We start from the raw sequence: 144179 nt of genomic DNA on the forward strand, positions 1-144179 counted from the left end.
AAGTGTCGTGGATATGATGAAACTCCCTTGCTTGTTGACTGTGATGACTCAACTTCACTCTTGAATCATGAAATGAATATAATAACAGGAGCTTCCTAATGCAAGAACATTGTAGGACGAGCAAACAGGGTTATACTGTCCTGAATTACAGAGATCAAGCTGATGACCCAGAGGGACCTGCTGACTAATTAAAATTAAGTAACCTTAGAAACTCACTGCACAGAACTGGTGAAGACTCATACTGGTCCCCAATATTGCTGTCTCTAAGGAATTCCTGGGTTAATGGATGAAGCAGAAGAGAAGTTGAATGTTCTCAAGAGGTTAGCTTTGAGGTTATTATAGACATACTAAATTGTTCATTTCCTATTGTATTTCTGTTTGGACTCCCATTAGTAATTCTTTTTATTATTATTAATATGTACAATGCTTTCTTCTATGTCTGCAGAAACCTGTTTCTTATGTTGCAATCCAAAGGCCAAAAATGCACCATGTCTATTTTCAAGATTCATGCCAAAGTGATTGTTGATCTCGGGGTATCCCACCCTTGACGTTGATCTCTGCACCTCAAAATGTCTCTTCCACACTGCTGTGCCAGTGGTTCCTCAACTGGGCCTCATAAGGCCCAAGACCTCCTTGACAATGATTATGCCTGCTACTGGGGAAGGGTGTCTCCTAGATTCTTGAACACATCAATAAGACTATTGGACCTCCTCTGGGCAGAAAGAAACTGAATGTTGTGGTACAAGAGAAGATGGAAAAACAGATCATTCACATGGACAGCACTGACAATAAATCTAAATTTGGTGTAAATGCCCTAATGTAAGTGTCCCTGGCTGTCTAAAAAGCTGGTGTTATGGAAATGGGAGTTTGCCTGTACCCAGGCAGGACTGACTTCTATAACAAACCTTAAGTCATCCCATGGGTCCCACATTTCAATGAGATCAACAGTGGATCTCATGCTGATAATGAGTTGCTAATGCAAGAGTGCATGATCTTGCCTGCAGGGTGTCCTGGTTCTGGGAAGCAGTATTCATTGGAGCAGAGGTTTCCCACAACCTGAGGAGCAGAGTCACATCTCCAATCTTCTTACTTTTTAGCTTACACAATGTCTCACTCTGTTGCCCAGTCCAGCCTTGTTCTCATGATGCCCCTGCTATAGGTGAGCTCTCAACAGAGGACTTGCTAGGTGTTTGTATTTCACTATGTCTTTCAAGTGATTCCAACACATTCTAAATTTGAAAGTCACTTCTCTGGGTTTCTGTTGAAAAAGCTATGACTAACAAGGCTCCAGAATTAATCGTGAACTCATCTTCCTTTCCACAATGTTTTATTCTCTCCATTCCTTTCTTGGCTCAATACTCATGAATCCTCATTAAGTATAGTCATTCTGGAAGCAAAGAAAAGACTGATGCAAAGCTAGTTACTTGGAATTCCCTGTTTAAAATATTTATTTCAATTTACTGTGTGTAGCTTGGTTGACCAGGCTGGTCTCCATCTCACAGAGTTCTGCCTGCCTCTGCCTCCCAAGTGCTGGGATTAAAGGTGTGTGCCACCACTGCCCGGCAAGAGGGGACTTTTAAAAAAGGAAACCAAAAGCACCATAAAAACACAGTTGGGTTTTGGTTATTAAGCAAAAGAGACAAGAAGAAGGGAGAAAGGAAGAGAGAAAGGGAGGGAATAAGAGGAAGATAAATGGAGGGAAGAGAGATGGAGGGATGAAGGGGATGATGGAGAGGGAAAGGTACACAACAAGGCTACACCTCCTAATCCTTACCAAACAGTTTCATTCTTTGCTATTAAGCATACAAAATATAAGCCAATGGGGGGCATTCTCATTCAAACAACCAAATTGGTGACTATATTTCTCCTCTGGCAGTGTGCATTGCATTGTTATGAAAATTAGCAAGTAGGTATGTTCTATTATAGTAAGTGATGTCCTCAGTCACAGGGGATTTCCATCAAATTCTGGGCAGTAACCAAGAGCACTGTCAATGTTAATAGCCTATAATATTTGAGGATTTGTGAACCTTCTCACTCCAAAGGGCTTAACCCATTCCTGGCATCGGATTTATTTTGTTTTTGTTTGTTTGTTTGTTTGCTTGCTTGCTTGTTTGCTTGCTTGCTTTGTCTTGATTTCTATTCATTAAAGTGTCATGAGTAGTAGAGACATTGTTGCCCCATTAAAGACACAATCTATTTAAACATTTTATATGTGATTTGTATGTGTTTTAACAAGCTCTACAGTAGTCAGTTTCCAAGTAACTATTTCAAAATAATTTCAGTGTTAATACTCCTTTCCTCTATTCCCTTGTCCACCCATCCCTGTCTCAACCCCCATTTCCATCCCATTTAAGCCAGTTTCCTTTTTTATATTATTTTTTTATTTCCTAAAGATAGTTCACAGCCACTGTTCCAATATTCAGACCTATCCGTACCCTGACTGCATAAAATCACCTTGTTGATAAGCTCTGAAGACTTGTGATGGTCTCTCATACATAGGCCAGGAAAATGGACAATAAAACACACTGTGGAGAAAAGAAGTGCTAAAACACAAGGATCCAACTCATGTACATAAAAATTTGCCTTATACAAAAGGTACTTTTTTGCTGCTGGAGACAAAGATTATAAAACATCATTAGGGTCTGTATAAAAGAACATGGAACTGTGAAACTTGTAGTCTTTAATGAATATTTTGCTAGTTTTAACAAGCAGTAACTAAGATAATTGACCCAAAGATATTCCCCAGGGAAAAGAAAATCCCGTGATCGATGGGACTTCCACAATCTCCTCCTCTGCACTTAAGGATTCACATCTTGCAAGGCCACTTATCATTAAGACCAGTAAGTAGTAAATAACATATGGTCAACCACTCCAATCTAACTTCAGGATTTTCAGATATCAGACATTCCCCCTCATTTCTTATAGCCAAAATTGAAAATGTTTTATAATGCAACTTTAAATCGGTTGTTTCCTAACATTTTTGGACTCAAAACTCCCTTTATAAGTATACTAATGCTCCCAAGGCTTTATTTACAAAGATACAATTTACTAATACCAAAGAAGAATAAGAACAGGGAAATTTAAAATTCTATTTGAACAATTAAGGAACCCTATATGCAAAATACTTAGCTTAAAAACCAGTTTTTTAAAATGAGGACAGATTTATCTTGCTCAGTTTCAGAAATTTCAGTGCATCATAGCAGATGATGCTAGAGCAGATTGATTTATATCAATGTGGTCAGGAAGGATCTGAGAGCAGCCATCATTGACTGACTTCCTCCAGTAAAGTCCCACGTTGCAAAGTTTTCTTTTTTCTGGTTCTGTGTTTTATTCTTATGTTTTTAAAATTTAAATTAGAAACAAGCTTGTTTTACATGTAAATCCCAGTTCCCTCCCCATCCCCTCCTCACATGACCCCCACTGTCCCCAATCCCATCCTAAGCCTAAAGCTCCCCAGAGAGGGTAAGGCATTCCATGGGCAATTTTAAAGTGTGTCACATCATTTGGAGCAGGGCCTAGGCCCTCCCCCATGTGTCTAGGGAGAGAGAGTATTCCCTCTATGTGGAATGGGCTCTGGAAGTCTATTCATAAGATAGGGATAAATACTGATCCACTACAAGAGTCCCCATAGAATGCCCAGGTGTCCTACCTGAGACCCATGTGCAGGGTGTCTGCATCAGTTGCGTACTGGCTTTCCAGCAAAGAGTCTGGGGTCCATGAGCTTCCCCTTGTTCAGGTCACATATTTCTGTGGGTTTCACCAGCCCATTCTTCACCTTTTTGAACATCACTCCTCCCTCTCTGAAACTGGGTTCCAGAAGTTCAGTTCAGTGTTTAGCATAGGGTATCTGTCTGTCTCTGTTTTCATCAACTACTGGATGTAGACTCTAAGATGGCATATAAGGTAGTCATCAATCCCATTATTGGGGAAGGGTATTTAAGGTAGCCTCTCGACTTTTGCTTAGATTGTTGGTTTTGACATCCTTGTAAATTTCTGGAGATTTCCCTAGCACCAGATCTCTCTATAAACTTATGATTCCCTCTATTATGGTATTGCTTATCTTGCTCTACACTAGTCTTCACCCAACGCAAACTTGCTGCTTCCTTATATCCTCTCCCCTCCTTTTCTACCCTACTCTTTCTGCTAACTCATTCTTCACGCACCCCCATGCTGCCAAATTTCTCAGGAGATCTTGTCCCTTTCCCCTTCTCTGGGGAACCATGTATATGTCTCTTTTTGGGTCCTCCTTGTCTCCTAGCTACTGTGGTGGTATGAATTGTAGACTGAAAATCCTTTGTTCTATGTCTAATATCCATATATCAGTGAGTACATACTATGTTTGTCTTTTGTGACTGGGTTACCAAACTCAGGAAGATTTCTTCTAGTACCATCCATTTGCCTTTGAATTTCAAGATTCCATTGGTTTTTTCCACTGAATAGTACTACATTTTGTAAATGTGCAACATTTTCTCTATCCATTCTTCAGAGGAGGAGTATCTAGTTTGCTTCCATGTTCAGTCTGTTACAAATAATGCTACTATGAACATAGTTAAACAGATGCCTTGTTGTATGAATGTGCATCTTTTGGGTATAGGGTCAAGAGTGAAAGTGCTAGGTCTTGAGGTAGACGGATTCCAATTTTCCTGAGAAGCCACCATATTGATTTCCACAGGTTTGCACTCCCACCAGCAAAGAAGGAGTGTTCCCCTTTCTCCACAGCCTCTCCAACATAGACTGTCATGTGTGTTTTTTATTTTAACCATTCTGAAGGAAGAAAGATGCTATCTCAGAGTTCTTTTGAAAAGAATATCCCTGATGACTAAGCACTTTCTTAAGTGTCTTTTCAGCCTTTTTAGATTTCTCTAATGAGAATTCCCTATTTAGTTTTGTACTCCATTTTTAATCGGATTATTTGGTGTTTTGGTGACTAGCTTTCTTCAGTTCTTTGTATATTTTGGAAATCAACCCTCTGTCACATGTGGGTTGTTGAAGATGTTTTCCCATTATGTGGGCTGCTGTTTTTCTCTTATGGACTGTGTCTTTCACCTTACAGAAGCCTCTCAATTTCAGGGATTCCCATGTATAAATTGTCAAATTCAGTGTCTGGGCTACTGGTGTTATGTTCAGGAAGAGGTTTCCTGTACCAATTCATTTGATGGTACCTCCTAATTTCTCTTCTAAGTGGTTCAGTGTGGCTGGATTTATGTTGAGGTCTTTGATCTACTTGGACTTAAGTTTTGTGCATGGTGATAGATACGGTTCTTTCTGCAGTTTTCTACAGGCCAGCATCCAGTTATGCCAGCACCATTTGTTGAAGATGTTTTATTTTTTCCAATGTATAATTTTAGCTTCTTTGTCAAAAATAGGTGTTCATAGGTATGTGCATTCACATCAGGGTTTTCAATTCAATTCCATTGGACGACCTGTCTTTTTTTTGTGCCAATACCAAGCTGCTTTCAGGACTATAACTCTGTAATAGATGTTGAAGTCAGGGATGGTGATGCCTCCATAAGTTCCTTTACTGTACATGGTTGTTTTGGCTGTTCAGGGTATTTTGTTTTTCCATATAAAGTTACATATAGTTCTTCAAGATCTGTGAAGAATTGTGTTGGGATGTTGATAGGATTTGCAATGAATCTGTAGATTGCTTTTGGTAAGATTGCCATTTCTGCCGGGTGGTGGTGGCGCACGCCTTTAATCCCAGCACCCGGGAGGCAGAGGCAGGCGGATCTCTGTGAGTTCGAGGCCAGGCTGGACCGACAGCCTCCAAAACAATACAGTGAAACCCTGTCTCGTAAAACCAAAAAAAAAAAAAGATTGCCATTTCTACTACATTGATCCTTCCTTTCCAAGACCATGGAAGATCTTTCAATTTTCTGGTATCTTCTTTAATTTCTTTCTATAAAAACTCATGTTATACATGTTGTTCACTTGTTTCATTAGCATTACCCTAGGTATTTTATGTTGTTTCTGGCAATTAGAAAGGGTGATGTTTCTCTGATATCTTTCTCAGTCTATTTATTGTCTATACATAGTAGGGCTACTGATTTTTTTGAGTTAACCTTGTATCCTGCCACATTGCTGAAGGTGTTGAACAGCTGTATGAGTTCTCTGGTAGAGTCTTTTGGGTGACTTATGTAAACTATCATATCATCTTCAAATAGTGAAAGTTTCACTTCGTCCTTTCCAATTTGTATCCTCTTAATCTCCTTTTGTTGTCTTATTGCTCTAGCAAGAACTTCAAGTACAATATTAAAGATGAATGGAGAGAGTGGGCAACCTTGTCTTGTTCCTGATTTTAGAGGAATCATGTTGAGATTCTCTCCATATAGTTTTATGTTGGCTGTTGGTTTGCTGTATCTGTTTTTATTATGTTTATTATATTCCTCATATCCCCGATCTCTCCAAGACCTTTATCATGAAGAGATGTTGGATTTCAGTATCTAGTGAGATGATCATGTGGTTTTTCTTTCTCAGCTCATTTATATGGTGGGTTACATTCATGGATTTTTGGTGTTGAACCATCACTACGTCTCTTGGATGAATGCTACTTGATCATGTTGAATGATTTTTCTGGTGTGTTCATGAATTCCATTTGTCAGTATTTTAATGACTATTTTTGCATCAATGTTCATGAAGGAGATTGGTCTGTAGTTCTCTTTCTTAGTTGTGCCTTGAAACGTCATTAAAAATTTTGGCAATGACTCTGCCACTTCTATGTTGTTTAATATATTTAGGAGAATTGGTATTAGATGATCTTCAAATTTCTGGTAGAATTCTGTACTGAAACCATGTGGCAGTGGGTATTTTTTTTTTGGTTGTGAGACTTTTGATGATTTCTTCTGTTTCCACGGGCGACATAGGTCTACTCAAATTACTTATCTGCTCTTGATTTAGTTTTGGTAAGTGATATCTGTCCAGAAAATTCTCCATTTCACTTAGATTTTCCAATTTCATGGAGTACAGGTTTTCAAAGTATGACCTGATGATTCTCTGGATTTTCTGTGTCTAATGTTTTGTCACCTATTTCATCTCTGATTTTGTTAATTTGCATGTTCACTCTCTACCTTTTGGTAAGTTTGCATAAAGATTTGTCTATGTTGATAATTTTCTCAAAGAATCAAGTCTTCATTACATTGATTGTTGTATTGTTTTCCTAGTGTCTACTAAATTGTTATCAACCCTCAATTTGATTATTTCCTGGCACCTAATCCTCCAGGGTGAGATTAATTCTTTCTGTTCTAGAGAATTAAGCTGTGCTGTTAATTCTCTAGTGTGGCTCTTCTCCAGTTTCTTTGTGTGGTCACTTAGTGCTATGAACTTTCCTCTTATCACTGCTTCCAGGGTCCCATAAGTTTGATTATGCTGTGTCTTCATTCTCATTGAATTCTAGGAAGTCTTTAATTTCATTCTTTATTTCTTCCTTGACCCAGGAATGTTGTAATTGTGCATTGTTCAATTTCCATGAGTTTGTAGGGTTCATTCAATTTGTGTTGCTGAATATTAACTTTAAAGTATGATGGTCAGATAAGATACAGGGGGTTCTTCCCCTTTTTTGTATATATTTTGGTTTGCTATATTGCTGAGTATACTTTCGATTTTAGAGAAGACTCCATGTGGCACTGAGAAGAAGGTATATTCTTTTGTGTATGGATGTTCTATAGGTGACTGTTAAAAACAATTGAGTCTAACTTCTATTATTTCCTTTGTTTCTTTATTAAGCTTCTGTCTAGTGGTAGGAATGGGGTGTTGATGTCTCCTACTATAAGTATCTGGGGTTTTGTGTGTGATTTGAGTTTTACTAATGTTTCTTTTCCAAATGTGAATGTCTTTGTATTTAGGGCATAGATGCTCAGAATTGAGACATCATCTTAATGGATTTCCCCTGTGATGACTATGAAATGACCTCCTTCAGCTCTTTTGATTGATTTTAATTTAAAGTCTAATTTAAATGGCTACAGGCATTTCTGTCTTATGCCTATTCGGTTGGAAAAGCTTTTCCCAACTTTTAACTCCGAGGTATCATCTATCTTTGAAATTGAGGTGTGTTTCTTGTATGCAGCAGAAGATACTGTATTCATATCCTGTGAATTTTTATAGGCAAGTCAAAACCATTAATACTTAGGAATATTAATGACCATGATTGTTCATTCTTTTTTTGGATTTGTTGTTTGTGGTGGTGGTATTATGTGGGGATTTCCTCCTCCTTTTCTTTTGGCTGCTGGTAAAGTGGGATTATCTATTGTCTGTGTTATTGTGGGTGTAGTTAACTTCCTTGGGTTGGAGCTTTCCTTCCAGAACTTCCTGCAGGACTAGATTAGTGGATATGTATTGTGTACATCTGGTTTTGTAATGGAATGTCTTGTTTTCTCCATCTATAGTGATTGAAAACTTTGCTGGTTATAGTAGTCTGGGCTGGCATCTCTGGTCTCTTTGAGTTGGTAGAATATCTATCCATGACTTTCTGGCTCTCACATTACCATGGAGAAGTCATGTGTAATTCTGATAGGTTTGCCTTTAGATGTTACTTGGCACTTTCCTTGCTACTCTCAATATCCTTTCTTTATTCTGTATGTTTGGGTTTTCGATTATTATGTGGCAAGGGGACTCCACTTTCTTGTACTTTCATTGACATTCCTTACTTTAGGTTGTGTTCTTCTATGAGTTTGTTGAATATGTTTTATGCCCAGTAACAATTTCATGCTTGTATCCAATGCAATGTTTATTCACCCCTAAGGATTTTCTCTTTTTTCCCTTCAGCTCCTGCTAATTTATTGCAATTATTTCCTCTCTTGTGCATTCCTATTCATACAGTGTTTGAAGTCTTAGCTATAGCTGGATAAAATGAATAAAAGAGGAAAGAAAAAAGTTAAGGCCTCCTTCTTTTCAGATAACATTTTTCGGTATATAATAGAGAGCAAACATCTCATCAGAAAATTTCCAGAACATCAAATAATGTTATCACAATGAAAGATCATAAAATTTACAAACAAAAAAATTAAGAGTAAGTAAGTAAGATCATAAAATTAACAAACAAAAATCAGTAGTTAGAAAGAAAGTGTGGTTTAAAAAATGTGGAGAAAAATATCATTCAAACTAGGCACAAAAAATTAAAATCTTATAATGAACATTAAAACACTGAAGATAGAAATTTAGACAATAGTAGATAGAAAGGACCCTATGCTCATAAACTAAAAAAGATATATATGAAAATGGCCATCCTGACAAAGCAGTCATCTGTGTTAGAATAAAGAGAGTATGTCTATTTTTCATTTTGTTTTTAGTTCCAGTTTTTTAAGACTGAGAATGATCATCAATATGTGTACGTAAGAAGGGGGAAGGATGTGGAAAGAGTTGGTGGATGAAAAGAAAATGATAGATAGGTATAAATGAATACAATACAGAGAGATAAACAGACAGACACACAGACATATAGAGGATATGAAGTTTCCAAAGAATAAACAAAATTCAAGAATTAAATTAGAGATCTAGGTTTCTGCAGGACCCACATCATATGCCCTGGCTTGAACTGACCACCACCTCACCATCACCATCACCACCATATCCACCATCACCAAACCCAAAAAAGCCACAGCCACTTTCTTGGATTCTGCCAGGACCAGCCCTATAGGCATACCTCAAATTATAAAAATTATCATGAAACCCATAGCCAACATCATCCTAAATGGTAAAGAGCTTGAATCCCACTGAAGTATGGAATGAAACAGGGATGTTCACTATCCCCAATCTTTTTCATCATAGTGGTGAATATACTAATTAAATGAAGCAATAAGGCAAGAGAATGAAATGAACGTGATACAAATTGTGAAAAGAAAAATTCAAATTATCCTTTTTTATAGATTACATTATACTATATATGACCCAGTCAGTATTCTGTTGCTGAGAAGCTTATAAAAGAAAACATTCAATTAGGGGATTGTTTATATTTTCAGAGGTTTAGTCTATAATCATCATGGTGGGGAACATGGTGACACTCATGGATCTGGAAAAGAAGGTGAGAGCTAAATCCTGACCTGCAAGTCAAGAGAGACACTGGGCTTGGGATGGGTATTAGAAACTTCAAAGCCAGTGTCACATTTCTTCCAACAGGACCACACATCCTTTTCTTTCTTCTTTTTTATTAATCTACATTTTACAACCCAATCCCAGTTTCCCTCCCTCCTCTACTCCTATCCATACCTGATCCTCAGAGAAAGTAAAGTGTTCCCTAGGAAGTCAACTAACTATGTCCCATAATCAAATTGAGGTAGGACCAAGGCACATCACCACCCCCACACTCCTGGGTCTAAGCTGAGCAAAGTATTTCTTCATGTAGAATCAGCTCACATCCTAATCCTTCTAATATTTTCAAATAGAGCCAATCCCACTCAACACTACCAATTCAAATATAAGAGCCTATCCCATTCTTATTCAAACAGCCACTCTTTATATTAGACATACCAAAAACTCTACCAGAAAATTTCTAGAAATGAGAAATAAATTCAGCAATACTGCAGTATATAGAAAATCACACAAGTCATAGCTTTTCTACATACTAACAACAAACATGCAGAGAAGGAGATCATGGGCATACTTTCATTCACAATAGCCTCAAAGAAAATAAAGTCTCCAGGAATATACCTAACCAAGGAAGTGAAGGACCTCTGCAGTAAAAATTTTAATCCTCTCAAGAAAAAGAGAGAAAAACAATAGAAACTGAAAAAGACATCCATGAACATGCATTTGTAGAATTAACATTGTGAAAATGACCATTATACCAGAAGCTATTCACAAAGTCAATAAAATTCAATAAAATATCCCCACTTCATTCTTCATATAAACAGAATAAAACTGCCCTAAAAATTCATAGGGAACCACAAAACAATCCTAAGCAAAAAAGACAATGCTAAATAATTATCATCCGAATACAAATAGGCTCTAGAGAAAGTTATTCCTTTTCACTGGGCATCAATGATAAGAGCTGTAGCCTCCAAATCTCACATTACCTAGCCTTAGTTATTCTCTTTGGTATAATGCTAGAAGTCGCTTTTAATCAGTTAACCACACGTGTTACAAGTCATGTCCCCCCCCAAGACTTAAGTTTGCCAGGATGTTTTGAAAGTCACCTCCAGGGAGGAGATGTGAAGCATAGCTTTTCTCAAGGTTCTATCAGCCTTCCTTGCTCTCAGAGATATTCACACCCTATTTTCAGAGAGTTGTTAAATGTGCCTGTGGATATACAAACTAGAAGACATGTGACATTAAAAGGAATTTTTTGAGACTTTTAAGAGGGCCTTTGAGATAACTTCTTTTTTTGAGATAACTTTTAAAAGGAACTTACAGAGAATATTAAAGTCACTATAAAGATTCAGGCATTATACAGGCCGGCTTCTGCCACCTGGCAGATGGCACTCAGGCAGTACCCTGGTCAGCACAGGGTTCCAGGACTACCTAGTTTACATTTGCAGATGCAAAAGGCCCCTTTAATAGAAAGATCCCTACCCACTTAAACTCTCTTTCCCACTGTAAACCCTGGAACAGATGGGATATTTCTTGTCTCCCTCTTCTTTCTATCCTCTGTCTCTATGTCTCTTTACCTTATTTTATGATTCCCTCAATAAAACCGTCATTATGAGTGTCTGCTTACACATCAGCCCACAGACCATCTCCTACTCCAGGACCACAATCCTCAAGGTCCTAATATGGGTTTGTACACCTGCCACCTTCAGACCCAACCCATTATTCTTTATTCCTAACAGATACTTTTAAAGAACTTTTAGAAGGAAATTTTACATACTTTTAAAAAGGAACTGTTGGAGAATTTTATGAGGAATTTTTAAATCTAAAGAGAACTTTAAAGAAACTGTTATGGAACAAGAGAAAATTGGGAAGTGGTCTCCTCGGTTGTTAAGCATATCAACAAGACTATTGCACCTGCTTTTGGTAGGAAAATACTGAATGTTGTGGAACAAAAGAAGATGGATAAACTGAACAATGAGATGGACAACACTGAAAATAAATCTAAATTTGGTGCAAATGCCATACTGGAAATGTCCCTGGCTGTTTCAAAAACTGCTGCTGTAGCAAAGGGGGTTTCCCTGTACCCTCACATCACTGACTTGGTTGGCAATCCTGAAGCCATGTCATGGGTCCCACATTTCAATGTGATCAGCAGTGGTCCTCAAGCTGGCCATGTAAGAGTTCATGATGCTTCTTGCAAGAAGTCCAGTTTTAGGCAAGCCAGGCCCATTGGAGCAGAGGTTTGCCATAACCTGAAGAACAAAACCACATCTCCAAACATCTACTTACATTTTACTTGAAACAATGTCTCACTTTGTTGCAAAGTCCAGCCTTGTTCTCATGAGCCCCTTGCCTTAGGTGATCTCTCAATAGAAGACTTGCTAGATTATTTGTTTTGTTAAGTCCTTCAAGTGATTCCAATGTATTTGAAAGTTTGAATGAAACTGATCTGGAGTTCTATTAAAAAAATCTCTGACTAACGAGGCTCCAGCAAGAATTAGAAAGATAGAGATACATAAACAGAAATAGAGAGAGGCAAAGGAGAGAGAAATAGAGACAGAGAGAGAGAGAGAGAGAGAGAGAGAGAGAGAGAGAGAGAGAGAGAGAGAGAGAGAGAGAATTACAAGTCCTGGGTAGGTAATCAGGAAAACTAAGAAGAGAGAATTTTTTAATGCCCAAATCAAAATTCATTAGAATTCTTTCATGGCCTTAAATGAGTATCCATCCATGGCATGCACCCACATTAGACCTAAGAATATGAACATAGGACACTTTCAGGCACTTTGACAGCTGGGGAAATAGCTAGCATCCAACAGTGAGGTTCCTCCAAAATTACTTCTAAAAAGAACAGAGGGAAGAAATTTAACTATTATTTTATTTTTAACTTAAAACAAGAGGCCCTGTCTCTCTGGGATACTATTAGGCACTTCAGTGCTGAATTGATACAAGGTCATTTTATCTTAGATCTGGAAAATCATTAATGAGAAATAATTGTTTAAATGGCAAATTGCAGAGTTAACCTAAGGACTGGGGAGTGAGATTGCATGAAATGTTAAATTAATATTCCAAACATGTTCATCTTTGATTATACTTTCAATGTGGGTGTTTAAAACTTTGCAGATTTCCAAAATTAATTATTTTCAGTAGCTGTTGTTGCTGGTTATTGTTGTTCATGTTGCTGCTGTGCTGTGGCACAAAGTGAGGCATGAATATCCATGTAGAACATGACCGAAGTTTTAAAAGGGGATTCTGAAAACAAATAAAAGAAACAACACAGCTTCTTGGTAGCAGAAGAGAGGAAAAGAAAAAGCAATATTTGCAAGAAACAATTCAAATAGTGCAAGGGTTGAAAGATGAAATACAGACAATAAAAAAGTCTGAAGGAATGCTAGGAATAGAAAACATGGGCAAAAGTCAGGTACTACAGATACAAGCATAAGCAACAGAATACAAGAGATGGAAGATTTAAAATTAAAATAATAAAAAATCTAAAAAAGAAAGGATAAGGAAAAAATAAAGAAAAAACCCATCAGAATGAAGTCTCAATTCTGAACATCTATACCCCAATTACAAGGGCGCCCATGTTCGCAGAGGACACATTACTAAAACACAAATCACACATAAGAGCTCACACAGTTATAGTGGGAGACTTCAACACCCCACTCTCACCACTAGACAGAACGACCAGACAGGACCCAAAGAAGAAAGAAAGGAACTAACAGAAGTTATGACCCAATTGGGTTTAACAGACATCTATAGAACATTCCACACAAACACAAGAGAATATGCCTTCTTCTCAGGGCCACATGGAACCTTCTCTGAAATCGACAACATACTTGGCAACAGAGCAAACCTCAACAGGTACAAAAAATGGAATAACCCTCTGTAACTTATCAGACCACCATGGTTTAAAATTAGAGTTTAACAACAACACAAATTGTAGAAATCCTACAAACTCATGGAAATGGAACAACACTCGATTGCTGTATTCTTAGGTCAAGGAAGAAATAAAGAAATTAAAAACATTCTAAAATTCAATGAAAATGAATACACAATATACCCATAATTATGGGACACTTTGAAAGCAGTACTAAGAGGAAAGTACATAGCACTAAGTGCACATATGAAAAGAACTGGAGAATAGTCACACTAGAGAATTAACAGCACAAATGAAAGCTCTAGAACAAAAAGAAGCAAACTCACCTAGGAGGACTAGACACCAGGAAATAGTCAAATTGAGGGCTGAAATCAATAAAGTCAAAACAAAGAAAAGGAAGAAGTCAAACTTGCACTATTTGCAGATGATATGGTAGTTTAAATAAGTGACTTGAAAAACTCTACAAAGTAACTCTTACAGCTGATAAACACTTTCAGCAAAGTTTCAGGATACAAGGTTAACTAAAAAAATCAGTATCCCTATTGTATATAGATGATACATGTGCTGAGAAATAAATCAGAGAAACATAACACTTTACCATAGCCCCAAACAACATAAAATATTTGGGGATAATGTTCACCAAATAAGTGAAAGACCTGTACAGCAAGAACTTTGAGTCTTTAAAGAAATAAATTAAAGAATATACCAGAGAATGGAAAGATTTCCCATTTTCTTAGATTGGTAGGATTAACAGTAAAAATAGCAATCTTGCCAAAAGGAATCTACAGATTCAACACAATCCCCATCAATATACCAGCAAAATTTTTCACAGACATTGAAATAACAATACTTATATGGAGAAACAAAAGTCACAGAATAGGCAAAACAACCCTGTTCAATAAAGCAACTTTCAGAGGCATCACCATCCCTCACTTCAAACTCTATTATAGAGCTATAGTTCTAAAAACATCGTGGTATTGGAACAAAAATAGACAGGTAGACCAATGTAATCGGATTAAAAACCCTTATATGAACCCACACACTTACAAAGACTTGATTTTTGACAAAGAAGCTGAAATTATACATGGGAAAAAGAAAGCATTTTCAGCAAATGGTGCTGGCATACCTGGATGCTGGCATGTAGAAGAATGCGGATAGATCCATGTCTAGCACCATGCACAAAACTTAATAGAGATCTGCCTGCCTCTGCCTCCCAAGTGCTGGGATTAAAGTGGTGCACCACAACAAGCTGCCTCCAGTTTATATATTTGAAAATGCTTTGACTTCAAAATTTAAGTCTAAGGACAGGTTACCTTTGTTTTCTCAGAAAAAGAAAAGCTGTGAATTCCTTCCACACTAATATATTTTGATGAAGCAAGACCACCTAAAGCAGTGGCCCATGTAATCGAAGATTAAAACAGCAGGGACAATGCATTCTTGCAGACTATTACAGCCAGGATTTGGCCAGGTTTGTGCGTTTTCTCAGGATCCCCATTGATTTGGCAGTGGCCCCAAAGAGCAGGATGCAGTTTGGAGAGAATGACCCAAATTCCTAAACACTGTTTATCAAAGTTTTTTCATTTAAATGGGGTCGATTATGAATGGTTAATGATAACAATCAATCTCCTTCTAAAGAAATAATGTGGCATTTTCCAGCCCACCTTCTCAAACCCTGTTCAGAGACGCCTGAGGTCTGATGTTCTCAGGGTAGGGAGAGGAGGGGGAGAAGGGGAACCCATCCCAGCAGACCAGCCCATCCAGAATCTGACAGTCTATAAGAGATTTTTTCCTTCTTCCACTGGAGATAGGAGCAGAGAGACTCTTTGTGGGTTAATTTCTCATGTTTCCATGCAAATTTTATTATTGGCATTCAATATTACAGTATTTGAAAAAATCATATTGTATGAAAGTCCAGGATCATTATGAAGTACATTCTTTCTTAAATAAAAACTCTTTCTAGTTAAAGAAAAGAAGAAAGCATTTAAGTTTACCCCAACATAACAGAGATCATAATATAGTTTACCTCTGTTTAGAATAACTAAAGCCCCATAAGATATCCAGGGGGAGTATTGTCTAGATGCCAAATTGAAATTAATAGTTCATGATGACAAAGTGACTGTGTTTCTTTTTCCCAAGGAGTTTTCCTGCTATATGAAAGTCATGCTTTTTGAAAGTGCCATGTTTGCTTTTTTAACCAATAATACCTTAAATTTTGCATATGTTATTAAAGTTTCCTTGTAGTATACATCATACAATTTGTAGTAGATACAGAAAATGTGCTTTAAAGTAAAATATTTATTAAAATTTACATAATGAATGGAGCCACTAAACATAATTGTGTCATTATTAAATGATGTAATATGGAAAAACATAAAATGTTGGAATATTAATCGAATTTGTAAAGTTTATTTTTTTGTTAACAACATGATCAATCCCCCCTCATATAAGCCACATTGAATCAAACTTATATTCCTCTACATTTCTTCTACATTGTACAATGACATATTGCTGTGGCTTCATGGATGTTATGAAGGGGCAAGTGCATTGTGAACTCCAGCCATCTCATGCTTCAGTAGTGGATTTTAATTCATGTCAATATATGCCCATGAATTTTAATTCTCTCACTTGCAATAACAGGATCACTATATTGACAGTTCATGTTGAGAATTAAATTTAAAAAATGATCAAGTAACACACATAATATTTTTCCTAAGTAAACCCAGTAGCAGGTACTACGCATATTATCCGGGATGACAAGTGTCGCTCTTGTTACAGTTTCAATTAATTTTGCTTAAATATTTTAAAATTTAGATTATAATTTAAATCAAACAGTTACTACCTCCTTCCCTCCTTACTTCACATGTACGCACCATGCATATATATCACATCTGTTGCCTTTCTATCTAATTGTAGATATGTCTCCTGCTCTCATAGTCTCTACTTTCTCTAAAGATGAGGTCACTGTGCTTTTCCCTTCCAGATTAGCATGTCATGTTGTCTTCCTTGTTCAATTTATGTTCAGGCGTCTGATTGTTAAGTGTGGTTCTCTGTCATTTCTAAAACAAAATTTCAACAGAATGACCCCTTTCAGTTGAGTCCTGTGCATAACTTTTAGGTGTTGATTGCACTCATATTGTAAAATGTTGCTTGACAATCATCCCTATAAAAGTTTAATCTCTCCCACTTCAAAGTTTTGTGCACTTTTACATCTACATCATATGTGCAATCCCAGTGACCATCACTATGTCATGCTATACTGTGAAGTATCAGAAATAAGGTGAGATACTAGCATTTACATATACAGTTAATATATACATATACAAATGTAAATATATAAATTATATCACTGATTATAATACTATGTTAAGAATGTTCCTTATGGCAATTTTAAGGTCCTTGTTCCTCAGGCTGTAGATGAAGGGGTTCAACATAGGTGGGACAAGAATGTACATCACTGAAGCCACTGCATTATTTCTTGGAGATTGTGACAAAGGGGAGCTGCAGTACACTGCTAGTCCTGTTCCATAAGACAGGTAAACAATAGACAAATGAGACCCACAGGCGGAGAAGGCTTTGTGCTTCCCACTTGATGATGATAATCACATGATGGAGGAAACTATTTTAAAGTAAGAGGAAAGGATTCTGGAAATAGGAAGTTACCCAAAGAGAGCACCTACACAGTATCTGACTATGTTATTAGTGACAGTATCAAAGCAGGCAAGTTTAGGTAGTTCAGAAGGGTCACAAAAGAAATTTGAAATTTCAAAAATATCCTCAGAGATGGAAAAATCTAATACTGCCACATAGTGCAAAAATAATTCCAGAAGACAAAGGAGAAAAGATCCTAGAAGGAAGACAACGAAACGACTGGGATTCATAATGACCTGATAATACAGGGGGTGGCAGATGGCCAAAAACCTGTCATATGGCATCACAGCCAGAAGCATGTTATCCATACCCTTGAAAATTACAAACAATGATATCTGTGTCAGGCAGCCTACATAAGAGATGACTGGGCAGTGAGTTTGAATGTCCATGACCACCATTGCAATAGTGGTGGAGATGAAACCAATATCGACCATGGACAGGTCAGAGAGGAAGAAGTACATGGGTGTGTGGAGATGGGAGTCAGAACGTACTGTCAGGATGATGAGCAAGTTTCCAAACATGGACAAGAATAGGCCAAAGAGAACAGGCTGTAAGAATCAATAGTTGAATGAATTGGAATTCTGGTGCAGATGTTTCATTTCCCATGTTTTTATTTCTTGAACATCTTTTCGAAGAAAACAAAAATGTTAACCATTGTACCAGGCTGTAAACCTCCTGTACAATTTGAGTCATTTAAGTACAAATATTGATATTTTCTCAAGCTTATTGACATGAATAATAACTACAGCTGTGGCAAATGCCATATGCAAAATAGTGTTTTTTTTAGCTCATGTATTAACTCTTATGGGAGCCATATTGAATTCACTAATCTAGATGATGTGAAGCCAGAATTACTGTAAAAAAGCTAGCCTATATTCACAGTAAAATGAAGCACACAGCTGTTAGACAAAATGGATATTTTATAGAAGCCTCACTTTGGGAAAACTGTTACACAAATAAAATGAAAATTTGAAGCACTTAAACAAAGGTCTTTGTATCACAATAACGTAGAACAAATTTATTTCTCTCTTTAAATAACAATTTGTAATTCCTACACAGAAATATGTTTTCAGGTTCCACTGTCTTCTATAGGTTTCTTTTGTTTTCTTTGACTTAAAAAGTTGTCCTCCATTTTTTGTGTTTGGGTTTAAGGAAGTCTTTGCTAAAAACTTACTTAGATTTTTGAAACCAATTAATATATGTAGTCTTTTTTTTGAAAGTCTATTTCTAAGGTTTTAAACATATGTAAATTAAATCTATATGATCACAAAACATTTCTGCCCACAATTGCTGAAGTGTCCAGTGATGTGAAAAACATGCAATATCATTAAACACACTTGAAATTTTATGTTGCAAAGTTAACTTGGAGAGATCATCACCAAATAATATCAGTGAAACACATGGTATAAAAGCATGTTTTTTTCTGTGTCTATGCAATGCCATTGATTTTCTGAAGTACAGTCCAGATTGACCCAGAGCCCTACCTTCATCCCCACCTCCTCAGACAGCTGGGCCTACATCATACATGTCCATGTTCTTACTTCAGCTACAGAAGAAATTTCGGGCTCACTATTAGATCAGAACACACTGAATTTCTCAACATGTAAAAGGTTTAAGATACAGAAAATATTAGCAATGCAAAAACGTGGGCAATACTCTAATGGATCCTAATACCCCTTTTCTGATTTACACTATAAATTATTGGAATTATGATACTAACCACACATAAATACTATCCAATGTTCATGATGATTTTCCCATGAAAGACATCCTCCTAATATGTGCCATCAAAAATAGTTAAATTCACCTAACATAATGTACTATGGGAAGAACTCACAAGTTGTATATATTTCTATTTATCTCAAATAATGAAGACAGTGGCTGTGGTTGGGAATCAATGAATTTAGAGAACATTTATGAATTTTTCCATAGCCATATGAACTAATGGCTCATATGAACCAATAAAAAAACGTATCTCCGTTACCAAAATGATAGGATTTGCATTGTATTTATTTCTCCAAATTAAAAATCCTACGAATATAGAAAATATGAACTTATTATGGAGCATTTCCAAAGAGAACTGAACCATACACTTATATGAAACTCTTAAGTGGGTTTTCACACAAAAAAAGATTGACTTTCCATTTCTTTTTATGCCTGTACCTTCTATTATCTTTAGGTGAGAATGCATAAAGCAATTTTTGTTAACCCAATAGTTCTGTTATTTAATATTATTAGATGATCCAAAAAGTACATAACACTGAATTAAACAACACAATATTGAGCTTGCATCAATTTCTAGAACACATTCCAGAACAGAATAAAATGTAAAAAAAAATATGTGGAAGTCAGTGTTTTCAGAGAAGTCTACTTAATCTTTTAAAAATATATTGTTCATTTCATGTCTGTGGCAATGACTTTTTAGGTTCTTTGAAATTAAAAAAGAAAGGTAGAGGCAATAACATATCAGTATGCAAAATATACTTCAATAAGTAGGAACATTGATAGCAAAGTATGTACAAAAATTTGGTCATATGATAGGTGAGGTGTCTTAGAATTACTAATAAAGTATCCTAATTTACATAAACAAATACCAGAGACAAAATAATTAAAAGAAATGTGTCATTCTTGTATTCTGGAATGTTTTGTCTTGGTTTCCTTTTGCTTTTTATGTGGGTAATTTTGAATTTGAAATTATAATATAGTAAAAATTCTTCCTTCAAATTCACCTCCTCAAACTCCCTATATAATTCTAATTCACCCCACTCTACTTCTCATTCATAGCTTCTATGTCAATTCATATTTCATGTGCATATATATATTTTCATGGATTACTATTCATATAGTTTTAAGAAGATATCCAGAGGCCTTAACAGCATGTAACTTTTTAAGTTCTCATGTTTTCAGACTGGAGATGACATAGGGACCTCCTCTCATTTTCTCATTAAAAACTTAGGAGCTGAGCCTGAAATGATGGAAGATGCTGTCAGCATCAAAAATTTCCAGTAAAATCGAATACAGAATGAGTAGATATGTAAATCAAGCACATCAGATGCTGTAGCCAAATGAGAGCAGGTTCACTGAACTCCTTCAGGGAACTTTTAAAGACTGTGTCTCAAGGTACAAAGAAGATAATATGAACCAAGGAAACTAGCAAAGCTTCAGGTGAATTATTCTTTCAATGTTCTCAGCCTGTTCCAAATACAATTCGGATATACTACCTGCAATTCACACACCAAAAGAAACATTTTAAAAAAGGATTTAGAAACCAGGAAGGAAAAAAGACATACTGAACAGATAATTTTGGGTTTTGATAAGGAAAATAATTCATACAATACTTCAATCCTTAATACCTGTCTTTGATGTCATGGACATTGTTCAAGGATGGCCCACTGCTTGCCCCTCCCATGCCTCAGCTTCCTTAGAAATTATAAGCCACACCTGATTACTAGGAGCCCTTCTGGAAACTCCAGTTTTTTAATCATGTGATTTGTTCAAATCATTGTTTCTGTCACCTCACATTCCAGCTAGTGTTTAGAGCCTTCACAACTCCAGTGAAATCTCTAGAGGGACCTCAGATGAGAAGCCAACATCAGTAGTTCCACATGCAAAATAAAAGCCTCTGTGACCCCAAATAAATCAATGTATTAATGGATAAATTTTGCTTTAATACCTTGAATTTTTCATCATTTTATTCTACTGTTTTTGTTTCAACAAACTTCATTTTATTTTCGGGGGAGTTATTTTATTTTTATTAATTTTATTTAAATTAAAAACAATCATATGTTACATGCCAATCCCAATTCTCTCTCTTTTCCATTCTCTAATGCCCCCTCCAATAACCTCTCATCACAGCACTTTCAACTCCCAAGGGAGGGTGAGGCATCCCATGGGGGAATCAGCAATGCCTGTCACATCATTTTTAGCAGGGCCTGGGCCCTCCCCTAGTATCTAGGCTGAGAGAGAATCCCTCCATAGGGAAAAGGCTCCCAAAGCCTGTGCACTAGGTATAAATACTGGTTCCACTGCCAGAAGTCCCATGAACTGCCCTGGCCTCCCAGTTGACACCCATGTTTAGGGGGCCTGATTGAGTCCTATGCTGTTTCCCTAACTGTCAGTCTTTGGTCCATGAGTTCCCACTTATTCAGGTCAGCTGTTTCTGTGGCTTTCCCCAGAATGATCTTGACCTGTTTGCTGATTACTCCTCCCTATCTACAACTGGATTCCAGGAGTTGGACTCAGTGTTTAGCTGAGGATATCTTGTTCTGCTTCCATCAGCTACTGGGTGAAGGCTCTAGGAAGACATTTAAGGTAGCCATCAATCTCATTATAGGGGAAGGGCATTTAAGGTACATTCTCAAATATTCCTTAGATTTTTAGATGGAGTCAATCTTGTGGGTCCCTGTAAAATTCCCTAGTGCCAGATTTCTCTTTAAACCTATAATGGCTCCCTCTATTAGGGTATGTCACAGAGTTTGTTTTTCATACCGTTTTCATTCATATCCCCCAAAATACTTGAACATATTCATAATAGCTATCTTTGAAGTTTTTGTATTGTGCTTCAGCTATATTGTATTTCTCAAGGCCTCCAGAAAGAAGTTTCCTGGCTTCTGGAGGAGGCTTGTTGTCTTCGGTTCTTTGTATGTTTGTATCTTAGCACTGGGCTCTAAACATCTGGAGCTACAATGTGTGAGGTGTTTCTTGGTTTTGAAATCTGGTCTTGTCATTGGTGGGTGGCTGTTCCATTATTTGGTAGCTGTTAATCTCTCTGGAACCTATGCAACTGTGGTGGCTCTAGTGTCTCTGGTAAAGAGTATTTCTGTGGGTAGGTCGTTGGCAGAATGGAATTGAGATGAGCTAGATATAATGCTGAGATGACTGTGGGCAAGACCTAGGGGATCTGTCTACACCAAGAGGCAGAGTCCCCAGGAAATATAGGAGTGGCAGGAGGTGGGGCTCCTGAAGATGTAATTTCTGTCTCACCCCATATTGTGACCATTTAGTCCCAAATAAACACACAGAGGCTTATATAATTATAAACTGTTTGGCCAATTGTAGAGTGTAGTGTTCCCCACCAGTTGCCTGGGCCCTGCCACACTGTCCCCCCAAATAACACACAGCACACTATATCAATTGTAAAGCTGTTGGCCATTTGCTTGGTTTCTTACTGACTAGCTCTGACTTAAGTATTTAACGCATAATTGTTAATCTTAGTATTTCTCTTCCCAGAGAAAAGGGTCCAGACCTCTTACTCTGCCAGTGGCCTACATGGTGTCTGACTCGGCCTTTCATTCCCAGAATCCTCCTTGTCTCCTAGTCCCACCTATCTTGCTTCTATATTTGCCAACATTGCTTTATTCAACAACCAATAAGAGACAGATTTACAGAATGTTATCTCCCATCAGCCAATGTTTCAGGTTTCTTATTGGCTATTTCTCCCTTAATTAATTACACATATTTATTAAACCATGTATAGCCCCAAGGCTGTAGCTTATGTGTATTGCTCCTGAATATTAATCCTTTGATGGATACATGGTGTCTCTCTAGCATATCCTCTCTGCCTATCTCTTCCAAGAATTTAGCTCATATGGTAGCCCTGCCTATACTTCATGCTTGGCTACATCCTATATTTCCAATGGCCAGAACAGCACCATTAATTAACCAATAAGAGAAAGATATTTTCACAGCATACAGTAGGGTATCCCCCATCAGGTTTTTGCAAAGAGGATGCAGTAGGATAAATAGTAAATCTGGGGAGGCAGGGGTGAAAGAGCAAGAGGAACCCTGGTTCTGTAATAAAATGGAGATTGATTGGTAGAAGGGCCTCCTGCAAATGGGATACTATGGGACTTGGAGTAAATCTGAAGAAAGCATAATGAAGGACAGAAAGAACAGTGAGAACTGCCCACCTGAGTCTCAGACCAGTGCCACCACTGGGGACCTTCAGTAGAATCCTTTTTGGTAATTGATGGCTCACAAAAATGAGAGAAAATGGAGTAAATGGAAGGCTGAGAGGACAGCAGTGAAGATTTAGCTGAGTCTGCAGCAAGTAGCAGAGTCACCAGGAGATAGGACAAGAGGAGAGGCTCCTGCAATCAGACTGCTACAAGAATGTGAGTCTGGAAACAGTGAAAATTTCCCACTTGAGTCCCAGACCTGTGTGATCGTTGGTAGAAAGTATTTGTACGTATAAAAGCTTACGCAAAGGAATGGAGATGCACTGAAAGAGAAGGCTAAGAGAGTTTCTGGATACCTAAGCCTGGTCTACACCAAGAGTCAGGGTCTGCAGGGATGTACATCTCATAAAAAATAATATTTTGGTCTTTTGTTCATATGAGTGACTGGGTGAACATTCTCTTGCCTATTCTTCCAACTGGAATAGGTCACGCTTGTACCTATACGGGATGTTGATGTTGCTGGGCATAGTTGGTCAAGTGGAGGATGATTTGGTAGTGTGAACAGGTAGGAAAGTGCGTCTTTTGGGAACAGAGTCAAGTGGGTGGCAGAGGTGATTATGTAGCCAGTCCACAGGGCTTTCAGATGCTGGCTTGTTGCTGGGGTCTGTACCAGAACATTGTGATTATACACAATGACAAAACACAATCTGAAGGAAGGCTGGAAAAAGAAAAGCTGGTCAAATGGTCAGGTACTACATATAAAAGCATTATCAACAGACTACAAGAGATGGAAGTCTCAATTTTGAACATATATACCCCAAATACAAAGGCATCCACATTCGTAAAAGGAACATTACTAAAACTCAAATCACATAAAAAACCCCATACACTCATAGTGGGAGACTTCAACATGCCATCCTCGCCACTAGACATGAATACCAGTAAGAAACTCAGCAAAGAAGCAAAGGGTCTAATAGAAGTTATGACCCAATTGGGATTAACAAACATATATAGAATATTCCATCCACATAAAAAAGAATATACCTTCTTCTCACGTCCACATGGAACCTTCTCAAATATTGACCACATAATTGGCAACATATCAAACCTCAGCAGCTACAAAAAATTGGAACAACTCCATGCATCTTATCAGACCACCATGCGTTAAAATTAGAATTCAACAACAACACAAATTGCAGAAAACCTACAAACGCAAGGAAATTGCATAATGCAAAACTGGGCCATTCCTGGGTCAAAGAAATCATAAAAAAGAAAGACTTCCTAGAATTCAATGTGAATGAAGAAACAACATACACAAACCTATGAGAAACTTTGAAAGCAGTACTACGGGGTAAGTTCAGAACACTAAATGCCCACATGAAGAAACTGGAGAATACCTATACTAGAGAATTACTAGCACTGCTGAAAGCTCTAAAATACAAAGAAGCAAACTCCCCAAGGAGGAGTAGATGCCAGGAAATAATCAAATCCAGTGGTGAAATCAATAAAGTAGAAATTAGGAAAACACTGCAAAGAATCAATGAAAGGAAGAGTTGATTCTTTGAGAAAATCAACAAGATAGACAAACCTTTGTCCAAACTTACCAAACAATAGAGTGTGTCCATGATAGTTAACAAATGCAGAAATGAAAAAGTGGACATACTAACAGACTCTGAAGTAATACAGAGAATTATCAGGTCATAATTCGAAAACCTGTACTCCACAAAATTTGAAAATTTAAAGGAAATGGACAATTGTATGGATAGGTATCACTTGACAAAATTAAATCAAGAACAGATAAGCAATTTGAATACATCTATAACCCCTATGGAAATAGAAGCAGTCATCAAAATCTACCAACTAAAAAAAAGCCCAGGTCCAGAAGGCCTCAATGCAGAATTCTACCAGAAATTCAAAGAGCATCCTATACCAACAGCTTTTACCAATTCTTCTCAAAGTATTCCATGCAATAGAAGCAGAAGAGTCTTTGCCATACTCTTTATATGAGGCTTGGCAAATCGAATCCAAGAACAAATCAAAACAATCATTCATCATGATTAAGTAGCTTTCATCCCAGGGAAGTAGGGATGGTTCAATATACAATAATCCATCAATGTAATCCACCATATAAACAATCTGAAAAACAAAAATCACATGATCATCTCAGTAGATGCAGAAAAAGCCTTTGACAATATCCAACAAATCTACATGGTAAAGGTCTTGGAGAGATCTGGGAAAACAGGAACATACCTAAATATAATAAAAGCTATATACATCAAACCAACAGCCAACATCAAAATAAAAGGACAGAAACTCAACGCAATTCCTCTAAAATCAAGAACAAGACAAGGCAGTCCACTTTCCCCATACTTCTTCAATACTGTAGTCATAGTTCTAGCTAGAGCAATAAGGCAACAAAAGGAGATCGAGGGAATATAAGTTGGAAAAGATGAGGTCAAACTTTCACTATTTGCAGGTGATGATATAGTTTACATAAATGACCCAACGAATTCTACCAGGGAACTCTTACAGTTGGTTAACACCTTCAGCAAAGTAGCAGGCTACAAGATCAAATCATATTCAACAAAATCATAGAAGAAAACTTCCCTAACCTAAAGAAAGATATGCCTATGAAAGTACAAGAATCTTACAGAACACCAAATAAGCTCGACCAGAAAAAGAAGTCACCTCGCCATATAATAATCAAAACATCAAACCTACAGAGTAAAGAGAAAATATTAAGAGCAGCTAAAGAAAAAGGCCAAGTAACATACAAAGGCAGACCTATCCGAATTACAACTGACTTCTCACTGGAAACGATGAAAGCCAGAAGATCCTGGACAGATGTCCTACAAATGCTAAGGGAACAAGAATGCCAGGCCAGACTACTATATCCAGCAAAGCTCTCAATTACCATAGATGGAGAAAACAAAATATTCCATGACAAAGCCAGATTTACACAATATGTATCCATGAATCCAGCTCTACAGAAAATGCTAGAAGGAAAACCTAGAGACAAGGAAGATAACTACATTCACAAAGACACAGGCAATATATAATCACACTTTACAAAACACCAAAAGAAAAAGGGAGGAGAAACTACACAAAATAACTTCACTAACAATAAATCAAGCACAAACAAGGATCACCAATCAATGGTCATTAATATCCCTCAATGTCAACGGCCTCAACTTGCCTATAGAAACACCCAGACTAGCATAATGGATACGAAGACAGAACACTTCCTTCTGTTGCATACAAGAAACACATCTCAACATCAAAGACAGACGTTATCTCAGAGTAAATGGTTGGGAAAAGATCTTCCAATCAAACGGTCCCAAGAAACAAGCGGGTGTAGCAATCCTAATATCTAACAAATTAGACTTCAAATTAAAATCAATCAAAAGAGATGAAGAAGGACACTTCATATTCATCAAAGGAAAAATACATCAAGACGAAGTCTCCATTTTAAACATCTACGCCCTAAATACAAAGCCACCTACATTTGTGAAAGAAACATTACTAAAGCTCAAAAAGCACATAAAATCTCATACACTAACAGTAGGAGACTTCAACACTCCGCTCTCACCGCTAGACAGGACCTACAGACAGAAACTTAACAAAGAAACAAAAGAACTAATAGAAGTTATGACACAACTGGGTTTAACAGACATCTATAGAACATTCCACCAAAGTACAAAGGGATATACCTTCTTCTCGGCACAACATGGAACCTTCTCTAAAATTGGCCACATAATAGGAAACATAGCAAATCTCCACACATACAAAAAAATTGGAATAACCCCCTGCATCTTATCAGACCACCATGCATTAACATTAGAATTCAACAATAACACAAATCACAGAAACCCTACAAACTCATGGAGATTGAACAATGCACAATTGCACCATCCCTGTGTAAAGGAACAAATAAAAAAGAAATTAAAGACTTCCTCGATTTCAATGAGAATGAAGACACAACATACACAAACTTATGGGACACTTTGAAAGCAGTGCTTAGAGGAAAGTTTATAGCATTAAGTGCCCACATGAAAAAACTGGAGAACAGTCATACTAGAGAATTAATAGCACAGCTGAATGTTCTAGAACAAAAAGAAGCATACTTCCCCAGGAGGAGAAGATGCCAGGAAATAATCAAATTGAGGGCTGAAATCAATCAAGTAGAAACCAGAAAAACACTAAGAAGAATCAATGAAACAAAGAGTTGATTCTTTGAAAAAATCAACAAAATAGATAAACCTCTGTCCAAACTAACCAAACGACAGAGGGAGAGCATGCTAATTAACAAAATCAGGGATTAAAAAGGGGACATAACAACAGACTCGGAGGAAATCCAGAGAATCATCAGGGCATACTTTGAAAATCTTTACTCCACAAAATTTGAAAATTTAAAGGAAATGGACAATTTCCTGGATAGATATCACATGCCAAAACTAAATCAAGAACAGATAGACAATCTAAACAGACCTATAACCCCTAATGAAATAGAAGCAGTCATCAAAAGTCTCCCAAATAAAAAAGCCCAGGCCCAGATGGCTTCAGTGCAGAATTCTACCAGAAATTCAAAGAAGAGCTAATTCCAATACTCCTCAAAGTATTCCACACAATAGAAGCAGGAGGCTCACTGCCAAACTCTTTCTACGAGGCTACAATTACCTTGATACCCAAGCCACACAAAGACACAACTAAGAAAGAGAACTATAGACCAATTTCCCTCATGAATATTGATGCAAAAATACTCAATAAAATACACACAAACCGGATTCAAGAACACATCAGAAAAATCATCCACCATGATCAAGTAGGCTTCATCCCAGGAATGCAGGGATGGTTCACCATTAGAAAATCTATCAATGTAATCCACCATATTAACAATCTGCGAAAGAAAAACCACATGATAATCTCACTAGATGCTGAAAAAGCCTTTGACAAAATCCAGCACCCCTACATGATAAAGGTCCTAGAGAGATCAGGGAAAACAGGAATGTACCTGAATATTATAAAAGGAATATACAGTACACCAACAGCTAACATCAAACTAAATGGAGAGAAACTCAAAGCAATTCCTCTAAAATCAGGAACAAGACAAAGCTGTCCACTCTCTCCATATCTCTTCAATATAGTACTTGAAGCTGTAGCTACAGCAATAAGACAACAAAAGGAGATAAAGGGGATACAAATAGGAAAAGAAGAAGTCAAACTTTCACTATTTGCAGATGATATGATAGTTTACATAAGTGACCCAAAAAACTATGCAAGGTTACTCCTAGAGCTGATAAACACCTTCAGCAATGTGGCAGGATACAAGGTAAACTCAAAAAAAATCAGTGGCCCTATTATATACAGATGATGAAGTGACTGAGAAAGAAATGAGAGAAACATTGCCCTTTACAATAGCCAAAAACAACATCAAATACCTGGGGATAATGTTAACCAAGGAAATTCAAGACCTGTATATCAAGAACTTTGTGTCTTTAAAGAAAGAAATCAAAGAAGATAGAAGAAAATGGAAAGATCTCCCATGCTCTTGGATTGGTAGGATCAACATAATAAAAATGGCAACATAATAAAAATGCCAAAAGCAGTCTACAGATTCAATGCAATCCCTATGAAAATTCCATCACAATTCTTCAAGGACCTGGAAAGAACATTAATCAACTTTATATGGAAAAACAAAAGGCCCAGGATAGCAAAAGCATCCCTATACAATAAAGGAACTTCAGGAGGCATCACCATACCTGACTTCAAGCTCTATTATAGAGCTATAGTCCTGAAAACAGCTTGGTATTGGCACAAAAATAGGCAGGTAGACCCATGGAACCGAATCGAAAGCTCTAATTTTAACCCACACACCTAGGAACACTTGATTTTTGACAAAGAAGCTAAAACTGTACAATGGAAAAAAGAAAGCATCTTCAACAAATGGTGCTGGCATAACTGAGTACTGGTATGCAGAAGACTACAGATAGATCCATGTTTATTGCCTTGTACAAAACTAAAGTCCAAATGGATCAAAGATCTCAACATAAATCCAGCCACACTGAAACTTTTAGAAGAGAAAGTGGGAGATACTCTTCAACGAGTTGGTACAGGAGACCACTTCCTAAACATAACACCAGTGGCACAGGCAATGAGGTCGACAATTAACAAATGGGACCTTCTGAAACTAAAAGGCTTCTGTAAGGCAAAGGACACAGTCAAAAAGACAAAAATGTAGGCCACAGAATGGGAAAAGATATTCACTAACCCTACATCTGACAGAGGGCTAATCTCCAAAATTTACAAAGAACTCAAGAAACAAGTCTCCAAAACACCAAAGGTCCCAATTAAAAGGTGGGGTACAGAGCTAAATAGAGAATTCTCAGTAGAGGAGGCTAAAATGGCCAAGAGACACTTAAGAAAGTGCTCAACATCCTTAGCCATCAGGGAAACGCAAATCAAAACAACTCTGAGATACCATCTTACTCCAGTCAGAATGGCTAAAATCAAAAACACCAAAGACAATTTATGCTGGAGAGGATGTGGAGAGAGAGGAACACTCCTCCACTGCTGGTGGGAGTGCCGACTCATACAACCTCTTTGGAAATCAGTATGGAGATTCCTCAGGAAATTGGGAATTAATATACCACTAGACCCAGCAATTCCACTCTTAGGCACATATCCAAATGAGGCAAGTTCATACAACAAGGGCATCTACTCCACTATGTTCATAGCAGCATTGTTTGTAATAACCAGAACCTGGAAGCAACCTAGATGCCCCTCAACTGAAGAGTGGATAGAGAAAATGTGGTACATTTACACAATGGAGTATTACTCAGCAGAAAAAAAAACAATGGAATCTTGAAATTCGCAGGGAAATGGATAGCACTGGAATAAACCATCCTGAGTGAGGTAACCCAGTCGCAAAAAGACAAACATGGTATGTACTCACTCATATATGGATTTTAGACATGGAAGGATAGTGCCAGTCTGCACTTCCACTGATAGAGAGTCTGGGAAACAGGAAAGAACCTAAACGATATGCATATATGCATAATACCCAAGAGAAGAGGATGGAGACAAGATCCCCTGAATGGATGGGGAACACGTCGAGGGGTGGGGGGAGTGGGACCTGGGAAGAAGAGAGGGGGTGAAGAGGAAGAGCGTTGGTCATGGGAGAACAGGAATTTGAGGGGGTAGGGGTAGGATAGGGGGAAGAGGGAATCATAGGATCGAATACAGATCAGGCACCAGAGCGACCTCGAGTGATCTAAAGGGATAACAACAATTGGCAAGCTAAGCAATAGTGGAGAGACCACCTCGAATGCCCATTCCTGATAATGAACTTGATGTCTGTAACCATCCGGGAGCCTTCATCCTGTGACTGATGGAAGCAGAGGCAAACACACAATTAATCACTGAACTGAACCCAAGGAACCCAGTGACAGAGAGAGAGGAGTGATGAGCAAATTGGTAAAGAATGGGCTGGCAAAACCAGCGGAGACAGCTGATCTGAACAGGGGAGAGCTCTTGGACCCCAGACCGACAGTGGGGAGGCCAGCATGGGACTGATCTGGACCCCCCCAAATGTGAGTGTCAGTGAGAAGGCCTGGGCAACCTATGGGGCCCTGAGCTGTGGATCAGTGTCTATCCCTGGTATACAAACAGTCTTCGTGTGCTTATAGCACAAAGAGAGATGCTCTCTCAGCCTGGACTCTTAGGGGAGTGCCTGGACCCTACCCAGATTAAAATGACAGACTCTAGATATCCCTTATGTGGAAGGATTTGACAATAGGGTGGGAGGGTGGGGGAAAGGGGTGTGCGGGAAGAGGGGAGGGAGAGGGACTGGGATTGACATGTAAAACAAGGTATTTAAAATTAAAATAAAAATTGATAAATAAAAAAAGAAAATTAGTAGCCGTACTATATACAGATGATAAAAGGGCTGAGAAGGAATACAGAGAAACATAACCCTTTGCAATTGCCACAAACAACATAAAATACCTTGGCATAATGCGAACCAAACAAGTGAAAGACCTGTGTCACAAGAACTTTGAGTCGTTAAAGAGAGAAATTAAAGAAGCACTGAGAAATGGAAAGATCTCCTATGCTCTTGGATAGGTAGAATCATTGTAGTAAAATGGCTATCCTGCCAAAAGCAATCTACAGGTTCAATGTATTCCCCAGTAAAATGCCAGCACTATTCTTCACAGACCATGAAAGAAAAATAATCAAATTTGTGCGAAAAAAAGACCCAGGTTAGTCAAAACAACCTTACTCAACACAGAAACACCTGGAGGCATCACCTTCCCTGACCTCAAGCTCTATTATAGAGCTGTATTCCTGAAAACAGTTTGGTATTGGCACGAAAATAGACAGGTAGACCAATGGAATCTAATTGAACACTCTGATATTAACACATACATGTATGAACATCTGATGTTTGACAAAGAAGCTAAAAATATACAATGGAAAAGAAAGCATCTTTAACAAATGGTGCTGGCATAACTGAATGCGGGCATGTAGAAGAATGCTGATAGATCCTTGACTATCGCCTTGCAGAAAACTTAAGTCCAAATGGATCAAAGACCTCAACATAAATCCTGCCACACTGAAACTCTTAGAAGAGAAAGAGGGTGGTAACCTTGAACAAATTGGTACAGGAGACAGATTCCTGAACATAATACCAGTGTCTCAGACAGTGAGGTCAACAATTAATAAATGGGACCTCCTGAAATTGAGAAGCTTCTGTAAGGCAAAGAAGACAGTCAGCAAGACAAAAGGCAGCCCACAGAATGGGAAAAGATATTCACTAACCCGACATCTGACAAAGGGCTGATCTCCAAAATTTACAAAGAACTCAAGATGCAAGTCTCCAAAACACCAAATGACCCAATTAAAAATGGGCTACAGAACTCAGTAGAGAATACTTAATAGAAGAGTCTAAACTGGCTTAGAGGCACTTTAGAAGTTGCTCAACATCCTTTGCCATCGGGGAAATGCAAATCAAATCAAGTCAGTGATACCATCTTTCTCCTGTCAGAATTGCTAAAATCAAAACCATCAATGACATTTTATGCTAGAGAGGTTGTGGTGAAAGGGAACACTCCTCATTGCTGGTGGGAGTGCCAACTTGTACAGCCCCTTTCAAAATCAGTATGTAGATTCCTCAAAAAAATGGGAATAAACCTACCACAAGACCCAACAACTCAACTCTTAGTCATATATCCAAAAGATGCCTCTCTATACAACATGGATGTCTGTTCCACTCTGTTCATAGCAGCATTATTTGTAAAGGCCAGAACATGGAAGCAACTTACATGCCCCTCAGTCGAAGAGTAGATAGAGAAAATGTGGTACAATTCAGCAGAAAAAAAAAACAATGGATTCCTGAAATTTTCAGGCAAATGGATGGCACTAGAAGAAATCATCCTGAGTTAGGTAACCCAGTCATAAAAATAGAAACATGGCATGTACTCTCTCATATATGGATTTTAGACATAGGTATGGGTCGTGCCAGCCTACAATCCCATGGCCAGAGAGTCTGGGAAACACAACCTTCATTCAGTGGCTGATGGAAGCAGAGGCATACTCCCACACCTAAACACTGATCTGATCTCAAGAAATCCAGTGATAGAGAGGGAGGCCTGATGAACACAGGAGTTAAGACTGGGCTGGTTTAACCCCCAGAAACAGCTGACCTGATAATGGTTAGCTCTTGAATCCCAGACTGATGCCTGGGAATCCAGCATGGGACTTATCAAGACCTCCTGAATACGAGTGTCAGTGAAGAGTCCTAGGTAATCTACTGAGCCTTGGATAGTAGATCAGTATTTATACTGGGTATATAAATAGATTTTGGGCATTCTTCCAACAATGTGAGATGCACTCTCACTCTGGACTCTTGTGTGAGGGCCTAGGCCCTTCCCTGGATGAAATGACAGACTATGGACAACCCCATGGAAGGCCTCACCCTCCTGAGGAAATGTGGGGGTATTGGAGGGGTTGCTGGGAGGGTGCAGGAGGAGAGGAGGGAAAGGAAGAGGGACCTGTACTTGAAATGTGAAACAACTTTTCTTCTAATTTAAATTTACATTTAAAAATAAAATATATAAAAAGGAAAAAGGAAAAGTGACTAAGATAGCAGATAGTGCCTGGGCCTGGGATAATGCTGTGATTGTTCTCACCATGCCATTCATTGGGCCAGTATGGAATACATCAGTACTATGGAGTAGAAAGGCAGGTGAACCTTTTAGATGAGGATTAATGGGTAATCATAGTAGAGCATGGAAGACAGAAGTGCTAGGGTGATTTGGACTATGGTGTCCCAGCTCTAGATGTTTTAGTGCATAATTATATTCTAGATAATTCTTAGGATATTTTGGGGAAAATGTGTCTAGTTTTGTCATTGTTTGCCCAAGGCTAAACTGAAGAATTTTGAATGAATGTTGCTGATGGAGGAGATTAGAATAGAGTCTATTATTGCTCAAGTTACATGGTTATCTTTGACCACTCTTATGAACTACAATGAAAAGAGCTATCTGGGCAAAGAGAAATATTGTGTAGTTTGAGGTGAAAAGGAGCACTGGGACCTGTAATAGTGGAGCCAACTCTTGGGCTCTGGGAGATAAAAACTTAAAGGAAAGCTGACTCAAAATGGAATTAAGGAAATTTGTTCTCATGGAAAGACCCCACCCAACTAAGCTTCCTTACTGTGAAAAGTGATTAAGGGAAATCTTATGCAGCAAAGAAACTGTCAACAACAGAAATTATTCAAATATAATTCAAGATAAGGGACTCAGACCTGGGAAGAGGGGGTTGTTATGAGAGCTAAAGGTTCCAGCCCCCAGCAAGCAGAACAACAACAACAGCAACAAGAGCAGTAGCCACTACCAACAGAAACAGAAAATAATTAATTTTGGACAGTTGTAAGGTCCTAAATACCCAATAGGAAAATATAACCAAGGATTAACATGATTGGAATATTTATTTAACATTAAAAGGGATCTCACTCCCTAGACTTATGTCTAAATGTCTACAAGATGTTATTTAAACAATCATTTCTCATTAATGATTTTCCTTTTGATAAGGAAAAAGCTACCCAGATCGAAGATAACATGACCTTGTATCAATTCGGCACTGAAATGCCTAATAGAAGCCCAGAGAGACAGGGCCCCTATCATTTAAGTTAAAAATAAAATAATGGTTATATTACTTCTCCCTCTCCCTTTGTAGAATAATCTTGGAGGACTCTCACACATGGATACTAGCTATTTCCCCTACTGTCAAAGTGCTGAATGTGTCCTTGGTTCATTATGTATTAGTCTACCCTTGGAAGAGAAAAAGAAAAAAGTGGGGATGAGTGTAATGGATGGATACTCTGTTGATCCCATCTAAGTATTCTAATGAACTTTTATTAGAACATTAAAAATTATCTCTTTTGAGTTTTCCTAAAACCCTACATAGGATTTGTAATGCTTCTCTGTCTGTCTGTCTGTCTGTCTGTCTGTCTGTCTGTCTCTCTCTCTCTCTCTCTCTCTCTCTCTCTCTCTCCTTCTCTCTCTCTGTTTCTTACTGGAGCCTCATTAGTCACAGCTTTTTCAACAGAGGTTCAGATAAGAGCTCTCAAACTTTAGAATGTGTTGGAATCACAGACAAACACTGAACTGAACTCCTAGAATCCAGTGTCAGAAAGAGAGAACTGATGGGCAAAGGAGTTAAGAGTGGGCTGGTTTAACCCACAGAAACAGTTGACCTGAACAAGGGGGAACTCTTGGATTCCAGATTGATGGCTGTGTGGAAAGAATGGGACTGACGCAGACCCCCTGAATGTGGGTGTCAGTGAGGAGGCCTAGGTAAACTATGGAGCCTTTGGTGGTATTTATCCCTCGTGGACAAATAGACTTTGAGTGCCCACACCAAAATATGGGAGGCTCTCTCAGCTGAAACTCTTGGTGGAGGGCCTAGACCCTGTCCAGGATGAAATGACAGTTGCTGGAGATAGACCATGGAGTGCCCCACCCTCATTGGGAATTGGAGTGGAGATTGGGTGGGGGACTGAGGGACCTAGTGGGGAGGGCAGGGAAGAGGGGAGGGAGAGGGAGCTGGGATTGACATATGAAACAAGATTGTTTCTAACCTAAATAAAAAATAATTTAAAAAGAATAACACACAGAACAGCAACAAAAATCAAACATACAAACAAAAAAGAAAGACTTAATGAAACACAATTATCTAGCAAGTCCTCTGTTGAGAGCTCAACTATGTCATTGGACTCTTGAGATCAAGGTTGGCCTGGGCATACTGTGAGACATGGTGTTATACTAAAAAGAAAGAAGAAAGTTGGAGATGTGATTTTATTCTTCAGGTTTTGGTAAACCTCTGCTTCAATGGGCCTGACTTCCCTGAAACTGGACTGCCTGCAGGCAGGATTATAAACTCTTGCATTGCCAGTTCTTTGGCAGCATGAGAACCACCGTTGATCATATTGAAATGTAAGACCCTTGGGATGACTTCAGGTTTGCCACCCAAGTCAGTCATGTGAGGGTGCAGTGTACCCCCTTTTCTACAGCACTAGCTTTTGAGATATCCAGGGAGGGACACTTCCAGTATGTCATGTGTGCCAACTTTATATTTATTTTCAGTACCTTCCATCTTGATAATCAGTTTGTCCATCTTCTCTTTTTCCACAACATTCAGTTTCTTACTACTCATAGCAGGTGCAATAGTCTTATTGATGTGCTTAAAAGCTTAGGAAACCCCTATCCCAGTAGCAGGTACAATCATTTTCATTGAGTTCTAGGGCCTTATGTGTGTTAGTGGAGGCACTACTGGGCACCACAGTTTGGAAGAGTATTTCTGAGGTGCAGAGATCAGCCTCAAGATTGGCATACACCAAGATCAAAGATCTCTCTGGCATGAATCATGACAAGAGACATGGTGAATTTCTGGCCTTTGGTCTGCACACAGAAAGGAAAAAGTTTCTGCAAACACATAAGAGATCATTTGGTAGACTTTAATAATAATAATAAATTACTAAAGAGAGTCCATTCTGACATAAAACTGGAGGTGTAAAATTTAGGACTAAATAAAAACCTCATAGCTATCCTCTTGAGAATAGTCAACATCACTTCTGCTTCCTCTATTAACCCCAAGAATTCTGTAGAGATTACAATATTGTGCACCAGTATGAGTAATCACCAGCTCTGTGCATTGAGTTTCTAAGGTTGTGAAAGAATAATTAGTTAGCCCATCCCTTAAGTCATCAGCTTGATCTGTAACCCAGGATTATATATCCCTTTTTGCTCTGCCTCCACTATACTGCATCAGGAAACACTTCTGCTATGTTCACTTCAGGATTCAAGAATGCTTCACCAGGCAAAAAACAATGGGGGTTCCTCATATTCACAGTCCTTCATCATGGCCACAAAGACCCATATTTTATTCATGTAAGTTCCAAGAGAATTGAGGATGAAGAAGAGACTGCAAGAATTGTTACTTATTCCTAATCAAATGAACTATGATTATTTGGGCAGCATGGTAGTGTAACATGGGCAATAATAATTTGAGCTTCTTTACTGGGATTTTATTGTTCTGATGACAGTCCTCAAATTTACATTGAATTATACACAGTGTCTCTTCCTCACACTCCTATGATCAATGAGAACAGAAGATATGTTCAAAATGTTGTTTCACAAACAATCTTCAATACTGGGGTTCTGTGCTGGTGAGGATGAATCAGTAAGTATATTTTTAAAGAAAGATATGATGTGTGTAACTATTAAGTTCTTTATGGTTGGAAGATCTGAGCTCTAGATTTTTGTACATTACTTGTTTTGAATAGTTCATCTAAATTTCAAAATTATAAGCATCTAGAAAATTATTATTTTATAGAAGGTGAAAGACAAAGACAATTTCCTGCTGTCACATTTATAGGTATTCAGGTAGAAAATAATGAAGTCTTATGTAAATTACCTTTCCTGATCACAACACAAAATGATGTTTTCAGTAAACAGACATTGTACAATGTTTTATTCTGCAAAAAATGTAGACTCATGCCTTCTTTCCCTTATGGTTTCCAGATCCTTCATAATGGAATGTTCACCTTTGCTGTGTGAACATTCGTGAATTTTATGTTTAAGTTGCATTCAGAACAGTCTCAAAACATTGAAACAACAATTCAACTCAGGGTTTTCTAGTTCCCTTAGTCCATATTTGGCCTCACCTTCTGAAGTGCCTGATTTACAGATCTACAAAGACTGTGTTCTATTTTTTTTCAGATATTTTGGCTGTTGTTAGCATCCTCTATTGTTCTGAGGTTCAGCCACTAAGTTTTCAATGAGGAAATGAGTTCTGATCCCTATATAACTTGTAGCTTGAAAACATGAGAGCTTACAAATATAAGTGCTGTTAAGACTTCTGAATGTCACCTTAAAACTATATGATTAGAAATCCATGAAAATATAAATATGTAATGAAATAAAAATATATGGACACAGAATCTATGAATGTGAATTAGTGTGGGTTGGGTTATATGGGTGTTAAAAGAGGTGAAATGGACAGAAGTGTTAATGTATTGTAATTTGAAATATAAAATAATCAAATAGAAAACAAAACCATACCATAGCAAAACACTTCAAAATCATAGAATGACACATTTGATTTGAATTATTTTGTCTCTACTATTTATTTATGACAGGTTTGTGGCAATATGCCACTCCCTGTATTACCAAGTGATTATGAATCCCAGTCACTGTGGTGTCTTCCTTCTAGGTTCTTTTCTCCTTAGCCTTGCTGAATTACTGTTGCACTTTTGAGCAGTATTAAAAATTTGCATTTATAAGGATTTTATCAAAATTTCTAACTTTTTCTGTGGCCCCTCAGAAGTTCTTAAACTTGCAAATTTTGATACTGTCACTAATAACATACACAGCTACTGTATAGGCACTGTCTTTTGGTTCCTTCCTATTTCAGGAATTATTTTTTCTTACTTTGAAAAAGTTTCCTCCATCATGCAATCATTACCATCAAGTTGGAAGCACAAAGCCTTCTCCACCTGTGGGTCCAGTGTTTGCCTGTTTTATGGAACAGGAACAGGATTGTACTTCACCTACTTTCTGTCATATTCTCCAAGAAGTAATGCAATGGCCTCAGTGTTCCGCAGTATTCTGCAGTGTTCTTAGTATTCTGCAGTCACTCCTGTGTTGAATCCCTATATCTACAGCCTGAGGAACAAGAATATTAAAACTGACTTAAGTAAGAGTCTTATCGGGGCATTATAATCATTGACATTCTCAATAAATTCACCATACATTTATAGATTACTTGTACACATAAATTACAATTAATGTTTCACATTGTCACTAGCTGATACTTTACAATGATGCATGATGAAGTGGTGGTCACTGAGGTTGTGTACATGGAGGATGGGTAGTTTTAAAAGTACACAAAAAATTTGAAGGTGCAGACATGAAACGTTTCTGGGGATGAATGGTGCACATAGTTGAACAAACCTTTACATCATGAGTGTATTCAATACCTAAAAGCTATGTACAGGAGTCTATTTAAAGGGTCTGTTCTGCTGAATTGTGTTTCAGAAATGTCAGAGAACCAAGCTTGTATAGCAGGCTGCCTGAGCAGGACTTTAACAAGGAAGACATGTATAGATATGCTAATATGGAAGACCACAGGTCAGTAGGCTGCATCTTAGACAAAAGGATATTTTTAAGCCCAGAAATAACTTTTATTAATACTATAAATATTATTTTGATGTTATTTTGTTCTGTAATTTCTTTAAATGAATCAAATCTTTTTTAGGATATTTTTAAAATTTCATTTTACATTTGCAACCTAATTTCTGTCTCCTCCCCTCCTCTTGCCTTTCCCCAAGTCTACCCCAGATCCACTCCCAATAGATAAGACCTCCCATGGGAGTTGTCAAATTTGATCACATTAAGTAGGAGCAGGATCAACACCTCCCTATTGTGTTAATCCTGAGCATGATGTACCGTCTTAGGGAACAGGCTCCAACAGGCTATTTCGTAGACCAGGGATAGATTCTGGTCCTACTACCAGGGGTCCTTCAGATAGACCAAGATACACAACAGTCTCTCATGAAAGAAGGGCCTAGTTTGGTTCCATATAGGCTCCAGAGATGTTTGTCCAGAGTTAAAAAATTTCCACGAGATTAGTGCAGCTGTCTCTGTAAATTTCTTCATCATGGTTTTGACCTCACTGGATCGTGTATTCCTGAAACTTAAGCCTAGATAGAGAGAGCCACTATGGGTTAAGGGAGAAACCTGGCAGTGGGGAATTCCCCAAGAATCCACAATAATGACCCCAGCTAAGACACCTGGCAGTAGTCCTGAGGGGATCTGAACTGACCTTTCATGTATCAGACTGATGAATACCCCAAAATCATCATAGAGCCCTCATCTAATAAGTAACAGAAACAGATGCAGGGATCCACAACCAAACACCAGGCTGAACTCTGAGTATCCAGTCAAGTAAGGAATTTTAAGAGCAGGAGAAATTAAGTAGTTACAGAAAGGCCATGAATTTGTAGGAGAGCATGTATGTACATGATAAGTAGGGAAATGAGAACTGCTGAATTTGCATTATAATCTCATTTTTTTTAATATTGAAGCAAAATCAATTAAATTTTATCAATACCCATAAAATGGTGGCATTTATCACCTACAATAAGATGTGGGGTACATGCTACTGGGTTTACTTATGATATACTTATGAATCTTACTTGATTATTCATTTTACAAATTAAGTAATGTTGTGAGCTGCCAAAGTAGTGAGCCTGTTATTTGAAGTGAGATAATTAAAATTCATGGTCAAGGACTGATATGAATTAAAATCTCCTAACAAAGCATGAGATGACTGGAGTTCAAAATGCTCCTGTTCTTCGCAGTTCTGAAGTTCTCCACAGGTTTAAAGGTTGTCTTGTTCATAGAGTCCACAAAGCTGTAACAACTAGTCAATTTAGAATGTGGAACATGGGAGAAGAATAGAATATAAGATCGATTCCATGTGACTTATTTGAGGGGGGATTGATGGTGTTGTACATATAAACATAATGCTTACAAATTCAATAATATTTCAATATTTTATATTTCTGGAAGTTGCATCATTTTATAATGGCACATTTGTGTTTAATGGTTCCATTTAACATGCAAATTTTAATAAAATTTAGAAGAGCCGCCCACACAGGAAAGAGATCAGCCCCTCCAAGACCCCAACCCAGCGAGTCCAGCTTCAGGTGAGATTGGGTCTCCGGCTGGGACTGCCCGCCCATCACCCATCCCCTTCCATCTTCGGGGCCACTCCCGGCTTCGAGAAGAGCCGCCCACACAGGAAAGAGATCAACCCCTCCAAGACCCCAACCACAGCGAGTCCAGCTTCAGGTGAGATTGGGTCTCCGGCTGGGACTGCCCGCCCATCACCCATCCCCCTCCATCTTCGGGGCCATTCCCGGCTTCCAGAAGAGATGCCCACACAGGAAAGAAAGACATCAGCCCGTCCAAGACCCCAACCCCAGGGAGTCCAGGTTCAGGAAAGAGATCAGCCCCCCGAGACCACAACCCCAGTGAGTCCAGCTTCAGCATCCCCAGCTTCAGCTGCAGTAAGGAAGGAGACCAGTGGAGACGGAAAGACCCCACCAGCACCCACTGGAAGAAGAGATGGGAAGAAGACAGAATAAGAGATCACTCAGCAATAGAAACACCAACATGACCCCACCAGAATCCAGGGATCCAACACCAGCAAGACCCGAAAAGCACTACATAGATGAAGAAGAGGAGACAGACCTTAAAATTATTTCATGAAGATGATGGAGACCCTCAAAGAAGAAACGAGGAAATCCCTTAAAGAAATAGAAGAAAAAACAAACAAAAAATACATGAAATGGGGGAAAAATTCAAGAAATAAACAAATCTCTCAAAGAATCTAAAGAGCACCAAGAAAAAACAACCAAGAAAATTAAGGAAACAGCTCAAACAGTTGAAGGATTGAAAGCCGAAATAGAAACGAAAAAGAAAACACAGAATGAAGGGATGCTGGAAATAGCAAAGCTCGGTAAACGGACTGGAACTACAGATGCAAGTATCACCAATAGAATACAAGAGATAGAAGAGAGAATCTCAGGTGTTGAAGACTCATTAGAGGATATAGAGTCGTCAACCAAAGAAAATCTCAAAACCAACAAATACTTAACACAAAATATCCAGGAAATATGGGACACCGTGAAGAAGCCAAACCTGAGAATAATAGGTATAGAAGAAGGTGAAGAACTTCAACTTAAAGGTACAGAAGACATATTCAACAAAATCATAGAAGAAAACTTCCCTAACCTAAAGAAAGATATGCCTATGAAAGTACAAGAATCTTACAGAACACCAAATAGGCTTGACCAGAAAAAGAAGTCACCTCACCATATAATAATCAAAACTTCAAACCAACAGAGTAAAGAGAAAATATTAAGAGCAGCTAAAGAAAAATGCCAAGTAACATACAAAGGCAGACCTATCCGAATTACACCTGACTTCTCACTGGAAACGATGAAAGCCAGAAGATCCTGGTCAGATATCCTCCAAACGCTAAGGGAACAAGGATTCCAGCCCAGACTACTATATCCAGCAAAGCTCTCAATTACCATAGATGGAGAAAACAAAATATTCCATGACAAAGCCAGATTTAAACAATATGTATCCATGAATCCAGCTCTACAGAAAATGCTACAAGGAAAACCTAGAGCCAAGGAAGATAACTACATTCACAAAGACACAGGCAATATATAATCATACTTTACAAAACACCAAAAGAAAAAGGGAGGAGAAACTACACAAAATAACTTCACTAACAATAAATCAAGCGCAAACAAGGATCACCAATCAATGCTCATTAATATCCCTCAATGTCAACGGCCTCAACTTGCCTATAAAAAGACACAGACTAGCAGAATGGATACGAAGACAGAACCCTTCCTTCTGCTGCATACAAGAAACACATCTCAACACCAAAGACAGACGTTATCTCAGAGTAAAGGGTTGGGAAAAGATCTTCCAAACAAACGGTCCCAAGAAACAAGCGGGTGTAGCAATCCTAATATCTAACAAATTAGACTTCAAATTAAAATCAATCAAAAGAGATGAAGATGGGCACTTCATATTCATCAAAGGAAAAATACATCAAGACGAAGTCTCGATTTTAAACATCTATGCCCCAAATACAAAGGCACCTACATTCGTGAAAGATACATTACTAAAGCTCAAAATGCACATAAAATCTCACACACTAATAGTAGGAGACTTCAACACTGCTCTCACCGCTAGACAGGACCTACAGACAGAAACTTAACAAAGAAACAAAAGAATTAATAGAAGTTATGAACCAACTGGGTTTAACAGACATCTTTAGAACACTCCACCCAAATACAAAGGGATAAACCTTCTTCTCGGCACCACATGGAACTTTCTCTAAAATTGACCACATAATAGGAAACATAGCAAATCTCCACAGATACAAAAAAATTGGAATAATCCCCTGCATCTTATCAGACCACCATGCATTAACATTAGAATTCAACAATAACACAAATCACAGAAACCCAACAAACTCATGGAGATTGAACAATGCACAATTGCACCATCCCTGGGTAAAGGAACAAATAAAAAAAGAAATTAAAGACTTCCTCGATTTCAATGAGAATGAAGACACAACATACACAAACTTATGGGACACTTTGAAAGCAGTGCTGAGAGGAAAGTTTATAGCACTAAGTGCCCACATGAAAAAACTGGAGAACAGTCATACTAGAGAATTAATAGCACAGCTGAATGTTCTAGAACAAAAAGAAGCAAACTCCCCTAGGAGGAGAAGACGCCAGGAAATAATCAAATTGAGGGCTGAAATCAATCAAGTAGAAACGAGGAAAACACTGAGAAGAATCAGTGAAACAAAGAGTTGGTTCTTTGAGAAAATCAACAAAATAGACAAACCTCTGTCCAAACTAACCAAAAGACAGAGAGAGAACATGCTAATTAACAAAATCAGGGATGAAAAAGGGGACATAACAACGGACTCTGAGGAAATCCAGAGAATCATCAGGGCATACTTTGAAAAACTTTACTCCACAAAATTTGAAAATTTAAAGGAAATGGACAATTTCCTAGATAGATATCACTTGCCAAAACTAAATCAAGAAGAGATAAATAATCTAAACAGACCTCTAACCCCTAATGAAATAGAAGCAGTCATCAAAAGTTTCCCAAAAAAAAAGCCCAGGCCCAGATGGCTTCAGTGCAGAATTCTACCAGAAATTCAAAGAAGAGCTAATTCCAATACTCCTCAAAGTATTCCACACAATAGAAGCAGGAGGCTCACTGCCAAACTCTTTCTACGAGGCTACAATTACCTTGATACCCAAGCCACACAAAGACACAACTAAGAAAGAGAACTATAAACCAATTTCCCTCATGAACATTGATGCAAAAATACTCCATAAAATACTCACAAACCGGATTCAAGAACACATCAGAAAAATCATCCACCATGATCAAGTAGGCTTCATCCCTGGAATGCAGGGATGGTTCACCATTAGAAAATCTATCAATGTAATCCACCATATTAACAATCAGCGAAAGAAAAACCACATGATAATCTCACTAGATGCTGAAAAAGCCTTTGACAAAATCCAACAACCCTTCATGATAAAGCTCCTAGAGTGATAAGTGATAACAGGAACGTACCTGAATATAATAAAAGCAATATACAGTAAACCAACAGCTAACATCAAACTAAATGGAGAGAAACTCAAAGCAATTCCTCTAAAATCAGGAACAAGACAAGGCTGTCCACTCTCTCCATATCTCTTCAATATTGTACTTGAAGTTCTAGCTACAGCAATAAGACAACAAAAGGAGATAAAGGGGATACAAATAGGAAAAGAAGAAGTCAAACTTTCACTATTTGCAGATGATATGATAGTTTACATAAGTGACCCAAAAAACTCCGCAAGGTTACTCCTAGAGCTGATAAACACCTTCAGCAATGTAGCAGGATACAAGGTAAACTCAAAAAAAATCAGTGGCCCTATTATATACAGATGATGAAGTGTCTGAGAAAGACATCAGAGAAACATCACCTTTTACGATAGCCAAAAACAGCATCAAATATCTGGGGATAATGTTAACCAAGGAAGTGAAAGAACTGTATATCAAGAACTTTGTGTCTTTGAAGAAAGAAATCAAAGAAGATAGAAGAAAATGGAAAGATCTCCCATGCTCTTGGATTGGTAGGATCAACATAATAAAAATGGCAATCTTGCCAAAAGCAGTCTACAGATTCAATGCAATCCCTATCAAAATTCCATCACAATTCTTCAAGGACCTGGAAAGAACATTAATCAACTTTATATGGAAAAACAAAAGGCCCAGGATAGCCAAAACATCCCTATACAATAAAGGAACTTCAGGAGGCATCAACATACCTGACTTCAAGCTCTATTATAGAGCTATAGTCCTGAAAACAGCTTGGTATTGGCACAAAAATAGGCAGGTAGACCAATGGAAGCGAATCGAAAGCTCTAATTTTAACCCACACACCTATGAACACCTGATTTTTGACAAAGAAGCTAAAACTGTACAGTGGAAAAAAAAGAAAGCATCTTCAACAAATGGTGCTGGCATAACTGGGTACTGGAATGCAGAAGACTGCAGATAGATCCATGTTTATCGCCTTGTACAAAACGTAAGTCCAAATGGATCAAAGATCTCAACATACATCCAGCCACACTGAAACTTTTAGAAGAGAAAGTGGGAGATACTCTTCAACGAGTTGGTACAGGAGAACACTTCCTAAACATAACACCAGTGGCACAGGCACTGAGATCGACAATTAACAAATGGGACCTTCTGAAACTGAAAAGCTTCTTTAAGGCAAAGGACACAGTCAAAAAGACAAAAATGCAGGCCACAGAATGGGAAAAGATATTCACTAACCCTTCATCTGACAGAGGGCTAATCTCCAAAATTTACAAAGAACTCAAGAAACAAGTCTCCAAAACACCAAAGGATCCACTTGAAAGGTGGGGTACAGAGCTAAATAGAGAATTCTCAGTAGAGGAGGCTAAAATGGCCAAGAGACACTTAAGAAAGTGCTCAACATCCTTAGCCATCAGGGAAACGCAAATCAAAACAACACTGAGATACCATCTTACTCCTGTCAGAATGGCTAGAATCAAAAACACCGAAGACAATTTATGCTGGAGAGGATGTGGAGAAAGAGGAACACTCCTCCACTGCTGGTGGGAATGCCGACTCATACAGCCTCTTTGGAGATCAGTATGGAGATTCCTCAGGAAAATGGGAATTAATCTACCACTAGACCCAGCAATTCCACTCTTAGGCATTTATCCAAATGAAGCAGGTTCATACAACAAGGGCATCTTCTCCACTATGTTCATAGCAGCATTGTTTGTAATAGCCAGAACCTGGAAGCAACCTAGATGCCCCTCAACTAAAGAGTGGATAGAGAAAATGTGGTACATTTACACAATGGAGTATTACTCAGCAGAAAAAAAACAATGGAATCTTGAAATTCGCAGGGAAATGGATAGCACTGGAAGAAACCATCCTGAGTGAGGTAACCCAGTCGCAAAAAGACAAACATGGTATGTACTCACTCATATATGGATTTTAGATATGCATCAGGATAGTGCCAGTCTGCACTTCCACAGATAGAGAGTCTGGGAAATAGGAAAGAACCTAAAATATATGCATAGTACCCAAGAGAAGAGGATGGAGACAAGATCCTCTGAATGGATGGGGAACACGGTGAGGGGTGGGGGGTAGTGGGCCCTGGGAAGAATAGAGGGGGTAAAGAAGAAGGGAGTTGGTCATGGGGGAACAGGAAGTTGAGGGCGTGGGGGTAGAATAGGGGGAAGAGGGAATCATAGGATCGAAGACAGATCAGGCACCAGAGTGACCTCGAGTGATCTAAAGGTATAACATCAATTGGCAAGCTAAGCAATAGTGGAGGGACCACCTCGAATGCCCATTCCTGATAATGAACTTGATGTCTATAACCATCCGGGAGCCTTCATCCTGTGACTGATGGAAGCATAGGCAAACACACAACCAATCACTGAACTGAACCCAAGGAACCCAGTGACAGAGAGAGAGGAGTGATGAGCAAATTGACAAAGAATGGGCTGGCAAATCCAGCAGAGATAGCTGATCTGAACAGGGGAGTGCTCTTGGACCCCAGACCGAGAGTGGGGAGGCCAGCATGGGACTGATCTGGACCCCCCCAAATGTGAGTGTCAGTGAGAAGGCCTGGGCAACCTATGGGGCCCTGAGCTGTGGATCAGTGTCTATCCCTGGTATACAAACTGTCTTCGTGTGCCTATAGCACAAAGAGAGATGCTCTCTCAGCCTGGACTCTTAGTGGAGTGCCTTGACCCTACCAAGAGTAAAATGACAGACTTTAGATATCCCCTATGTGGAAGGATTTGGCAATAGGGTGGGAGGGAGGGGGGAAGGGGTGTGCGGGAAGAGGGGAGGGAGAGGGAACTGGGATTGACATGTAAAACAAGCTATTTAAAATTAAAATAAAAAATGATAAAAAAAATTTGATAAAATTCACATTTACTTTATCTACTAGCAATTTTGAATTGTATAATTGAAAAATAATTCAATTGAAAGATACTTGACAATTTAAGATAATATTGGTTAAAAAAGCAAACATGATATTATAAAAAAAAGCATGACTTTCCAATATCAGGAAAATTACTGCTTGGGCATATGGAACAAAATGACTTTGTCGTCATGAACTATTAATTTTTATTCAACATTTAGACAGTAGTGTCTCTGGATATATTATGGGGCTTTAGTTATTCTAAACAGAAGGAAACTGTATTATTGTCTCCCAACATGTTAGGAATAAACTTAAAATGCTTCTTCCTTTTCTTTTACTAAAAAGAGTTTTTAAGTGGGGAAGAATTTATTTTGAGTGTGTGTGTTTTTTAATAAAATAGTAATATTTCACAATGATCCTGGACTTCTTTTATATAATGTGATATTCAAATACTGTGACACTGAATACAGTTAAATAGTTTTGCATAGAAATATTTAAATGATTAAATAGCAAAGAGACTCTCTGCTCCCAACTCCAGTGGAACAGGAAGGAAGATCTCTTAAAGCCTCCCTCAGGACCACATCCCTTTGTGTTAGCCTCAAGTTCCAAAAACAATTCCCTGGATATCTACCAGCAACAGAGTACATGGAATCAGATAGGCATCTTCAGTCTTCCTCATTTCCTTAGATTCCAGTCTATCACCCTATTCCCCAACCCTGTATCACTCTTCCTGTTGTGGTTTCTATTTTGTCAATGTGTACGTGCCCAAATATCTAGGAAGATATGTTTGGCATACCCTGCTTTACTCCTACCTTTGTACCTTGCACACTCCCCCTTCTAGCCCACATGTAATTATAATTGTCAGTTTACTATACTCAGAACCTCCACTGGCCACACATTGTTCTCAGAAGCATTTCCTGCCAGGCAACTCAAAGCCACCAGACTCTACTAAGAACTAGTGAAGGAAACTGAAACAAAGGAACAAAACACTCACCCAACAGAGACAAGACAAGATGTCAGCATGTAAAATGACAATCATCTCAAGCCAAGATACCTACGCAGCAGTGTAAATTCATAATCAATTACAGACAGAAAAATATGTACTCTCTAGTACACAGCAAAGCAATAAAATAGGCCCAAATTATGAAATAGAGCTTATGCATAATATAAAAAGGTCAAAATAACATTTATATACATTTGAGTTCCTTAAAGAAGATACAAATTAATGCATTCGATGAATATAATAAATATACAGTAGAATAAAATGAAGAAAACAGTTCAGGACATGAAAATAGTATTGATAAAGAAAATCTGAACTGACATGTGAGGTGGAAGAGAAGACCTGGGATCTGGGGTGTGTGGGGCCTGGATTGGAGGCTCGTGGCAGTCCCCAGGTACTGGTCCCCTGGAACTGCTGGTACCGTGGACTGAACCCACTGATTCTCTGGTCTTGTTGGCAGGAAGCAAAGACCTGGAATCTGGGGTGCATGACTCCTGCAGGGATGGAAAGCTCTGTGGCAGTCCCCAGGCAATCCCTAGTCACTGGAACACTTTGCTGAAGGTGTTTACCAGCTGTAGGAATTCTCTGGTAGAGATACCCAGTCACTTATGTAAACTATCATATCATCTGCAAATAGTGAAAGTTTGACTTCTTCCTTTCCAATTTGTATCCCCTTGGTCTCCTTTTGTTGTCTTATTTTTCTATCTAGAACTTCAAGTACAATACTGAAGAGATATGGAGAGAGTGGACAGCCTCATCTTGTAGAGAAATCTTATTGAACTTCTCTCCATTTAGTTTGATGCTGACTGTTGGCTTGCTGTATATTGTTTTTATCATGTTTAAGTTTGTACCTGTTATTCCTGATCTCTCTAAGACTTTAATCATGAAGGGTTGTTGAATTTTTGTCAAAGGTTTTTTTCAGCATCTACTGAGATGATCATGTGGTTTTCTATTTCACTTTGTTTATATGTTGGATTGCATTGATATATTTTATATGTTGTTCATTTCTTCTAGATTTTCCAATTTTATGGAGTACAGTTTTTCAAAATATGACCGGATGATTCTTTGGATTTCTTTGGTGTCCATTGTTATGTCACCCTTTTCCTTTCCAGTTTTGTTAATTACCATGGTTTCTCTCTGCTTTTTTGTTAGTTTGAATACAGGTTTGTCTATCTTGTTGATTTTCTCAAAAAGCCAGCTACTGTTTTATTAATTCTTTGCACTGTTTTCTTAGTTTCTACATTATTAATTTCAAACCTCCATTTTATTATTCCCTGGTGTACACTACTCTGGGGTATATTTGCTTCTTTTTGTTCTAGAGTTTTCAGTTGTGCTGTTAATTCTCTAGTGTGGCTATTGGGCAGTTTCTTCACGTGGGTACTTAGTGCAATGAACTCTTCTCTTACAATGGCTTTAAAGTGTCCCATAAGTTTGGGTGTGGTGTGTCTACATTCTTGCTGAAATCTAGAAAGTCTTTCATTTATTTTTTTATTTCTGTTTTAACTGAGGAATGCTGCAATTTCCATGAATTTGTAGGGATTCTGTAATTTGTGTTGTTGTTGAATTCTAGCTGTGAACCATGGTGATAATATTGGAAGCAATGGGTAATTCCAATTGTTTTATATCTATTGAGGTTTGCTATGTTACCAAGTATGTGGTCGATTTTAGAGTAGGTTCCATGTGGAGGTGAGAATAATATATATTCTTTTGTGTTTGAATGGAATGATCTATAGATGTCTGTTAATCCCATTAGGTCATAACACCTGTTAGTTCTTTGGATTCTTTGTTACTTTTATGTCTAGTGTTCCTGTCTAGTGGTTATATGGAGTGTTGAAGTATTGAAAGGACAGATTTACATACCAGTAGTACTCACCATGCCTGTTTGGGCATGGTCACAGGTATGTAGAATATATGGGGAATGACAGAACTGGGGGGACAGAAATTCTCTCTCTTTGTGTTCCAGTTGCATCCCAGAAGGCAGCTTGGGTACCTTTGGTTCTCTGCTTTCTTGGATTCTCATGTAAGTGATTTATCCCTCAATAAAATATTATAGAACATCCCTATTTTGTGTAGCTTAATATTTCCACACTATCAGGTGTCAGGAAATAAGTTTACCCAGTCTTTCCTTGCCAGCTGGGTGCCAGCTGCCAGCCTACATGCAAGGCCTAAACCCCCATACATTTTGGTGCCCCAAGAGGTTTCCTATGTCACTGGGGTTTCCCAGCTCAGTCCCCTTTTCCAGTAGGTGCAGTTTTCTTCCATTGAACCGATTTCCATCCCATTTGTTCTCTGGCCATGCAAACGACCTCTGGCATTCCTGGACTGTCAGCGTTCCTGAGACCTAGAGTCTCTGCAGCCCTACTTCCCACCAAGAAATCATCACTCCTGCCACCCGAGCCTAGCAAGCCCTGGTCCACATGGAACTTGCTGAACCAGTGCCCCTGCACAGCTGCTAAACACCGCAGCTTTCCCTGGCTGCAAGTCGCACCTCTCTCAGTAGTTGCCAAAGCCAGTATCTTGGAAGCCACGACATGCAGTATTCATTTTCATTCCTGCCTTTAAGGTTCTGTAGCACTGCACACCTGAAGGTTCCCACAATCTGCGCAAGGCTCTTTTAACTTCCTTTTAACAAAATCCTTCTCGCTAAATTTCTGTAAAAGCTACTTTAGATTTTACTGAGAAAATACAGAGTACCGGTGGAGGAGCTGTGTTTGGTGGCATACTGCATACCTGATGGCCAAACATAGATACTGCAGTTACAAATCCTTTCCTCAACCTGAGATAATTGGAGGTAAGATTTGCATTCCGATAGTTTAAGCTAGTGATAAGATTACCTAATATATAACATGGCAGATAATCTTATGATATAGAATGTTAGTGATCTCATTATTTATTACATGAATGACCTCCTAGGAGAGGATTATAACATGCCCCAAATATATTTATATCTAATGCTAACGATCAGCTTCATAATCCATATAACATCCTGGAAGAGAGCCCTTAATAATAGGACTGAAAGCAGAGAAATTGTGAAAACTATTGAGAAATTAGACACAAAAATTCAAAATCTTGAGGTCAAAGGGGAAATGTCTAATAAAGTAGATAACTTAAAACTTAAATCCACTGCTCTCAAGGCCAAAATAGAATCCATTCAGGAAGTCATTATCATGCTGGCAGATACAATTCATTCCATGACTGATGACTTGATTAATAGAACTCAAAGATTGGAATATCAGATTGGTGAACTTACTTAAACAATTCATTTCATGTCTGAGGATAATTACCATCTAACAGAAGAAATACCCTTCTTAGAGGGCAACCTACATGCCATTCAAATAATATCTCAGGATGAGAGTATTAAATGCTTGGAATCCTGTATAAATGATGAACACAAGAAACTGACAGACTCTAAAAAATCCTTCGAAAAAATTTTGACCCGGAAGTACAAGCATTCAGAGAAACAATGGTCAATAGACTGGAGGGTTTAGACAATCTCCAATCTGATACATCAGAATCAGAAGTACTAACAACAGGTCATGACAGAGGTTTATCTACACCTCTCAAATACTGGGAAGACCTTGCTAAGATTATTATGCCATTGTCTTCCAGTATCTAAGACTGAATAATCAGCACTGAAGAAGCATCCAAATGGTTTTGCTGCTTACCAATGGAAACCAATAAAGATGAAAAACCTAAATGAAATTAAAGCAAGTCGTTGTTTCTTATGGTAATAACTGCCCTTATTTCAGGGAGTTACTGTATTCTTGGGCAAGCAAGAATAGTGTGACCCCAAAGGATGTGAGTCAATTGATCTCAGCTGTACTAGAAACTTCATCTCAAATGCAATGGAGAAATTTATGGAGGAAAGAAGATAAGGCCCCCGAGCTTCAAGGCCCAAAGAAAAGTTATGAATTTCCCCAAGATAAATTCTTGGTGAGGGTGCTTATGCAGACACACGGTTTCTGGCTGGATTTGATGAATACATGTGTTTTTATGCCATACATCAGGACTGAATGCCTTAAATAAGGTTCATGAACCAGGAGAGAAAATGGAACCTTATACCATGGTGGTACAGGGTCCAATAGAAAATTTTACTGAATTTTTGGAAAGATTGTCCAGAGAAGGTGAATTACAAGTAACTGACTCAGATTCTAGGAGAATACTTATAGATTATCTAGCTTATTAGTATGCAAATCCACAATGCAAACAGGTACTTTGGCCATTAGAAATCAGATCAGCACCACTGGATGAATGGGTCTTGTATACAGCTAACCTTTAATATAAAGATCAAGATGCATAAGCCTTGGTAGCAGAGGCAGTTTCTAAAGGTTTGAAGCAGCACCAAGATGCCTAATGCCTTAGGTAGGAGAACCAATCTCCAGGGATTTAAAAAGACATCGAAATACCAGAAGCATTAACTGTGATAGAATAGGATATCTAAGAAGGAATTGTAGGCAAATTGCCCCTCCTAGGAATGATTCATACAGAAGGCCTGAGCTTTATGGATTATGGAAGACACGTGGCCAAGGCTGACACAGGACCAGTGAATGTAGGTTGACCACAGAAAGGCAAGTTAATCCTTCAAAATCAGGAAACATCTTGGGGGGCCACTCATAGCACCCATTGTCAAAAGTGGTCCGGTCATTCCTAGTCCCTGTGGAAGACAGTCTCTCTCAGGAGGAATAGAAGATCCACTGCCTATTTAAAGAATAATACCGCTCTGAATGATAGATTTTCTACCAAGGATGAATCAAGCATAACTGGAGGAAACAAAAAGTATATTTTGGCAAACTTCTATACTGGATCACAGACCCAAATTGCCAGTTAAAGTGTATAATAATAATGTGTTCATTAGAATTGTAAACACTGGTAAAATGTTACTATCATACCTCAAAGACCCTGGCCTCCAAGTTGGCCCCTACAAGAAGTAAACATTCAATTCTTAGGGATTAAAACCCTATTTAAATTAATACAAAGAACAAGATGGGTTGAATGTATAGGGACAAAAGGACAAAGAGGAAGACTGAAGCCATATGTTGCAGACATTTCTATAAATCTCTGGGCTTATGATCTATCACAGCAATGGAATATCAAGATTAACATTCCTCCTGTATTAGATATGCATCATAATAAGCTCTTGGTGGTTGAAAAAATATTGTAAGCTACTACAGGAAACAGATGCCAAACATACAGGTTGTAGAACAACAGGATGCTAATTCCAAACCTACAGAGGAACCAACAGCACTACCCTTAAAATGGCTAACAAATTAACCTGTCTAGGTAGGGCAATGGCCTATGACCTCTGAGAATCTAGAGGCTTTAGAAAAGCTGGTTCAAGACCTGCTGGAAATATTGAAGAATCCAGCCTATAGAATGGGAAATGGAGGATGGTTACTGATCTAGAAGCACATTGTGAACCATGTAGATCCAAAGTTGGAATGCATTCTTATTGTTTTACCATCTAGAGAATATTCCTCAGGGATTTTGATGCAGAGGGAAGATACCATACTAGAATGGATATTTCTGCCATAAACAGAATAAAAACTGAATACATATATAGAAAAGATCTCTGATTTGATTTTAAAAGGTAAATTAAGCCTTTGCCAACTAACTGCAAGTGACCCAACAGAAATTATTGTACCTTTAACTAATGAAGAAATTTCCTCCTTATGGAAGAAAATGAATATTGGTGAATTGCTTCCAGTAACATTTTGGGAGTGATTGGTAACAATTATCCCAAAACAGAGAGAATCAATTTCATAAAGAAAACAGTTTGGATCCTTCCATGTATTATGAAAAAATCACCAATCTCTTGAGTTCTTACATTCTACACTAATGGAAACAAATCATATAAAACAGGATATAAATCAGGAAATATAAGTAAAGTAGTTCAAAGTCCTTACAATTCTGTACAGAAGGCAGAGTTATATGCCATTCTCCTGGTATTAATGTATTTTACAGAGCCTCTCAATATAGTTACTGACTCTCAATAGGCAGAGAGAGTCATCCTATACACTGAGACCCTGAATTTATTCCTGATGACATGGAATTAACTTCATTGTTTATACAATTGCAGGAAACTATCAAAAATAGAACTCATCCTATATATAATACACCTAAGATTCCATGCGTGTCAGCCAGTTCCTCTGGCACAAGCTAATGATGATATTGATCATTTATTAGTAGGAAGTGTGCTAAAAGCTTCAGAATTTCATAAAAAGCAGTGTTAATAGAAAAGGCTTAAAGAAGGATTTTTCTATCACTTGACAACAAGTCAAGAAAACAAAGGAAATAATAAGGCCCTGCCCCACCTGTTCATTCTATAATCAAACTCCATTTACCGCAGGCAATAATTTCAAGGGCATTCACAGAAATAAAATTTGGCAAAAGATTGGGTTCCCCATTCCAGAATTAGGAAGTTTAAAATAAGTGCACCATACCATAGACACATTTTCAGGTTTCCAATGGGCTCTGAAAAGACTGATTCTGCTGCCACATACCTCTTAGAGGTGATGGGCATTTTGGGTATACCTTCACAAATAAAAAATGACAATGCTTCAGCATATATCTCCAGCAAATTGGAACAGTTTTTCAAATATTATAACATATAGCACATAACTGGTATACCACACAATCCCACAGGACAAGCAGTGATTAAGAGATGTGACTGCATTTTAAAATAAATGGTCCATAAACCGCCAGGGGAACAAAGACCCCCAAACAAAGATTATGCAGTTCTTTATTATCATTAAACTTTCTTCATGTTAATGAGAAAGTACAAACAGCTGCAGAAAGTCACTGGACTACAGAAAAACTTCTGAACTAAACCAGCCAGTGTATTTCAAGGATGTTATATTCTCATTTTGTAAACCAAAATATGTGTTACACTGGGGAAGGGGTTTCACCACTGTTCCCATAGAAGAGAAGCTTTGAATTCCACCAAAATTGATCAAGATTCTACCCAAAACAGAGAAATCTTAGGAGGTGAAAAGATGACAGCTCATCTACAAAGTCATATTCTACAATGTTTAAGGACAGCTCACATTAAAAAGGGAAGTGTTTTGTTTTTGTCTTCACAGGGGGTGGAGTTTTCATTTTAGTATTTTCTTTAGGGCTGGATTTGTGGATTTGCGTTGTTTAAATCTGGTTTTATCACGGAATATTTTTCTCCATCTATAGTAATTGAAAACTTTTCTAGGCACTGTAGTCTGTGCTGCATTCATGTTCCATTAGTATTTGTAGAACGTCTATCCAGGACCATCCAGCTTTTATAGCTTCCTTTGAGAAGTCATGTGTCATTCGGATAGGTTTGCCTTTACATATTGCTTGGCCTTTTTCTTTTGCTCTCAATATTTTCTTTGTATTCTGTAGTTTTGATGTTTTGATTATTCTGTGGCAAATGGACTTCTTTTCGTGGTGTTCTGTAAGCTCTAATACTTTCAGAAGCATATCCTTTTTTAGGGTGGGGAAGTTTTCTTCTATGATTTTATTGAATATGTTTTCTCTACCTATTCTTTTATTATTATTTTTTATATTTTATTTTCCAATTTAAATTTAGATAAGAAACGAGGTTGTTTCACAAGTCAGTTCCAGGTCCCTCTACCATTCCCTCCCCCTCCTCCCATGCCCTCCCCCCAGCCCCCCCTGTTATCACCTCATTCCCCCAGGGAGGATGAGGCCCTCCATGGGGGTGTCCATAGTCTGTCATTTCATATAGGGCAGGGCCTCGACCCTTCCCCAAAACTTCAGGGTGAGAGTGCACCTCACATTGTTCTATGGGAGTGCAAAGTCCGTGTATATACTTGGGATGGGTACTGATCTGCTGCCCAAGTCTCAATAGATTCCCTAGGCCTCCTCACTGACACCCAGATTCAGGGGGGTCTTGATCAGTCCCATGCTGGATTCCCAGACTGATGCCTGGGATTCAAGAGTTAACCTTTGTCTGGTCAGCTGTTTCTGGGGGTTAAACCAGCCCAGTCTTAATCCGTTTGATCATCAGTCCTCCCTCTCTGTTACTGCCTTTCTTGAGTTCAGCTCAGTACTTAACCAAGGGAGTCAGCCTCTTCTTCGATCAGCCACTAAAGGAAGTTTCTGTTTCCCAGACTCTCTGGCCATAGGATTGTAGGCTGGCACTCCCCAGATCTATGTCTAAAATCCATATATGAGAGAGTACATGCCATGTTTCTCTTTTTGTGACTGGGTTACCTCACTCAGGATGGTTTCTTCTAGTGTCATCCATTTGCCTGCGAATCTCATGATTCCATTATTTTTTTCTGCTGACTAGTACTCCATTGTGTAGATGTACCACATTTTCTCTATCCACTCTTCGGGTGAGGGACATCTAGGTTGCTTCCAAGTTCTGGCAATTACAAATAAAGCTGCTCTAAACATAGTGGAACAGACATCTTTGTTGTACGAATGGGCATCTTTTGGATATATGCCTAAGAGTGGAGTTGCTGGGTCTTGTGGTAGGTTTATTCCCATTTTTCTGAGGAATCTCCATACTGATTTCCAAAGTGGCTGAACCAGTTGGCACTCCCACCAGCAATGGAGGAGTGTCCCCCTTTCACCACATCCTCTCCAGCATAAATTGTCATTGGTGTTTTTGATTTTAGACATTCCTGTTTCTTCGTGTGAGCACTTAGTGCTATGAACTTCCCCCCATAGCACTGCTTTCAAAGTGTCCCATAGGTTTGGGTATGTTGTGTCTTCATTCCCATTGAATTCGAGGAAGCCTTTAATTTCTTTTTTTATTTCCTCTTTGACCCAGGGATGGTGCAGTTGAGCATTATTCAATTTCCATGAGTTTGTAGGTTTTCTGCAATTTGTGTTGTTGTTGAATTCTAATTTTAAGGCATGGTGGTCTGATAAGATGCATGGAGTTATTCCAATTTTTTTGTAGCTGCTGAGGTTTGACATGTTGCCAAGTATGTGGTCGATTTTTGAGAAGGTTCCATGTGGTGGTGAGAAGAAGGTATATTCTTTTTTATGTGGATGAAATGTTCTATAGATATCTGTTAATCCCAGTTGGGTCATTACTTCTATTAGACCCTTTGCTTCTTTGTTGAGTTTCTGTCTGGTATTCCTGTCTAGTGGTGAGAGTGGTGTGTTGAAATCTCCCACTATAACTGTGTGGGGCTTTAGATGATATTTAAGTTCTAATAATGTTTCTTTAACGAATGTGGATGCCTTTGTATTTGGGGCATAGATGTTCAGGATAGACAGTTCATCTTGGTGGGTTTCACCTGTGATGAGTATGTAATGACCTCTTTCATCTCTTTTGATTGATTTTATTTTTCGCTACCTTTTATTTCTTCACCTTCTTCTATACTTATTATTCTTAAGTTAGGCCTTTTCATGGTGTGGCATATTTCCTGGATATTTTGTGTTATGTATTTGTTGCACTGGAAATTTTCTTTGGCTCATGACTGTATATCCTGTAGTGAGCCTTCAACAACTGAGATTCTCTCTTCCATATCTTGTATTCTATTGGTTATATTTATATCTGTATCTCCTGATCATTTATTTAGCATTTCTATTTCTACTATCCCCTCATTTTTTGTTTTCACTATCGTTTACATTTCATCTTTCAAGCTTTGAACTGTTGGAGTGGTTTCCTTCACTTCCTTGGTTGTTTTCTCTTGGCTATCTTTAGATTCTTTAAGAGACTTGTTCACTTCTTGAATTTTTTGTTTTGTATTTTCCTCCATTTCATGTATTTTTGTTGTGTTTTCTTCTATTTCTTTAAGAATTTCCTCATTTCCTCTTTGAGGGTCTCTATCATCTTCATAAAATAATTTTTAAAGTCTGTCCGTTCTGCTTCATCAACATTGAACTTTTCAATTCTTGTTGTTGTAGAGTCTCTAGATTCTGGTAGTGTCATATTGGTCTTTCTATTGCTGAGAGTGTGTTCATGTAATGTCGACATCCCATCCTTTTTCCGAGTGGGTGTAGAAGGAGTCTCTCTGTCTCCTCTGTTCTCCAGGTGGCATATGTGTGCCAAGGTTTCACTGTCTGTAACTCGAGATGGTCTGGCTTCTCCTGGTATTCTCACTCAAGCAGAGTGTGGTGTTCAGAGGGGGAGCCAAGAGTGGGGTGTGGCAGGACACATCTTCTTCCTGTCTGGAGGAGTTCCACTCAATGCAAGGAGCCAGTCTATGAAGATCCAAGGAGGGGGTGATGGGCAGGAATTAGGGCCCAAGCAGAGCCCACACACACCTGAAGCAGAGCATGCCCAGTTGGGAAGAAACAAGAGTGGGGTGTAACAGGAATAAAGACCCTAGCATGAACTTTTAAAACCTCCAATTCTACCTCCAGTGACATTCCCTTTCTAACAATGCCACTTCTACAACAAGGTTACAAAAGGGAAGGCCTGAGAGGGTCAGCAAAATAGACCTAGCTGGGTCTGCAGCAAGTAGCAGAGTCTCTAGGAGGTAGGATGAGAGGAGGGGTTTATGCAAGCAGACTGCTATAGGACTGTGAGTTGGGAAAAATGGTAATGACAGATAGGAAAGAGAGTGAAACTTGCCCACCCAAGCCCCAGCCCTGTGAGATCACTGGTAGAAAGTGTTTGTGGGGATCAAAACTGACACAAAAGAATGGAGATTGACTGAAATGGAAAACAGAGAGTGTTGGCAGGAAAGCTAAGTCTAGGCTACACCTAAAGTCAGGGACCCTGGGAGTGTACATCTCATAGAAATAATTATTTTGGCCTTTTTTCATATGAGTGACTGGAATACCAATCACTCACCATTTATTCCAAATGGTGAACGTGATCTTTGTGTCTTTAGGGGAGCTGGTGTTGCAAGGCTGTTTGAGCCAGGGTAAGATGGTGTGGTAGCTGTGAGTGAGTGGCAGAATGGGTCTTGTTGGAACAGGGTACAGTGGATGGCAGCAGTGGTGGAGCAGCCTGCCCACAGCTCTCTGAGCTGCTGGCCTGTTTCTGGGGTCTGCACCAGCATAGTGGGATTTCATAAGTGGGTGCAGGGTCTAGCTGCCTTCATGGGTCTGAGAGAGGAGGGGAAGTTTGCTATTTCTTAAGTTAGGTTACATCATAGAATATATGTCTTGATCTCTTACTTAAAATTTTTACTTTAGTCTCTTAGAGTTTGTAGAATATTCTTCCAGTCCCTTATGCATTTCAGAGTCTTCAGTGAGAAGTCAGGTGTTTTTCTAATAAGACTGCAGTCTTCAGGTTCATTAACCTCTTTCTTTGCAGATTTAACATTCTTACTTTTTCAGTATGTTTAATGGTTTTATTATTAGGTATTGTGGGGAATTTCTTGTTCAGTCTATTTGGTGTTCTGATGTGTTCCTTGTATTTTGATGTGAACCTCCTTATTTACATTTTGGAAATTTTCTCTTATGATTTTGTTGAAAATATTTTTTGTGCCCTCGACCTAGGTTTCTTCTTTTTCTACTATTCCTATTATTCCTAGATTGGATATTTTACAGTGTCTCAGATTTCCTGCATGTTTTGTGCATGGCTTTTTTTTACATTTAGCATTTACTTTGTCTGGGGTATCCCCTTTTTTCCTGTTTTGTCTTCAATATCTGTCATTTTCTTTTCCATCTCTTGTATTCTTTTGGTTAGGCTTATCAGGGTAGTTCTTTTTCTAGTTCCTAAAGTTTTCACTTCATATCTTACCTCAGTTTAGATATTTTTTAATCAATAGTACTTCCATTTTCAAGTCTTGAACTGTTTTCTTCATTTTATTTCAATGTTTATTGCATATATTCCATGAATGCAATAATTTGTATCTTCTTTAAACAACTCACATGCATATAAATACTGTTTTGAAATCCTTGTCCTGTGGTCAGCTGTATTGTATTACTCAGGGACTCTTGTGTTCCATTGCTATGTACTAGAGAGTACATGTTGTTCTAGCTGTTATTAATTATATATTTATAGTGGTGGATAGGCACCTTGGCTTGTGATGGTTGTAATTTTAGTTGCTGGTATCTCATTTGTCTTTGTTGGGTGAGGGTTTTGTTCCTTGGTTTCAGTTGCCTTCACTGGTTTTTATAGGGTCAGGTGGCTGTGAGTTTCCTGGCAGGAATGCTTCTGAGATACTGCCATGTGTGGTCACTGGGAGTTCCAGGAGGAATGTGCTTTTCAGTATAGGAAACTTACAATTAGGATTACATTTTGGCTACAAGAGAGGCACCTTATTGGGTCCACATTTAGAAGGAAAGCAGGGTGTGACAAAAGGATATGCCTAGACCTTTGGAAATGTAGGCAGACAGGGAGTAGAGGACACAACACGTAGCCTGATACAAGAGTGGGAATTACAAGGGAAAGTTAGAATGCAAGGAGGAGTGGAGTGAAGATGCCCACCTGATTCCCTGGACTCTTTGGCTGGTGGATTTCCAGGGAATGTTTTTGGAGCTAGAAGCAAAGACTAATGAAAGTATTCCTGAGGGGGCTATAAGATATCTATCTGCCTTTTCCACTAGAGGTAGGAGAAGAGAGTCTCCTTGCTGTTTAATTTTTCATGTTTCTAAGCAAAGCTAATTATTGACATTCAATGTTATAGTATTTGAAGGAAAATCAGATTATATAAAAGAAGCCCAGGATCATGGTGAAATATGATAAATTTATTTAAAATAAAAAACACTCAAAATAAATTCTTCCCCATTTAAAATATACTTTTTGTCAATTAAAAGTAGGAAGCATTTAATTTTGTCCTAATAAGTGTGAGAAAATAATATAGTTTCTATCTTCTAAGAATACTTAAAGCTCCATAAAATATCCAGGGACATTATTCTCTAAATGTCAAATTAAAGGTAAAAGTTCATGGTGACAAAGTCATCGTGTTCCACCTTCTCAAGCAGTGCTCTTGTTATTATAAATCAGGTAATTTTATAGTATCATGTTTGATATCTAAGCAATAGTATCTTAAGTTTCCTTTAAGTATTTATTCAAAATTGGTAGTAGGATTAGAAGGTGTGCTTTTATTAAAGTATTTATTAAACTTTCCATAGTAAATGAAACCATTAAACCCAAATGTGCCATTATAAAATGATGTACCTTCCAGAAACATAAAATATTGAAATAGTAGGAATTATGAATTGCAAACTTTATGTTTCTATGTGTAACTTTATCAATCCCCCCTCAAATAAATCACACGAAATCAATCTTATATTCGTCTCCCTAGTTCCATATTCTACAGTGACTTCTTGTTGCAACTTCATGAACATTGTAAACACAACAAACTTTAACATTGGGGAGGACTTCAGTAACTGAAAAGACAAGAGAGTGTTTTGTATTCCAGCCACATCATGCTTCAATAGTGGATTTTAATTCATGTCAACAATAGTTCATGAACTTTAATTCTCTCACTTGAAATAACAGGCTCACTATGATGACAACACACATTAGAACTTAATTTGAAAACAATCAAGAAAATGCATAATGTGTACAGTAAGTTAACCTAGTAGCAGGTACCCCACATATAATCTGGGGGTTATAAGTGCCATTCTTCTGTGGATATGGTTATGAATTTAATTGATTTGTTTAAATATTTTAAAAATCAGATTTTAATGTAAATCCAACAATTTCCACCTGCCTCCCTACTTCACATGTAACCATCCTTGTTCTCTTTCAGATTCATTGCCTTTTTCTTTAACTACTGATATTTCTCCAGCTCTCACAATTCATTGTTTCTAAGGATGAAGCCACTGAGATTCCACCTTCCACATCAGCTTGTCTATTCAGTTCCTTCCTTCCTTCTTCAGTTCCTGTTCAAGTAACCTGGTTTTCTGTCATTTCTAAAACACAGCTTCAGGAGAGGTGCCTCTTTAAATTGACTGCCATGTACACAATTTAGGTGTTGATTACACTCATGTTGTAAATGGTTATTCAACAGTGTATACTATTCATGCCTAGAAAAGTATCAGCTCTCCATTTCAAACTTTGGTGTACCTTTTAAACTGCCCATTAAACATATGTGCAACACCAGTGACCACCACAATATCATGAAATATTGTGAAATATCAGTTAATAAGATGAGATATTAACTGGGATTTACAAGTGCAGTTAGTATATAGATACATAAATGTAAACACATAAAGAATACCAATCACCAAAATACTCTGCTAAGAAACTTCCTTAAGGCAGATTTAATGTCCTTGTTCCTCAGGCTGTAGATGAAGGGATTCAACATAGGTGTGACCACAGTGTACATGACTGAGGCCACTGTATTACTTCTTGAGGAAAGTGACAGAGTAGAGCTGAAGTACACTCCTAGTGCTGTTCCATAAAACAGGCAAACAATGGACAAATGAGACCCACAGGTTGAGAAGGTTTTGTGCTTCCCACTTGATGATGATGATCGCATAATGGAGGAAACTATTTTAAAGTAAGAGAAAATGATTCCCGAAATAGGAAGTAACCCAAAGAAAGCACCTACACAGTACCTGACTATATTCTTGCTTACATCATCAAAACAGGGAAGTTTAAGGACTTCAGAAGGGCCGCAGAAGAAGTTGGAAATTTCAACATAATCCGCACAGTCAGAAAAACTTAATACTGCCACATAGTGCATCAGTAAGTCCACAAGGCTAATGCAAAAACATCCTAGAAGTAAGACACAACATCTACTATGATTCATAATGACCTGGTAATACAGAGGGTGGCAGATGGCCACAAACCTGTCATATGCCATCACAGCCAGAAGCATATCATCCATACATCCAAAAATTATAAACAGTGACATCTGTGTCAGGCAGCCCACATAGGAAATGACTGGGCAGTGAGTCTGGATATCCACAATCATCCTGGGAACAGTGGTGGAGATGAAACCAATATCAACCATGGACAGGTTTGAGAGGAAGAAGTACATAGGGGTGTGAAGATGGATGTCAGAGCTTACTGTCAAGATGATGAGTAGGTTTCCCATCAGGGCCAAGATGTACATGGACATGAATAGGCCAAAGAGAACAGGTTGTAGGTATGGATCCTCTGAGACTTGAATAAAGTGGAATTCTGGTGCAGATGTTGTGTTCTGCATGGTTTTATTTCGTGAACATCTTTTGAAAAAAACCAAAAATGTTGTTAACAATGGAACCAGCACACATGTAGACCCTCTTTGCAATTCCAGTCAAGTAAAAATATTCATTATTTTCTCAAGCCTATTTTGAAATCATTAATAATTGATCAGTTGTGCAAATACCATACTATAAATATTGTTTTATTCTTAGCTCGGGTGACACCTCTCATGAGAGCCATATTAAAGACAGTAACGTAGATTATGTGAGGCCAATGTTACTGAAAGCAGCTGACCTGTAGTCACAGTAAAATAAACTAAACATATTTAAGACAAAGTGGATATTTTTTAAAATTCTTACATTAGGAAAAGTGTGAATCAAATAAAATGTAAACTTGAATCACTGAAACACACATCATTTTATTACAATAACCTGGAACAAGTTTATTTTCCTTAGAATATATGACAGTGTGAAATCAAAGTTTCTAAATAAAAATTGTTGATTTCTACCCAGAAAAATATTTTCAGGGTCCAGTATCTTCTATAGATTTCTTTTTTTACCTTTGACTTAAAAGAATATTCACCATTTTTTTGTCATTTGGGATTGAAGTAAGCTTTAGTTAAAAATTTGTTTAAACTTTAAAACCAGATAATATATGTATTCCTTATTTTTCTAAGTCTATTTCTAATTTTCATAAATATGTCTTTGTTAAATCAAGATTATCACAGAACATTTATGTCCACGACTGCTGAGATGTCCAGTGAAATGAAAAATAATAAAATGCCAGCAAACACAGTTGAAATTAAATGCTGCAGAGCAAATTTGGGGTTATCATCTCAACATAATCACAGTAAAATATCTGCTATAAAACTGGGTTTTTGTATGTCTATACAATGTAACTCTTTTTCTGAAGTACAGTTCCAGTACACCAAGAGATTAGTTTCAGACCCCTCATTATTAGACTGTAAAGTGATTCCCATGTGAGTCATACTGGTGCATAGGTGTCCATATTCTTATTTCAGCCACAGAGGAAATGTCAGGTTCACTTTTAGGTCACATCACATTGAATTGCTTAAAAAGTAAACAGTTTAAAATATAGAAAACATTTGTAATAAAAATTATGGACAACACTCTAATGGGTCCTAACACCCCTTTTCTGTTTTAAACTATAATATATTAGAGTTATGATATTATCACATCTAAATACCATATAATTTGCATTATGTTTTTCACACTTTACCCAAGAATTGCGTCCTCCTAATATGTGCCATTTAAAATGGTGAAATCTATGTAGTTACAATTCTTCCAAGATAATGTCATATGGGATGCACTCACATGTTGAATGTATTTCTATTTGTCTCCAATGTTGAATACAGTGGCATTATGGGAATCAATGAACTGGGAGAACGTGTATGACTCTTTCCATAATGACACGCTCATACAAACTACAGTATAACAACCCATCTACTTTTGAAAAATGATAAAATTTGCATTGTATTCATTTGTCAAAATTAAAAATCCTGTGAATACAGAAAATATGAGTTTATTGGGGAGCATTTCCAAAGGGCACTGAACCATAGAGTTATATGAAAATCTAAAGTGTGTCTTCACAAAATACACAAAATTGACTTTTCATTTCTTTTCATGTCTATACATTCTTTTGTTTTCAAATAAGAATGCACACATTTTTTGACAACCAAATAGTGCAGCTATTTAATAAAATGAGATGACCGAATATCCATAACACAGAATCAAGCAACACAAATATTGATCTTTCATCAATGTCTAGGTCACATTTCTGAATGTAATGAAAATGTAAAGGAAACCAAATGCATGGAAGTCAGGTTTTGAGAGGAGAAAGGGTCTACTTAATGTTTAGAATATGTATCATTCATTTTCCATCTACAGCAATGACTCCTTAGGTCTTATAAAACCAAAAATTGATATATCAACATAAAAAGCTAATTACATAATGAGGAATGTACACACAAATATATGTACACACAAATATATGCTTACTAAAACTTGGTCATATGACAGTTAAGGTATCTCAGAACTGTTAATAACATGTGAAAATTAATAAAATATATAGCAGAGACAAAAATGAAAATAAATGTGTCATTATTTGATTCTGGAGTGGTTTTGTTTGGTTTTACTTCTTTATTGAATTATTTTTATATTTGAAATGATAATATAGTAACATGTCTTAGTTCCATTTCACACCTTCAAACTTCCAATGTAACTCTACCTCCCCACACTCTACTTCACATTAATAGCTTCTGTGCCCATTCATTATTTCATACATATATTTATATCTTTATGGATTATTAATCACATAGTCTTAATAAGATATCCCGAGATCTTACAGCAGGTATCTTTGTAAACTTTCGTGAGTTGACCTCATTTCCTCATTGAAAACTGAGTGGGTGAGTCTCAGGAATGATGGAGGATGCTGATAGCATCAAAAATATACAGAAAAATAGAACACAGTCTAAGGAGGATCTGTAAACACCGTACTTAAGAGGCTGAAGCTAAATGAGTGCAGTTTACCTGAAATCCTCCGGAGAACATGATGAAACCATATTTCAAAGAACATGAAAGATAATAAGGATCAAGGAAACTAGAAACAAACTGAGTTGAACAGTTGTTTCAATATTTTGGGACTATTCCTCATGCATTTCTAACATGCTACCACAGTTCACCCAACAGAAGTGAACTTTCAGTTATAAAGATATGGAAACAACATTGGAAGAAGACATGTTTTTAAATGAAGATTTATGCAATATCTGTTTCTTGAAAAGACCATTTTGTGTTTTGATCAGGCAAAGTAATTCACACAAGACTTTATTCACTTCTAGCTGATGACCTAAAACATATTACACAGGAATGGAGTCTTTGTCTTTTATCTTCAGTAAGATAATACCTAGGCAGAAGCTTATATTTTTGAAATTTGGAAGAACTATTTGGATAAAGTAATACACATAAGGTATAGCGCTCAGACCTTCCAACCAGGGAACACCTAACTAGTCACACACACACTCACACACACACACACACACACACACACACACACACACACATCTTGGCTTTCTTAAAAAGTGTAACTACTGAATCACACTCACCAAAATAGTTACAGTACTGCATATGAAACATGGGAGTTGGCGGTATTTTCTGTTCACTTTGGTTATAGGAGTGTAGAGAAAAGACACTGGGGATACTTCAATGAGAATTTCAGGACTGCCATTACAGATATAAAATCCTAGCAGAGAGGCTCAAAATACTATTGCACATAGTACACTACTGTGTTGATCATTATCATAGTTCATATAACTAGGAAGAAGTAATAATCTTTGTAGTCTCTTTTTCATCCTCAATTCCTTCAGAACTTACATAAATAAACGGTAGGGCTGTGTGGTCATTATGAAGGACAGTGGATATGAAAAATCTCCCGAGCTTGTTGCCTGGTGAAGGATCAAGCTCAATCTTGAATCCTGAAGTGAATATAATGAAGAGTTTCCTGATGCAGAACACTGTAGGAAGAGTAAATATGATTATATAGCCCTGGATTGCAGAGAATAAACTGATGACCTACAGGGACAGGCTAACTAATGATTTATGCATAACATTAGAAACTCAATGCACAGAGCTGGTGATTACTTGTACTGGTCCACAGTATTAACAATCTCTAAGGAATTCCTGGGGTTAATGGAGGAAGCAGAAGAAATGTTGTATGTGCTCAAGAATTTAGCTATGAGATTTCTTTGATGTCCTAAATCATTTATCTCCACTTTTATTTCAGTTTTGACTATCTTTAGTATTTTTTGTATTATAAGTAAATTCTATTGAATGTACTTCCTTTGTCTGCAGAAACCTGTTTCTTTTCTGTGTGGCAATCCAGAGGCCAGAAATTCACCATGTCCATTTTCAAGATTCATACCAGAGAGACCTTTGACTCTCAGGAATCCCACTGTTGAGGTTGATCTCTGTACCTCAAAATGTGTCTTCCAGCTTTTTGTGCCCAACAGTATCCCAACTGATATCTATTGGGACCAGAACTCTGTGATAGTGGTAACATGTGCTGCTAAGGAAGGGGATCTCAAATGTGCTGATCACATCAACAAAACTGTTGTGCCTGATCTAGGTTAAATGAAACTGAATGTTGTGGAACAAGAGAAGATGGACAAACTGATCATCAAGATGGATGGCACTGAAAATAAACCTAAATATGGAGTAAATGCCATACAGGAAGTGTCCCTGGCTTTCTCAAATGTGTGTGTCATGGAAAAAGGGGTTGTTCCTATACCTTCACATCACTGACTTGCTGACTTCCCTCAGTCATCCTGCTTTTCACAGCTTCCAATGTGATCAACTATTGTCCTCATGCTGGCAAGAAACTGGTCCTGCAAAAGTCCATGAACCTGCCTGTGGTGGTGTGCAGTTTCTGTGAAGCCATGTGCACTGGAGCAGAGGGTTATCACAACCAGAAGAATGTCATCAAGAAGGAATGAATGAAGAAACTCTCCATGTGTATGATAAGGGCAGGTTTATGACTAACATCCTGCAGCAAAAAAGTTTGGAGCTGCTGAAGGCCACAATTGAGAATGCCAGGTACACTGACCAGGGTTTCAGCACCATGAACATGACTGCTTCTGAATTCTTCAGGTCTGGCAAGTATGACCTTGATTTCAAGTCTCCTATGACTCCAAAAGTTGCATTATGCCTGACTAGATGAACGACCTGTATAAGTCCTTCATATGTGAATATCCTGTGGTGTCCATCGAAGATTCCTTTGACTAGGACAACAGGGAGGTTTGGCAGAAGTTCATGGCTCATGCAGGCATCCAGGTGATTGAGATGTCAGGTGTAATTCTGATAGATCTGCCTTTCTATCTTGCTTAGCCTTTTTCCTTTGCTGTTCTTGATATCATTTCTTTATTCTGTATGTTTTGTGCTTTGATTATTATGTGGTGAGGGGACTTTTTTCTGGTCCAGTATATTTGGGGCTCTGTAAGCCTCTTATACTTTCATAGGCATATCCTTCATTAGATTGGGAAAGTATTTTTCTATGATTTTGTTGAATATGTTTTCTGTACACTTGAGCTGGATTTATTCACCATCTTTCATACTATTATTCTTAGGTTTGGACTTTTCACACTGTTCCATATTTCCTAGATATTTTCTGTTAAGGATTTCTTGGACTTAACGTATCATTTGGTCGATGAGTCTATTTCATCTAGTGAATCTTCAAAACCTGTATCTCTTGTATTCTGTTGGTTATATTTACATTTCTTGTTCCTGATCACTTACCCAGCAATCCTTCTTTTTGTGTTTTCTTTATTATTTCTATTTCAACTTTCAAGCCTTGAATTGTTTGAATTGTTTCCTTCACGTGTTTGCTTCTTTTTTTCTTGCCTTTCTTCATGAGATTTGTTTATTTCTTGAGCTTTTTGGTTTTTCTTTCACTTCATTTCTTGTATTTTTTGTTTTTTACTTCCATTTCTTTGAGGACTTTTCTAATTTCTTCTTTGAGAGTCTCAAGCATCTTCATAAAGTTGTTATGAAGGTCATTCTCTTCTTCTTCATCTACATTGTGATGAGCAGGTTTTGCTGGGGCAGTGTCCCTAGACACTTGTGGCATCATATTGGTCTTTCTATTATTGAATGTGTGTTTATACTGTCACCTTCACTTCCCTCATTCCAGTGGGTGCAGGTGGGGTCTCTCGCTCTCCTGTTATGGTGGGTCTAGGCAGGTCAAGAGTTAAATGTTGGCAGATTCTGGAAGTTCCTGCCTGCTAGGGAGCATCTGCTGCATGCCAAGCAGACCAAGGAAACACCAAAAAGGGAAGGTGGTATATACCTAAGCACAGACCACACTCACCTCCTCAGTTGGGTGTAGGCAACCCAAGCAATACCTTCATTCTTATATCATTCTAACATCTTTTTCCTACTTACCAGGTTTGAATTACTTTGTTTCTTAATGGCAGGAGACATAGTAACATTAGCAAATAAATTCATGATCTATTTTGTGAATTTTTTGTAGATACTACATAAAGTCTATTTTCTCCTCATTATGTCACTGTGACAATTTCATGCTTCAATCCAATTCAATGTTTATTCACCCCTATGTATTTTCTCTCCTTCTCCTGCTAATTCTTTCCAACTATTTTCTCTTTTGCACGTCCCTATTCATACAGTGTTGGAAGTCTTACGGACAGCTGTAAGTTAGATGGAAGAGATAAAATGAACAAAATAGGAAAGAAGAAAATCAAATATTCCTTCTTTTCAGACCATTTTTCTATATGAGACACTAAACATCTCATCAGAAAATTCCCAGAAGAGGTAGCACTATTATATCAATGAAATAACATAAAATTAATAAACAAAAATCAATAGCAACAAAGAAAGTATAGTCAGAAAGAAAGTGGATAAAAATGTCATTCAAAATAACCAAAAAAACCATAATGCTCAATTTATTTCTCATTTCTAGACATTTTCTGGTAGAATTTTTGGTATCTCTAATGTTAAGAGTGGTAGTTTGAATAATATTGGAATAGGCACACATTTTTAATGCTTAGTCATCAAGGTGTGGCTCTATTTGAAATTATTAGAAAGATTGGGATGGGAACCAATTCTACATAGAGAGATACCTTGCTCAGGCTACACACAGGCATGTGGGCATGGTGAGGTGCCCTGGTCCTACCTGAAGGAGATTATGTGACAGACTTAGTTGACTTCCTAGGGGAGGCCTTACCCTCTCAAAGGGGCAGATGCATGTTGTAGGGGAAGTAGCAGGAGCGGGAGGAGTGAAAGGAGGTCAAACTGGGATTGGAATACAAAAAGTAAATTACTAAAAAAATTTCAAAAATGAAAAAAATGATGTGTGGTCCTGTTGGAAGAAGTGTGACACTGGCTTTAAAGTTGGTATAACTAATGCAAAAGCCCATTGTCTCTCATGTCCTGCAGATCAGGATTTAGTTCTCACCTACTCCTCCATCACCATGAATGACACCATGTTCCCCACCATGATGATAATAAACTAAACTTCTGAAAATGTAATAAAGCCCCCATTAAATGATTTCTTTTATAAGCATTGGTCATGCTGTCTCTTCACAAAAACAGAATACTGACTAAGACATATAGTATCATGTAATCTATAAAAAGGGATAGTTTCACTTTTCTTTCAATATTTGTATCCCTTTCATTTCATTCTCTTGCCTTATTGTTCCAGCTAGTTAGTATGTTCAGCACTATGTTGGAAAAATAGTGGTGATAGTGAATATCACTGTTTCATTTCTAACTTCTGTGGGATTCAAAGTCTTTTCCATTTAGGATGATGTTGGCTATGTATTTCATGAATACAGTTATATTATGTTGCACTATGGAGATAGGAATGGTCCTAGCAGAATCCTCGAGTTTGACTGAGACTTGGTTGGGTTTGGTGGTGGTGGTAGGATTATGATGATCGTGATGGTGGTGTGGTGGTCAGATTAGGTCATATTACAGGATGTGGGGTCCTATACAGAACTAGATCAACTATTTCTTTTCTTATTTTTATATGTTCTTTGAAAACTTCATAAGATTGATGTATCTTTCTTTCCCCATAGCTTAACCCAGGAGGTTTTTCTACTTCCCCTTCCCATGGAAATGCATGCATCCCTCTTTGGGTGGCCTTTATTATCTAGACACTCTAAGCCTGTGAGTTGTAGTCTGGTTATTCTTTACTTTACTTCTAATCTCAACTTCTAAGAGGGTGCATGCAGTGTTTGAATACCTGGATCTAAGTTACCTGACTCAGAATGTAATTTGTAGTTCCATTAATTTAGCTGAAAATTTCATAAGTCATTGTTTTTTCACAAGTGAACAGTACTCCATGGTGTAAAAGTACCCCTTTTTGTTTGTTTGTTTGTTTGTTTTCTTGTCCAAGACAGGATTTCTCTGTGTAGTCCAAGGTGTCCTGGAGATAGCTCTTGTAGACAAGGTTGACCTTGAATTCACCGAGATCCACTTGCTTCTGCCTCTGCCTCCTGAGTGCTGGGATTAAAAATGTGCACCACCACCACCCAGTAAATGTACCACATTTTCTTTACTCATTATTTGATTGAAGGTTATCTAGGTTATTTCCAGGTTTTGGCTATCATGAAGAATGCCACTATGAACATAGCTGAGCAAGTACCTCGTGGTATGATCGAGAATCCTTTGGGTAAATGCTCAAGATTGGTATAGCTGGGTCTTGAAGTAGATTGGTTCCCATTTTTCTGTGTAATGGCCATATTAATTTCCAAAGTGGCTGTACAAGTTTGCACTCCCACCAGCAGTATAGGAGTCTTCCCTGACTCAACTTCCTTTCTAACATAAGCTGTCACTAATGATTTTCCTCTAACTCACTGAGACATGTGTAAGATGGTATCTCGGAGTCATTTTGATTTGCATTTCCTTGATGACTAAGGATGCTGAACAATTTTATAAGTGTGTTTCACCCATTTGAGATTCTTCTGTTGAGAATTCTATGTTTAGATCTATACCCCACTTTTAATTGGATTATTTGTTATTTGAATTCTAGGTTTCTTGAGTTCTTTGTATATTTTAGAGATCAGTATTCTGTCAGATGTGGTAATTGGTGATCATATTTCTCATTCTGTAGGCTGTGTTTTGTCTCATTGACAGTGTCCTTGGCCTTACAGAAACTTTCCAGTTTCAGGGGGCCCTATTTATTAATTTTCAGTCTCAATGTCTGTGCTACTAGTATTACATTCAAGACATAGTCACAATACACTCAAGGCTACTTTCCACTTCCTTTTTTATCAGGTTTATTGTATGTAGGTGAAGTTATGTGACTCCACACATCCCAAATAGAAATATATCAGAAGTTTATTAGAGAACACCCACAAATAACGTCAAGGTAGAGAGCTACCAATGCCTTCCCTTCTGTCCTAGTATGAATGGAAACAGTGACCTTTTCTCAGAGTACCACACAAGAGATTTAAAGACTCGTGCTTCTTTATTTTAAACGAGTTAAATCAACAGATGAAAATATCCACATCTATTTGGCCAGGTAGCCCAAGGCCATGGGTGGGGCAAACACCCACTACAAGTGTAACTGAATTTAGGTTGAAATCATTGCAAGAAGAGATCTACTGTATTGATTTTGGGATACCATTGCACATAGAGGGATACTCTGTCAGCCTAAACACATGAGGAAGGGCCTAGTCCCTCCTCCAAATGATCCCACATAAAGGTATCACCCTGCCTGGGTAGCAGAAATTTTATGGGATGTGAGATTATTAGAGGGCAAGGGAGAGGGAGCTGGCATGGACATGTGAAACAAGCTCATTTCTAATTTAAATTTAAAAATCTGGGACAAAAATTTAAAAAGGGGTACACTCCTCCACTACTGGCAGGAATACCAACTTTTACAGCCATTTTGGAGATCAGTATGGAGATTCCTCAGAAAACTGGAAATAATTCTTCCACAAGATACAGCATTTCCACTCTTAGGCATATACCCCAAAAATGTACCCTCATACAATAAGGACATCTGCTCAACTATGTTCATAGCAGTATTATTTGTAATAGCCATAAACTGGAAAGAATCTAGATGCCACTCAACTGAAGAGTGGATAGAGAAAATGTGGTACATTTACAAAATGGAATACTACTCAGCAGAAAAAAATATAATATTACAATTTACAGGCAAATGGATGGCACTGGAAGAAACCATCCTGTGTGAGGTAGCCCAGTCACAAAAAGACAAGCATGGTATGTACTCACTCATATATGGATTTCAGACATGGAGCAGGGCATTGCCAGCCCACAATCCTACCGTCAGAAAGTCTGGGGCACAGGAAGGAGCCTAAGACAGATATGCATGGTAACCCATAGAAGGGTTAGGGAATGCAATCTCCTAATTGGATTGTGGGGGGAGGAGGGGAAGGCAGAAGGAGATGGGAGAAAGAGACTGAGAAACGAGGATGGGAGAGGAGGACATGGGAGAGGAGGAAGGTTGAGCCAGGGTAAGAATAGAGGAGAGAAGGATGGGAGATACTATAAAGCAGTATAAGTTGGGGGAGACATCTGGCCCTTGTGAGATCTTCAAAGATCTACAAAAATGACACCAACTGACATTAAGGCTACTTTAAATGCCCTGCCATGATAATGAGAATGATGACTACCTAATATGCCATCCTAGAACTCTCATCCAGTGGCTGATGTAGGCAGAAGCATACACCCACAGCTGTGAACCGAATTGAACTCCTAGAAACTAGTTGCAAAGAAGAGTGATGACCAAAGGAATCAAAATTGGGCTGGCGAAACCAACAGAGGCAGCTGACCTAAACAAGGGGGAACAGATGGACCCCAGAATGAAGACTGAGGGGCCAGCATGGGACTAATCCAGACATCCTTCCCACCGAAACTGGGTGTCAGAGATGAGGCCTTGGAAATCTGTGGGACCTTAGAGAGTAGAGCAGTATTTATTCCTGGCATACATAGGGATTTTGGGAACCCATACCACATGGAGGGACGCTCTCTCAGCCTGGACACATGGGGAAGAACCTAGGCCTTTCCCGGGATGATGTGACAAACTCTGAAAATCTGTCATGAAACCCCATGCCCTTCCTGGGGAGAGGAGGGGAGATGGAATGGAGGTGAGCGGAAGGGAGGATTGGGAGGTGGGGGAGAAGGGGTGGGAGAGAGAACTGAAAGTGACATGCATAAAAAGCTAAATAAAAAATATTAAAAAATAAATTTAAAAACCTGAAAACAAAAACAGTAAGAGATCTGTCTTTTTCACTGGAGGTAGGAGCACAGAGTATCTTTGCTGTTTAATTACTCATAATTCTATGCAAAGCTATTTATTGACATTAAATCTCACAGTATTTGAAAGAAAATCATATTATATGAAAGAATCCCAGTACCATGGTGAAATACTTTGTTTCCCATTGAAGAAAAACACCTTTTAGTAAAAAAAAGTAGGAGGCATTTAAGTTTACCCTAAGATGTTACCAGACTATAATATGATTTCTCTATGTTTAGATTTACTAAAGCAATATAAAATTCTGTGACTTTATTGCTAAATGTCGAATGCAAATTAATAGTTCATAATTACTGAGTCATTTTGTTCCATTTTCCCAAGCAATTATCCTGTTATTGAAAAGTCATGCTCTTTTAGAGTACCATATTTTTATTAATGGATATTATCTTATATCAATACTAATTAAACTGTGTTCGTGTTATAAAATTTCATGTTAATATATAATTCATACTTGGTAGTAGATATGATGAATATTCTTTTTAAAAATATTTATTAAAACTTACATAGTAAATGGAACCATCATACACAAATGTACCATTATTGAACAATGCACCTTCCAGAAAACACAAAATATTGAATTATTAAGGAATAATTTTATATTTATAAAATTCATGTGTATATATACAACTCTATCAATCCCTCCACAAATGAGTCACATAGAATCACTCATATTCTTCTCCCTTTGTGCTGAAGTCTACAGTGACTTTTTGATGTGGTTTCATGGCCTTTATGAACACAACATCCTGTAAAACTGTGGAGGACTTCAGAACTGACAAAGCCAAGAGCATTTTGAGTCCTAAGCATCTCATGATTCATTAGTGGATTTTAATTCATGTCAATCCTTATTCATTAAGTTTAATTCTCTCACTTCTGGGGGGTGACAAGTACCAATCTTCTCATGGTATTGTTATGAATTTAATTAATTTTGCTTAAATATTTTAAAAATGAGATTATCAAGTAAATCCAACAGTTCCCACATCCCTCTCTTCTTCACATGTACACATCCTTGCTCACTTTCAAACTCGTTGCCTTTTTCTTTAATTGCTGATATTTCTCTTGCTGTAGCTCTTTTTCTAAGGATGAGGCCAACTGAGTTTTCCCCTGCAATGTTAGCATGTATATTCCAATATTCCGTGTTCAGGTACTGGTCAGGCAGCCTGCTTCACAAACCTGGTTCTCTGTCATTTCTAAAACACAATCTCAGCAGACTGACCCCTTTCAATAGGCTCCTTTAGTTGTTGATTACATTGAAAATGTAATGCATTGTAGGGAGCCTTGATGGTTTTAGTCAGGACCATTAGCTCCCCAATAATGACACAGAGACATGATGTAAATTATGAAAGCTTGTCTGAAATGGAGAAAAGACACTTAAGGATATGTTCAACATCCCTAGCCATCAGGGAAATGCAAATGAAAACCATTCTGAGATTCCATATTACATTCATCAGGATGGCAAAGATAAAAAACACCACTCATATTGACACATATTAACACAGTTTAAGGAATAAACCATAACAAGTGATTATTCAACAATTGCATCATTCATCCTTAGAAGAGTTTTATTGCTCCAACTTCAAATTTTTAACTCCCTGTATTGGTTAGGGATTTCTATTGCTATAAAGAAATACCATGGTCACAGAGACTCTTTTTTTCCTTTTCTTTTTAGACACAATCTTATTTGACATATCAGTCCCCCCATTCCCTTGCCCTCCCATTCTCCCATGCCCCCCACTGAACCCCACGCATTCCCCAAGGATAGTGAGATCCTCCACAGGGAACAACCAAAGTCCATCACATCATTTGTGGGAGGGATTATACCCTCTTTCATGTATCTGGGCTGAAATAGTATCCCTCCATAGTGAATGGGCATCCAAGGTACATTTGTGAAGTATGGATAAACATTGACTCAACTGTTAGAGGTCCCATTAGACTGGCAGGCCCCATGTGATTCCTTGAACTGAACTGACAATTACCACCCTAAAACCAGTCTGGTGTATCACAGCAGTACTCCTGTCTCTGATACTAGTTTCTGTCTTGATTAGGGCTTTCTATTATTATGAAAGATGCCATGACAATACCAATATTTAATGGGAAAACTTGCTTATAATTTTAGAGGTTCAGTCCATTATCACCATGTCAGGTAGCATGGCACTGTATAGGCAGGTATGGTGATGGAGAGTACTACATCATGCAGTCAACAGGAAATGGATTTATTGTCACATTGAGGGAGGTTACAGCAATAGGAATCTCAAATACCATACCTCTTACAAGGTCAAATCTGCTAAGAGTGGTATTACCTTTGGGGGAATTTCATTTCAAACCACCACAGTACCAATCCTTCATATGTGTAACCATGGTGACCACCAATTCTTCATGCTATATTGTGAAGTATCATTTAGTGATAACATTAGAAATTAACTTGGTTTTACATTTAGAGTTGGTACAGGATATATGGTGAATTTATACAGAGTGTCAATTATTAGAATGTTCTGCTAAGAAACTTCCTTAATGCAGTCTTAATGTCCTTGTTCCGCAGGCTGTACATGAAGGGATTAAACATAGGTGTGATCACAGTGTACATCACTGAGGCCACTGCATTACTTCTTGTACAATGTGATGGAGAAGAGCTGAAGTACACTCCTAGTCCTGTTTCATAAAACAGGCAAACAATGAACAAATGAGACCCACACTGGAGAAGGTTTTGACCTTCCCCCTTGAAGATGATGATCGCATGATGGAGGGAACTATTTTAAAATAAGAGAAAATGATTCTTGAAATAGGAAGTAACCGAAACAGAGTGTCTCTACTGAACCTGACTATGTTATTGGTGAAACTATAAAATCAGGCCAGTTTTAGGATTTCAGAAGGGTCACAGAAAAGTTGGAAATTTCAGTGATATTGTCACAGTTGGAAAATTTTAATATTGCTGCATAGTGTAAAATTAATTCTACCAGACTAAGGAGAAAACACCCTAAAAGTAAGACACCACAGCGAGTGGGATTCATAATGACATGGTAATATAGAGGGTGGCAGATGGCCACAAACCTGTCATATGCCATCACTGCCAGAATCAGGCTATCCATACATCCAAAAAATTAGGAGCAGTGACATCTATGTCAGCCAGCCCACTAAGGAGATGCCTGGGCAGTGAGTGTGGATTTCCACAATCACCCTTGGAACAGTGGTGGAGACAAAACCAATATCAACCATGGGCAGGTTGGAGAGGAAGAAGTACATGGGTGTGTGGAGATGGGAGTCATAACTTACTGTCAGGATGATGAGCAGATTTCCAAATAGGACAAAGATGTACATAGGCAAGAATAGACCAAAGAGTATAGTCTGTAGGTCTGGATCCTCTGACAGTTGAATGAAGTGGAATTCTGGTACAGATGTTGTATTCTTTGTGTTTTTATTTCTTGAACATCTTTTGAAGGAAACCAAAAATGTTAACTATGGGACCAGTATATATGTAGACACTCTCTATAATGAGTCAAGTAAGTACAAATACTATTTTCTCAAACCTATTGTAACTTTACTAACAATTGCTCAGATGTTGCTAATCCCGTAGTTTAAATAGTGTTTTGTTCTTAGCTCATGTGTGACCTCTTATAAGTGCCATATTGAATATGGCAATCTAGAAGATTACTGTAAACAGCAGGCCTGTTATCACAGTAAACTAAAGCAAACACTTTTAAGGAAAAATGGTATTTTCTAGAAACTTTAGGAAAACTCTAAGTCAAATAAAATGAAAACTTGCAGCAATTAAATACAGATCTTTTTATTACAATAACATGGAGCAAGTTTATTTTTCTTAGAATATATATTACAATGTGAAATCCTAGCCTCTATATAGTAATTTAGGATTCCTATCTAGAAAAACATTTTCTGGTTCCAGTGTCTTCTATATGATTGTCTTTTTCTTTGACTTAAAAAAAATCTCCATTGGGAAGGGTGGGATAAGTCTTTCTTAAAATCTTAGTTAAATTTTTAAAACCAATTAATATATGTAGTTCATATTTCTCTTAGTTTCTTTCAATTTTTTTGTGAATGTCTTAGTTAAATGCACATTATCAAAGAACATCTCTATCCATAACCACTAATCTAGTGATATAAAAAATAATGAAATGTCAGTAAATTCATGTGAAATTTTATGCTGCAAAGCTAAATGGGGTAATCATCTCCACATTTTCTCAGTAAAATATTTGGTATAGAAACATGATTTTCTTATGTCTACCCAATGCCATTGATTTTCATAAGTGCAGCCAGCTTGACCCAGAGCCCTAGTAAAGCGATGTCCATGTTAGTCAGGCCTTGTGCATAGATATCCAAGATCTCACTTAAGCTATGGAATTGCACAATGAATTACAAAGGTTTAAAATACATTAAATATTAGTGATGCAAAAAATATTGGCAATACCCTAACACCTAAAATAGATAAGACTTAATCATTAAATAGGTCTGTTATAGTAGGTAAGATATTAGAGATAATTCAAATTATGTAGAATAGTGGATATAATTCCCAGTGCTATTTAAAGTATCTTAAAATCTGATCCAGGACTTCATGAGTCAATTTAATTAGAATACATACATGGGAAATAATAAATTATAATTAATTCAACCTGGAGTAGAAACTACTGCCCTACAATGTTTTCAGGCATTTGGAAAGTATTCAATTAATACCATCTAAGTAATAAGTCTTTTATCAGAAATTCCCAATGACTATATTATAAGCATTTAATGTATGTCAGATGTGATACTTTACAGAAATGTGAATTATGATGAATAAATTTTGACTTCTTAGTGGTTCTACATGATTTTACTGTCTAATTCATCTATCTCAATGGATGATACAAATTCAGGGGTCAGATTTTTTTCAGTGAAATTTCTATATAAATACCTATTTAAATACATATAAAGAGCCATTTTAAATTGACGTAATACATACTTGATGCTCACTCAGTAGTATGTCACATAGAACATGCTGTCACTCAGAAGTATTTCCTTACATTGCAGACAGGTTCCAAGTCTGCCTGTGAACTTCCCAAGTCTATTGCAAAGAGATTAGCCATATCACTACCTCACAGATAGACAGACATTAGTTTTTAGGTACCCTATTTATATGGAAAACTAAAAACTGAGAATAATAAATTGACATTAAAAAGGACTTGTAAATTGTTTAGGAAATATTAAACCACATAATGTCGAATTAGCTGAAGAAGTGCCTCCAGTTGTCTTATCAGTAATAGCATATTTCTCCAAGAAAACAGGACAATCTTGATTGACAGCTGCCTGTTCAAAGAAGTCCTGGTCTGTCTCCAGAGAACTATGACAACAGTATATATTGAAAATCTCCCCGTTTGTACAAACAAAAAAAATTGTAATTTCTGTCTCATGGTTGATTACTCAAAACGCGATTGGAGCTATGAATCTATAAATGCAAACAGGGATATCCAAATCTGGCTGGCTCTGTTTTTTGCATGAGCCAGAACCAAGCATACACTGGTACCAAATAATTTTCCATAGTTGTCTAAGTAGTAGAATGGTTTCTACCTGAGCAGATTGTAAATTCTATCACGAAATTACTTACAACATCAAAAACCTCTACTGTCTTCCTCTATTCACACCAGTAACTATTTGGTTACCTAATAAAAATATAGTAACTGCCAGGTTTACAACAAAAGAAGTCCATGTGCTTTAATATTCGCCAGTTAATTGCTCTTAGTAAAACAGTCACCTGGGTCCTATTACTACTTTTCTGTTTTGCACTAAAAACTATTGGAATTATATTATCACATATAAATATTTGATTTTGCATGATGATTTACCCACTTGTCACCTAAAAGACATCCTCCTAATATGTGTCATTAAAAAGGGAAAATCAACTAAGGTCATGCAATATAGGATGTACTCATATGTAGAATGTATTTCTATTTGTATCCAATGGTGAAGATAGCGGCCCTAGTTGGAAATCAGTGAATCAAGAGAACATTTATGACTTTCTCCATAGCCACGTGCTCATATAAGCCAATCACAAAATCCCATCTCCATTTGCAAAATGATAAAAAATGAGTTACATTTGTTTGACTATGTTTTAAATCCTATGTGTATAGAAAATATGAATTTACTGGGGAGTATTCCCAAAGGGCACTGGACTCTAAATAATGTATTCACACAATGCACAAAATTGAATTTCCATTTCTTTTCATGCCTGACCTTCATTTACTTCAGGTGAGAATACATACAATTTTGGCAGGGAAATGGTACAGCTATTTACTACCATTAGATGATTGAAAAGTCCATAACATGAAAACAAACAAATAATTGATCTTGCTTCAATTTCTAGGTCACATACCTGAATGGAATAAAAATGTAAAGGAAAGCAAATATATGGAAGCCAGGGTTTTGAGAGGGGAAAGGGATGACTTAATGATTAAAATATGAATTGTTCATTTCAAATTTGTGGCAATGAAAATTAGAGATAATAAATTATATCAATAAAAAATACTTAAATAAGCATAAAAGCTCACAGAAAAAATACTACTAAAGCTCTGTCATATAATACTTAATATGTCTCAGAATTACAAATAATGCAAAACAAATGTGTCATTATTTGATTCTGGAGTGGCTTGCTTTGGTTTCGTCTTACTTTTCTTATTTGATTATTTTTATATTTCAAATGATAATACAATAATATCTCTTCCTTCCATCTATACCTCTTCAAATTCCCTATATAACTCTAACTCATTCCACTCTACTTCACATTCATGAATAGCATGTCCAATCATTATATCATGCATATATATGTCTTCATGGATTACTAATCATATAGTCTTAAGAAGGTACGCAAAGAACTTAACAGCATGTATCTTTTTAAGCTCTCATGTTTCAAACTACAAATGATAGAGGAACCTGACTGCATTTCCATTGAAAACTTAGTGGCTGAGCCTTGGAATGATGGAGGATGCTGACAGAATAAAAAATACCAGTAAAATAGAAATCCTACAGGGAACATGATGAGAACATAGTTCAAATTACAAAGAAGATAATAAGGACCAAGGGAACTAGAAAATTTTGAGTTGAATTGTTGTTTCCATGTTTTGAGACTATTTCAAATGCACCTCAAGTATACAACCTGCCATTCATAAAACAGAGGTAAACATTCCAAAATAAAGATCTGGAAAGCCATGAGTATTTTTAATTATAATAAGGTATTATGCTAGAGGGAGTTTAGCATATTTGTTAGAGGAGAGATCTGGCACTAGTGAGATTTTTCAGAGATCTACAAAAATGACACTAACTGGCATTAAGGCTACCTTAAATGTCCTCCCCTGATAATGAGATTGATGACTACTTTATATGCCATCGTAGATTACTCATCCAGTGGCTGATTGAAGCAAAGGCAGACACCCACAGCTAAAAACCTATCTGAACTCCTGGAATGCATCTGCAAAGAGGAGTGATGAGCAAAGGAATCAAGTCCCAGCTAGCAAAACCCACGGAGTCAGCTGACATAAATATGGGGAACTCATGAACTCCAGATTTATGTCTGAGGAGGCATAAACAATCTATGGGACCTCAGATAGTAGATCACTATTTATTCCTGGCATACAAATAGACTTTGGGAGCCCATTCCACATGGAAGGATGCTCTCTCAACCTGGACACATGGGGAGAACCTAGGCTCTGCCCAGAATAATATGTCAGACTCTGAAAATCCCACATGCAAGAACTTACACTCCCTGGGGGAAAGGAGTGGGGATGAAGTGGGTGGTTGTGGGTATTGGGGTGACAGAGGAGGAGAAGAGGGATAGGGAACTGGGAGTAACATGTGTAAAAAGTTAAGTAAAAATTATTATAAAAAGAACCATTACTGAAGTCACAGGTTAACACTGGTTTAAGCTATGACTTTAAGCAAGCAAATTTGCTAAAGGGAGAAAAGAAACTATTATTTAAAGTTGACCATAGTTTTCACTAAATTGGTCAATATCATGTAATAAAAGAGTCTTAGAGAGAAAAAAGAATAAGGTTTTATGCAATGTCTGTTTGCTGAACAGATTTTTGTGCTTTGATACAGCAATGCAATTCACACAAGATTTCACTTCCTTCTGCCTGACCACCTAGTACATGCTACACAGGAATACTGTTTTTGACTTGTACCTTCAATAAAATATTAACCATGAAGAACCTTATAATTTGGAAATTTGGAAGAACTATTCAGATAGAGTAAGATACATAAACTCTAGAGCTCAGATCTTCCAACCAGGGAAGACAGTAATAGTCACACACACTTAGTAGCTTTGTACAAAGTTATAATTATTGAATCTTCCTCAACAGCATAGCCACAGTACTTTATATTGTATATGAACCAACTTAGTTGGCTGTATTTTCTGGTCTATTTGATCATAGGAGTGTGCAAAAGGGACACTGGAGAATATGTCAATGAGATTTTGTGCACAGCCATCACAACAATAAAATACCAATGGAGAAACTCAAATTATTTTTGCACTAATTTTTACCACTATTACGTTCAAATAATCATAGTTCATGTGATTAGGAAGAAATAATAATTCTTGTACTCTCTTCTTCATCATAAATTCTCTCAGAACTTACATGAATAAATTGTGGGTCTGTGTATCCATGATGAAAGGGTGTGGCTATGACAAATATTCCCTGCTTATTGGCTGGTGAAGTTCATGCTCATTGGTGAATCCTGAAGTGAAGATAATAGCAAGAGTTTCCTGAGGCAGAATACTGTAGGAAGAGCAAATAGGGTTACATAGTTCTGCATTATGGAGAACAATCTGATGACCTACAGAGATGGGCTTACTAATTATTCTTACATAACATTAGAAATGCAATGCACAAGCTGGTGATAGGTAAACAATATTGCAATCTCAAAGGAATTCCTGGGGTTAATGGAGGAGGCAGAAGAGATGTTGAATATTCTCAAGAGTTTAGCTATGAGGTTTCTTTGATGTCCTAAATTTCCCATTTCTAGTTTTGTTTCAGGTTGGGTTCTCTTTAGCAATTTTATCATTATTATTATTATTATTATTATTATTATTATTATTATTATTATTAAATTGTCCTGAATGCTCTCTCCTGTGTCTTCAGAAAACTGTTTCTTTCCTATCTGTCAATCCAAAGGCCAGAAATTCACCATGTTTGTTCTCAAGATCCATGCCAGAGAGATCTTTTACTCATGGATAATCTGACTGTTGAGGTTGATCTCTGCACCTAAAAAGCTGTCCTCCAACCTGCTGTGCCCAGTGGTGCCTCTGCTGACACAAATAAAGCCCTGAAAATGTGACAATGTTAGCACATGCTTCTGCATAAGGAGTCATGTGGATGGAGCATATCAAGACTATTGCACCTGCTCTGAGTATAAAATAACTGAATGCTGTAGATCAAAAGAAGATATTAAAACTGATAACTGAAGTGGACAGCACTGGAATTAAATCTAGCATTGCTGAAAATGCCACAATATGAGTATCTTTGGCTTTCTGAAATTTTGATGCCATGGACAGAACATGTCCCTGTGCCCTCACATCGCTGATTTGACTGGCATCCCTGAAGTCTTTCTAATGCTCCCAGCTTCCAAAGGGATCAACAACTGTTCTCATGCTGGCAACGAGCTGGCTGTGCAAGAGTTCATGACGCTATCTGCAGGGTCTTCCATTTCTGGGAAGCCATGCCCATTCAGAACAGCTTTACTACAACCTGCAGGATATTATCAAGTAGAAATACCAGGAGAATCCATTAGAAGAACATAGAAGCCTGAGAGCTGCTGAAGACCACAATTGAAAAAGCCAGCTACACTCACAAGGGTATCATCAACACAGACATGGCTGCCTCTGAATTCTTTAGGTCTGGCATGTATGACCTGGAATTACAGTCACCTATGACTCCAACAGGTACATCAAGCTGACTACATGGCTGACATGTCCTTCATCTGGAAATATCCAGTGGTTATCGAGGATTCCTTTGACCAGGATGATTTCAAATGTGGCAGAAGTTCAGAGCTGGTACAGGCATCCTGGTCATTGGGATGATTTCGTGGTAATAAACACTTGATGGAGTGCCAAGGCTGTGACAGAAAAGTCCTACAACTGCCTTCTGATTTAATGAACTAGGTCGGTCTCTAAGACCAAATCTCTGCAAGCATGTAAGTTGGCCCAGTCCAATGGCTGGGGTGTCATGGAGTCCCATCACTCTGGGCACACTAAAGATAATTTCAGAGCTGACTTCTTTGTGGGGCTCTGCACGGGGTATATCAAGACTGATGCCCTTTGCTGATCTTATCACCTCGTCAAATACAATCAGGACCTGCGAATCTAAGTAGAGATGGACAAAGATGCTAAATTCCCCAACAGGAATTTCAGGAATCCACTGGAAAAGTAAAGTGATGACTGGACATCCCTGGAGCCATCATCTCCATCATCTGCATAAACCCTGTACAGAATTTGGTGCCTGAAGGGCTGCCCAGTGCTAGCAGCTCCATTGCCACAACTACATTAGATATATAAAAGCACATCTGACTGTCACATGTGGCAATGAAGATTTGCTTGAACCAATACACATAAAAAAATTTATTTGGAGTCAGGGAGATAACAATTACACAGGAGGTGGTAGCTGCCACAGGTTCCAGTTCCAAGGATCCTCCCACTCTGTTTTCCATGACTCAACCAGCATTCAGAGTAACATGTGCCTCCCAGAGTCAGCCTAAATTCTCTCCTGTATAAACCTTTGACCCTGCCCAAATGGGCATGGACAGTGCCACGGGTGCATAGTAGATCTCTCTCTCTCTTGCTACAATTCCCCTTTTATTCTAAGGAGAAGACTTAGATTTGACACAAAACTATACACAAATATAGCAAACATCAATTATGCTCTAAGAGAAGGAAATCAAGAGCAAAAACACATAATACCTATTGCTAGTGAAGCAACTAGAGCAAATGGCCTTAACTACACATCCAGTCATTACTAAAAGGTTATCCTAAGCTGGAAAGTTTAAGTCTTGTAACTAATATTTCTACATAGTTAGAGAGAGAAATAATTGTGAGTCCAATTTTCAACCTCATCAAAGACATGAGAAGGAAGATAATGATACTAGGGTAGGCAGAAAGTGCAGGCAAGCAACTTCCAAAGATACAGCAAAGACAGAAGCAGCAGGCTTTGTGGACAGTCACCCAAAGTTTCACAGCAGTGTAGGTGCAACCAGCTTTGGCTAATTCCTAGAGGAACAGACTGACCAACACAGAAGCAGGGAAGTAGGAAGATTTTTTTACTCTGACTCGGCAAGCTTCAGCAGTCCTTTAAATTATCTCCTACAAGCACAGTAGGACAGCATGTCCAAAGTCACTGATCCAAGTAGGGGCACTTATTCCTGATTGTTTATACAATTACAAGGAACATTCAGAATTAGGACTCATTCTCTATACATGACACACATCAGATCTCATACAGGTTTTCCAGATCCTCTAGCCCAAGGCAATGATGAAATTGATCACTTTTTAGTAGGAAGTGTGCTAGAAGCTTCAGAATTTCTTTAAAAAGCACCATGTGAAAAACAAGTTTGGCAACAAGCCAAGGAAATAGTGAAAATAAAGTGTCCTACTTGTTCATTCTATAACAAAATTCCATTATCAGTAGGCAGTAATAACAAAGGTGTACATAGAAATGAAATTTAACAAAAGGATGTATTTCACTTTGCAGAATTTGGAAAATTAAAATATGTGCACCATACAATAGACACACTTTCAGGGTTTCAATTGGTCACTGCTATTATCTCTGATATGACTGATTCAGTTATGATACACCTATCAGAAGTAATGTACATTATGGGTATACCTGCACAAATAATACCTGCAATGCTCCAGCATATGACTGCAGAATATTAGTACAGTTTCTTAAATATTATAACATAAAGCACCTAACTGCCATACCACACAATCCTACAGGACAAGCAGTGATGGAGGGATCTAATTGGACTTTAAAATAAATGCTCTATAAACAGGCAGGGGGAACAAAGTCCCCCAAACACAGATTGCATAATGCTTAATTAACATTAAACTTTCTTAATGCTAATGAGAAAGAAAAAACAGTTGTAAGAAGACACTGAACAATAAAAAGTAGCTTCTGAACTAAACCAGAACTACACGGATGTACTGACCTCAGTATGGAAACAAGGATATGTGTTACATTGGGGTAGGGGGTTTGCCTTTGCTTATACATTAGAAGAAAAACTTTGACTACCATCAAAGTTGATCAAGATCAAGTTTGAACAAGGGAACCCTCTTGATGAGGAGAAGTTATAGGTTATCCACCATGGTATATCCCATGAGTTTTATGGAGAACTCACAAAGGAAGGGGGAGTGTTTTGTTCTCATCTTAACAGGAAAACCCATTTCCAAATAGCAAAAAGACACTGAATGTCTAGACTCATAAGAAGAGATGACAGCTATTCTAAAGGAACCGTCAAACAATGAAAAATCTGACATCTGTTAAACGATGGAACTATTTCTATACAAAATCTATTTCTCTTTACTTCCTAGCAGTCTTTTAGTCCCAAAATACTCAAGCCAATGCTGGTTTGGAGTTGGATTTTGCTTTCTTCCTCTAAAGCTAGGCCTCCTGTCCTGTATGCACCTGTGACCATGTCCAAATGGGCGTGGTTAGCACCACAGGTTTGTAGATAACTCACTACACCTGACCCCTGGGATATGTTCTGGAAACCCCAACTTTATAACAATGTGATTTGTACAAATTATTTTTTCAGGCACCTCAATTCCTAGCTAGTGTCTGGAGCCCTCCTAACTCCAATATAATCTCTTAAGTGGCTACTGGCAAGACCCCAACTCAGTGGTTCTACATGCAAAATGAGACCTCAATGACCCCAAAATAAATTGATGGAAGAATTTTGCTTCCATTATTTGATTCTAAAGGTCATGTTTTCACAGTCTGCATTTTAATATCTTTTTAGTCATATTCATGTTAATCTCTTGAACATATTCCTCCTTGTATTGTGGTTCACCTATATTTTATTTCTCAAGATCTACAAAAGAGGGCCACCTGCTTCTTGTAGAAGCATGTCTTCTGGCCTATTCTTGTTTGTGTCTTTGCACTGGAGTCTAAGCATCTGGAACCATAATGTTTGAGGTGTTACTTGATGTTGGTATCTGGCCTGTCATTGGTAGTGGGTGATACATTCTATGGTTGCTATTACCCTCTCTGGATCCTATGGCTTTGGCATCTCTGATAAATGGTATTTCTGAAGATAGGTCATTGGCAGAAGGAAATGGAGATTGGCTAGTTAGAAAGACTGTGAGAAGTAGTTAGGGGGAAGCAGAGGCCCTGGGGAATGTAGGTTTGGCAGAAGGAGGGTCTCCTGAATAGAGGCAGCAGCGATATGAATAAGCCTGAAGAGACAGGGGTGAATGGGCATGGGGAACCCGGGTTATGTAACAAAATGGGGAATGGCAGGTAAATGGAGTTTGATTCAGAAGAGGGCCTCCTGCAAAAGGTTGCTACAGGACTAGGAATAAAGTCTGGAGAAAGCATAACTGAGTCCAAACCAGTGTAATCCACTGGGGATCCCTGGTAGAATGTGTTTGTGGGAATCTATGTCTCACACAAATTAATGAATGTGGAGTAAAGGTAAGGTTGAAAGGGTCAGCAAGAAAAACTTAGCTGGGTCTGCAGCAAGTAGAAGAGTCCCCAGGAGGTAGGACAAGAGGAACGACTCCTAGAAGGAGACAGCTACAGGACTGTGAGAATGGATAAATGGTAATGGCAGACAGGAAAGAGTGAATAATGCCCACATGAGTCACATGCCTGTGCCTGTAGGGGCTCCAGGTATTGTTGGACATGGTTGGTCAAGGAGACGATGATGTATTAGTGTGAGTGGGTGGCAGAGTGGGTCTTGTGAGAACAGAGTACAGTGGGTGGCAGTGGTGGTTGTGCAGTCTACCCACAGGTCTCTCAAATTCTGGCCTGCTGTTAGGGTCTGCACCAGAGCAAAGGGTCTGCACCAGAGGTGAAATCAGTGTCCAGCTGCTTCACTGGGTCTGAGATAGGAGAGGGAATTTTATATTATTTAACTGTGATTTCATCATGGAATGTCAATATTTTATTTCTTCATTTTTTAAAAAATTCATGTTAGAAACAATCTTGCTTCACATGTCAATCCCAGCTCCATCTCCCTGCCCTCTATAGGCTCCTTAATCCCCCCACTAGGCTCTCTAGTCCCCCACCCAATCTCCATTCTGATCTCCAGGGAGAGTGAGGCCCTCCATGGAGGATCTTCACAGTCTGTCATTTTATCAATGGCAAGGCTAGGCCCTCCTCCAAGTGTCCAGGCTGAGAGAGCATCCCTCATTTTGGGATAGGAACCCAAAGTCCATTTGTATGTCAGGAATAAGTACTACCCAAGGCCGCATAGATTACCTAGGCCTCGTCACTGACACCCACATTCAGGGGGACTGGATCAATCTCGTGCTGTCCACCCAGCCATCAGTCTGGGGTCCAAGAGCTTGTCCCCTTGTCAGGGCAGCTGTTTCTTTGTTTTAAGCCAGCCCATTCTTAACCCCATTGTTCATCAGTTCTCCCTTTTTGTCACTGGATTCCAGGAATTCAGTTCAGTGTTTAGCTGTGGGTGTGTGCCTCTGCTTCCATCAGTCACTGAATGAAGGTACTTTTTCACAGGCTCTCTTTCTCCATCTCTCATTTAAAATTTTAATTGAGTGTAGTGGTCTGGGTGGCATCTGTAGTCTCTTAGAGTTTGTAGAGCAATCTACCAGTGTCTTACTGATTCAGAATCTTCATTGAGAAGCCAGCTGTTATTGTAATAGGTCTGCTCTCTTTATGTTATTTGGCCTTTTTCTTTGCAGCTTTAATAGTCTTTCTTTTTCTGCATTTTCAGTGTTTTGGTTATTATGTTCTTGATTTCTGGTTGTGTCTCTTTGGTGTTCTGATATGCTTCTAGTACTTTGAAATGAACATGCTTCTTTATGTTTTGGAAATTTCTCTTATGGTTTTGTTTAAAATAATTTCTGTGTCCTTACAGGGTTTCTTCTTTTTCCTCTATTCCTATTATTCTTAGATTAGATATTTTCAGAGTGTCCCAGATTTCCTGTGTGATTTGTTTCTGACTTTTTTACATTTAGCATTTTCTTTGATTGGGACATCTCTTATTTTCCTATCTTGTCTTCAATATTTGACATTTTCTCTTGCATCTCTTGTATTCTCTTGGTTAAGCTTGTCCCTGTAGTTCTTTTCTAAGTTCCTAAATTTTTCATTTCACATCTCACCTTAGTATAGGTTTTCGTTATCATATTCCATTTTCATTTTCATGGCTTGAACTGTTTTCTTCAGTTTATTCCACTGTTTATTTTTATATTCTATGAAGGCTTTCATTTGTATATTCTTTAAGCACCTCAAATGTATATTGATGCTATTTGGAGTCCTTAATTTGTGCTTCAGCTCTATTGCATTACTCTGGGACTATTATATTACTTTGCTGAATACTGGAGACTACATACTGTTCTGTCTGTCATTGAGCAGATATTTACACTGGAGTGTAAGCATCTTGACCTGAGATGATTGTCATTTTAGATGCTGACATCTGGTCTTGTCTTTCTTGGGTGAGTGTTTTGATACTTGATTTCAGGTTTCTTCATTGGTTCTTAGTAGCCTGAGGAGGCGGCTGTGGGATGCCTGGCAGGAAATGCTTCTGCGTTACATGGGTGGCCAAGTTGGGTTCTGGGTACAATGTGATTTTAGGTATTGGGAACTATTAGAATTAATATGGGCTAGAAACGGGAGTTTACACAGGTAGGAAGAAAGCAGAGTATGCTAAAAGGATCTGCCTAGACCCTAGAGAATTTAGGCAGTGTAGCTCCAAAGGACGCTGTAATGATAAGCGACACTTACTGAAAGTAAAACTAAGTATTTATTGTAGAAATTACTCACAAGATACCAAACAAGTAACCCAGAGGAGCCAAGTAGTTTTCCTGCTGCCGAACCGGAAGCCGAACTCCGGGAAAAAAGACCGAGACTTCCTGTGTGCTGTCTTTTATGCCTTCCCCTGTAACGCCCCCTAGCCATGCCCAAAAGTGGGCCTGGCTAGTGACGTAGTTCACCGCCTATGTACATATACGTCTTTACGTCCGGCCGTATACGTCTTTAGTCATGTCTAAAGTGGGTGTGGTTAGCGGTGTGGTAAACCGCCCTTTTATTACCTCATCTGTATGTGCCTCTAGTAAGTCACATGTTTAATGGTGGCATACAGACTTCCTCCTACAAGGCAGACAAGGAATAGAGAACACAACAGTTAGTCTGTACAGATATGAGGAATAGGGTGGTATATTGGAATTGAATGACAGAAGGAAGAATGAAGATGCCCACCTGATTCCATGAACTGGATAGTTTGTAGATTTCCAGGAAATGTTTTTGGATCTGACAGGTGGGACAAAGGTATGTGTTCCTGAGGGAGGCTATAAGAGAACTACTTGCCTGTTCCACTTGAGGTAGAAGCAGAGAGTTTCTTTGCTGTTTAATGACTCATGTTTCTGTGCAAAGCTAATTATCGTCATTCAATGTCAGTAATTGAATTGAAAATCGTATTATATAAAAGAAGCCCAGGATCATGGTGAATATGACTAGTTTATTAAAATTTAAAAGAAATTCGTTCCAATTTAAGAAAAACTATTTTTGGTCAAAGCAAATTAGGAAGCATTTACATTTACCTGAACATGTTGAGAGACAATAGTATAATTTCCCTTTGTTTAGAATAACTACAGCTCCATAACATATCCAAGGGCAGTGTTGACTAAAATTGATAGTACATAATGAAAAAGTCTTTGTGTTTCCTTTTCCCAAGATATTTTCCTGTTATAGGAAAGTCATGCTTTTATATAGTAACATATTTTTTAGCCAACATTACCTTAAATTGTACATATGTTATTAACGTTTCCATTAATTATACAATTCAAACTTGGCAACAGATATTGTAAATGTGCTTTTTATTAAAATATTTATTAAAATTTACATAGTAAATGGAACCATTAAAAACAAATTTGCAATTCTGAACAATGTACCTTCCAGAAACATAAAATTTTGAAATATTAAGAAATATTTTTGAGTTTGTAAAGTTTATGTTTATATCTACAACTGCATCAATACCACCTCAAATAAACCACATGGAATCAATCTCATGTTCTTCTCCCTTTGTTCTACATTCTACAGTGACTTGTTGCAGCTTCCTGGACATTGTGAACACAACAATCTTTAAAGTAGGGGAGGACGTCAGACACTAAAAAGGCCAAGAGCATTTTGAGTCCCACCCATTTCATGCTTCATTAGTGGATTTTAATTCATGCCAATCCTAATCCATGAACTTTAATTCTCTTACTTCAAACAGCAGGCTCACTATACTGACAGCTCAAATGGGGACTTAAATTGAAAAAATTAATTAAAGTAGCATGCATAGTGTATAAAATAATTAAACACGGTAGAAAGCAATCCAAGTGTTATCTGGGAATGGTAAGTATCATTCTTCTGTGGGTATTGTAATACATTTCATTGATTTGTTTAAGTATTTTAAAAATAAGATTATAATATAAACCCAACAGCTCTCACTTCACTCCCTCCTTCACAAGTAACCACCCTTAGTCTGTTTCAAATTCTTTGCCTTTTTCTCGAATTGCTGATAGGTCTCCTGCAGTCAAAATTGCTTCTTTGACCAATGAATAGGCCCACTGAGCTTTCCCCTACCACATCAGCATGTCTATTCACATCTTCCTGGTTGACTGACTGTTCAGGCAGCCTGGATCGCTGTTATTTCTAAACCCAATTTCAGCAGAATTGTCCCCTTAAAATGGTTTATATTCATAGCTTTTATGTGTTGATTATACTAGCATTGTAAAATGTAGTACAACAGTGTGCACCAGTCATCCCTAGAAAAGTTTTATCTCTGCTCCTTCAAATTTTGTTGCATATCAAAACAATACCCATCACAATTTGTTCAACCCAGTGACCACCAATTCATCATGTAATATTATGAAGTATAAGTTAGTAATAATGTGTGATACATTAACTGGGATTTATATGTACAGCTAAAATATAGATATATAGTGAATTTATAAAGAATATCAATGATTAGAATGCCCTGCTAAGAATTTTCCTTAAGGCGGTTTTAATATCCTTGTTCCTCAGGCTGTAGATGAAGGGATTCAACATAGGTGTGACCTCAGAATACATCACTGTGGCAACTGCATTACTTCTTGGAGATTGTGATAGAGAAGAGCTGAAGTATACTCCTAGTCCTGTTCCATAAAACAGGAAAACAATGGACAAATGAGACCCACAGGTGGAGAAGATTTTGTGCTTCCCACTTGATGATGATGATCTCATGATGGAGGAAACTATTTTAAAGTAAGAGAAAAGGATTCCTGAAATAGGAAGTAACCCAAAAAGAGTGCCTATACAATATCGAACTATGTTATTGGTGAAAGTATCAGAACAGGAGAGTTTAAGTATTTCAGAAGGGTCACAGAAGTAGTTGGAAATTTCAAAAATATCCTCACAGTTAGAAAAATTTAATATTGCCACATAATGTAAGAGCAATTCCACAAGACTAAGGAAAAAAGACCCTAGAAGTAAGACACCACAGCGACTGGGATTCATAATGACCTGGTAATACAGAGGATGGCAGATGGCCACAAACCTGTCATATGCCATCACTGCCAGAAGCATGTCATCCATACATGAAAAAATTACAAACAGTGACATCTGTGTCAGGCATCCCACATAGGAGATGACTTGGCATCGAGTCTGGATGTTCATAATCACCCTTGGAACAGTAGTGGAGATAAAACCAATATCAACCATGGAGAGGTTGGAGAGGAAGAAGTACATAGGGGTGTGCAGATGGGAGTCAGAGCTTACTGTCAGGATGATAAGCAGGTTTCCAAACAAGGCCAACATGTACATGGACAAGAACAGGCCGAAGAGAACAGTCTGTAGGTCTGGATCTTCTGAGAGTTGAATGAAATGGAATTCTGGTGCAGATGTTGTATTCTGCAGGTTTTTATTTCTTGAACATCTTTTGGAGGAAACCAAAATTGTTGTTAACAATGGTACCACCTTGTATGTAGATGTTCTTTACAATTTGAATCAAGTAAATACAAATATTGATATTTTCTCAACCTTATTGTGGCATCCTTAGTAATTACTCTGTTGTGTCAAATGCCATTCTGCAAATACTCTTTTATTCATACCTCATGTGCTACTTCTCATGAGAGCCATACTGAATAATCTAGATGATGTGAGATTTACTGTAAATTGTAAGTCTACAGACACAATAAAATAAATCAAACATCTTTAAGACAACTAAGTATTTTGTAGAAGACTTACTGTAGGCAAACTGTCAAACGAAATGAAAATTTGAAACCCTTAAACACAGGTCTTTTTATTACAATAACATGGAACAAGTATATTTTTCTTAGGGTATATATGACAGTGTAAAGTCCTACTCACTAAATACCAACTAACTCAGAAAATCAATTTAAGTTTCCAGTATCTTGTATAGGTTTCAGTTTTTCCTTTGATTTAAAAATATGTTCTCCATTTCTTGTTTGGGGATTTAAATAAGCTTTTGTTTAAATTTATTTAGATTTTTAAAATCAATTAATATGCATATTCTTTATTTTTCTTAGTATATTTCAAAGTTTGTGTCTAATTAAATAAACATTATCACAGAAAACAACTTTTTTCTGTTTGTTTTTATTTTTTGTTACATTTTTCAAACACAGTCATCCCTCCCATCGCTCCTCCCAAGCCTTTCTCCTCAACACTAGTCCACCCCAGTCCACTGCTCCTCACAGGTAAAGGCACAGTAAGTTGTAGTAGTGCCAGGCTCCTCTCCCATTCTCTAAGGCTGAGCATGGCATTCAACCAAGGGAAGTAGGCTCACTGAACATGGCAGCCCACCCTAAGGAATGGGGTCCAACAATCTAATTTATGTACTAGGTTTGTAATGTGTTTCTACTGTCAGGGCCCCTGAACTACTCCAAGCTTCACAATATCACAGAACATCTCTGTTAACAACTGCTAAGATATACACTGGTGTGAAAAATAGTGAAAGGTCATTAAGTACAATTGAATCATTATGCTGCAAAGATTATTTGGGGAGATCATGTCCACATAATCACAATAAAATATTTGTATAACAACATGATCTACAAAATGCCACTAATTTTCTGAAGCCTAGCCAGGTTGTACCAGACACCAAGATTCAGTCCCCTCCTCCTCAGACAGTAAAGTGATTCCCATGTGAGTCAGGCCTGCTGCATATGTATCCATGTTCTTGCTTCAGCTACAGAGGAAATTTCAGGTTCAATTTTACATCAGAGAACACTGAATTGCTCAAATTGTAAAAGGTTCAAAATGCAGAAAAGATTAGTGAAAGAAGAACATGGACATTACTCTAATGGAACTGAAAACCTCTTTTCTGCTTTACACTATAAACTGTTGAATTATGATATAAACGTCATCTGCATTGCATAATTTTTTCCACGTAACACGTGAAATACATCCTCCTAACATGTGACATTAAAATGGCGAAACCTAAAAAGTAACACTTCTTCCAAGATAATACAATATGAGATGCACTCACATATTGAATACATTTCTATTTGTCTCCAATGGTTAATACTGTGAATCAAGAGAACATTTATGACTCTTTCCATAGCCACATGCTCATATAAACATCAGGATAACAACTCATCTATATTTGGAAAATGACACTACTTGCATTGTATTTATTTGTACAATTTGAAAATCTTATAAATATGCAAAACACAAGTTTTTTGGGGAGTATTTCCAAATGATACTGGATGATATAACACAAAAATTTTTATGCCTTTACATTCTGTTATCTTCATGTGAGAACACATACAACTATTTATAATAACCCAATACTGTAGCTATTTAATACGATTAGATGACTGAAACGTTCATAACACAGAATCAAAGAACAAAAAAATTGATCTTGCATCAATTGCTAGAACACCTTGCTGAACTGAATGAAAATGCAAAGGAACCAACATGTAGAAATTGATGTTCTGAGAAGAAAAAGGGTCAACTTAATATCTGACACTTTTATTGCTCATTTCACATGTGTGCCAATGACTTTTTATGCTCTATGAAACCAAAAATTCAACATTAGAATTTGTAATGTATATCAATATACAAAAATACATATATGAGGAAGAAAGTACATACAAAAAATATTTACTAAAGCTTCATCATATGACAGTTAAGGTGTCTCAGATTTACTGATAACATCTCAAAATTCACATAAATAAATAGCAGAGACAAAATAATTCAAATGTGTCATTCTTTGATTCTGGTGGGTTTTTTGTTTTTTGTTTTTTGGTTTTCTTTTGGTTTTTACGAGACAGGGTTTCTCTGTATTGTTTTGGAGGCTATCGGTCCAGGCCGGCCTCGAACTCACAGAGATCTGCCTGGTATCTACCTCCCGAATGCTGGGATTAAAGGTGTGTGCCACCACTGCCAGGCATCTGGTGTGTTTTGATTTGACTTGGCCTTACTTCTCTATTTGATTATTTTTATATTTCAAATTATAATTCAGTAACATCTCTTCCTTCAATTTCACCTCGTCAAAATCCCTATATAACTCACCCCACTCTATGTCACATTCATGGTTCCTTTGTCCATTCATTATTTCATAACTAAATGTTTTAGTTATGAACAGTGATTAGCTGAATCACTGTCTAATGGCCAGAAAGGTGTTAGTTTTTAAGTTCCATATTAATGTAGGACAACCTGAAAACTGAGAATAAAAAAAAATCGACCTTGAAAAGGTCAATGCAAATTGACAAAAATGTGCATTGTGTTTATTTGTCTAAATTTTAAATCCTGTAACTACAAAAAATGAGTTTATTGGATAGTATTCCCAAAGGATTCTGAACCATAGAATTATGTGAAACTCTAAAGTGAGTCTTCACACCATGCACAAAACTCATTTTCCATTTCTTTTTATACCTCTACATTCTTTTTTATTCAGGTAAGAATATGTACAATTATTTTTGTAAATTCTGATAATGCAGCTTTGAAATATCACAGGTGACACAAACAGACAATGACATGAAATCAAACACCAAAAAAATTATATAGATCAATTTCTAGGTCACATTCCTGAATAAAATGAAAATATACAAGCAACCAAATACATGGGTGTCATTGTTTTAGGAGGACAAATTGGCAAGTTAATCAGAAAAATATGTATTGTGCATTTCACATCTGTGACAATGACTCTTTACATGCTATGAGATCAAAAACTGAAAGTTAGAGGTAATAGGTGATATCAATATACAAAAAAAATCATATACAAAGAGTAAACTACAAAAATATAATTAGTTAAAACATGGTTTTATGATACTTAATGTGTCTCAAAATTAATAGTAAAATGTTCTAGTTCACATAAATAAATAGCAGAGAATAAATAATTGAAAACAACTATGTCATTGTTTTTTCTGAAGTGGCATGTTTTGCTTTTACTTTATATTTGATTTTTAAATTTCAAATTATTATAAAGTAACATTTCCTATGTCCATTTCATCTCTTCTAATCCACTATATAACTCACCCCACACTACTTCACATTCATAGCTTCTTTATCTATTCATTGCTATTTCATTGATATATGTATATTTTCATGGAAAATTATTCATATAGTTTTAAGGAGAGACATAAAGTTCTTAACAACATGTATCTTTTTGAGCTTGCGTGTTTTCAAACTGCAGATGACACGGGGAACTGACCTCATTTTCTCATTGAAAACTTTGTGGCTGACCCTCACCGTGATGGAGGATGCTGGCAACAAAATTATTCGAGAAAATAGAATGCAGTATTTGTAGATCTATGAATCAGGAACTTCAGAGGGTGAGAACAAATATGCATCAAGGAAACTAGAAAAGCTTGAGTTGAATCATTATTTCAATATTTTGAGACTGTTCCAAATGAACCTTGACTATATAACCCACAGTTCACACAGCAGATTCTATACATTCTATAAATACACATTACAGAGAAAATTATAATTTGGAATTTGGGAGATCTATCAGATGAAGTAAGATCCATAAAATTTAGAGATCAGATCTTCTACCAGGGAAGACATTAATAGTCACATGCACATCATATCTTTCTTCAAAAGTATAGTTACTGAATCCCCCTCACCAGCATGCCCACAGTACTTTACATTGATTATGAAATAACATAGTTGGACATATTTTCTGCTCCCATTGGTCATAGGAGTATGGGGAAGAGACACTGAAAATAAATCCATGAGATCTGTGGACTACTATTGCAACTAAGATTATAAAAATCCCAGTACAGAGACTCAAATTTTTATTGCAGTTGTTATATAATTATGGTACACAAATTCTCATAGTTCCTATGATATCTAAGAAACGAGCACTCTTGTAATCTTGTCTTCATACACAATTCCCTCAGAACTTACATAAATGAACTGAGGGCCTGTGTGGTCATAATGAAGGGTGGGGAATATGATGAACCTCCCCTGCTTGTTGACTGATGATGACACAATCTCACACTCGAATCCTGAAAAGGATATAATAGCAAGAGCTTCCTGATGCAGAACACTGTAGGAAGAGCAAACAGGGTTATACAATCCTGTATTACAGAGATCAAGCTGGTGATGACCTAGAGGGACCTGCTGCCAAATTAAAATTAATAAACATTAGAAACTCAATGCACAGAGCTGATGAAGACTCATATTGGTCCCCAATATTGAAATCTCTAAGGAATTGCTGGGGTGAATGGAGGAAACAGAAGAGATGCTGAATGTTCTCCAGAGGTTATTTTTGAGGTTATTATAGACATACTAAAATTTTCATTTCCCATTGTATTTCTGTTTGGATTTCCATTGGTAATTCTATTTTTGTTTTTATTATTAATCTATACAATGCTTTCATCTGTGTCTGCAGAAACCAGTTTCTTTCTTGTGTTGCAGTCCAAAGGCCATAAATTCATCATGTCTATTCTCTAGATTCATGCCAAAGAGATCCTTGATCTCAGGGAATCCCACTTTTGAGGCTGATCTCTGATTCTCAAAAAGTCTCTTCCATGCTTCCATGCCAGTGGTACCTCCACTGACACATGTAAGGCTCTAGAACTCTATGAGAATGATTGCACCTGCCACTGGGGAAGGGGTTTCCTAGGTTCTTGAACACATCACTAAGACTATTGCACCTGCTCTGAGCAGAAAGAAACTGAATGTTGTGGAACAAGAGAAGATGGAAAGACAGATCATTGACATAGACAGCTCTGACAATAAATCTAAATTTGGTGTAAATGCTGTAATGTAAGTGTCCTTGGCTGTCTTAAATGCTGGGAGGTTTGCCTGTACCCTCACATCAATGACTTGCCTGGCAAACATGAAGTCATCCCATGGGTCTGACATTTCAATGTGACCAACAGTGGTACTCATGCTGGCAATGAGCTACTCATGCAAGAGTGCATGATCCTGCATGTAGGGTCCAGGTCCTGGGAAGCCGTGCTCACTGAAGTGGGGGTTTACCACAATCAGAACAAAACCACATCTCCAACCATTTTCTTACTTTTTAGCTTGACACAATGTCTCATTCTGTTGTCCACTCCAGCTTTGTTCTCAGGAGCCCCCAGCCATAGGTGAGCTCTCAACAGAGAATTTGCTATGTCTTTGTGTTTCATTAAGTCTTTCAAGTGATTCCAGCAACTAAAATTTGAAAGTCATTGCTCTGGACTCTGTTGAAAAAGCTGTTATTAATGAGGCTCCAGAATGAATCCTGAACTCCACTTCCTTTCCACAATATTTTATTGTCCACTTCCTTTCCACAATATTTTATTGTCTTCACAATAAAATAGATTCAGCATGGAGTTCAGCCATTGGTAAGGAGGGGATATTTTAGTTTTGATTTTTTTGAGACAGGGTTTCTCTGTGTACCCTTGTATACCAGGTTGGTCTCCAACTCACATAGATCCACCTGCCTGTGCCTCCCAAATACTGGGATTAAAGGCGAGAACTGCCACCACCACTCCTCAGGAGGGGGCTTTTAAGAAAAGAAACCCAAAGTACCATAGAAAACACAGTTGGGTTTTGGTTATTATGCAAAAGATATAATAAGAAGGTAGAAAAGGACAGAGAGTGGGAGTGAGAGAGAGGAATATCAAGGGAGAGAAAAAGGAAGGAGGGACAGAGAAGAGGGAGATGGAAAAGGAGAGGGAGAGGTACACAACAAGGCCACACCTCCTAATCTTTACCAAATAGTTCCATTATTTCCTATGAAGCAACAAAATATAAGCCTATGGGGACCATTCTCATTCAAACCACAACATTGGTGATTACAATTCTCCTCTGGCAGTGTGCATAACATTGCAATGAAAACTAGCAAGTAGGTATGTTTTATGACTCTACTACATGATGTCTTCAGCCACAGGGCATTTCCATCAAATTCTGGTGATTACCCAAGAGCATTGTCATTAGCCTATAATGTTTGAGGGTCTATAGACCCTCCATTACCAATGAATCCAAAAGGTTTAAACCATTCCTGGCATTGGGTTTACTTTGTTTTTTGATTGTTTGTTTACTTGCTTACTTGTTTTGTCTTGATTTCTATTTGTTAAACTGTCATGAGTAGTAGGGAAGTTTTTGCCCCACTAAAGGCAAAATCTACTTAAACATTTTATATATGATTTGCATTTATTGTAAGAGGTTCTACAATAGTCAGTTTCCAAGTGGCTATTTCAAAATAGTGTTAGTGTTTAGTGTTCCTTTCCTGTATTCCTTTGTTCACCCTGCCCTTCCATCTGTCACCATGCCCATTTCCTTCCCCATTTAACCCAGTATCCTTTTTTCTATTAATTTTTTATTTCCTAAAGATAGAACACAGCCAGTGTTCCAAAATACAGACCTATCCACATGCTGACTTCATGAAATCACCTTGTTGATACGGTCTGGGGACTGCTGGTGATGGTCTCTCATACACAGTCCAGGAAACTGGAAAAAAACATAATGGAGCAAAGAAGTTGTGCTAAAACGCAAGGATCCAACTCATGTACCTAAGAATTTGCCTAACACAGAAGGTTACTTTCATGTTGCTGGAGACAATGATTTTAAAACATCATTTGGGTCTGTGAAATTCATAGTCCTTAATGAATACTTTATTGGTTTTAACAAGCAGTAACTATGACAACCAACCTAAAGATTTGTCCCAGGAAAAAGAAAACCTATTGTTGACATGATTTCCACAATCTGCTCCTCCTTTTGGAGTCTTCACATCTAGCACAGCCACCCATCATTAGGACCTGTAAATAGTAAATACCATTTAGTCAACCACACCAACATGACCTCAGGATTTGCAGATATCAGACTAACCCCCTGATTTCTTACAGATGAAAATATTTTTAGAATTTACCTTTAAATAGGTTGTTTTCAAATATTTTGGACTCAAAACTCCTTTATACATATACTGTTGGTCCCAATGGCTTTACTTTCATTGGTACAGTTTATTAATACTTACCAAAGAAGAAATAAAATTGGGAAATTTAAAATTCTATTTTAACAAAAGTGAAAATATGTGTAAACTACTTAGTTTAAAAATCCTTGGCCTTTAATCCCAGCACTCGGGAGGCAGAGGCAGGCGGATCTCTGTGAGTTTGAGGCCGGCCTGGACCGATAGCCTCCAAAACAATACAGAGAAACCCTGTCTCGTAAAAACCAAAAAAAAATCCTGTCTCTTTTTTAAAAGAGGACGGATTTATCTTGCTCAGTTTCAGAAACTTCAGTGCATCATAGCAGGTGATGCTTGAGCAGATTGATTTATATCAGACTGGCCCAGGATGCAGACAGGTAGTGGTCAGGAAGGATCTGAGAGCAACCACAACTGACTGACTTCCCCTGGCAAAGCCCCACATTGGAAAGTTTCCTTTTTTCCTGATTCTGTGTTTTATTCTTATGGTTTTTTTACTTAAATTAGAAACAAGCTTGTCTTGCATGTCAATCCCAGTTCCCTCTCCATCCCCTCCTTCCCTGCCCCCTAGCTATCCGCAATCCCATTCCTTTCTGCTCCCCAGAGAAGGGGAGACCTTCCATGGGAGATCCTCAAAGTCTGTCACATTATTCGAAGCAGGGCCTATGGCCTCCACTGTGTGTCTAGGCTGAGAGTATCCCTCTATGTGGAATGGGCTCCCAAACTCCATTCATAAACTAGGGATGAAAACTGATCCACTATCTGAGTTCACACAGATAGCACAGTTCTCCTAACTGATACGAATATTCAGAGCGTGTAGATCGGTCCTATTCCGGTTTTCCATCAGCCTGGGGTCCATGAGCAACTACTTGTTCAGGTCAACTATTTCTGTGGATTTATCCACCTGATCTTGAACCCTTTGCTCATCACTCCTTCCTGTCTGCAACTGGATTCATGGGGTTCAGCTCAGTGTTTAGCTGAAGGTGTCTGCTTCTGTTACTATCAGCTACTGGATGAAGGATCTAGGATGGCATATGAAGTAGTTATCAGCCTCATTATTGGGGAAGGGCATTTAAGCTAACCAATCCCGTATCGCTTGAATTGTTGGTTGGTATCATGCTGGTAGTTCTCGGGACATCTCCATAGTGCCAGATTTCTCTTTAAACCTGTACCTGCTCCTCTATTATTGTATCTCTATCCTTAGTCTCCTCCATCCTTCCCCCGACCCAATCCTCCTACTCCCTCATGTCCTTCTCACCCCTGCTCTTCTCCCCTTCTCTTTCTTCTAACTCCCTTTCCTGTCCTCCCACGCTTCCAATTAGCTCAGGAGATCTTGTCACTTTCCTCTTCTCCAGGGCACAACGTATGTTCCTCTAGGAGTCCTCCTAGTTTCCTAGCTTCTTTGGCGGTGCAGATTGCAGACTAGTCACCCTTTGCTCTATGTCTAAAATCCATATGTGAATAAGTACATACCATGTTTCACTTTTTGTGACTGTGAATTTGAGATTCCGTCATTTTTTGCTTCTGAGTAGTACTCCACTGTGTAAATGCACCACATTTTCTTTATCCATTCTTCACTTGAGGGACACCTAGGGTGCTTCCAGGTTCTGGTTATTACAAATAATGCTGCGATGAACATAGTTAAATAGATGCCCTTGCTGTATGAATGTGCATCTTTTGGGTAATGGCTAGGAGTGGAGTTGTTGTATCTTGAGGTAGACTGATTCCCAGTTTCCTGAGAAACCACAATACTAATTTCCAAAGTAAATGCACAAATTTGCAATTCCACCAGCAATGGAGGAGTGTTCCCCTCTCTCCACATCCTCTCCAGCATGGACTGTCATGGGTGTTTTATATTTTAGCAGTCTCACAGAAGTAAATTGGTATCTCAGAGCTGTTTTGAATAGCATTTCCCTGCTGACTAAAATGTTGAAAACTTTCTTAAGTGTCTTTCAGACATTTTAGATACCTCTATTAAAAATTCTCCATTTAGCTCTCTCCTCCACTTTTTAATTGGATTATTTGGTGTTTTGGTGACTAGCTTCTTGAGTTCTTTGTTTATTTTGGAAATCAGCCCTCTCTCAGATGCGGGCTTCGTGAATATCTTTTCCCAATCTCTGGGCTGATTTTTGTCTTGTTGACTGTGTCCTTTGCTTTACAGAAGCTTCTCAGTTTCAGGAGGTCCCAATTATTAATTTTCAAACTCAGTGTCTGTGATACTGGTGTTATGTTCAAGAAGTGGTTTCCTGTACCAATTCATTCAAGGTTACCTCCCATTTTCTCTTCTAAGAAGTTCAGTGTGGCTGGATTTATGTTTTTTGCATGGCAATAGATATGAATCTGACTGCAGCCTTCTACATGCCAGCATCCAGATATGCCAGCACCATTTATTGAAAATGTGTTCTTTCTTTCATTGACCATTTCCTTTAGATTTTCAAATGTTTTGGAGTAGAGGTTTTCAAAGTATGACCTGATAATTCTTGATATTGCCTTGGTGTCCATCATTATGTTCCACTTTTCATTTCTGATTTTGTTAATTTGAATGTTCTCTCTCTGCCTTTTGGTAAGTTTGGATAAAGGCTTGTGTATCATGTTGATTTTCTTGAAGAACTATCTCTTCTTTACATTGATTATTGTATTTTTTAATAGTTTCTACTTTATTGATATCAACCCTCAATTTCCTTATTTCCTGGCATCTACTCCTCCAGGGTGAGATTGCTTCTTTGTATACCAGAGCTTTCAGTTTTGCCATTAATTCTGTAGTATGACTATTCTCCAGTTTGTTTGTTTGTTTTAATGTGGGCACTTAATGCTATGAACTTCCCTCTTAGCACTGTTTTCAAAGTTCCCCGTAAGTTTGGGTATGCTGTGTCTTAATTCTCATTGAAGTGTAGGAAGTCTTTAATTTCTTTTTTTATTTCTTCTTTGACCCAAGAATGGTGCAATTGTACATCGTTCAATTTCCATGCGTTTCTAGGATTTCTGCTATTTGTGTTCTTGAATTCTAACTTGAAAGCATGGTGGTCTGAGAAGACTCAGGTACTTATTTTGTACCTATTTTGGTTTGCTATTACCAAGTATGTAGTTGATTTTAGAGAATGTTCCATGTGGCACAGAGAAGTAGGGATATTCTTGTGTGTTTGGATGGAATGTTCTATAGATGTCTGTTAGTCCAAATTGACTCATAATTTCTATTAGTTCCTTTGTTTTATTATTAAGTTTCTGTCTGGTGGTCCTGTCTAGTGGTCAGAGTGGGGTGCTGAAGTCTTCCACTATAAGTGGGTGGGGATTTATGAGTGCTTTGAGTTTTAGTAATGTTTCTTTTAAAAATGTGGATGCCTTTGTATTTTGTTCATAGATATTTAGAATTGAGACTTCATCTCAATCGATTTCTCCTGTGATGAATCTAAAATGACCTCCTTCATCTATTTTGATTGATTTGAGTTTGAAGTCTAATTTGTTAGATATTAGGATTGGTTCAGCCATTTGTTTCTAGGGTACATTTGATTGGAATAGCTTTTCCCAACCCTTTGCTCTGAGGTACTGTCTATCTTTGAAGTTAAGGAGTGTTTCTTGTATGCAGCAGAAGGATGGATTCTGTCTTTGTATCCATTCTGTTAGCCTGTGTCTTTTTATAGGTGAGTCAAGACCATTAATATTGAGGGATATTAATGACCACTGATTGTTCATTCTTGTTTGTTTTTTATTTGTTTTTTGTGATAATGGTATAATGTGTGGATTTCTATCCCTTTTTTTCTTTTGGCTTTGGATAAGTGCGGTTATCTATTGCCTATGATTTTGTGGCTGTAATTAACTTTCTGGGACTGGAGTTTTCCTTGCATAAATTTCTGTAAGGAAGGATTAGTGGATATGTGTTTTTTAAATCTGGTTATGTCATTGAATATCTTGCTTTTCTCCATATATAGTAGTTGAAAGCTTTGCTGTGTATACTAGCCTGAGTTGTCATCTGTGGTCCATTACTGTCTGTAGAATATCTATACAAGACCTTCTGTCTCTCAGAGTTTCCATGGAGAAGTCACATGCAAATCTAATAGGATTGCCCTTATATATTACTTTGCATTTTTTCTTTGCTGCTCCTAACATCATTTTTTATTCTGTATGTTTTGAGCTTTGATTACTATGTGGCAAGGGGACTATGTGGTCCATTGTACTTGATGTTCTGTAAACTTCTTGTACCTTCATTGCATGCCTTTCTTTAGGTTGGGGAAGTTTTCTTCTATGATTTTGTTGAATATGTTTCTTGCACCTTTGAGATTTGTTTCTTCACTTTCTTATATACCTATTATTCTTAGATTTGTTCTTTTCAAGGTGTCCCATATTTCTTGGATATTTTTTAGGTGTTTATTGGACTTAACATTTTGGTTGATGAATCTGTTTCCTAGTATATATTCAATGCCTGAGATTCTCTTTCCATTGTATTATATTGGTTATACTTGCATCTGTAGTTCCTGAACATTTACTAAATTTTTCTATTTCCAGCATTGCCTCAATTTGTGTTTTTTGATTTGTCTCTGTTTTCATGTCTTGAAGTCTTTGAATTTTTTCCTGCATCCGCTTGATTGTTTTTTCTTGACTTTCTTTTAGAGATTTGTTGATTTCTTGTATTTTTTGTTTTTTTATACTTCAATTTCTTTAAGTTTTTTTCTCATGTCCTCTTTGAGGTCTTCTATTATTTTCATGAAGTTTTTTTAAATTCATTCTCTTCTGCTTCATAAGTGATAGGATGTACAGGTCATACTGGTGTAGAGTCCCTAGACTCTGGTGGTGTCATATTGGTTTTTCTGTTGTTGAATGTGAGTTTATATTGTCTTCTTCCCATCCCTTCTTCCAGAGGGTGCAGGTGGAGTCTCTTCCTCTCTTAGTGGAAATGGTTCCAAGGTTATCTTCTGCTGGGTGTAACAAGGCTCTCCTCTTCCATTGGATGCACATAGTACTAGCACCATGTTGTTGGCAGACCCTGGTTCAATCTCTTTTACAGGGATGTGTTCCCTGCGTACAGGAACCAAGCCTCATGAGGCTCTAAGCAGGTCACCCAAAGGTGGGACAGAAACAGGCTCAAGCTTAGCTCCTTCGGTGGGTGGAGATTAGAGGGAATAGGAAGCTGGCAGACTCTGGATGGGCTCATCCCTCAGGCTGGGTTGGCCAGTGTGTAGTCCCCAATCCTCAAGGGGCTACAGCAGGGAAACTTTAGGAAAATGTTTTATCACACAAAACTCATTGAAATTTAAATTCTTTCATTCTTTCCTCTTTTTAAAATGAGATTGGAAACAATCATATTTTACATAAAAATCCCAGTTCCCTCTCCCTCCCATCCTCCCATGCCCCCCACTGAGCCTTCCAACCCACCACTCCATTCATTCCCCAAGGAGGGTGAGACCTTTGATGAGGGATCATCAAAGTCTGTCAGATCACTTAGAGAAGGGCCTAGAAACTCCTCTGTGTATCTAAGTGGAGTCAGAATGCCTCCTTGGGGAATGGGCTCCCAAAGTCCATTCCTGAATTAGGGATAAACACTGGTTTCACTGTCGGAGGTCCCACAGACTGCCCAGGCCTCCTAATTGGCAACTGCTTTCACAGGGCTTGGTTCAGTCCAATGCTGGTTCCCCATCATTATGACTTGGGTCCCTGTGCTTTTACTTGCTCAGGTCAGATGTTTCTATGGGTTTCCACAGCATGGTCTTCACCTGTTTGCTCACTACCCCTCCCTCCCTATAACTGGATTCCAGGAGTTCAACTCAATGCTTAACTGTGAATCTCTGCTTCTGCTTCCTTCAGGTGCTGGATTAAGTTTCTAGGACAACATTTAAGGTAGTCATCAGTCTCATTATCATGGAAGGGCATTTAAGTTAGCCATTCCACTATTGGTCAGATTCTGAGTAGGGATCATCCTTGTGGATTTCTGGACATTTTTCTAGTGCCAGATTTCACTTTAAACTTATAATGAATCCCTGTTCTAAGGTATCGCTTTTTTGGCTCTCTTTTATTCTTCCCCCCATTCAGTCTTTCAGACCCCTCATGTTCTCATCCCCTCCTCTCCTCCCTTCTTTTTTCATGCTCCCTCCAGGCTCACAGTTTGTTCCGATGATCTTGACCCTTTCTCCTTCTCCAGAGGACCATGTAGGTCTCTCTTAATGTCCTCCTTGTTTCTTAGATTCTCTGGAGGTGTGGAATGTAGGTTGATAGTCATTTGCTCTATGTCTAATATCCATATATGAGTGAGTACATACCATGCTTGTCTTTTTGTGACTTTATAACCTCACTCAGGTAGGATTCTACCATTTCCATTCATTTCCCTGTGAATTTAAAGATTTCATTGATATTTTTTCTTTGAGAAATACTCCATTATGTAAATGTATCAAATTTTTATCCACCTGTTCTTTGGTTGAAGGGCATCTATGTTGCTTCCCAATCCTGGCTATTACAAACTACACTGCTCAGAACAGAGTCAAATAGATGTCATTGTGGTATGAATGTGAATATTTAGGTATATGCCCAAGAGTGCAATTTCTAGTTCTTGAGTTAGACTGATTCTCATTTTCCTGAGGAATCACCATACTGATTTCCAAAGTAGACACACAAGTTTACAATCCCACCAGCAATGGAGGAGTTTTCCCCTTTCTCCACATCCTCTCCAGCATAGACTGTCATGGGTGTTTTTGATTTAGCCATTTTGACAGAAGTATGATGGTATCTCAGATTTGTTTTGATTTGCATTTCCCTGATGACTAAGGATGTTGAACACTTTCTTAAGTGTCTTTCAGCCATTTTACATTCCTCTACTTAGTATATTCTGTAGTGGGCTGCCTGTGTTTGTAGCTATAGGGCTAGTTCACAACGATCCAAGGCAAAGGACTAAGAATGTAAATAAAGACAAAGACAGAGGCTCATCCTTACAAGTAGAATAGTGCTTATTATTACAAGGGTGGAGTCTTAAATACCAAAGGCAGGCATGGTGGAAAATTACCAAGGCCAGAAGCCTACATTCCCAGGGCCCTCCAGCAAAGGGTGGGCCAAAAACAGAAATTAGCATTTAGGCAAAGGATAAAGAGAAAACAGGAACTTACATGTAGGCCTTACTGGGAACAGGGGATGAGAAGTGTTTAGATAAAAGCCCTTAGTAACAAGCAGTCCACAGAACCCCCATGGGGGAAGGGTGCAACAAATCTCCCTTTTATATATAATTAAAAAATGAGCATCTGGGTTAGGTTGCCCAGGACATTAACATATATTTTACCTGTCATTGCAAAATCTGTCCAGGCCTCACAAACCCTATGTCTTAAGTAGTAATAGACCTGTCTGTTGCAGTCCCATTAAGAGAGGGTCTCCCAAAGGGGGGTCACCCTGGTCCCAGTTAGAATAGCCAATTAAGTCCATTTGTTAATTAAGACTTAAAGTGCCCAACTGTAATTAATATAAATTTGGGGATTTAAGGTAGAGGCATTCTCTCCTGGGAATTTATTCAGTATGCCTGCCATGGCAACTGGCTAAGAAATAGGGAAGCCAAAAACTGCAGCTGCTGTGATGTGAAAGTCTCTCCAGTGTTGTGTGAAGAAGAGTTGGTTCTCTCCTGAGTGTTCCACTGGAATAGGCATGACACATTTAACACAGGCCACCAAAGCTGATCAACAGCTTCTCAAGTGGCATTCCTGGAGGAAATGAAACATTTCTCCTGAGGGAGTATTATTGAATATAGCAAATATCCAAGCAGGCAAATCCATCCTGAGGGCTACCTTTCCTAGTCTATGGTTGAGGCTGTTTATGGACACACCTGACACTGAAGGCCCACCAGCATCAGGACAGGCAGGTTCCTCATTAAAGCCTAAAGAGTCTATTGGCAGCTGATGATTATCAGCAGGAACAGAACACACACAATGCTCTGGAACCCAAGTTGGGGACTCACCACTCACTGGGAATACACAAACAGACCCCCAACCCAAAACCAAAGAGACCAAGGTTAGGTCTCTCAATTTAACTAGAGATTTTTGCTGTACAGCAGACCACCAACAGACGATCTGCTGCAGAGTAGCCAGAAGTATCCACAATTAAAAAATTTAAGATTTAGAGGATAAATAATAGAGTGAGAGGAGCCAAGGTAGCCTCCAAGACCCTCCTTCTTTTATTTAGATAAATAGGCTTTTAGAGTCCGATGAGCATGTTCCACAATAGCCTGTCCTTGGGGGTTGTAAGGAATTCCAGTTGGGGGGGAAATATCAAAATCTAGACAAAAGTGATTGAAACCTCTGCTGACATGGTCTTAATTGTTTTGGGATCCCCATGTAAGCAAAAGTCTGTAAACAGTGTCTCTTAACATATTTTATATCATGTGGGAAAAAGTATCTACAGAAACATGGACAAATTGTAATTTACCAAAGGAGGCCACATATGTTACATCTATTTGCCAAATGTGGTTAGGAAAAAAGTCCTCGAGGATTAACCTCTAAGTGAGGCACAGGAAGAAGTTCTACACAAAGAGGGCAATCCTTAGCTATTAGAGCAAACTGTTCTTAGGTAATCCCAGTACAAAAGTGCAAAGACCTAGCACTAAGATGAAAGCACTTTTGTAGGGATTGTGCTTTAATGAGCTCTTGTAAAACCACACCAATTTGCGCATACCTGCCAACTGTGTAATTTCCTTCACTGAGGGGCCCTGGAAAAGGGGTGTGGGCCCCAAGATGTCTGACAAATATAGGCTTACTCCCTTGCCGTAGCAGACCTTGTACCAGTAATAAACTTTATTGTGTCCTAGAGATGGGAACCACATAGGCAGCAGGCTCTAAGGGTTGCATAATATGAGCAGCATATTGACTGTTGGTAAAAATGTTTAATGCTTAAATGGGGAAGAGTTGTAGAGGCAAGGCCAGGGCTGAAAGTTCGGCCATTTGGGCAGAAGTCGCAGGAATTCTGGCTTTCTTAATGATCAGATGAGACACAACTCCAGCTGTACCTTTAGAAGAACCATCTGTGAAAACCACTCACCCCTTAGAAATAGGACAAGAGAATACAATTTTTGGTAAAATTAAAGGATGCATTTTTAAAAAGAAAACCAAATTGTTGGATGGGTAATGATTATCAAAATCACTCAGAGTAGTAGAGGGAATAATGGCCCAGTCACAATTATTATTTTGTAGCCATTCTATTTGTTGACAGGACAAAGGTATAACAACCTGATGTTGTTCCTTACCAAAGGTTTGTAAGGCAATTTTTGTGGTTTAAACAGGAGCACAACTATAGCTTGGGGGAAGGACACCACAAATTTAGAAGGCTCAAGAATGAACCCAAAGAATGGGATTCTCTTGCCAAAAATCTCCCATAGAAGCATGAGCAGAACAAAACACTAACAATTTTAGAGGCTGGGCATAGTCTATATAATCCAAATGAGCCTCTACTAAGGCTTTTACAATCAAATGAATACACTCCCATCCTGCCCTAGTGCGGACTCTAGGAGAGTTTTGGTCCAAATCATCTTGTAATATATCAAAAAGAGTTTTAAGTTGTCCAGTAGTAACTTTTAAGCTAGGTCTGATCCAACTGATATTTCCCAGAAGCTTTTGAAAATCATTTAATGTTTGAAGGGTGCCCAGGCAAAGACAGACCTTTTGAGAGCACACCCCATTAGGAAGCAAACAGTGTCCTAGATAATGATATGGATACTCCTTCTGTACCTTATCTGGTGCTAATTGTAAGCCAGCCAACCCTAAGGTGGTCTGAGATTCCCAAAGGCAGATAGTAATAGCTTTTCTTTTGGCTTAGACAACTGTAAATCATCCATATAATGAATTATATATAATTGAGGATATTTTTGCCTGACTGGATCTATAGCCTGAGAAACATAAATTTGACACATGGTAGGGTTGTTATCCATGCTTTGGGGCAAAACGTCCCACTGATATCACTTATAAGGCTCTCTTATGTTCAAATATGGAACACTGAAAGCAAAACGCTGACAATCAGCAGGGTGTAAAAGAATATTTTTTAAAAATCCTTTAAATGTATCACAAGCAGGTGCCAGTCTTTAGGGATGGCCACAGGGGTTGGTAGCCCTGGCTCGGTGACACCCATAACCATCATGGTCTTATTAACTTATCTCAGATCTCTCCTCCAAGTGAGAGGAATTGGAGGTATTTGAGGCTGTGAAACAATGGACAACACTAAAAATGTCCCAATCATCTCCAGTCTACAGGAGATCACTGTACTGGGGTTTTAGACACAGTCAGGGGATTTCCCTGTAGACTCCTTCCAATATCTTTGCCTGGGAAATAGCCTTGCTCCCCAAGCATATGTTGTACAGGGAATGTGGTCAATATAGCCCCCATGGCCTTTAGGATATCTCTGCCTCAGTGACTGATCGGTATGTGAGGCAAGATATACCAAAGTGTCCCTCTTCATCTTTCCAAGTTAATAGACGGGAACTTTTACTAGGTGACTTTGCTATGCCTATGCCCTGTAAGCTGATATCTGATTCTTGTAGGGGCCAAGCCTGGAGCCAATAGTTAAGAGAAAAGATGGATGTGTCTAGACCCAAATCTAGGGGTCCCTGAATAGTTCATCCCTCAATAGTTAGGGTCATCATTGGTCTGGACTCCATAGTTGACACCCAAAAAGCCATATGTCCTGTAGATCCAAGCCCCTCTTCTTATCTTGTAGACTTAAGGAAGGGGTTATTAGTTGTAATCTTAGGGGACAAAACTAATTGAGCAATTCTATCTCCTTGGTGTATAACATGACTCCCTTACCAGCTTCCACCATTATTTTGATCTCTCCTTCTGTATCTTCATCAGTAACTCCCAGAATGACTCTAACTCCCTTAAGTAGACCAATACTCCTTCCTAAAATCAATCCAATTGAGCCCAGTGGTAAAGGGTCCTTGACTCCTGTGTAGAAGGCTTGGGGTCCCATATGAGGAGTCAAAAGTCCTCTGGTGGAGGAACAGAGTTCCAGTCCTGGGGTACCTCTGAGAATGTCCTGGATGGGGGGGAACAGGTGTATCCAGGGCTCCATGCATCTGGGAGTAAGGGGTGTGGAGTGGACCCCAACTCCAATTTCCTGAAGGGGGCAGAGAGTAGCACGGTACAACAGTCTTAGATCGACAATTTCTGGCCCAATGCTATCCTCTTTTACAAAGGGGGCAAAGACCTGACTCTGGAAAAGGGGGTGCAATGGAGTCTTTGGCAGAACAATTTTTCTGAAAGTGGCCTTTTTGCTTGCATTCAAAGCATGTCTTAGGTCTAGGCCACTCACTGACCTTTCTATTTCCCTGCATAACAGCAGCAATAACTTGAGCCATAATGTGATATCCATCTATATCTCTACAAATGTGAATATAATCATTGAGGCTCCTGGTTTTGTGAGGCCATAAAGACTCCTTGCAGTATTTATTAGCATTTTCAAAAGCGTAATTGTCTTACTAAAGGCATAGCATTATCAATATCCCCAAATATATGACCCACAACTTGTAGGAGCCAGTCCACAAACTCAGAATGAGGTTCAGATGGTCCCTGTAGGATCTTAGAAAGTTGGTCTCCTGTGGTCTTATTAGGAAAGGCTTTCCATGCATGGACAATGGCTGCTGACATCTGCGTGTAAACAGCTGGGTCGTAAATAATTAGCTGGCCTAGAGTTGCATAGGTTCCTGTGCCAGTAAGCATTTCTAAATTCCTATCAGGAAAACAAGCAGCTGAGTTTCTCTGGGCCATCTGGTTACACAGTTCTTGGTATTCATCCCTCCAGATCAAATAATCTCCCCCCAACAGCGTATCATGACATAATTGCTGCCAATCACTGGGGGTACAATTCAAGGCTGTAAAGGATTCAAAAACTGCCAGAATAAAAGGGGCATGAGGCCCATATGCCATAACAGCCTCCTTCAACTGTTTTATATCCTTAACGTTAAGAGGGGAATGTTTTTCCTGACTCTGACCTTGAGGATTAACTGTCTGTATAACTGGAAACATCACTCTACCCTTCTGCATTTCAGGAGGGGCTGAAGGAAGACAGAACTAGAATGTTCGGGATTACAGGCAGGGGGGAAGGCACAAGGAAACATTTTTTAAACTTGTTTTTTAATTTAAAGATGCCTTTCTCCATCTCATTCCCTGAAGAAGAGGGAGAGGACTCAGAAGGGGAAACACTGGAAATTTGAATTGTCCTGACAGACTCTAGGTCTTGAGCCTCTGTGAAAGCATCCTTAGTTTTTCCGACATGTTCCTTCGTTATTGTATTATCACTAATAAGCGAGTCCTTAACAAGACTTCACAGAGAAAAGGCAACAATTGGTATGGTGTTTTGTCCTTCTTTACACAAAGTTCTTTGTAGGCCCACTCTAACCTGGTTCCAATCTAGGGAAATAAGATCACCAGAGACCAAAAACCAAGGACTGAATTTATGTATAGTTTTCAAGAAGTCCTTAGTGGTCTTATGTCTGATAAGTGTGCCCTGACATTGTAACAACTGGATCAAATGGTCCTCCAAATGAAGGTAGGAACTAGTAGCACCCATATCTAATATACTCACTTCTAACCGTAATGAGAATGCTGTCTGGCTTTCTGTGAGGGGTAGGCTCTCAGGAATTCCCTGACAATTTTGACGCCAATGGGTCAAGTCAAGGCTGGAGCCTAACTTTAAGCCATACCTCTATAGAGGCTGACTTTTTAAATCACTCCTCTATGGGGGCTGACCCAACTTCTAGGGCCTGATTCTTTAAATCACCCCTTGATGGAGGCTGACCCACCATCTGTGGTACAAACTAAATGGAGTATGTTGATGGGGATTGCATTGAATCTGTGGATTTCTTTTGGTAAGATTGCCATTTTTACTGTGTTGATTCTACATATGCAAGAGCATGTGAGATCTTTCCATTTTCTGGTATCTTCTTTGACTTCTTTCTTTAAAGACTCAAACCTCTTGTCATAAAGGTATTTCACATATTTGGTTAGAGTTATCCCAAGTTACCTTATATTGTTTGTGGCTATTGTAAAGGGTGACATTTATCTAATTTCTTTCTCAGCTCATTTATCATCTGTATATACTAGGATTTCTGAATTTTTTAAGTGATCTTGAATCCTGTCATTTTGGTGAAGGTGATTAACAGCTGTAGAAGTTCCCTGAAAGAATTTTTCAGCCACTTATGCAAACTATAATATAATCAGAAAATAGAGAAAGTCTCACATCTTCATTTCCAATTTGTATCCCTGTCTGTTTGTTGTCTTATTACTATAGCTGCAACTTCAAGTAAAGTATTGAAAAGATATCAAGAGAGTAAAGAACCTTGTTTTGTTCCTGATTTGAGAGTTATTGGATTGAGTTTCTCTCCGTTTAGTTTCACGTTGGCTGTTGTCTTGCTATATATTGCCTTTATCATGTATAGGTATGTTCCTGGTATCCCTGATCATTCCAATACCTTTATCATAAAGTGGTGTGGGATTTTGTAGAAGGCTTTTTCGGCAGCTAATGAGATGATCATGGGAATTTTCCATTTCAGTTTGTTGATATGATGATTTACATTGATGGACTTTTGTATGTTGAACCATTCCTACATCCCTGGGATGAAGCCTACTTTATCATGGTGGATGATTCTTTTGATGTGAACATGGATTTGATTTGCCAGTATTTTAGTGAGTATTTTTGCATCTATGTTCGTAATGGAAATTGGTCTGTAATTCTCTTTCTTGCTTGTGATTTTTTCTTTGGGTACCACTGTAATTATAGCCTCATAAAAAGACTTTGGCAATGGCCCTTCTGCTTCTATTGTGTGGATACTTTTAGGAGTATTGGTATTAGCTCATCTTTGAATTTCTGGAAGAATTCTGCACTGAAACCAACTAGCCCTAAGCCCTTTTGTGGGAGGACTTTTTATGACTGTTTCTGTTTCATTAGGGGTTTTAGGTCTATTAAAATTGCTCATCTGTTCTTGATTTGGTTTTGGTAAATGATATTTATCAAGAAAAAATCCCATTTCTTTGAATTTTCCAATTTTGTGACATACACATTTTCAAAGTATGACATGATGATTCTCTTGATTTCCATGGTATCTGTTTTTATGTCCCCCTTTTCATTTCTGATTTTGTCAATTAGCATGTTCTCTCTCTGCTTTTGGTTAGTTTGGATGAAGGTTTGCCTATCTCATTGATTTTCTCAAAGAACAAACTCTTTATTTCATTTATGCTTTGTCTTGTTTTCTTTTGTTCTACTATATTTATTTCAGCCCTCAATTTGATTATTTCTTGGCGTCTGCTCCTCCTGGGTGAGTTTGCCTCTTTTTGTTCTAAAGCTGTTAATTATCTAGTGTGACTATTCTCCAGTTTTTTTCATGTGGACACTTAGTGCTATAAACTTTCTTCTTACTACTGCTTTCAAAGTGTCCCATAAGGTTGGGTATGGTGTGTCTTCATTTTCATTGGATATTATGATGTCTTTAATTTCTTTCTTTATTTCTTCTGTGACCTGGAGGTAATGCAATTGAGCACTATTTAATTTCCTTGTAGGGTTTCTGCAATTTGTGTTGTTGCTGAATTCTATCTTTAAGCCTTGATGATCCCATAATCTACAAGAGGTTATTCCAATTGTTTGCATCTGTTGAGGTTTGTTTTGTTGCAGATTATATGATGAGTTTTTAGAGATGGTTCCATGTAGTGTTGAGAAGGCGGTATATTCTTAGGTGTTTGGATGGAATGTGCTAAAGATGTATGTTAAACCCAATTGGGTCATAACTTCTGTTACCTGCTTTGTTTCTTAGTTAAGTTTCTGTCTGGTAGTCTTATACATTGGTGACAGTGGGGTGTTAAAGTCTCCTACTATAAGTGTGTGAGGTTTTGTGTGTGATTTGAGTTTTAGTAACGTTTTTTATAAATCTAGTTATCTTTGTATTTGGTATATAGATGTTCAAAATTGAGACTTTATTTGATGAATTGTTCCTGTGATGAATATGAAATGCCCTTCTTCATCTCTTGATTAATTTTAGTTTGAAGTCTAATTTGTTAGATACTAGAAGAGCTACACCTGCTTGCTTCTTAGGTCCTTTTGATTGTAAAATCTTTTCCCAAACCTTTGCTCTGAAGTAAAGTCTGTCTTTCAAAGTGAGGTGTGTTTCTTGTATGCAGCAGAAGGAAGGATTCTGTCTTAATGTCCATTCTGTTATCCAGAGTTTTTTCATAAATGAGTTACAACCATAGATATTGAGGGATATTGATGAACATTGGTTGTTAATTCTTGTTTCTTTTAGATTTGGTGGTGTTAGAGGTATTTTGTGTGGTTTACCCCCTCCCTATTTTTTTGTTTTTTGGTCTTTGTTAAAGTGGAATCATCTATTGCCTGTGTTTTTGTGAGTGAATCTAACTTCCTTGGGTTGGAGTATTCCTTCCAATACTTTCTGTAGGGCTGGATTAGTGGATATGTATTGTTTAAATCTGGCTTTGTCATGGAACATTTTTTATCCATCTATAGTGATTGAAAGCTTTGCTGGGTATAGTAGTATGGGCTGGCATCCAAGATCTTTTATCATTTGTACTACAGCTATCCAGGACTTTCATGCTTTCAGAGTTTCCATTGAGGAATCATGTGTATTTCCAATACATCTGAACTTTATGTGTTACTTGGTCTTTTTCCTTTGCTGTTCTTTTCTTTGGTTTTTTGAGACAGGGTTTCTCTGTATTGTTTTGGAGGCTGTCAGTCCAGCCTGGCCTCAAACTCACAGAGATCCACCTGCCTCTGTCTCCAGAGTGCTGGTATTAAAGGTGTGCACCACCACTGCCCGGCTCTTTGCTGTTCTTAATATTCTTTCTTTATTCTGTATGTTTTGTGTTTTGATTATTATGTGGTGAGGGAACTATTTTAGTGGTCCACTCTATTTGGTGTTCTGTAATATTCTTGTACATTCATAGGCATGTCCTTCTTTACATTGAAAAGTTTTCTCGTATAATTTTGTTGAATATATTCTGTACCATGGAGTTGTATTTCTATACTTGCTTCTATACCTACTATTTTTAGGTTTAGCCTTTTCATGGTGTCCAATATTTCCTTGATATTTTGTGTAAGGGATTTGTTGGACATAACATTTAATTGGTTGTTGAAGCAATTTCATCTAGTGAATCTTCAACACCTGAGATACTCTCCTCCATATCTTGTATTCTCTTAGTTATGATTACATCTGTAGTTCCTTGTCATTTACCCAGTTTCTCTATTTCCAGAATTCCCTCATTCTGCATTTTTTATTGTTTCTATTTCAGCTTTCAAGCCTTGAACTGTTTGAATTGTTTCTTTAATTTGTTTGCTTTTTTGTCTTTCTTTGCATTCTTTAAGAGATTTCTTTATGTGTAGAATATTTTGGTTTAGCGTTTCCTCTATTTCTTGTGTTATTGTTTGTTTTTGCTTCCATTTCTTTAAGGGATTTTCTCATTTCCTTTTTGAGAGTCTCCATCATATTTCTGAAGTTGTTTTTAAGGTCATTCCTTTCTTCTTCAAATGCATAGGGATATTCAGATCATGCTGGGCCAGTGTCCCTAGAAAATGATGGCATCATATTGTTCTTTCTGTTGTTGAATGTGCTCTTACATTGTCATTTCCCATCCCTTCTTCCAGTGGGTGCAGATGGGGTCTCTCCATCTCCTCTCTGCTTCTGATAGGTGCAATAGGGTAATGACCTAGATGTTGGCAAGCTCTGAAAGTTTCTGCCTGTAAGTGAAGGTCTGCTGCATGCCCATCAGGCCAAGGAAACTCCAAGAAGAGGAGGGGGAATGGACCTAAGCAGAGCCCATACTCACCATTCCAGGTGGGTGTACGCAGACCAAGACTGAGATGTGGGTAGTCTCTGGAAGGTCTTGACACCTGGGACAGGTCTGCTACACACAGAACAGACCAAGGAATCTCCAAGAAGGAGATAGGGGATTTGGCCCAAGGAGAGCCCACACTCACCTCTCCAGCTGGGTGTAGGCAGACCAAGAAATATCATCATTCTTATATCCTGCTAATATCTTTTTCCTACTTACCAGCTTTATCTTATTTTGTTCCTTAATACCATGAGCTATAGCAACATTAACACATGAACTTATCATCTGTTCTGAGAATTTTTTGTGAATGCTAATTAAAGTCTATTCTCATTTTGAGGTCGCAGTGAAAATTTCAAGCTTGAATACAATGCAGTGCCCATTCATCCTTAAGTATATTCTCCCTTTTCCCTTCAACTCCTGCTAATTCTTTCCAACTATTTCCTCTCTTTCACATTTCTACTCATACAGTGTTTCATGTCTTAGCTATACCTGTAAGACAGACAAAAGAAATAAAATGAATAAAATAGGAAAGAAAAAAGTCATGGTTTCCTTCCTTTCAGATAGAATTTTTATATGCATAAAAGACCTTAAACATCTCACCAGAAAATTTCCAGAACAAGCAATACTGTTATCACAAATAAAGATCATTAAATTTACAAACAAAAATCAGTAGTAAGAAAGAAATATCATAAAATTAAAAACCAAAAGTCAGTAGTAAGAAAGAAAGTATAGTCACAAGAAAGGTGGAGACAAATGTCACAATAGGCACAAAAAATTAAAAATCTTATAATAAACTTACGAGGAAAGCTACCATAATGTCAACATTAAAACATTGGAGACAGAAGATTATTAAGACAATAGAAGACAGAAAGGACCCCCATGTTCATTGGACTCAAAAAATGTGGAAAGAGTGATCCAAGTGCCTGTTAAACAAAAGAGCAGTGTCTTTTTTACTTTTGTTTTTAGTTTCAGTTTTTTTAAGACAGAGAGAGAGTATAAAATTGGGTAGGAAGTAAGGGGTCAGTATGTGGAAAGATTTGGTAGATGAAAAGAAAATGATAGGTATAAATAGATAGAGGACAGACAGACAGATATATCTTATGAAGTTTTAAAACAATGAATAAAATTTAGTGAAGGAGTTAGTGAGCAAGGTTTCTGTAGGATCCCACATCCTGTGCCAACTGTTATTCTGGCCAGCACCTCACCATCAACATCACCAACATCACCATCAGCACAACACAAAACCCAAACAAATCACAGGCAAATTCTGGAATGCTGCTAGTACCAGCCTTCTCTGCATACCTCAACATAATAAAAACTGTATTCATGAAACACATAGCCAACATCATCCTAAATTGTAAAGACCTTGAATCCTACTGAAGTAAGCAATGAAACAGATATGTTTACTATCCCCACTTTTTTTAACATAGTGCTGGACATACTAAATAGCTGGAACAATAAGGAAATAGTATGAAAATAAAGGGATACAACAATAGTGAAAGAAAATCCCAAAGTATCCCTTTTTATAGATTATATGACATATATCCTAGTCAGTATTCTAATGCTGTGAAGAGACACCATGACCAATGCTTATTTAAAAAAGCATTTAATTAGAGGATTGTTTATATTTTCAGGGGTTTAGTCTATTATCATCAAGGTGGGGAACATAGTGGCACTCATGGCACTGAAGAAGGAGGTGAGAGCTAAATGCTAATCTGCAGACCAAGAGAGAAACTGGGCTTGCCATTGGTTTTTGAAGCATCAAAGCTGGTGTCACTCTTCTTCCAACAGGACCACACATATTTTTCTTTATTTTATATTTTTTTATTAATTTACTTTTTACATCCCAATCCCTGTTTTCCTCCCTCCTCTACTTCCACTCCCAGCTGCTACTGAGAAAGGGTAAAGTCTTCCCTAGGAAATCAACTAAGTCTGTCCCATACTCTCATTGAGGTAGGACCAAGGCAGCTCAACACCCAACAACACCTGGGTCTAGGCTGAGCGAGAGGGTAAAGCCTCCCCTAAGAAGTCAACTAAGTCTATCCAATAATCTCATTGAAGCAGGACCAAGGCACTTCACTATCCCCCACACCTCTGTGTGTAGCCTGAGCAAGGTTTCTATCCATAAAGAATTGGCTCACATCATAATCCTTCTAATACTTTCAAATAGTGCCACTCCCTGATGATTAACATTCAAATATAAGGGCATTTGCAATTCTAATATCAACAACCATTCTATATATTACAGATACCAAGAATTCTACCAGAAAATTTCTAGAAATAAGATATAGATTCAGCAATATGGAACGATATAGACACACCTCACACAACTCAATAGCTTTTCTACATTCCAACAACAAACATACAGAGAAGTAGATCATGGACACACTTTCATTCACAATAGCCTCAAAGGAAATAAAATGTCCATGAATACCTAGCCAAGGAAGTGAAGGACATCTGCAAGAAAAACTGTGAACCTCTCAAGAAAATAGAGAAAAACACTAGAAACTGAAAAACACATCCATGGGCTTGGATTTGTAGAATTAACAATGTGAAAATGACCATTATACCAGAAGCTATTCGCAGAGTCAATACAATTCAATAAAAATGCCCATCTCTTTCGTCATATAAACATAATAAAAATTCCCTAAAATTCATAGGGAACCAGAAAGACCCCAGACAGTCAAAATAATCCTAAGCAAAATGGACAATGCTATTAATAACCCTACCATATCTTAAGATTCCATTCAACATCATAGTAATAACAAACAATAGGTATGGTCACAAAAGCATACATGTAGACCAGCGAAAAAAACCAAAGACCCAAATTGAGTACACTTCTGTGAGCTTTTATCATTTACTGCAGAAATAGCAATTAATACTTTAGGTATCAACTCCAGAATATTTGTTACTATGAATTTGGCTGTGTGTAGAATATATACTGGGTGCTTTGTATTCAAAAAGAGGTCACAGAGAAAGGTATTTCTTTTCACTGGGTGTCAGTGGTAAGAGCTATAGCTTCCAAATCTCACATTACATAGCCTTTGTTTCTTCTTTTGTGTGATACTAAAAAGTCCCTTTTAATCAGTTAACAGCACATGTTGCAAGTCATGTCCCCTCTAAAACTTAAGTTTGCCAGGATGTTTTGTGAATCGCATCTGGGGGAGATGTGAAGCACCTGCTTTTCTCAAGACCCTATCCACATTCCTGGCTCTCACAGACATGCACGCTCTATTGTCAGAGAGTTGTTAAAGGTGCCTGTGGGTATAAAAACTAGAAACCATGTGGAATGAAAAGGAACATTTAGAGACTTTTTAGAGGGACCAAAAAGGAACTTTTAGAAGGAACTTAAAGAGTTAGTGTGTAGGTTCCCTCGCATTTTTTTTTCATTTGGCTGTTGGTAAAGTGTGTTTTATTAGTGAGTGTAGTTAACTTTCTTGGGTAGAAGTTTTCCTTCCAGTACTTTCTGTAGGGCTGGATTAGTGCATATGTATTGTTTAAATCTGGTTTGTTTTTTCTCATCTATTGTGGTTGAAAGCTTTGCTGGGTATAGTAGTCTGGGCTGGTATCCATGGTCTCTTAGTGGTGATAGACTATCTGTCCAGGACCTTCGGGCTTTCAGAGTTTCCATGGAGAAATTAGGTATAATTCTGATAGGCTTGCCTTTGTTTGTTACATGCCATTTTACTTCACTGCTCTTAATATTCTTTCTTTATTCTGTATGTTTGTGATCTTGATTATTATGGGGCAAGGGGAAATATTTTTTGTGGTCCTCTCTATTTGCAGTTCTGTAAACTTCTTGTACCTAAATTGGCATGTCTTTCTCTAAGTTGGGAAAGTTTTCTTCTATTATTTTATTGAATATATTTTCTACATCTTTGAGTTGGTTTTCTTCACCTTCTTCTATACCTATAATTCTTATGTTTGGTCTTTTCATGGTGTCCCATATTTCCTGGATATTTTGTGTTAGGGATTTGTTGGACTTAAGATTTTCTTTGGTCGATGAATCAAATTCCTTTAATGTATCTTTAACCCGCGAGGTTCACTCTTCCTTCTCTTGTATTCTGTTGGATATGCTTGCATCTGTAGTACCTGACCGTTTGCCGGACTTTCCTATTTCCAGGCTTCCTTCCGATTGTGTCTTTTTGTCTCTATTTCAGTTGTCTACCTTTGTGCTGATTGAATTGTTTCTTGCAATTTTGCTTTCTCTTTTCATCCATTTGTTGCATTATTGGATTTTTTATGTTTTTTTCTTCCATTTCTTGCGTTTTTTGGTTTGCTTTTTCTTCCTGTTCTTACATTTTGTTTTCTTTTTCCTTCCATTTCTTTGAGGGATTTTCCCATATCTTCTGGAGGGCCTCTATCATTTCCATGAAGTTGTTTTTAAGGTCATTCTTTTTTGCTTCATTTGCATTGGAATGTTGCAGTTTTGCTGGTTTGGAGTCTCTATAATCTGGAATTATCATACTGGTTTTTCTGTTGCTGAGTGTGTTATAGTGGGTGCAGAAATAGCATCTTTCTGACATGGTGGTTAGGGGACCAGAGTTCACTTTTAGCTGGTGCAAGCAAGTCCAATACTCTGGTAGTTCTCCTCATACTGGTCCTAGTCCTGGTCCCATGGCTATTGAAGAATACCAGGAGTCTGGGGTGCATAGGCTAACCCTGGGAGGGAAGACTCACTGGCAGTCCCCAGGCACAGGTCTAGTGGGTGGAAATGAAGACCAGGAAACTGGGGTGCTTAGGTTACCACCAGGAGGGGAGTCTCATTGGCAGTCTCTAGGCACTGGTCCTGGTCCTGTTGGTGGAAAAGAAGATCAGGAATCTGGGGTGCAAAGGCTCCCCCTGGGAGGGGAGGCTTAATGGCAGTTCCCAGGCAATAGTTGCGTGGTTAGATAAGAATATGTTCTTATACTGTCATCTTCCCATCCCTTCTTACAGTGGGTGCCAGTGGGGTCTCTCCCTGTCCTGGTCCAAGGTTCTTTTCTGGTGGTTCAAGCCGGTCCAAAACTCACAATGGCTTTATTTTTCCTGTGCGTTGAGGTGGGACTAGCACAACAAGGATGGAAAACTGGATGGGCAGGATTACTGGGCCTGGTGATTTGCCCGCTTTCAGTTACCAGGTGTCAGAATGTTCCAAGCCGGGCAGCATAAGGCCATAGACGTGGATCAAAGAATTACCAGCCTATAATCCACACCACCAGAGAAGCTAGGAAATCAGGAGGACCCTAAAAGAGACATATATGGTCCCGTGGAGAAGGGGAAAAAGATAAGATATCCTGAGCAACTTGGGAGCATTGGGGTAGGGAAGAGGGAGTGAGGAGAAATAGAGGAGGAGTATAAGAGGGGATAGGAATACATGAGGGTGCAAGAAGTTTAAGTTAGGGGAAGAATAGAGGAGAGCAAAAAAGAGATACCATAATAAGAAGACATTATAGGCTGAAAGAGAAACCTAGCACTAGGATAATTTCCAGAGATCAACAAGAAAGACCCTAAATAAGAATCTGAGCAATGGTGGAGAAGCAACCTTAAAAACCCTACCCCTATAATGAGATTGCTGACTACCATATATTCTATCCTAGAGCCTTCATCCAGTAGCTGATGTAAGCAGAAGCAGACACCCACAACTAATCACTTAACCAAACTGCTGGAATCCAGTTGCAGAGATGGAAGACTGATGATTGAAGGGGTCAAGACAAGGCTGGAGAAACCCACTGAAACATATGACCTGAACAAGAGGGAGCTCATGGATATAAGACTGATATCTGGGAAATCAGCATAGGATAAACCCAGCCACCCTGAACATGGAATTGAGTTAGGAGACCTGGACAGTCTATGGGGACTCTGGGAGTGAAACAGTATTTATCCTTAGTGGATGAATGGATTTAGGGAGCTCATAGTAACATAGAGGGTTACTCTGTCAGCCTAGAAATACTAGGGGTTACTTAGGCCCTGCTTGTACTAAAGTGACAGAATTTGAACTTCCCTCATGGAAGGTCTCACTCTCCCTAGAGAGCAGAAAGGGGATGGGATAGGTCGTCAGTTGGGAGCAGGGTAAGGAGAGGGAACTGGGATTGACAAGTAAAACAAGATTGTTTTGAATTTAAATTAAAAATGTAGAAGTAAAAAAAAATTATTGAATATGTTCCAATAGCAACAACTACCCTCTATTTAGTGTCTTTTAAGTTCCAAAAAGAAAGAAAAATAAAATGTCCTTGGGTGAGATAAATATGATAAAAACACTCAGAAATATTCTTCCCCATTTATGTTTGCTTAAAAAATGCTTTTAGACAAAGCAATGTACAAAGCACTGAAGTTTACCCTACATGTTGTCAGAAAATAATGTACTTTCCCTCTGTTTAGAATAACTAACTCCCCATAAGATATCAAGGGACATTATTGTCTAAACGTTGAATTAAAATTAATAATCCATGATGACAAAATCATTGCGTTCCATTATCCCACTGGAAAGTCATGCATTTGAGAAAACCATATCTTTTTAAACAATATTATCTTAAATTGTACATATTTTATTAAAGTTTCCTTAAATTATACAATTCAAACTTGATATTTGATATGGTAAATGTGCTTTTGGTAGAGTATTTATTGAACATTACAAAGTAAATGGAACCAGTAAACACAAATGTGCCATTATTTAAGATTTACTTTCCAGAAATATAAAATATCGAATGATTAAGAAATACTTTTGAGTAGTACTCCATTGTGTAAATGTACCACATTTTCTCTATACACTCCTCAGTTGATGGGCATCTAGGTTACTTCCAGGTTTGGCTGTTACAAATAATGTTGCTATGAACATAGGTGAAAAGACGTCCTTATTGTATGAATATACATCATTTGCATTTATACTTAAGAGTTGAATTGCTGAATCTTATGGTACATTGATTCCCATTTTCCTGAGGAATCTACATACTGATTTGCACAAGGACTGTACAAGGTGGCACTCCAACCAGCATTGGAAGACTGTTCCTCTTTCTCCACATACTCTCCAGCATAAAGTTTCATTTACAAAATAGACTACTACTCAGCAGGGGAAAAAACAACAATAGAATCTGTTAATTCTCTGGTAAATGGATGGCACTAGAAGAAACCATCCTGAAAAAGACAAACATCGTATGTACTCACTCATATATGGATTTTAGATACAGAGAAAGGGATTACAAGCCTACAATCATACTGCCAGAGAGTATGGGAAACAGGAAGGACCCATATATATGTTACCCTGGAGGAGGAGAATGGGAAAAGATCTCCTGAAGGGATTGGGAGCATGAAGGAGGGGATAGGGAGTGAGGAAAAAGAGAGGGGGAGAAGAGGACAGGAGAGGTGGACATGGGGGACCATGAAGGTTGAGTCAGGGGAAGAAAAATGGGGAGCAGTATGAGAGAAACCATAATAGAGGAAGCCATTATTGGATTAAGGAAAGATTTGGGACTAGTGAGATTTCCAGAGATCTACAAGGATGATAGCAACTGGCAATCTAAGCAATAGTGAAGAGACTACCTTAAATGCCCTTCCCAGATAATGAGATTGATGACTACTTTATATGCCATCCTAGAACCTTCATCCAGAGGCTGATGCAACCATAGGTAGATACTCACACTGAACTGAACTCCTGGAACCCAGTTTGAGAGAGGGAAGAGTGATAACAATGGGGTCAAGGCCAGGCTGATGAAACCTGCAGATACAGATGACCTGAACATGCGGGAGCTCATAGACCCTAAACTAATGCCTGAGAATTCAGCATGGGAATGATCTAGACCCCCTGAACATGGGTATCAGTGAGGAGACCTAGGCAATCTATGGAGCATTGGAGAGTAGATCAGTATTTATCCCTGGTGTATGAATGTACTTGGAGAGCCCATTCCAAAGGAGGGATGCTCTCTCAGACTGGACACGTGGGGGAGGGCATAGAGCCAGTCACAGTTGATATGGAAGACTTTGGAGATCTGCAATGAATGGCCTCACCCTTGTGGGAGCAGGGAAGAAGGGGAGGGAGAGGAAACTGGGATTGACATGTAAAGTAGGCTTGTTTCTAATTTAAATTTAAAAAAAATAGAAAATGAGGACATGAAGTTGGGAAGGATGGATCTTCGAGATTTTAATTCAAGGAATGGGGTGTAAATATGTCAAAGACAGGTTAGTTTTTATTATTTTCTCTCTGTCAAACAGGGTATCACCATTTAATAAACATTATGGTTTGTCTGCAGCAGAAAAAGAGAAATAAATTTGAATTTGTAATATATATCAACCTCCATCAATCCTCCCTCAAATGTGTGACATGAAAACAATCTAATATTGTTCTCCATTTGTTATGCATTATATAGACTTGTGTTTGCAGTGTCATGGATATTGTGAACACAACAACCTTGAAAATTGAGGAGGAATTCAGACACAGGAAAAGACAAGAGCATTTTAAGTTCCATCCATCTTATGCTTCATTAGTGAATTTTAATTCAGGTTAATCTTTATCCATCAACTTTAGTTCTTTTTCTTCAAATAACAGGCTCACTATACTGACAGCTCACACTGGAAATGAATTTGAAAACAAAAATCAAGTAACATATATAATGTACATCATAAGTAAACCCAGTAACAGATACCCCAAGTAGTATTTGGAAATGATAAATGTCATACTTCTGTGGGCATTGTTATCAATTTAATTGTTTTGTTTAAGTATTCTTAAAATGACATAAAAGATCTAATGGCTCTCAATTACCCCCTTCCTACTGCCCATGTACACACCCTTGCTCTCTTTCAAATACATTCCCCATTTCTTTCAATATTGATATGTCTCCTGCTGTCAAAATCACTTCTTTGTCTAAGGTTGAGACCAATTGACATTTCTTCTTTGACAGTACCATGTCTATTCAAATTTTTGTTCTTCAGTTCCTATTCAGGCAGTCTGGCTGACAACCCTTGTTCTCTGTCATTTCTAAAATACAACTTCAGCAGAATTACCCCTTAAATTGGTTCCTGTGCAAACCTGTTAGGTATTAATTACACTCATGTTGTAAGGGGTTGCTCAGCAATGTGCATCAATCATCCCTAGAAAAGTTTCATATCTGCGACTTCAAATCTTTGGGCACATTGGAAACTACACATACATCATATTGCAACCTCAGTGACCACCACTTATCTTGCAATAATGTAAACTATCACATCAGTTAGACACACACACACACACACACACACACACACACATATATATATATACATATATGGTGAAATTATAAAGAATGTCAATGATTAGAATACTCTTCTAAGAAACTTCCTTAAGGCAGCTTTAATGCTCTTGTTCCTCAGACTGTAAATGAAGGGATTCAACATAGGTGTGACAACAGTGTACATCACTGAAGCCACTGCATTAGTTCTTGGAGAATGTGACAGAGATGATGTGTAATAAACTCCTATTCCTGTTCCATAAAACAGGCAAACAATGGACAAATGAGACCCACAGGTGGAGAAGGTTTTGTGCTTCCCACTTGACAATGATGATCGCATGATGGAGGAAACTATTTTAAAGTAAGAGAAAAGGATTCCTGAAATAGGAAGTAAAACAAAGAGAGCACCTACAGAGTATCTGAATATGTTGTTGGTGACAGTATCAAAATAGGCAAGTTTAAGTAGTTCAGAAGGGTCACAGAAGAAGTTGGAAATTTCAATGAAATCCTCACCATTGAAAATATTTAATATTGCCACATAGTGCATCAGTAAGTCCATAAGGCTAAAGAGAAAAGACCCTAGAAGTAAGACACCACAGCGAGTAGGATTCATAATGACCTGGTAATACAGAGGATGGCAGATGGCCACAAACCTGTCATATGCCATCACAGCCAGAAGCATGTCATCCATACATACAAAAATTACAAACAGTGACATCTGTGTCAGGCATCCCACATAGGAGATGACTGGGCAAAGAGTTTGGATGTCCACAATCACCCTTGGAACAGTGGTGGAGATGAAGCCAATATCAACCATGGACAGGTTGGAGAGGAAAAAGTACATGGGTGTGTGGAGATGGGAGTCAAAGCTAACTGTCAGGATGATGAGCAGGTTTCCAAACAGGGCCAAAATGTACATGGACAAGAATACTCCGAAGAGAACATGCTGTAGGTCTGGATCATCTGAGAGTTGAAGGAAGTAGAATTCTGGTACAGATGTTGCATTTTGCCTGTTTTTATTTCTTGAACATCTTTTGGAGGAAATAAAAAATGTTGTTAACATTGGTACCAGCATGCATGTAGACTTTCTTTACAAGTTGAGTCAAGTAAGTACATATATTGGTTATTTTCTCAAGCATATTGTGACAGCATTAATAGTTGCTCAGTTGTGGCAAATGCCATACTGTAAATAGTGTTTTGTCCTTAGCTCATGCACTACCTCTTATGAGAGCCATATTGAACACAGTAACCTAGAAGACGTGTTCCAACTTACTATAAAAAGCTGGCCTGTTGTCGCAGAAAAAAAATCAAAAACTTTTAAGGCTTGTAGAAGCCTTATTTTGGAAAACTGTCAATCAAATAAAATGACAACTGGAAGCACTTTAACTTCTGTCTTTGATTACAATAACACGGGGCAAGTTTATGTTTCTTATAATGTACCTGGCAATATGAAGTACTAGCCTCTAAATAAAAATGTTTGATTCCTACACAGAGAAATATAATCTGGTCACAGTGTTCCTACAGGTTTCTCATTTTCTTTGACTTAAAAAATATTCCTCATTGGGCAGGGGAAGAGGAATAAGTTTTTAGTAAAAACTTATTTCGATTTTTAAACCAATTAATATATGTATTGCTTAATTCTTGTAAATGCATCTTAGTTCAACACACATTATCACAGAACATTTATGCTCATGACTACTGGAATTTTCAGTGATATAAAAATAAGGAAATATCAATAAATACAGTTGAAATTTTATGCCACAAAGCAAATTGGGGAGATCATTTCCACAAAATATTAGTAAAATATCTGTTATAAAAATATGGTCTTCCTGTTTCTATGCAATGCCACTGGTTATCTGAAGTACAGCCAGGTTCACACAGAGCCCTAGTTACATTCCCGACTGCTCAGACAGTAAATTGATTTGCATGTGAGTCAAGTCAGTTAGTAGATGTTCATGTTCTTACTTCAGCCACATAGGAAATTTAAGGTTCACTTTTAGGTCAAAGCACAATGAATTGCTAAAAAGGTAAAAGGTTTAAAATGCAGAAAATATTAGTGATGGAAGAACATATGCAATACTCTAAATGATCCTAAAATCCCTTTTGTGTTTTACACTACAAAATATTGAGATTATGAAAAATTATGATATTTTATAATCTAAATATCACCCAATTTGCATGATGATTTTCCCACTTTATCAATAAATGATATCCTGTAATTTGTGCCAATAAAAACAATGGAATATACCCATTCTTCTTTGAAAATGATGCAATATGGGATGCATTCACAGGTTGAATGTATTTCTATTTATCTCCAATGGTGAAGACAGTGGCCTTCGTTGGAAAACAATGAATTGAGGGAACATTTATGAGTTTCATCATAGCCACATGTGCATGCAAATCACAGCATTCCAATTCATATCCTATTGCAAAATGATAAAATTTGCATTGTATGTATTTATCCCAATTAAAATTCCTAAGAATACAGAAAATATGAGCTTATTGGGTAGTATTTCCAAAGGGCACTGGACCATAGAATTATGTGAAACTCTAAAGGGTGTCTTCACACAATACACAAGATTAACTTTCTATTTCTTTTCATGCCTGTACACTCTTTTATCTTCAGTTCAGGACACATACAGTATTTTTGATAGCCGGATAGTGTGGCTATTTAATACCTTTAGATGACCCAAAAGTCCATGATACATAATTGAACAACAGAAAACTTGATCTTGCATTCATTCTAGGTCATATTTCTGAGCAGAATAAAAATGTATACAAAACCAAATACATGGAAATCAGTATTTTCAAAGGAGAAAGGTTCTGCTTAATGTTGAAAACATATGTTTATTTCACATCTGTGGCAATGACACTTTAAGCCCTATGAAAACAAAAACTGAAATTATTTAAATAAGGAAGAACGTTCATAGAAAAATACTTACTAAAACTTGATCATATGGCAGTCAACGTGTCACAGAATTCCTAATAATGTGTCCTAATTCACATAAATAAATAGCAGAGACAAAATAATTTGATACAAATGTGTCATTCTTTCATTCTGGCGTGGTTTGGTTTGGTTTCTTTTTGTATATTATTTGCTTATTTTTATATTTCAAATAATAATATAGTAACAAATTCCATTTCACCTCCTCAAAACAACCTAAATAACTCATCCCATTCTATTTCACATTGTGTCCAATCATTATGTCAAGTCTATATGTATATTTTTCATGGACTACTAATCATATAGTTTTTAAGGAAATATCCAGAGGTCCTTACAGCATGTGTCTTTTTAAGCTCTTATGTTTTCAAACTACAGATGATATAGGGACCAGGCCTCATTTCCTCATTAACAACTTAGGGTCTGAGCCTCAGAATGATGGAGGATGCTGACAAGAGCAAAGATATCCAGAAAAATAGAATGCATCCTTTAAAAATAAGTAAACCCAGTACTCAGAGTGTGAGGCCAAATGAGTGCAGGCTCACTGAAATCCTGCAAAGAACATGATGAGACCATATTTCAACGTACAAAGAAGATAATATGGGCCAAGGGAACCAGAAAACCCTGAGATGCATTATTGTTTCAGTGTTATTGAACTGTTACAAATATACCTCAGATAGAATACCCACAGTTCACACAGCGGAGGTGAACATCCTGTTATAAAGCCTACAGAATCTGAGGGAAAAATGGATGGACCAAAGCTTTTTTTCTTTTAGAATAAATCACTATGAAATATCTGTTTACTGAACAGATCATTTTGTGTTTTGATCAACCAAAGTAATTCATAAAACACTTCAATCCCTTCTTCCTAACTTACTGAACAGATCATTTTGTGTTTTGATCAAGGAAAGTAACTCATAAAAGACTTCACTACTTTCTTCCTGACCACTGTCTTTGTCTTTCACCTTGCATAAAATAATAATCCTTCAGAAGCTTATAATTTTGGAATTTGGAAGAACTATTTAGATGAATTAAGGCACATACAATACAGAGCTCAGATCTTCCAACCATGGAGGACATTAGTCTCACACATACATCATAGCTTTCTTCAAATGTAGTTACTGAATCATCCTGACCAGCATAGTACTGTACTTTATGTTGATTATTAAATGACATAGTTGGGCATATTTTCTGCTTTCTTTGGTCATAGGAATATGGAGAAGAGACACTAGGGATAGGACAATGAGAACTTGAGGACTGCCACTGTAAATCAGAATACAAAATCCCAGTAGACAGGTGCAAATTTTTATTACAGTTATTAGAATATCATGCTGCCCAAAATGTCATAGTTCATATGATTAGGAAAAAACATGATAATTCTTCTTGTCTCTTATTCATCCTAAAATCACCCAGAACTTACATGAATAAACTGTTGGACTGTGTGGCCATGGTGAAGGTCTGTGAATATGATGAGCCGCAACCCCCTATCTCCTGCTTGTTCACTGGTGAAGATTCAAGCTCACTCTTGAATCCTGAGTGAATATAATAGAAGAGCTTCCTGATGCAGAGCACTGGAAGAAGAGCAAACCTGGTTATATAGTACTGGATTACAGAGAAAAAGATGATGACATACAGTAACAGGCTAACTAATTATTCTTACATAAACTTAGAAACTCAGTGCACAGAGCTGGTGATTATACATACTGGTCCACAATTTTCTAATCTCTAAGGAATTCCTGGAGTTAATGGAGGAAGCAGAAGAGATGTTGAATGTTCTCCAGAGGTTAGCTATGAGATTTTTGTTGCCTTCCTGAATTTTTCATTTTCTGTTTTATTTCAGTTAGTAATCCCTTTAGTAATTCTTTATTTTTATTACTATTAGTAAGTTCTACTGAATGTACTACTCAATGTCTGGAGAAATCTGTTTTTTTCTGGTGTGGCAATCCATAGGCCAGAAATTAACCATGTCTATTCTCAAGATTCATGCCAGAGAGATCTTTGACTCCCAGGAAATCCCACTGTTAAGGTTGATCTCTGAACCTCAAAAGCTGTCTTCCAACCTGCTGTGCCCAGCAGTGTCTCCACTGACACGCATAAAGCCCTGGAACTCTGTGGCATTGATAACATGTGCTACTTGGGAAAGGGGTCAAGCCAGCTTAGCACATACATAAGAGTATGGCAGCTACTCTGGGAAGAAAGAAACCAAATGTGGAACAAGAAAAGCTGAACAAACTGATCATCAAGATGGATGACACTAAAAATAAATCTAAATTTGTTGCAAATGCCATAAAGTAATGTCTCTGGATGTTTCTAAATCTGATGCCATGGAAAGGGTGATGTCCCTGTACTCTGACATCACTGACTTAACTAGCAACCTTAGAGCCATCTTGCATGTCCCAGCTTTCAACACGAACAACACTGGTTTTCATGCTGGCAACAAGTTAGCCATGCAGGAGTTCATGATCCTGACACCTGGGTCATCCAGTTTCGGGAAAGCCATGTGCACCAGGACAGAGCCTTACCACAACCTTAAGAATGCCATCAAGAAGAAATAAGGGAAGGAAGTCAACAAGGTGAGAGATGAGAACAGGTTTCTGCTTAACATCTTGGAGAATAAAGAAGCCTTGGAGCTACTGAAGGCCAAAATTACAAAGGGCAGCTACACTGACCATGGTTTTATCAGTATGGACATGACTGCCTCTGAGTTCTTCAGGTATAGAAAATGTGACCCGGACTTCAAGTCTGGGACTCCAACGAGGGTATCAGACATGAACAGTTGGCTGACCTGTGTAAGACATTCATCCAGGAGTATCCAGTAGTGTCATTTGAAAACCACATTGAGCAGGCCATCTAGTAAGCTCAGTGGAAATGCACAGCTATTGCAGGTATGCAGGTGTTTGGGGATGATCTCATAGTGACTAAGGCTAAATGGGTTGCCAAGGCTGTGACAGAGAACTCCTACAACTGCCTCCTACTCCAAGTAAACAAGATAAGCACTGGGACCAAGTCTGTGCAGGAGGGTAAACTACCCAGCCCAATGGTTGGTGCATCGCGAAGTCCCATTGCTATGGGGACACTGAGGTTACATTCATAACTGACCTCTTGGTGGGTTTCTTTGCTGGGTATATCAAGGCTGAAACCCTTGCAGATTAGAGCACTCAGGCAAGTACATTCAAGTCCTTATAATTGGGAAAAAGATGGGCAGTAACGTGAAACTTGCTGGCAGGTCCTGCAAGAATACCCTAGGTAAGAGGGATGGGCTGGTGATCCCTGGAGCCACCAGTCAATTAGACCATGTCCCTGAGGTCATGGAGATGGATCAAGGATGCCACCAGGAGCCCTGATGAAAACCACATCTTTGTAATCATGTGATTTGTCAAAATCATTGTGTCTGTTGCTACAATTCCAAGCTAGTGTCTGGAGCCCTTATAACTCCAGTGTAATCCCTGGAGACCCCATGTCAATGGCTCTACAAGCAATATGAAAACCTCTGTGACCCCAAAGTAAATTAATAAGTTAATGAATAAATTTTACTTTCACATCTTGAATTTTTCATTGTTTTTTGCTTTCACAGAATTCATTTTCAGTATATTCTTTAACAGAATCATCTGCAAGATCCTTGAATATATTCATAAATACTATTTGTGAAGTCCTTCTATTGTGGTTCAGCTATATTGCATTTCTCAAGGCCTCCAGAAAGAGGGTTACCAGCTTCTGGTGGAGGCTAATTCCCTTGGCATGTGTGTGTCTTTGTACTGGGGCCTAAACATCTGGAGCTATGATGTGTGAAGTATTTCTTAGTGTTGATATCTGTATTGTTTTGCTGCTGTTACCCTCTCTAGATCTTAGGCAAGTGAGGTGGCCCCTGGGTCTTTGGTAAAGAGTACTTCTGTGTGTATGCCATTGGCAGAAAGGAATGGAGATGGGCTCAGGGGAAAGTATGAGATGAATATGGGTCCACACCAAGATATAGAATCCTGGAGAATGTGGTTGTGGCAGAAGGAGAGGTTCTTGAAAAGAGGCTGTAGTAATATAAATAAGTCGGGAGAGACAGGCATGAAAGGGCAAGGGAAACCCTGGTTCTATAACAACTATAACAAAATGTTGAGTTTCCAGTGAATTGATTTAATTGGGAGGAGGGACTCCTTCAAAAAGGCTGCAACATTAATAGGAGTAAAGTCTGAAGAAAGCATAATGAAGGACAGGAAGAACAGTGAGAAATATCTTTCTGAGTTCCAGACCAGTGTAGCCACTGGGAACACTTGGTAGAATGTGTGGGTGGTAATCGATGGCTCACAAAAAGGAATGCATATGGAGTAAAGTAATGGCTTAGAGGGTCAGCAGGAAAGACATAGCTGGGTCTGCAGCAAGTAGCAGAGTCCCCAGGAGGCAGGGTGAAAGGAGGGGCTCTTTAAAGCAGACTGCTACCGAACTGTGAGACTGGAAAACGAAATGGCAGATAGGAAAGATATTGAAAATTGTCCACCTGAGTCGCAGCCCTGTGTAATCACTGGTAGAAAGTGTTTCTAAGGATCAAAGCTGACACAAATGAAAGGAGATGAACTGAAACAGAAGCCTAAGAGTGCTGGCCAGGAAGCTAAACCTGATGTACATCTAGAATCAGGGCCCCTGGGGCTGTCCATCAAATAGAATTAATTATTTGGTCTTTTGTTCATATGAGTAACTGAGAGACCAGTCACTCATCTGTTCTTTCAACTGATGTAAGTGGTGCTTATGCCTATAGGGGCTGCTGGTGTATAGGTAACCAAGGGGAGGAGGCTGTGGTTGGTATAAGTGGGTGGTAGAGTGGGTCTTGTGAGAAGATAGTCCATTAGGTGGTAAAGATAGTTGTACAGCCTGCCCACATGTCTCTTAGCTGCTGGCCTGCTACTGGGGTCTGCACCACAGTAGTTCCACCACAGCTGTTTGCAGGATCCAGCTTCTTTGCTGAGGCTGGGATAGGAGAAAGACATTTCTATTTCTTCAATTTGGTTTCATCATAGACTGTCTTTTTCCATCTCTTATTTAAAGTTTTGCTGGATATTGTGGTCTGGGTGGCATATGTGGTCTCCTAGAGTCTGTAGAATAATCTCCCAGTCACTTCTGCATTTCAGAGTCTTCACTGTTAAGCCAGGTATTATTCTAATAGGTATGATTCCTTCATGTTATTTGATCTGTTTCCTTGCAGCTTTAATATTTTTCCTGTATGTATAGTGTTTTAATTACTAGGTGTAATGGTGAACCTCATTTGTTTAAGTCTATTTGGTGTTCTGATATGCTCCTTGTAATTTGAATAACCTCCTTATTTACATGTTGAAAATTTTCTCTTGTGGTTTTGTTGGAAATATTTTCTCTGTACCCCTGACCTGACTGCTTTTTCCCCTATTCTTGTTATTCCTAGATTATATACTTTCACACATGATCACTTGGAGTTCCAGGTAGAATTTACATTTAGTTATTGGGAACTCACAATTAGAATTGCATGTGGGCCAGAAAGGGGAGTTTGTAGGGGGTCCCCATTAGGATGAAACCAAGGTGTGCCAGAAAGATCTGACTTTACCCTTGGGAATGCATGCACAGAGGAAATAGAGGCCACAACAGATAGTCTAGTACATGGGTAGAGTACAGAATTGTAGATTGAAGGACAGGGAGAAGAGTGAAGATGCACAGCTGATTCCCTGGACTGTGTGACTAGTGGATTTCCAGGAAATGTTTTTGGAGCTTGAGGTAAGACAAAGGGATATGGTCTGGAGGAAGATATATCTACCTGTTCCACTGGAGGGAGGAGCAGTGTGTAACTTTTCTGTTTAATTTCTCATGTTTCTATGCAAACCTAATTATTGGCCTTCAGTTTCACAGTACTTGAAAGATAATCATGTTGTATAAAAGAAGCCAAGGATCATGTTGAGTATGTAACTTTATATAAAAAACAAAACAATAAATAAAACAGGGAGCCTTGGCACTGCACCTGCCAGTAGACATGAGTGATAGGCCTTCACTTGGCCCCACCCACTTCACTTCTTGGAAGACTTTAATGGGGCACATATCCCAGTCCCACTCACTGAATCCCCAGAGACCTGGGAGGAGACCAAACAATCCAGCATCTTCCACCATTGGAACCTTGTCATCCACCTATCAGGAGAGATGCCCCCATTAGAGTCAATGTCCTGCATTCACTGTGAGAGACCCCACATGCACTCAATGGGAGGAGAAAATTGAAGGTGGCAGTTATAAGAAAACATTCAACAACATAAAGAGTAATATGACAACACCAGAGTCTAGGACTTCTTCACCAAGATCTGAACATCCAGCCCAGATGAAGCAGGTAAAATGACCTTAAAACATCTTTGTGAAAATGATAGAGGCCCTCAAAGAGGAAATGAGAAAAATCATGTAAAGAAATGGAAGAAAAAAATAAAAAAAATGATCAAACAGGTGAAGGGAAAAATTCAAAGAGTTCAAGACCTGAAAACTGAAGTAGCAGTTATACAAAAAAACACAAACTCCTTAAAGAAATGGAATAAAAAACAAAAATGGAAGAAATGAGGAAAAGCAAATGAAAAAAAGAAAGGAAAGCCAAGAAAACACACCCAAATAGATGAAGAAAACATTTAAAAACAGTTCAAAACCTGAAAACTAAAATAGAGATAATAAAGAAAACACAAACTGAGGTAATGCCAGAAATGGAAAAGCTGGGTAAATGAACAGGAACTATAGATGCAAGCATACCCAACAGAATATAAGAGATTAAAAATGAAATGTCTTCATCAACTAAAAAAAATTTTAAGTCCTACAAATTTTTCACACAAAATATCCAGGAAACTTCAGGACACCATGAAGAGTCCAAATGTAAGAATAATAGGTATATCCCCAGACTAATAGCTGGGAAGCTAGTACAGGACCTAACCAAGCCCCCTAAATGTAGGTATCAGTTAGGAGCCCTGGGCAGTCAATGGTAGTGGAACAGCATTTATCCATAGTGCACAAATGGATTTTGGGAGCCCATTGCCCACAGTAGAATGCTCTCTCAGCCTTAATACATGGGTGAGGGCTAAGGCCCTTTCCCAAATGATGTGACAGACTTTGATGATTCCCCATGTAAGGCCCTACTCTCCCTGAGGAGTGGGTGGGGAGTAGGATGGGGGAGGCGGTCAGTAGGGGGCAAGGGAGAGTGGGAGGGAAAGGGGACTGGGATTGACACATAAAATAAGATTGTTTCTAATTTAAATTAAAAAGGTAAACCTGAAAAAAATATCTAGACAGGGACATAAAGAAAGAAAGAAAGAAAGAAAGAAAAAGAAAGACAGACAGAAAGAAAGAAAGAAAGAAAGAAAGAAAGAAAGAAAGAAAGAAAGAAAGAAAGACAAACTAAGGGAATGCTGGAAACAGAAAATCTGGGAAACAATCAGGAACTACAGATGCAAGCATAACAAACAGAATACAAGAGATGGAAGTGAGAATCTTGGGTGTTGAAAATACACTAGAAGAAATAGGATTCATCAACCAAAGAAAATCTTTAGTACAATAAATTCTTAACACAAAATATCCAGAAAATATGGAACACTGTGAAAAGATCAAACCTAAGAATGATAGGTAAAGAAGAGTCAGAGAAACCCAGGGCAAAGGTGCAGAAAACATATTCAAAAAACCTTAAAGAAGGGCATGCCTATGAAAGTACAATAACCCTACAAACCATCAAATAGACTTGACGAAAAGAATGTCCCCTCACCACATAATAATCAAGGTGACAAACATAAAGAAAAAATAAAGAATATTAAGAGCAGCAAAGGGAAAATTCCAAGTAACATAAAAAGACAGGCCAGAAGGTCACATGGATAGAGGTTCAACAAGCATTAAGAGACCACGGATGACATCTCAGACTATTATGCCTAGCAATTCTTTCAATAACTATAGATGAAGAATACATATTCCATAACAAATCCATATTTCAAAACAGTAGATATCTACAAATACAATTCTACAGAAAGTACTAGAATGAAAACACCAACCAAAGGATTTATCTACATTCACAAAAACATAGGCAATAGATAACCCCAAATTACCAAAGCCAAGAAAAATGAGAAACACATACATAATAACACAAACACCAACAAATCCCAAATTCACTAGAATCAGTAATCAATTGTCTTTAATATCCCTCAATATCAATGGTCTTGATTCTATGAAAAGACACAGGAAGACAGGATGGATATGAAGACAGAATACATCCTTCTGATGCCTACAAGAAACACACTTCACCTTCAAAGACATATGTTACCTCAGAGTAAAGAGTTGGGAAAAGATTTTCCAACCCAATGGACCTAAGAAACACACCTTTGTAACTATCCTCATATCTAACAAACTAGGCCTCAAACTAAAATTAATCAAAAGATATGAAGAAGGCAATTTCATATTCATCACAGGAACAATCCATCAAGATGAAGTCTCAATTATGAACATCTATACCCCAAATAGGAAGGCACCCACATTGCTAAAATAAAAATTACTAAAACTCAAATCACACATAAAACCCCACACGCTAATAGTAGCAGAATTCAACACCCCACTCTCAACACATAGAACAAAGAATAACCAGCCACCAGGCATTGGTGGTGCATTCCTTTAATCCCAGCACTCCGGAGGCAGAGACAGGCAGATCTCTGTGGGTTTGAGGCCAGCCTGGTCTACAGAGAGAGTTCCAACATAGCCAACAAAACAATGCAGAGAAACCCTGTCTCCAGAAACCCCTGAAAAAAGAATAACCAATTTACAATCTACAAACCCAGAAAAGCTAGGAAAGAAAGAGGACCCTAAAAGAGATATACATGAATGCCCAGAGAAGGGGAAAGGGAAAAGGTCTCCTGAGCAAATCAGGAGTATGGGATGGGGGTCAGAGAGGGAGGCAGGAGAAAGAGGAGGGAAAAGGAAGAGCAAGAAGTGAACATGAGGGATCAAGAAGATGGAATTGGGGGAAGAACAGAGAAGCAGAGCAAGAAAAGAGATACCTTAATAGGGTACCCATTATGGGATTAATCAGAAACACGACACTAGGGAAATGACCAGGGATCCACAAGAATGACCCCAACTAAGAATCTAAGCAATAGCAGAGAGGCTATCTCAAATGTCCTTCTCCAATAATAAGTTTGATGACTACTTTAAATGATATCACAGGGGCTTTACCCAGTAGCTGATGGAAATGTAACCAGAGACTCACAGGAAAGCATTGAACCAAACTCCTGGAATCCCGTTGTTAAAAGGGAGGAGTGTCTGGAAGCAACCTACATGCCCCTCAACTGAAGACTGGATAGAGAAAATGTGGTACATATACACAGTGAAGTACTACTCAGAAAAACACAATGGAATCTTGAAATTCTCAGACAAATGGATGGCACTAGAAGAAACCATCCTGAGTGAGGTAACACAGACATAAAAAGACAAACATGGTATTTACTCACTAATATATGGATTTTAGATATGCAGCAGGGGATTACCAGCTTAAATACCACTGGCAAAGGATCTGCGAAACAGAGAGGATTCTAAGAGAGGTATACATGGTACCATGGAGAAGGGGAATAGGACTGGATCTCCTGATTGGATTGGGAACATGGAAGGAGGGCAGTGGAGAGAAATCTGGGAGAAAGAGGTGGAAGAAGAAGAGTAGAGAGGAGGACATAGGGGAGCAGGAAGATTGAGTCAGGGGAAGAATAGAGGAGAGCAGGGTGAGAGATACCATAATAGAGGGAGCCACCATAGGTTTAAGAAGAGATCTGGCATTAGGGATACTTTCAGAGATCTACAAGGATGACACCAACTGGCAATCTAAACAATAGTGGAGAGGCTACCTTAAATGTCATCCCCTGATAATGAGATTGATGACTACCTTATATGCCATCCTGGAACCTTCATCCAGTGACTGATAGAAACAGAGACAGATACACACAGCTAAACACTGAACTGAACTCCTGGAATCCAGTGACAGAGATGAAGAAATGATGAGCAAAGGGGTCAAGACCATGCTGGTGAAACCCACAAAGACAGCTGGCCAGACAAGTGGGAGCTCTTGATCCCCAGACTGATGGCTGAGAGGCCAACAGGGGACTGATCCAGATTCCATAAATTTAGTCTCAGTGAGGAGGCCTCAGAAATCTCTGGGGCCTTGAGTAGTAGATCAGTGTTTACTATGGCATATGAATGAACTTTGGGAGCCCATTCCACATAGAGGGATGCCCTCTCAGCCAAGGCATGTGGAGAAGGGCCTAGGTCCTGCCCTGGATGAAATGACAGACTCTGTAGATACTCCCAAAGAGGTCCTCACCCTCCCTGGGGAATGATATGGGGATTGAGTGAGGGATAGAATGGAGCTGGTGGAGGGACAAGGGGGAGGGGTGGGAGAGGTACCTGGGATTGACATGTAAAGCATTCATGTTTCTAATTAAAAAAACATACATTGAGGGAAAAAAGAAATCAGAGAAACATCACCTTTACAATAGCCCAAACAACATAAAATATTTGGGGATAATGCTAACCAAACAATTGAAAGACTTGTACAGCAAGAACTTTGAGTCTTTAAAGAAAGAAATTAAAGAAGATACCAGAAAATGAAAAGATCGATTAACACAGGAAAAATGGTAATCATGCCAAAAGCTCTCTACAGATTCAACACAATCCCATCAAAATACTGCAACAATTTTTCACATACATTGAAAGAACAATATTCAACTTTATATGGAAAAACAAAAGACCCATAATAGGCAAAGCAACACTGTATAATAAAGAAAATTCCAGAGGCATCACAATCCCTGACTTCTAGACCTACTATAGAGCTATAATCCTCAAAACAGCTTGGTATTGGGGAAAAAATAGACAGGTAGAAAAATGGAATCGATGGAAAACCCTGATAATAACCCATACACCTAAAAACACTTGATTTTTGACAAAGAAGCTAAAATTATACAATGGAAAAAAGAAAGCATCTTCAACAAATGGTGCTGGCATAACTGGAGGCTGGCATGTAGAAGATTGCAGATAGATCCATGTCTATCAACAGGCACAAAGCTTAGGTCCAAATGGATCAAAGACCTCAACATAAATCCAGCCACACTGAACCTCTTAGAAGAGAAAGAGGGAGGTACCCTTGAACTAATTGGCACAGGAGCCTGCTTCCTGAATATAATAGCAGTAGCACAGACACTGAGATCGACCTCATGAAACTGAAAGGCATCTGTAAAGCAAAGGACACAGTCAACAAGACAAAAAGGCAACCCACAAAGTTGGAAAAGATTTTCACCAACCCCACAGCTGACAGAGGGCTGATCTCCAAAACCTACAAAGAACTCAAGAAGCAAGTCTCAAAATCACCAAAAGATCCAACTAAAAAGTGGGGCACAGAACTAAATAGAGAATTCTGAGTTTAAAATAGCTGAGAGATGTGAGGAGCCGCCCTCGCTATCGCTATTGCCGTTAGAAGATGGCGCTGACATCTGCTGTCAGTTGGAGTTAACCGTTTAAGCTGTGCCTCTCCCGTGGCGTCATCTGGGGTGATGTGCAAACCACCAATCCCGGCTCTACACGTCTCACTCGGAGCTCCTAGGCTTATATAAGGGGCTGGGTTTCTTAGCTTGGGGTCTCCCTCTAAGAAGCTGATCATCTATCTCTCAAGATGCATTAAAGCTTTACTGCAGAAGGATCCGAGTGTTCTGCGTCGTTCTTGCTGGCGAGACGGTAGCGCGGGACAGAGAGACACTTGAAAAAGTGCTCAACATCCTTAGCCATTAGGGAAATGCAAATCAAAACAACCCTGAGATACCATCTTACCCCTGTCAGAATGGCTAAAATCAAAAACTACCATGACAATTTATGCTGGAGAGAATGTGGAGAGAGGGGAACACTCCTCTATGGCTTGTGGGATTGCCAACTCATACAGCCACTTTGGAAATCAATATGGAGATTCCTCAGGAAAATGGGGATCAGTCTACCACAAGATCCAGCAATTCATACCAAAAACATGCACATTCATACAACAAGGACATCTGTTCCACTATATTCATAGCAGCATTATTTGTAATAGCCAGAACATGGAAGGAACATAGATGCCCATAAACTGAAGAATGGATAGAGAAAATGTGGTGATTTACACAATGGAATACTACTCAGTGGAAAAAAACAAAGGAAACTTGAAATTTGCTGGCAAATGGATGGCAATAGAAGAAACCATCCTGAGTGAGGTAACCCAGTCACAGAAAGACAAGCATGGTATGTATTCACTCATATATGGATTTTAGGTCTGAAACGGGAGTGCCAGCCTATAATCCCCAGCCAGAATGTCTGTGAAACAGGGAGGACCCTAAGAGAGATATGCATGTTACCCTGGAGAAGGAGAATGGGACAGGATCTCCTGAAGGGATGGGGAGCATGGAAGAGGGGATAGGCATCAAATAAAAAGAGAGCAGTTGAAGAGGAGGGGTATGGAGGACATGGGCAAGCAAGAAGTTTGAGTTAGGGGAAGAACAGAGGAGAGCAGAATGAGAGATACCATAATAGAAGGAGCCATTATAGATTTGGAGAGAGATCTAGCAAATGTCCAGAGGCCTACAAGAATGACACTAACTGGCAATCTAAACAACAGTGGAGAGGCTACCTTAAATGGCCTTTCCTATAACATGATTGATGACTTTGTCGTGTGCCATCCTAGAGCCTTCATCCAGTGGCTGAAGGAAGCAGAGGCAGACACCCACAGCTAAACACTGAACTGAACCCCTGGAACCTAGTTGCAGAGAAGGAGGAGGGATGAGCAAAGGGGTTATGACTTGGAAGGTGAAACCCACACAATCACCTGAACTGAACAAGGGGGAGCACACAGAACCCAGACTGATAGCTGAGAGGCCAATATGGGACTGATCCAGACTCCCTGAACATTGGTATCAGTGAGAAGGCCTCAGCATCCTTTGGGGCCTCAGGCAATAAATCAGCATTTAGCCCTGTCATCCAGATGGAATTTGGGAGCACAATCCACATAGAGGGATGCTGTCTCAACCTGGACACATGGGGGAGAGCCTACGCCCTGCCCCGGATCATATGACAGACTTACGAGATACCCCCAAAAGGGCCTCACCCTCCTTGGAGTGTAGAATTGGGGTTGGGGAAAGGGTTGGGGGAGGCTTGAAGGAGAGCAGGAGAGGAGGGGAGGGAGAGGGAGTTAGGATTGACATGTGAAGCAAACTTGTTTCTAATTTAAATTTAAAAATGAAAAAAATTACCATGCTCAGTTTGCAAATTTTAATTATATACCTTTATTAGAGTTACTACTAATATATACAACAGAGTATTACTAGGCTCTTATGAAATTTTTTCTGCCAATGAAAAAATTTCAAGGTTCTTCACTTTAGGCTCATTAAAACTTTTCAGACAATGGCAAAAGGCAGCAACTTACCAAAATATCACAAGAATGATCTCTAGTCAGCATACTAAAATTCTTCTCTGAAACCTCATGAGTGAGCCCCAACAGTTCAAATTATCCTAAGCACCTCTATTTTCCAAGCTGCCATTAGTATGGTCCATTAAACAGTTCTTAAAGCATTCCTGCTTTCATAATCCAAAGTACCAAAATCTAAAATTCTCCAAACGAACACATAGTCTAGCATATCACAACATCACCATTCTCTAGTACTAACTTCTGCCTTTATTAGGGTTTTCTATTGCTATTAGTGGACGCCATGACCATAGAAACATTAAATGGGCATGATTTTCTTACAGTTACTGAGGATCATTCCATTAACACCATGTCAGGGAATATGGCAGTTTACAGGCAGATGTGGTGCAGGAGAGTAGTACATCTTGCAAGCAACATGAAATGTAGTGGCTGTCACATTGAGGGAGGCTTCAACAAAAGAAACCTCAAAGGCCACTCTCACAGTGACACACTTCCTCCTACAAGATCAAACCTGATAATAGTGTCATTCCCTTTGGGAGACTTTAATTTCAAACAACCACAGTACCCATCCTCTGTACGTGCAACTTTAGTGACCACCACTTCTATATGAATATTGTTAAGTATCTTATAGTGATAATTTGAAAATTAACTGGGTTTACATGTACATAGATATATGGTGAATTTATAAAGAGTGTCAATTATTAGAATTTTCTGTAAGAATCTTCCTTAAGGCAGTTTTGATGTTCTTGTTCCTTAGGCTGTTGATAAGGAATTCAACATGGGTGTGACAACAGTGTACATCACTGAGGCCTCTGTATTACGTTTTGGAGACTGTGACAAAAAGTATCTAAAGGACACCCTTTCCCCTGTTCCATAAAACAAGGAAACAATGGAAAAATGATACCCACAGGGGGAAAAGATATCCATGTTCTTATTTCACTCAGAGGAAAATTAGAGTCTGCTTTTAGGTCAGACTACAATGAACTGCTAAAAATGTAAAAGGTTTAAAATATATTAAATATTAGTGACGCAAAAACATGGGAAATACCATAATGGATAAAATAGATATAAATTACTTCTCCTAGACTAGGTCTGTTATAGGATGTAAGGTTTTAGAGATGATTTATATTATGTAGACTAGTGGATCTCTGAAACAGTATGATTTCTGAGAGCTATTTAAAGTATTCACAAGATGAAAGATTTCAGGAGCCAATTTGATTAGAATATGTACAAGGTAAATATTAGATTGTAATTAATTCAACCTGGAGTAGAAACCACTGCCTTACAATGCTTTCTGGCACCTAGAAAGTATTCAACTCATACCATCTAAGTAATAATTGTTTTCATCCTCAGATAAACACTCTGCTGAACTCAAGGAACCGAGTGACAGAGAGGGATAACTGATGAGCATAAGGG

The 144179-nt window shown here is 38.2% G+C and overlaps 3 protein-coding genes and 2 pseudogenes across 3 annotated transcripts; 2 read left to right on the top strand and 3 right to left on the bottom strand.

Moving 5' to 3' along the window:
- Positions 1–488: 488 nt before the first annotated feature.
- LOC121136343 lies at positions 489–84283 on the top strand (annotated as a pseudogene).
- LOC106022705 (olfactory receptor 7E24-like) lies at positions 62167–63066 on the bottom strand. The gene has a single exon (XM_040736656.1). It carries the CDS (start codon positions 63007–63009, stop codon positions 62167–62169), a length of 843 nt encoding a protein of 280 aa, XP_040592590.1. The 5' UTR covers positions 63010–63066.
- A 7755-nt stretch (positions 84284–92038) lies between the features above and the next one.
- On the bottom strand, positions 92039–92872 carry LOC121136344 (olfactory receptor 7E24-like). Its single transcript, XM_040736670.1, has 2 exons — positions 92527–92872; positions 92039–92238 (listed from the first exon to the last, which is right to left on the bottom strand). The coding sequence occupies exons 1-2, from the start codon at positions 92870–92872 to the stop codon at positions 92039–92041; spliced, it is 546 nt and encodes a 181-aa protein (XP_040592604.1).
- A 33606-nt stretch (positions 92873–126478) lies between these two features.
- On the bottom strand, positions 126479–127396 carry LOC121136371 (olfactory receptor 7E24-like). The gene has a single exon (XM_040736704.1). It carries the CDS (start codon positions 127310–127312, stop codon positions 126479–126481), a length of 834 nt encoding a protein of 277 aa, XP_040592638.1. The 5' UTR covers positions 127313–127396.
- A 3902-nt stretch (positions 127397–131298) lies between these two features.
- Positions 131299–132153, top strand: LOC121136345 (annotated as a pseudogene).
- Positions 132154–144179: the final 12026 nt, after the last annotated feature.

Source organism: Mesocricetus auratus, unplaced genomic scaffold, assembly GCF_017639785.1.
Source record: "Mesocricetus auratus isolate SY011 unplaced genomic scaffold, BCM_Maur_2.0 Super-Scaffold_100066, whole genome shotgun sequence".
NCBI classification, from domain to species: domain Eukaryota; kingdom Metazoa; phylum Chordata; class Mammalia; order Rodentia; family Cricetidae; genus Mesocricetus; species Mesocricetus auratus.

What these genes read in the sequence shown, in the direction of transcription:
- LOC121136371 (XM_040736704.1), bottom strand. Translation starts at nt 127,312, where the DNA reads ATGTACATTTTGGCCCTGTTTGGAAACCTGCTCATCATCCTGACAGTT.
- LOC106022705 (XM_040736656.1), bottom strand. Translation starts at nt 63,009, where the DNA reads ATGTCCATGTACATCTTGGCCCTGATGGGAAACCTACTCATCATCTTG.
- LOC121136344 (XM_040736670.1), bottom strand. Translation starts at nt 92,872, where the DNA reads ATGTACATGTTGGCCTTGTTTGGAAACCTGCTTATCATCCTGACAGTA. An exon ending in TGTCTTACTTCTAGGGTCTT is followed by an intron (nt 92,239 to 92,526) that starts TTTTCCTTAGTC and finishes CCTGTGGGTCTC; the next exon opens with ATTTGTCCATTGTTTTCCTG.